This window comes from Ruditapes philippinarum, unplaced genomic scaffold (genome assembly GCF_026571515.1).
Source record: "Ruditapes philippinarum isolate M1 unplaced genomic scaffold, ASM2657151v2 ctg1086_1_1_1_1, whole genome shotgun sequence".
Lineage (NCBI taxonomy): Eukaryota > Metazoa > Mollusca > Bivalvia > Venerida > Veneridae > Ruditapes > Ruditapes philippinarum.
Genome location: NW_026857769.1, coordinates 274,402 through 394,812, shown reverse-complemented (window position 1 = coordinate 394,812; position 120,411 = coordinate 274,402). Strand labels below are relative to the sequence as shown.

General features: G+C 32.6%; 3 protein-coding genes and 1 long non-coding RNA gene across 12 annotated transcripts; 3 read left to right on the top strand and 1 right to left on the bottom strand.

Annotated features, from left to right (window-relative positions):
• Positions 1-5,522: 5,522 nt before the first annotated feature.
• Positions 5,523-17,795, bottom strand: LOC132750886 (uncharacterized). Its single transcript, XM_060740957.1, has 13 exons — positions 17,368-17,795; positions 16,091-16,250; positions 15,171-15,341; positions 14,685-14,776; positions 14,115-14,209; positions 12,670-12,836; positions 11,409-11,624; positions 10,354-10,576; positions 9,788-9,877; positions 9,293-9,498; positions 8,859-9,062; positions 8,357-8,531; positions 5,523-7,793 (listed from the first exon to the last, which is right to left on the bottom strand). The coding sequence occupies exons 1-13, from the start codon at positions 17,670-17,672 to the stop codon at positions 7,702-7,704; spliced, it is 2,196 nt and encodes a 731-aa protein (XP_060596940.1). The 5' UTR covers positions 17,673-17,795; the 3' UTR covers positions 5,523-7,701.
• A 92-nt stretch (positions 17,796-17,887) lies between these two features.
• Positions 17,888-96,246, top strand: LOC132750885 (anoctamin-4-like). 8 transcript variants are annotated; one of them, XM_060740948.1, is made up of 29 exons: positions 17,888-18,216; positions 20,072-20,128; positions 29,256-29,414; positions 33,058-33,128; positions 37,772-37,846; positions 42,418-42,588; positions 45,874-45,972; positions 46,927-47,057; positions 53,851-53,889; positions 57,566-57,690; positions 59,466-59,521; positions 60,211-60,267; positions 60,870-60,934; positions 74,951-75,085; positions 77,260-77,426; positions 77,996-78,078; positions 85,099-85,161; positions 85,681-85,755; positions 86,902-87,066; positions 87,334-87,370; positions 87,938-88,049; positions 88,936-88,993; positions 89,521-89,618; positions 90,976-91,109; positions 91,885-92,037; positions 92,647-92,699; positions 93,068-93,258; positions 94,718-94,823; positions 95,627-96,246. In XM_060740948.1, the coding sequence occupies exons 1-29, from the start codon at positions 18,174-18,176 to the stop codon at positions 95,777-95,779; spliced, it is 2,931 nt and encodes a 976-aa protein (XP_060596931.1). In that variant the 5' UTR covers positions 17,888-18,173; the 3' UTR covers positions 95,780-96,246. The 8 variants fall into 8 exon arrangements, with proteins under 8 accessions (XP_060596931.1, XP_060596932.1, XP_060596933.1 ...); XM_060740949.1 differs by lacking the exon at positions 53,851-53,889 and adding an exon at positions 52,293-52,319; XM_060740950.1 differs by lacking the exon at positions 37,772-37,846 and adding an exon at positions 36,111-36,149 and having other exon boundaries at positions 17,889-18,216.
• Positions 96,247-96,740: 494 nt separating this feature from the next.
• LOC132750887 (uncharacterized) lies at positions 96,741-103,551 on the top strand. The gene is made up of 2 exons (XR_009628612.1): positions 96,741-97,017; positions 98,028-103,551. It is a non-coding gene; the product is annotated as an uncharacterized LOC132750887 (long non-coding RNA).
• Positions 103,552-113,988: 10,437 nt separating this feature from the next.
• LOC132750905 (uncharacterized) lies at positions 113,989-118,058 on the top strand. 2 transcript variants are annotated; one of them, XM_060740975.1, is made up of 5 exons: positions 113,994-114,350; positions 114,917-115,105; positions 115,867-116,049; positions 116,617-116,799; positions 117,368-118,058. In XM_060740975.1, exons 1-5 carry the CDS (start codon positions 114,170-114,172, stop codon positions 117,433-117,435), a joined length of 804 nt encoding a protein of 267 aa, XP_060596958.1. In that variant the 5' UTR covers positions 113,994-114,169; the 3' UTR covers positions 117,436-118,058. The 2 variants fall into 2 exon arrangements, with proteins under 2 accessions (XP_060596959.1, XP_060596958.1); XM_060740976.1 differs by lacking the exon at positions 115,867-116,049 and having other exon boundaries at positions 113,989-114,350.
• Positions 118,059-120,411: the final 2,353 nt, after the last annotated feature.

Genomic DNA, 120,411 nt, shown 5'->3' with positions numbered 1-120,411 from the left:
CACTGTTAATTTCATTTTTTGCATGAGTTGAAAATGAAAAAATTATAATTTCCAATGAAAATGGAATTTAAAAAAGTGCAGTGTTATAAATATAGTTATATTTGTAGCAGAACAAAAATTGTGATGATGTCATAACTGTGTGATTCTTGTTTGTGAAATGATAATTTATTTTGTATACATTTACTTCTGTCATCTTGTAATGACATGCAATATTTAGATTATACTTTATTCAGTTGGAATAACATTACTTTATTAAATATGTATTAGGTCCATTTGTGCTAAATCTTTTGGATATGAAAATTAATGATTATATGTGAAGGTATGCTTAACATTGGAAATATACTGATAAAGAGGCATGCTTTTTTTTAAAAACTAAAATCAGAGTCCAACAGTCTGATATTAACATGTACTGTGTTAAATATCTGGTTTTTTTAAGCTTTTTTTCTGTTTTTTTTTTTTTTTTTTTTTTTAAATATTTTCACTTCCTTTATTGTTATTGAGAAAAAAGAAGCAAATTGCTAAATCTATTGTCTTTTGTCAAGTTATTTTGCATATCTTTTATGTGTACAGATTTTTGATGATTTTGAATCCTAATGTATTTTTAAGGAATGTGTTGACACCAATCAAATTTTATTTATATATTTTTTTTCTATCTTCATTATTTTATTCAATAGTGAAATTAATTATGCGTTTTTTGAAGAAAGAGATTTTAAATTCTTTAGTCAGATGGGTAGAAACAAATGAAGTTATCAGGGAAGGAGTTAACATATTGATATTGAAATCCCGCAAGCTGGACAACTATCACCACCCAGTAAACAAAAGACGTTGTACCAACGTTGTACTGACGTTAGACCCTGACGTTGGGTAAACGTTGGCAGAAGGTTGGATTTGAAAGTTTTTTAGACGTCAGAAACCGACGTCTATACAACGTCATAAAAATGACCTTTATCCAACCTTTTCTGACCATAATCCAACCTTTTTCTGACTATTATCTGACCATAATCCAACCTTTTCTGACCATTATTTGGACATAATCCAACCTTTTTCTGACCATAATCCAACCTTTTCTGACCATTATCTGACAATATGCCAACCTTTAAGGCTATGCAGATTTTAATCAGAATTATTGTTTATATGATAAAATATGATAATACAAAGTCAGGCAATGTCAGTAGTGTAGGAAAGACTGCCATGTGCAAGAAAACACGCTGAACTTCCGACAGATTTTGAAAAAAAAAAAAATAAAATAAAAAAAAATCCCTACCTACCCTACCTAGCAATTTTGGGAAGGTTACCCTAAACAAACAATTTTTTTTTTTGGCCTAAGCAGGCTAATTAACAAACTATTACTTTTATTGATTTATAACTATGATAATGTGTTTTCTGATTGATAATATGTTGTTTGATTACATTAATAAAAAGATAACTAGTCAAATACAATGTGCTTTCAGATATATCTTACCAAAGTCGTATCATTTACATGTATCAAATGCCATGAATCATTATCATAATATAAGAAACACATGGTATGCTAACAGTATGGGTAAAGTACTTCAATTAACAACGAGTAGTTTAACAACTACACAGGTATCAAATCAAACTGCATCTGATACATGTGTAAATGACTGGCCCCTCACATAAGGGAAATTCATGTTGATAAGAAATAAGAGGAAATTTTATTTACCAGCATTTAAATAATAAGAGTATTACGTACTGCATTTAACTTTTTATTGATTTCAATTGCTAAGATATTTCCTACCATTGATTGTGCATGGCGATATAGTGTGGGAAAAATGATCCGATTATACAGACTGTTCTATAGCAAATGATAAAGTGTTCTTACGTGGAAACAAAAATATTTATCTCGCGAAATCACGTTACATTAAGTTTTACCAGTCAAACATTTCAATGATCAAATAACCATCGAATCCAATCAAACATGCGGTAAATAAGCATTGAAAAACAATATATAATGTTTGCCTACCTTTTTCTTTTGTTTGGAATATACAACTTTGTCTGTCAACCCGTCGTTTTTTTGTCCGCCAATACAATTGAATTTCAAATCCGATAAGTCGCCAATTCGAATTTACTAAATTATAAACCACTATAAAATGAAGCCCTCAAAAATGATAACAGCTTCATTCTAAATTATAATAAACACTTCTTTTAGACTAATTCGAGGAGATAAGATATTATTTTAAACGAAAATAGAGCAAATATATTTCATACTGATCTGCGACTATCCGTTTACAGAGCGCCACCTATCGAATATCGTACGTTAGCCACCCACGTGATACTTGTTGTTTTGATGGAGAAAAATAAATATATAATGTTCCCTTTCTAAACTTAAACTTAAAATCCTCGCTGTTTATGCTTTCATTTATATATATATTGGTTTCATAAATTAAATTCACCTATTGTCAGATTACCGACCAAAACCCGACGTCGAGCCGACGTCAAAATGAAACGTCTGTTAGACGTCGGGGATTCAACGTCGATTTGACGTTGTATGAAGGTCACCGACGTCACGACCAAAATTCAACGTTGATCCAACGTTGGGTCAACGTCGGGTGTTTGCTGGGCAAGTGTTTGCATAAAGGCAGTACTAGTCCGTTAAACAGATTTGACAGGGTAAATATTAATTATATACAGGTACGAGGTACATATGTACAAACATTGGATAATTTTCTAGTTCTATCATTATTCCTTAAAAAAAAAGGAAGAAATTTTGTTAACTAGTGTAGAAATATTTTTCAAACATTTCTACCTTTTGCTTCAGATGTTTATGGATTTTACTCACTACAGTGTTGAGCAGTACGCTAGCAGAAATCATGATCACAAAGTAGAAAAATATTGCTTTTTTTTGCCGATTCTTACATTTTTCTTTTTTTATCGTACTGGTATATAAATAGATGTGAAGAGAAAAGACGTTTTAAAATTCATTCCATTGGGTGAAATGGCAAAATATTAGCATTCAATTGTTCAAATACGGTATATACGGGAATGCACTATTTAGTGTGGTGCTTCAACACCTTTTTTAGTCATACTCGTGTATTTTTATGTATTAAAAGTTAACCATTCCATGACAACATATCTAACCAGTCTATTTGATCCTTAACATGCTGCATCAAGAGTCATACCCTCTGTCCCAAATTTAAATCAAGGCTAATCCATTTCACAAAGGGTAAAATAGTACATGTAGGTGTAAAACATCACACTGTTTGCTTTACAATTTAAAATTGAGAGTGTTAGTTGTATTATTGTATACACAACATTCTGGTGTCTGACAACTTTGTTGAACTTAGCTATATCTGTTTATTGCTGATATTAACCCTTACCCATCTGCCAGTCTGAACAAAAACCAACATTTTTAGAGAAAATTTTAAAACAAATACAGTCAAACCAGTGTTAAAAGGCAGTTCTGAATACAGATAACACTGCAAATATAAACCACTTTTTTTGATAACCTTTCATTGATAAAACCGAATAAAATAACCCCCAAAATAAAGACCGCTTGTGTATTAAGACCATGTTTTGTCTCTCCCTTGGGTTGTCTTTGTTCACAGGTTTCATTGTACAGGGTGAATTGGAATGTCGGTGGTTCTACTCAGGTGCCCGTTTGTGCCTGAAATAATACACGGAGGGGCATCTGAGGTCTTCCTCCACCAGTAAAGCTGGAACATCGCGATATGACCTATACTGTGTCGATGTGACGTTAAATCCAATCAAAACAAAACAAAAACAGAGTGAATTGCATAGTGCTGCACTGGTTGTATGGGTAGATTCAGTTGCTGCAAGCAGGCTAAGTCTGTGATGTGTGATGTTCACTTTGTAATCATTTATCATGAAGATACCCATGTGAAGAAATAAAAAAATAAAAGCTTTTATAGTTTGTATTATTGTCTTCCAAAAGAAACTGTGAAATCCTATTTAAATATTCATTATCTCCCTCTAAGTCCTGTCTCATTAATTTTAGATTGGCTACAAAAGTACTTTTTGTGTCGCCTTGAAAAGGTGACATATAGGGGTTACTTTTGTCGGCGGTGTCGGCGGCGGCGGCGTCTGTGTCGGCGTCGTTGTCGTTGTCGGTGTCGGCGTCGGCGTCCGCTAAAGCTTGTCCGGAGCATAACTCAGTCACTATAAGTCTGATTGACTTCAAACTTGTATGCATGCTTCTTTCAATAACCCAAAGTGCAGTGCACAAGGACCGGTACTCTGCAGTTCTTATTTTTTGAGTTATTGCCCTTTGTTAATTTTCATACTTTAATTTTGTCCGGGCCATTTCTCTTCAACTAAAAAAGCTATGGACTTGAAAACTTCATAGGATGATAGATCTCATTAAGAAGAATTGCAGTGCACAAGAACCAGTACTCTGCACTTCCTAATTTTTGAGTTATTGCCCTTTGTTAATTTTCATACTTTATTTTTGTCCGGGCCATTTTCTCCTAATGTATAAAAGCCATGGACTTGAAACTTCATAGGATGATAGGTCTCATTAAGAAGAAGTGCAGTTGCACAAGAACTGGTACTCTGCATTTCTTATTTTTTTGAGTTATTGCCCTTTGTTTATTTTCATACTTAATTTTTGTCCAGGCCATTTCTCTGAAAGTATAAAAATTATGGACTTGAAACTTCATAGGATGATAGATCTCATTAAAAAGAAGTGCAGTGTATAAGAACTGATACTCAGCATTTCTTATTTTTGAGTTATTGCCCTTTGTTGCTTTTCTTACTTTATTTTTGTCCTGGTCATTTTTCCTCAAGTATGAAAGCTATGGACTTGAAACATCATAGAATGATAGATCTTATTGATAAGAAGTGCAGTGTACAGAAACTGCTGCTCTGCACTTATTATTTTTTTAGTTATTGCCCTTTGTTATTTTTCATATTTCATTTTTGTCCTGGCCATTTCCCCTAAACTACATTGTTCACAAGGCGACACATCCGACTCGCGGAGTTCTAGTTAATATTAACATGTAATTTTGTTTGTCGAAGTCATTTAATAATGGAAATAAGATTACAGGAGAGCGGTACCCTAGTTGTAAAGGTGTCTGCCTCTGAATCCAGGCATCATGGGTTTGAGCCCTATTTCTACAACCATGTTTCTTCATATGACACCATTACTGGTTGGCTCAAGGAAGTGTACTCAAAAGTGATTAATATAAGTTGTGAGAACTTGTTTAGCAATTGAACTAAAATAAATATGTTTAAACTACATAAGATTCTTTTTTACTTATTCAGTCAATACATTGGTAGGATGATAAAAGGACGCAATTTAGTGAAATCCTGTTTCTGTTTTTTGGTATTAAGGTCACTAACAGTGGACAAGTCAACTATTTAACAAAATTGATGAGGACCATCCAACAATGTTGTTTACCATATTTTATGGGGGTGGAGGGCATGAATAGAACCACCAATATTTCCTAAACTAACAGGATCGTTTTCTTCTATGGACATACTTAAAGTCCTTGGCAGGACACCATATGTATTGTTCAAATCACCAAAAAAACAACAAACAAAAATTTGATTTAACATTTCTTTATAAAATAATATATATCAAATTTTTATAGTGGGAATATATAAAATTTCTGAACAGATCTATATACACAAAATTAACCAATTAGCACCATGAACAAGTTATTTAAGCAATATACAACATAATTATTTGATAACATTTAACTGATTAATTCATTACAAGGCATTCTAACCTTATTATGCACAAAATGCATTGGAAAAATTTCTTTAAAGTAAGGTACAGGTATATGTTAAATCTTATTTGTGTTAATAACTTCACAGGCAGAATAAAATGCATTAACGGACAGATTCTCGTGACCGTGCGCTGTCATTGTTTTTTTTTTTCCATACGCTTGCCTTGTGTGCAGTGTAAAAACAGTTTAATGACAGGCCTGGTACTTTTTTTATTAAAACATAACTATCAAATGACGTCACTTTAGCACATAGAAAGAACGACACATTGAGCACTTATGGTTTCTTTATAAGAAATACAGATAACCCACTGCAGAATTACTGATTTAGGCAATGCCATATACTTTTATGCAAGAATAGCAGTTATGCACCTTTTTTCATGCATTTACATTTACAGAAACCCTCGGACAAGGTGCATTAACTCTTTAATATTAAAAAAAAATACTGGTGTTGTAATTCACATCAAATTAAAAAGTCTCCCATCTAACATGCGAACAGCAAAAATGATCAGACTAGTACCTCTATACATGTATATTTTTAACCAGGTTTTCCGAAGGAAAAAACTGGTTATTTAAGATTGAGGTATGTCAAAGGAAAAAAATGGTTATTAGATTGAGGGATGGGCGGGCGTAAACAATTTCTTCTGTACTCAACTCCTCCTACATTTCTCAACAGATTTTGACCAAACTTTCACAGAACTTTTGTCATAAAGTGCCCTGGCGCATATTGTCGGGGTTTTGTGATTGGATAATATTTGACCTAATTATGGCTCTTGTTTTTTTTTTCTTATACAGAATATATAATGAACAATTTCTACTGTGCTCAACTCCTACATTTCTCAATGGATTTTGACCAAACTTTCACAGAAGCTTTGTCATCAAGTGCCCTGGCGTATAGTGTCAGGGTTTTGTGATTGGATAATTTTTTACCTTATTATGGCCCTTTGTTTTTTTCCCTTTTACAGATTATATAGTGAACACTTCTGTGTGCAATTCCTCCTACATTATTCATGATTAACATTGCACATAATTAAATTGTTTGTTGCTTGTATTTGTATTTCAACTACAACATATTTATCTACAATGGTGATAATTGAAAACCTGGTTTCATGGCATTGCCATGTTTTTTTTTTTATAATTGTATAAAAATATATAAAATTACAGAGATAAAAAAAATGTTTACAAAAAGAAACTACCACAAAAATAATGTGTTAAATTAGCTATGAATCGATCAATGGTAAAACTTGACATTTTCAAAAGTGCTTATTATCAAAGATGTATACATTTATTTAATTGTACATATTAAGCACATAGTATGCCAAAAAATGAAAATAATATTTTAATATACACTTGTGGAACACATGACAATAACATGCAAGTTTGTATTTGAAGTTTGTAGCATATATACACATTACAATAACATTCATTCACAAGGGTACAGATGACAAAGTGTGAAACATGGTTACACATGACAATAACATTCATACATGGGGGTACAGATGACAAAGTTTTAAAGCATGTATACACATGACAATAACATTCATTCATGGGGGTACACTGGCAAAGACATATCAAAGTTAAAGCAAATGTACTTAAACTAAAATCAAAATCATTATATTATTTGGAATGGAACTAATTTTTCACAGACACGCCATTTAACTCTGATAAATAGGAAAAAAGAAATTACCATACATAAGTTTTTACACAATCATCATCTATTTATGTTTTTTGATGATACAGATGACTTTGCATATCTACTCTTGGTTTGAGCAGTGTATATATAACATGAAAACACTGAAAACATATGTGCTTAAGGAAAATCAATGTTTGACATTAATTTTAATGGAATCAAAATAATTATAATCAAATGCCTCAATGAATTTCTTTTCTCTGTGTAATTACAGAGTACGTATTTAATGTATGAAATGAAGGGGTGTAAAAGCACTGATCTAAGACTAGCTTCAAATTAGTAAAAGATTGAAGTTTTATTTAAAGATCATACAATGGTGAATATTCCTTGTATTACATTAGATGGCACTTTGGTTTTCTGGTTTGGTAACTGTCCTCCAACATAGACACGTATATCACCTGAAATATATCATATATACATATGTCATATATCACAATAATGCAAATCATTTAAAAAACTCGGCAAGATGAACATTTAAAATGGCCGCAAAAATCTTAGTACTTGTATATCCTTACTGAAAGATGATGGTAACTGCAGTCAACATGATATAATAGTACCAGTAACACATCCAATTTGGGATATATGGTTCCGTGAAAAACCATATTGGCTCTCTCGATATGGTTTTCCACTGAACCTTATATCCCGTATTGGATAAGTAATTAACTCAGTTACTAGTATTTTATTTCATGTGTATCATCTTATATATAGATGATATTCAAGTTTTTTTCTATAAATACAGGATTTATTTTCATCAAGTGGTATGAAGATTAATATTTCATGAGTGGCAGTACCTCACCCGATATGGTATATACGGTTCTCTAGAAAAACCATATTGGCACTCCCAATATGGTTTTCCTCAGAACCTTACATCCTGTATTGGATCAATTACTAACCAAGTTACTACTATTTATATTTGATGTACATGAATAACATTTTACATATACCAATATTCTTCACATACCTGGCTCAATGACAAAACCTTTTTCTGGTACATACACTGCCATTTGTTCACTTAATATATCAATTCTTGCATTCACTGTCCAACCTTTGTAGAACATTGTACGATTGAAATGTACCAACTGATATCTGGGAGTTACCACTGTAGCATTCAGCCATGATATATACACCTGAGTTACCTGTAATAAAATTATGCCGTAGTCAATAAAAGTATTCAGACTCTATGTAAGACTAAAAGGCCCTGGTAAACAGATTACCTCAAAAAATTAATTTTTCATAAAAATACATGTCATTTCTTTGGTTACTATTTACTTAAAGCTGAGTATGAATTTACAAGTTAATTCATAACAGTTAAATGTTGCATCCTAGGCAAGCATTTAATTCTGTAACAGGTGATGATAATATCATTTTAACGCAAGCTACATGTTACATGTACTTGAAATTGCCATCATGAGTAAAACTTATAAAAACACCAGTCTGATATGCAAAAAAAAAAAAAAACTTACTTCTTCACCAGCTTCATCCCCAACATTTGTCAGAACAAATCTCACAGTCACATTTTCTCCAGGCTTCACCTTTGTAGGTGAAAGTTCAAGGTCACTGTACATAAACTGTGTGTACGATAAACCATAGCCAAATGGATAAAGAGGATCATCATTAAAGTATCTATATGTGCGGTTTTTCATACTGTAGTCGGTCATTGAAGGTACCTGAAATAAAGTTCAAGGTCATTGTTTCTAAAAATAGACATTAATTGCATTGTTGTGCAGCAGTTTAATATGATTTTCAATTCATTTCTGAGATTATTTCTTGGTTTTCATTTAAATATCTTTTCTGTTTTAAGTGCCCCAGCTAATATATGTAAGAATATCAAATTTTATGTATTTATACTTTTTGGACCTCAGTGGAGTTCCTTTAGATAATGAAATACAATGAATACCTGATGATCAGAAGTATACCATGTGAATGGAAGTCTACCAGCTGGATTGGCTTCCGGCTGACTAAAAGTTAGAACATGATACAGGGCCACACCTGTTGCTTGAGCCGGGAAGAAGCACTGTATAATAGCAGATATTACTGGTTGCTGAGCTGACCTAATGTCTAGAGGACCAGCGCTAAATAACAATAAAATAATTCTTCCTCGGGCTGAAACCCAAAAAATTATATATAGTAATTTACACATTAAAACAAAAATATTTAAAACAAAAATATTTTGTCACTGTAAAAATTACACATGTATTTTCATTTGAATTTATTCTTCTATTGTCAATGGAAAATTTTCAATCTTCTCTGTATTTTGAAAATATCTTTCTTCACACAAGCCAATCATAATTTGCTTGTTTTGACCCATACACTTTAAATGGACTGTTCCAAATTCAAAGCAGGGTAAATCCAATATACAAATTCAGCAGGTAAAGGAAGAAGGAAAACATACCATACAACGTGACATCTTTCATTAGTTGTGGTTGATGTCCTGGTAACAACATATTCCTCCTGTCAAAATTCTCCCTCTCTACTGCAGGACCTTGTAAATTAGTAAAATAACATGATTTATCACGATATATTACTTGTTTCCAATGAAAAATACCATTAACCATTATGTTGTTTTTTTTCTTTTATACTACACAATTTAATTGTAAAAATGGAGGGATTTTTTAGATTAACCTAAACTCTATTATTGTAAATAAAGCATAAAAGTCTTGCTAAAAGTTATGAAATATACCCAAAACTATATCATACAGAATGATGTAAAATAAAGAACATTTAAATGTTTGATAAATAAACTAAAATTAGATAAAAAAAACAATTGTATAAAGAATTTCATTCAACTATGAAGCTAAACATTTGTCATGTCATCATTCTAATTGAAATCATTTGACTGACATCCTGAAAGCTGTTAATCACTTTTTTCCAGTAGAGTGTACTTACTACATGGGCAAAGTGCCTATTATAAAAAGAGGTATACAAAATTGTAAAATCTAATTTCTAGAAAAATCTCACCAGTTCCAAGGCATAACACCACTAAATCTGCATCCTGTACAGCAGTGATAACAGCTTTCGAGTCATAATCTACACACCAGGTATCCTTACACCCCGACACATTTACCAGTTTATCACCAAGACCAAGGAGACCGGAGCTTACAGTACTAGTGTATTTGAGATCTACATCGGGACCATAATCTCCCATTTGTTGTACTGGATTATCAGCAAACGGCCCAACAATCTATATAAATGAAGAAAACAAAAGACCTGAGGTTCCCCTTTATGCATTATTTTAGACACAAGCACAGAGGATTCAGTACTCATTTTCTTTACTTTTCCCACTATTGTTTATATTTATAAAATCTTATATACTTGCTGTATATAATCAAATACGCTAATTTAAATTTGCCATAGCTTTTGGCCTTGCGGCAATCTTCAGCATCTTTATTATACATACAAATATATTAAAACAAAACAATGAAAGTGGTGTAATGTTTATAATATATATATATATATTGTCACCTTAGTGCAATAACTGATTTACTGCTATAAAATTTAGAAACCTTATTGCACTAAGGTGACAATATATAGATTTAATAAAATAAGGACAGATATCCCTGTGGGCACAAGAAGGCACCTAAGTAGAACCACTGACTTTCCTTGCATGAAAGAATCCAAAGTCTGGGAATAGATTTAAAGCCACAGCCATCAGGGGCAGTGATTTGAAGTCAGTGACTGTAACCATTAAGCCACAAAGGCGTCCATTGATACAATCTAACAAAATATATTAAAATCATGTTATAAATGTATTTCAAAAAAATAATACTTCTCATTTTTAATACCAACAACCAAATTTGATGAAACAGCTATGTTTAACCCAAATCAATATTTCTAAAACAAGTTCTTTTTAATGGGCATATTTTTAGTATTAATAAATTTGATATGGACATAATATATTTATGATTTAATAGCTTTTTGAAATAACTTGCTGAAATTTTGGTCTACACTGGTTGCACGGGTAGAATCTAAAGTTAAATGTGCCAGCTCATTTTAGTCCTAAAGTTTAAACTTACCGCAACTTTTTGATATATTTTCTTGATAGGTAAAATTCCATCATTCTTGAGAAGTACAAATGACTGCATAGCTGACAGGGTAGATAATTGTCTGTGGGGGACACTCTGTATAACAGAGAGGTCAAGGTCATTGTAAGGATTCAGATGTGGAGGGTCAAATTCTCCAAGTTTCATTCTTGTTAAGAATAATGGCCTCACTCTTTCTAATATCAGATCCTGAAAAAAAGAACAATTTTGCATTTAACCCTTCACCTCCTGACTTTATGTAATGGCCTTGCCCAGCTTACATTTTTGGACCTGTCCATTATCAGTTTATGAAACTTTAAATATGGTCAGCCAACAGCATAGGGCCAGATCAGACTGCATGGATGTGCAGGCTGGACTGGCTTTATACTTGTGGCAAAGGTTAATCCCGTTTGATTTGAATATATAACTGGATGGCAGGAGATTAACAACTGGAAGGCAGCAATTCATAGAGGATATTGAATGAGTGTAAGTTCAATACTGAATTTATTGCACGAGTTGAATAAAATTATATTATGCGAGCCTCTGGCGAGCATAATATTATTTTATTCAACGAGTGCAATAAATTCAGTAATGAACTTACACAAATTTAATATTCTATTTATCACATACCAAAAATAAACACCGTTTAAGGTGAAATAAGAGTCATATTTCATTGACGCGCCTATAGTGTAACGCTAACATTTAGAGAGTCTTTACATTATGTTTGTGTAACGCTAATGACGTCACGTCAAAATATATGCACGGCCGTGCAATACCATATTTACGGAGACACAAAATCGGCACGGGTGTGTGATAAAATGTTTTAATATGAGAGTACACTATGGCCAATAATGGAAGAAAATAACATATATATATTCCAGCCCAGCTCATAAATGTATCTTTGGCTGAGCTAAGGGGCCGTAGTCCTGACGCCGGGGCCTGAATTCGCCACTGTTTATATACATAAATGTCAAATTAAGCAACAAAAGCATGAACACAGATATGAAGGGATATAGGAGTTAAACTAGGAATTAAAATAGGATAAAGATATCTAAATAATGAAAACATTTAAAGTAGAAAGAAACTATAAACAAAATTTTCAATATCTTATTACATGCTTGTGGATAACTCTGACTTCTACTTACAATCATTATTTTGCATATCTAAAATTTTAAATCAAATGGTCTTTTGACATCTTTAACTTAAATTTTGATATACATATATAAGAAGAGATCAGTGAGAAATAAATTCTAACCTTGGAAAGTTTTCCATCAGCTATAGCATACTTCAACCAATCAAACGCCCCTCTAGCATAACTACCAGGATGTAGTTCAAGATTGAGTCCGGCTTTCACGCAAGCCACTGCTGCGTCCTCAATATTCTCAATATATCGATGGTTGACAATCAGAAATTCTACAGCTCCTGTTTTAAAGTAACATGAATACATTTAAAAACCATAAAAAATGCAAACTCCATTTAACACTCTTCATTAAACATGTAAACATTGAATATTGTCTTAATTGCAAAGTCTCTAAATAAAAAGTTTCTTAAACGTTCTACTATACTTGTTTCACATATCTGTTTGGGTTAAACACTTACTTCTAGTAATTTATTGTAACATTTATACAGCAAATCAATCAATATATAATTAAATATAAATGGAGAATCTATCAAATCATGATCAAGAAATATATCAATGTCTCTGAAGATATATCAATCAATGTTCATGAGAAAATATCAATCAATGTTCCTGAGGATAAATCAATCAAAGTTCATGAGGAAATATCAATCAATGTTCCTGAAGATATGTTAATGTCTCAGAGCATATATCAATCAATGTTCCTGAATATATATCAATCAATGTTCCTGAGGATAAATCAATCAATGTCTTAGAGGATATATCAATCAATGTTCTGGAGGATATATCAATCAATGTTCTTCAGCTAAATCAATCACTATTTATAAGGATAAATCAATCAATGTTCTGGAGGATATATCAATCAATGTTCCTGAGAAATATCAATCAATGTTCCTGGGAATATATCAATGTCTCTGAGGATATATCAATCAATGTTCCTGAATATATATCAATCAATGTTTCTGGGGATAAATCAATCAATGTCTTAGAGGATATATCAATCAATGTTCTGGAGGATATATCAATCAATGTTCCTGAGGATACATCAATCAATGTTCCTGGGAATATATCAATGTCTCTGAGGATATATCAATCAATGTTCCTGAATATATATCAATCAGTGTTCCTGAGGATAAATCAATCAATGTCTTAGAGGATATATCAATCAATGTTCTGGAGGATATATCAATCAATGTTCCTGAGGATAAATCAATCAATGTTCATGAGGATATATCAATCAATGTTTTGAAGGATAAATCAATCAATGTTCATGAGGATATATTTATCAATGTTCCTGGGAATATAACAATTTCTCTGAAGATATAACAATCAATGTTCTGGAGGATATATCAGTCAATGTGTCTGAGAATAAATCAATCAATGTTCCTGAATATATATCAATGTTCCTGAGGATATATCGATCAATGTTCCTGAGGATATATAAATCAATACCATAAGAAAATACCAATAAATGTTTCTGAGAATGTTTCAATCAATGCTCACTCTCCATTTTCTTGGATGGGTATATGTTTCTTTAATCATTACACATTTGATATACACACCTGAATCACTGATGACAAATCCAGGAAAATTCCACTTCTTTCTTAGTATATCTGTCAACAACATTTTGTTTGCACAAGCAGGAATACCATTAACACTGTGAATAAAATAAAAGAAATATTCTTAATCAAGTTTCAACATGCATTATATGCAAGTGCTTAGTTGGAGATATGTTGACAACCTAAAACTAAGGAGACTGAAAATTTTGGGCCCTTGTAAATACATGTTCATAGGTGTTATTAGTATCAAAATAGGCTTAACTTTTTTATTGATATATTTTTATAGTATAAAACATAACAGGGGCAGCAGCAATAGCTAATTACTTTGTCAATTATTTTTATTTGTACACTGCAACCTTAATACAATTCCTGACAAAGTTTTTGTTCTGATTTTAAGGTATACATGCTTCTTTCTCCAGTAAATATTAATGGGAGAACCCCATACCAAAATGGTGATACTTTTTATACATCAATAAGGAAATTATATACATTTAAAATCAATTTTTGCCAACCAATAACTACTAGTATCTGATGAGTTCAGTGTAACATCATGTCATTTCTAAGTTCTTTTACCTGTTGTAACTACACATTACACCTAGTGCACCACTCTGAACACATTGCTTAAACTGTGGAAGATAGGTCATGTATAAATCCTGTTCTGGTACCTGAAAAATAAAAATCTCTGTAATATACTTGTTTACTCTGAAGCCCACAATTCAGAAAACCAAATGTGTAAGCCTCATTAAATAAAAAACTGGAAACAAAGTGATCCCTCGGAAGCATTAATAACAACAAAATTACATAAGAATTGCAGACTCGGTTTGATTAAGTCTGTACATGAGGGATAATGAATAAGTGTTATTTTATTTTTAACTTGTTATTTTACTTTCTTACTTTAACCCACCCCACCCATGAACTTTGCTAGTCTGGGTCAAATTCAGGACAGATCATTATTTGTAACCATCCTAATCCAACAAAATCTCCCAACTAGGTACAATTATCAAAATAGTCATTATCTTCTTTCTGTTGCTAAAATTGGAAATTTACAGATATACCTACCTTAGCATTGAAGCTAAGTCTAGATTGTGGAAGATCTTCTGGTCCGCCATATGCATCAAAATGTTTACACACTGCATTAGCACGATAGTAACGAGAGTGGTTCCCAATCAATCCTTTAACAAACTCCGCCGCAAGTACCCCCGTCAAGAAAGGATCTTCACCATAAGTCTCCTAAACAAAACAGAATTTTTTTATACAACCTAGTGTATACAAATGTTTCTTCCAACTTTCAAGTAACCATAAACTATCAAACTGATATGCATTTGGGACAAGTTGTTTTATTTTTGCACTTTGTTTGCAACAACCCATGCTTCTTAAATTCATATTAATTGTAAAACTTCAGTGTTGTAACCTTAAGAAAATTGCAGAACTTTTACAACAATAATAAAACATTCACTTTTTCAACTTATTATTGGAAATATTCATAATATCTGACAATTTCAATTTTAAAATGGAAGTTTCTACAGTAAAAGTTTAATCCATACACCAGTTAATTAAGCTATGAGTTATTGAAAATCAGATCCATGTTCCATGCTTTCAAGCACTGCAAATATTTACAATATCAAATTGTTTCATGCAGTTGCAAACAAAGCACATCAAGTAACTCTCCTAAAGATATTAACCCTTAACCTGCTGGAACCTAAAGTAATAAACCTTTGCTACCAGTATGAAGTCGGGCCAGCCTTCAATCTATGCAGTTTGTATACTATTGATTACTCAATTTTTGAATATTTGATATTGAAATCCCTTTCACTTTGAATGGATTTGTTTGAATGGATTTGTTATAAAGTTACAATGTCGGGCAATTCCATTACACGAATTCACCTGAGGTCTTCATCCACCAGTAAGACTTATGAAGTTTATAATTAATACCTTTAAAACATAAAAGCAAAGATCATGATTATATTAAGTTATCAAACCTGATTTCTGCCCCAAAGTGGGTGTCTCATTATATTAATGACGGGACTGAAACAGTTGAGTCCAGTATGACCGGAAAAGATCCCTCTTCGGACAAAATCATTGTTCTTGGCTCTCACTTCAGTTGATATGGCACTTGCAACTTCCTTCATCAACTCAGGGCTGAAGAAAATTAAACTGATGGTTAGATAAAAAATGAGATTTTTATTTGAAATGAGTTGGATCACTAATCAAAATCTTTCATCTCAAAAACCCCACGATGGTCAGTCATACTGCAGAACCAAAATAAAACCTTTAAGTTGAAAGTGAAAATACCATATTAATCCATAACAGGTCTGCATTAAAATGTCATTAATTTTGTGCCATATATTTCAGTTTGTACCACATGTATATTATGCTTGCTTTCCAAATTGTATCTTTAATAATAATAAAATTTTAATCTTATGCATTTCAATTTAAAATACTTAAAAAATGAAATACTTTTGTTGATATCACGATCCTTTATGGTGACATCATATAAAAAAGAATTATACAACATAGAAACTTCCTTTAGGTTTCCACTATAAAAGTTATAAATAATAGAATATTAACTAGTACATTATAGTTACTGTACATTAAAAATTCTTACACTGGTAGTCTATATAAGGCCTTTATAGACACAGTACACATGTAGCTGTACAGTTCTAAAATAAAAATACTGCAATAACTTTGGCTAGTAGCAGACATGTAGTATAAGCATTATGCAAGCCAGGTCAATATTTATAAGAAAAACTCATGACAAAACTCTGCAACTGTCATACATATATATATTGTGAACAAGATTTTAGTAATACCAGTCACCATTTTTCGGGCAGTGTGAGGGAAGCAGTTAAACTAAGTTGTAACCTTCCATCTGTCCCCAAACTTGTTGAATGATAAGGTTTTGTTTTGACACTTGAGGATATGATTAACTCACAAAATTTAGCTCTGTTTCCATGAAAGCTTACAGCTTTTTAAAACCCGAGCATTGTGTCTGCTTTCTTGAATCAACCTTTATAATGATGCCAAAAGATAAGATAATCTTTATTTATAGTCGGTTACAAAAAACATTATGTAACATTAGCTATATAAGCTATTTTCTGACATACATGTAGTTTAGACTATCCTTTAACATAAGTAGAGCTCGAAGTCATAAACCTTTGGTTGATAGTCAAACTACATAATCACACATGCCATCCCTCCCCTTAGTAAGTGATCGGTGATGGGTTGAGTTACAAATAACACATGCATTATTTCTTACTTGAATGTGGCTGCCAGTCCAATGGAGAGGGGAAAAGATGTAGCATTTCCAGACTGATCACCATGAATACATTCTGTGCCCCATGAATAGGTGCCTATACCGAGTTCTGGAATTGCTGGTACTGGTGAGCCGTCCCCACCCCCACCGCCATGGGACATTTGATCTAGAATTTCTGCCACAGTAAGCCGTCCTAACAAATCATCCAACCTTTCCTCAATAGGCAAAGAAACATTTCTAAATGGGAAGTCAGTGACGCATTGTCCAGTCAAAAAGAAAAACAGTAAATAATTTAAAATGGACTTCATATTTTTACAATCAGAACTTATTTCGATTTTAAATAATTGCAATTGCCATATATTAAAATTAAAATTTCAGGAAGCAACAATAGCATTCGCCATTTTGTCCGATCATAACAAACTGTCACATGAGAGTCACGTGGTGGAAAAACCAGATTCGGAATATCTTCCCTTTTACCTGTTACGGAATTTGCCGAAAAGTTGCGAAATACTGTTGACAAAAGTTATCTTGGATTTGCGAGTGTCTAGAAAGCTAAAACAGGACTGTTAAAACTATTTCTCAAATATTTGGTTGTTTACTGCCATAGCATTCTGCATCATGTCTTCAGACATGATATGAACTATTTGATGATTTATTTAAATGCATATTTGAATATTCTCTGCCATCTCTGGGCGGGGCTTTAAATTCACGAAAACGCATTTTTTCACGCTTGACCTGACATAAGCAGACTCCTTAGAAAAAAAGGTGGAAATTAGATTGAATTTTTGTTGGATAGTATCGTTATCAGAATGGATCATACGGCAATTGGATTTGAACTTACAAATGATGCAGGTAAACATAATTTACACAGGTGTAATTTCACTGACAGATAAGATTTAAAAAAAGAAACTGGGTGTGTGCATGTAAATAAACTAAATATCATTTTGGTAAATCCTCACACCCTGGTTCTTAAACATTGCCATGATTGGTGGGATCCATTTCAAGCTGACCAATCCATAAAAAGGAAAGTTATAACTTATGTACCAAGTAATAGCATTAGAGTTACCCACTGTAAGATAATTTAAGAGAAAACCAGTTTCATATGAAAATAAAGGCTAATTGCAAGAGCAAGAAAATCTTTTGAAAAATATCAAAACTTGTTGTGAGGATTTGAGATTTAATTAGGCCAACCTGTGACTTGTATAGTGACTTAAGTTTATCATTGCCTTAAGTATTAATCAATAATTTAATGATTTCCTGCTGTAACTTAGTGCAATACTGGTTGGAGAGATAACTCCGACACTAAATCACATATTTTTTGCAATATTTTAATTACCTTCCAGTATATTTTAAATATTGAACCACCTAAACAAAGTTCAGTTCAAAGACTTTACATAACACTACAAAAATATGTATGAAATGGAATCTGGTACTTCTTTAAGGTCTTGAATGAGGTATACAAAACATGGTCTCTTTACCCCACAACAGTAGATAAAAAGACACTTAAATTTTTAAGTACAAAATTGCTGGAAAATCAGCAGCAATAATTTATTTTTACATCTTATATAGTTTATCTATTTTTTTGTAAATATTTAAACAATTTTTCAAAAATCTTTCCCAAGTCAGTGGCCTGTGGTCAATACATTTCTAACTACCTTACTGTAATTTAGTAAAAAGAACGTTTTGAAGCAGTTTTTGCTTACAGATGTTTAGGTTATTTGAAAAACATTAAAAAAAGATTCCAAATTATAACAAATCATCACATTCTGTCCTGTTCCTATACTGTTAGGTGATCATGTGCTTATTTGTTGAAAAACAAAGCTAAAACAATTATATTTATCAAGTGTCGGGGTTATCTATGCGTCGGAGTTATCTCTCCGACCAGTATATAAAAAGATTAAGATATGAAATTGAATTTAATCTACATCATAGTAGACTACTTAACTGTAGAATAATAAAAAATAAGATTAAATTAATATTGCCTTGTAATATTGAATTGTCCACACAGTCATGGATGCTGATATTAAAGAATGGTCAATAAGAAAATGTATGAACATAATAGTTTCATGTGTATAGTGTAGTTAAGAGTAATAATATTTAAATTAAAGTAAATATTATTTCTCGGATATTTATTAGATAATAGAAAATCAAAATCAGGAAAATAATCAGGATTTAAGCAAAATTGAACTAGAGGTTGTAAGTTACAGAAAGCAAGCAAATAGCAAAGCTATCACAACCATGATTTATAGGTTATAGAAAAATATAGTATTACATGTACAAGTAATTATTTATATTTTAAAATAATTTGTTATTTATTGTAGAAGATTCTATATTTTTTTTTACCAGATTATGATAGTAATTTTAGACACAGACAATAGCTAGTCTAACTATTACATGTACAATGCATATACACTGGCACCATCATTTGTTGACCAGCTACACTTGTAAGATCTGTTGAACAGTGATGCCTTGATTCCTATGACATATTGAAATGTCCTCTTTTGTTCATTAATTACATCTAACAATCATTTACCACAAATTTGCTTTAGAAAATTATTCATGACAATGTGTATTTAACTAAAGCATGCATTTTGTACATTTATTTGTATTGTTTCAGGCTTTCAGCTAATTGCCATATGTTACATGGTGTTTTCTGTTTGTTAACAATAAATCATCATTTGATAAACTGATTTCTTCATTTTTCTAGCTGTAGCAGGAGGAGGAAAGCATGTTACTCAAATATCGTACAAACCTATAGCTGATAGTAAGTCAAGTGCAATTATTACATAGTAAAGCACCCACCCTGTTCGGCTTATCAGTTAACAATGTTGTCATAGCACTTGTTAGGTTACTAACTGAAGTAGCAAGGACAAAAAAGGTTCATTTTAGTTTTTGTATGGAAACTCGGCATGTGACAAAAGTAAAAAATCATCATTATTTGTGTGGCTCTTATTTTGGTGGTTTTCGGTGCTATTAAAGTCAGTCCATGAATTTAAGATCCAACAAAATTTTATTTTGTCTGCTTTAGAAATAGTTAAACTGTTGACTTTACATTATTTGCATTAAATACTTTTTTGACAAATACAGACAATCCATGAATTAAAGCAACATTTTTTGGAGGGAAAAAACATGAAATTTCATGCGCAAGAAATCATGTGAATTCACAGTACATCATGAAACTTTTTGTATTAAACGGCCAATAATTATGATCTTTGAAAGATAGAAATAAGAACTGAAACAAAAGCATCAGGCTATTAAAAGTATTAAATTCTGTATAAAACGTTTCAATTACCGAACTTGTCACTTGAGTTTCTTTTACATGAACTATTAAGAACCAGAACTTCTTATATGTATATACATGTACGTGTATTAATATACTATGTACATGTATGTATAATGCATGCTCTATTTTATTTCTCATGAAAGATTGTAATTCTTAACTTTTTCAGAAAATTATGTGGAGCTTCGGTACATGTAATAAGAATTAAATATGAGAAATGTGGTTAGAATAAAATACATATATATGAAAAAAAGCTACAATATTTATATGGCAGTTAATATTTTTTCCACACTGTTGGTCTGTTCAGTTTTATACATGTACATGCACATGTAATACTGAAAAACACATAATATCATAAAAATACCAAAGGATATATGCATAATAATGCTATCATAGAAGTATATACATGAATTGATATAATAGAAAAACATAAACAACAATATATAAATACACAATTGATATCACAGAAATACAAATATATCAAATCACAGAAACACACATAAGATCACAGAAATGAACAAATGATATCATAGAAATATATATTGAAATCTGAATAAAGACATATCACATGATGTAAATTATAACTATAAATCAAAGTAAAAATATGTTTAGTAAATATCAGTGTTTATGCACATTAGATTTACAATAAGCTTTTGAGTTGAAATTAACCAGCATCTAATAAGCTTGAAACATAGTTCATCTGGTGTAAATTATAACATAAATCCACCAAAGGTACCAGCACAATTGTTTAATGTACAAAGTTGATCAGTGTTTATGCTACAGTTAGATTGGGGTCACTACACTAAGGCTTCTTGTAGTTGAGCAGGTATGTAACCAGCATCTCTAAGTAACAGCTGATAGAAACTTAGTTCATCTGGCTTGATCACAGATTACAGATTAGTAAATATTGTTTTTTCCTGGCTTTCTGTTTACATTTTAAGATTTTACCTGGAAACAATGTGAATATATTTGACCAAGAGGAATTTCTTATCAAGACTGATAAATTAATCATTTGGCTTCATTTAGATTTTTTTTCATTGATAAAAAAACATCATTTTACATCAAATATTTTTAAAAATCTCTTTCTGATTTGAATGCAGTTTAAAAATTCAAGGGAAACCACCTACAAGCCATTAAATTCCCTTTTATATCTAGATTAGGTCTTTAAGCTTGACTTTAAAAAACTACGATATCCAATTTTATGAATAGGGAAGAACTAGTGTACTGTAAAGGCATAGATGCTGATGACAGTGACATCATGTCACATCTTGGTTAAGCCTTTATTGTACCACTCTATTTGTTCACTATTGCTTTTCATCATCATTTTATGACCTTCACCTTCATCCCTAGGCATGAGTAAGGTAGGCTTATCATTTGTCTGTGACAGGTACTCGTATACTCTCGTTCATACTTTAAAGAAGTAGCTTAGCTTCATGCAAATATAATGTAACCCCTTTCTGTTGATAGAATATATAAAAATAACTCTGCAGATCTTCTTTCAATTTCCAAAAATGATTCAAAAGAATTATTGGCCTCTTTCAGATAATCTTAACAATAATTTAATGTATACATCTTAAGATTCATGTCTGTGAAAGGTAATGATTTTATTGTACACTTAGAACAGACATGTTTGACTTTATCATAAATAATTGATAACATGGTTAAGTTCATGTAAGATTTTGTTTCAAGTTATTTCTTAACATGCATTCAGTGTCTTATTAAAGATCGGTAACACCTTTCTGATTAATTCTGTGAACTAAATCACAATAGGCGTTGATCATATCACATGACAACAGGAAGTAATATCATATCTATTTTTAAATGGAACGGTAACCAAGGTGACAATGAAATCAACAATCTGTCGGAAACAAGATTTATACAGTATTGTTGTTAGCTAGGACTATTGATTGACAAGGTGTATTCGATAGACATATTTATACAAGATGATAAAACAAAAATCTATATTGTTTTCTAATGTGACTTACATAATTATCTTAGTGATTCTTTTCTGATATTATTGTGACATTTATTAAGATAACAATGTTGTTATCAGAGGGATTTTATTGTCCTCGTAATCTGTTGTCTGTAAGATATAGGAAGTTATATTGTATTGTTATGACACAAGTGACCTTTCTATAGGGTCTTTTGGACAATACATCATGCATTTTTTGCCTTCAGGTAATTATCAGTGCAATCTTATTTGGCTAAACGTAATATAGTCTTGTTGCTATTGTTAAAGTATCTATCTTGGTTGCAGTGACCTAAATTTGAAACTGGGTCAAAGCAGAATCAGTGATTGTCAAATATTTTGATAGACTGAAACCTGCATACATTTTGCAAATGTTCAAACTTGATATCAAATAGCATGTAGTTCTAACGCCCTGTCGGTTTTAACGCTTTTACACACTTAATTTCTTAAATGGACTTGTCCAACTTCCATTTTTAAGACTGTCCATTATCAATTATGGGTATATATCAAGATGAGACCTTAAAGCTAACAGTAGAGAGCCTGGGCAGACTCAAGGGAAGTCTAGGCTAGCCTTGTTCTATACTGGTGGCAAAGGCTAATCACCAATTAGCAGATTATAGTTAAAATGCTGGTCCCTATTAAAGCTAGAGCCTTTATCATGCTAGGTCATACAAATAAAATACAAATGTATATGACCTTGATACCAGACCCTTACACATGTATGACCTTGACCTTCTATGTCAATTTTTCCAAAGTGGCTATTTGAGAGGTGGTTACTGTTTAATAATGTGAGCATTGTTTTTCACAAACACATCTTGATATTTTTTATCATGAATATCTTTATAAATAACTTGAACAGTTAAGCAAGTTAGATTAAATCTCCATTATCTTATATTAAGATAATATGTAGTAATACACATACATAATTTATTATATTGACCCTAAAAGTTCACTATAAGTAATGACATTGAAAACAGATCAGTCATACATTTAGAACAGTTCAATCAGGTTTGCTCACTCTAAAACTCACCTGAGTAGCGCATTTATAATTTTAAAATTAGGTTTATACTGAATATAATTACGTGTCATTAATAATATATTATTCTTTATTTTTTGATAGCTGTTAGCTAAGTGACAAAGCCTATGCCTCAAGTTTAAAACAAATTGTCAGCCTGCACTTATTGCAATCTGTCTAGACTTGTCAACTTCTAAATTTTAGTTATCAATGCTGAATCCCTCAAATTAACATCAAACTGTTTCAAATATAAACACATAATAATAATTTATAAGCACATTGGGCTGTTCCAAATATAAACACATTGGGCTGTTTTAGATATAAACGCATTGGGCTGTTTTAAATATAAACACATTAACCTGTTCCAAATATATAGCTGGGCAAACCCATTTAAATTATTTTGGCACATTTGTAGTCAATTCAGTTTAACTTAATTTAAACAAACTTCAAATATCAGAAAAACCTTACTGTTTGTTTAACATTTTGGTGATGAATGTTTGCCTACACAAGTATGTACAAATATAATTGTAAAACCTTGTCCTTCTGGTTATAGTGTATGACAAACAAGATCAAAAATAGCCTTTGACAAGTTGTAGGCGGTCAAATAAGACTTTATAGTTACCATGTCTTGAATTAATTATAAGACGATCTGTAAAGGTAAAAAAATGAACCAACTTTTTGATTGAAATGGTTTCATATTGACCTCAATTTTCACCTCTGGCCTTGCTGTACTCATTTATTACACTTTATTGAACTGCCTTCAGTAATCTCCCATAGGCAAATGGGAGTTATTCTTACTGTTAATTCAAGTGTATCATCATACATGTGACTAAAAATTTTATACTAGTACTTTTTCACAGTAAAAGTCTGAAAAATAAAAACTTATAGAAACAGTGTCCCAATGAAGTATTTGTACAGGGTATTAAAATAAATATTTTAAACAAATAGGTTTGTGAGTAAACAGCAAAAATATCATGCCTAGTAATACTGTTACCCTCGGCTTAAACATATTTTCCTCAGGAGGATACTTACACTGTTACTCACAAACCGTTTGTTGTTTATATAATAGTTCAGATTACTATAATCAAACTCTTTTTTCAACAGTATTTCACAGCCAAAAGTTAAGCCCTTAGCCTGCTGGTATAAAGCCAGGCCTGCCTGCGCATCAATGCAGTTCTCTAAGTTCTATACAGTACTTTTGTTAGCTATTTTGTTTGGTTTTGGTTATTGAAATCCCTAAAACTTTAAATGGACTCTTTCAAATTCAATGCAGGGCAAATCCATTATCTAAATTAAGCAGATTAATATTCTGGTCTGTTAGTATATATGTATATGCTACCCTCACTGACTTCATTATTTCATACTATCGGCATAGCTGGTCTGTTTGTTGTTGTTGTTGTTGCTTCAGGGTCATTATCAAGACTTTGAAGTATACTATTTGTAAATTATATCAAGTTCACTTAAGGAATGTTGGTTCTACTCGGTGTCTGTTTGTGCATGAAATATGATGTAAGGAAGGACACCTGAGGTCTTACTCCACCAGTATAGCTGAAAAGTCACCGTATGACCTGTACTCTGTTGGTGCGCCGTAAAACCCAACCAAAAACAGTAAAAATATCAAGTTCATATATATTCAAAGGGGCTTTTATCAGAATAACTATTAATTTAAGTTTTATAGTCATTTAGCATTTAGTTAAAGATTGTGCACTATAAATGTATAAAAAATATTGCAAAATATCCAGTTCACTTATGAATATAATGTATAAAAAAAGTAAAAATATAGGTGTGTTATCTGGTGTGAAAAATCCTCTTTTCAGGCAAAGGGAGAGCAAAATAAAATAACTAGATAACTATTTGAAGATTATTCTTATCTAACTTTCAAAATAAAAATTTACTTTGCATTTAATTTCAATCAAAAATCAGATCGATAATCTCCTTAGGATGAAATGGGCAATTGCGTGAAATGATTCCATACAGTGTAGGCGAGGGAGGGATGTTTATTTGCATTTAGCATATTTTGATATTGTCAAGTGATTATTTATCTTAAAGCAAAGATGTTAAAGATATTTTCGAACATATAAATGTAGTTTAGAGAAAACTTTTTGTGAAATATTGAACTATTTTGGATAAAAAAAGAGTTAAATATCAGTGGAGTTATAAATGTGTTGTGTCCAGTAAAACATGGTGTTAAACCCAACGGCACATGGTGAGAAATATCTTTTAAAATTAGTTATTTACATGTATATAAACATTGAAATCACAGTGAGACAGAATTATTAGCTTTATATATATACATGTATTCATAACTGGCACATTCTGTAAGCTTCAATGAAATACGGATATCACAGTACTTACAATTTTGCTAATTCACAGAATGACATAGCTTTAATGTATTTATAATTGACACATACGGTATGTAAGCTTGATACATGTATTTGTGCTTAAGATATGATTTGGGGGGTTTGTGTATACATGTATGAATACCCATTACAAATCATGTTATAAACTGTTGGATTTTAAGTTTTAACAAAATAATTTCAATTCTTATTGTAATTATAAAAATAATAAGTAATAATGATTGGTCCAATTTAATCAAAGAATATGGGTTTTATTTCTTTAGATCTTTCCATCTGACAGTCTCTGAAAATAAATTTCTTTCCAACAATCACCCTCACACTTCCCCACATCCATTTACAATTACATTTTGAAATTCAGAGTAACCTTAGAATTTAATATTATACCCATGCAATTAAAGTTTATGTTTAAACCTTTGAAATGCAGCATTATAAATCCATATGACTTTTCTATGATTCCAACATTCAATCAGGCTAGAATTAACATTTATGCTTGGCTGATTTGTTTGAGTATTATTATATCAATATATATCCTTTGAACTTCTGAACTGTTCTGAATTCACAGTACAAGTTGGAGGTGTTTATTTATATTATATGCAAAATTGCAAATTAAGTCTTAGTATAGGTTGATACGTTAACATGCTTATATAATATGTCTTTTTGATATAGGATATACTATGTTATTTAATCTCTTTCTGACAGTTACATGAATATTTTTAAGGGGGGGGGGGGACCCCAAAAAACAACTACAACTGTTCATCTACAAATGATTAGAAATGTATTTTATGTGCCAGTTATAAATCTTACTCAGTAAAGAAGCTGAGTTCCAACATTCTTCCCCCTAGTCTTAGATCTCTCTGTCTGATGATGATTCTATGATAACATAAACTGTTTTACCCCTGTGAGAAATGTTTGTTTTTAGATAAACCATAGAAATCTCTTGCTCAACATTAGCTGTTGAATAATTAATACCATTATTATTGGTTGAGTTATCATTCTCATATTTCATTATTCTTGATACAATATTTAGATGAGGGAGTTTTGAAAAATGATAAAAACGACTTTTTATATCTACCAATATTATAGCAGCATGCCTCCAGGTTCATGTTAATTTTCATGAAAATGTTTGAAATGTATAAAAAAGTAAAATATTAAATTGTCAAGTGAACAAAGAAAGTATTATACTCATTGCAAACATTGCAAATCTGTGAAAATTCAGGATATACGAAAACAGTACTATAAGTATAACTACATGTAGATAAGTCATGCACTAAAAATATGGTGATGAAAAGTGCAAAATCAGTCATAATATATAGTAGCTCTATTGCGAATATTTGTACTTTTTAAAAAATATAAGTACATTTTTCTCAAGGTTAATTTTCTTGAAATATTTTGGCTCACCTGGAGGCATGCAGCTAGAAGTACTGTCTCTTGTGAACAAATGTATAATACATTTATAATTTTACCATATATTTATTGCAAGTTAGTTTCTTTAAAAGTGATTATTAGCTCTGTTTATGCATTCAAATGCAACTTTTAACAATATAACTTAATCATCTTACACAAAATAAATTTAGAGATTTTTTAGCTTTCTTTTATAATTTTTTATGCACCAGTCAGTACATGAATTGTAACCATTCCCAATTTAAACCCCACCTCTGGAAATAGAGGCTTTTGGTTTTACTAATCCCTGGTAACGAACCTCCTCTCTGGATAGAGTCAGGTGGACTTATTTGCAATTATCCCCAGCCATTTTGACACCAAAATTGACCCTGCAGTGGGGGCAGAAATTTGGCCCTGCAAAACAAACCCCGGCCCTACCTGTTTTGGAAGGAAGACAGTTTAAAAATTGACCGATGCATAGCTTTTAAAGTTTCTCTCATTACAAATTAACTAAATACCGACTTTGATATTACATGTATATAGCTCGACTTTTGTAAGCTTGGACAAGGTTTAGGTTTAATATTACTCTAAATATTACATTATTTATGATAGACCCTCATATTCCTGGGTTACATTAGCTAATATATATAGTATTATGACATTTATGTTAATCTGTCAATAGTTATTAGCTAGGGACACATCAATTACTGTCTGAAAGTTGTATGTAAGATATTAATAACCTTATATGTCAATATGTTAATGGTATGTGCTTTTACCCATTACCTACTGGGACTAAAAGTGATATAAGCCTATGATACCAGTATTGAGCCTTAGGCCAGCCTGCACATGCCTGCAGTCTGACCAGGCTGTATACTGCTGGTAGCTCAACTTTTGTGTTTTTATACTAAGAATTTGAAATCTCTTTAAACTTTGAATGGACTGTTCCATATTAACAGGGCAAGTCCATTACACAAATTCAGCAGGTTAAGGGTTAATTTTCTGAATGCCAAATGTGTTAATGACTCACCTATGGCACCAGTTTAAAGTAAGGTCAGTCTGCAAATCCATGCTGCTGATCCAAATTCTGGACTGTTAATCAATTTCCTTAAGTATTTATATACTGGTAGTGAAACCCTTTTAATTAAATGAACAAACATTTTGAAATGTAAAGCTTTGGGGAAGTTTATCTTGCACAAGTTAACTGGTATTCAGGTGAGAGGTATATGTCTCAAATGTCCTCCATTGACCTTTACTGGTTGATGAATGGCTGGTGCATTATAATAATATTTATATTGCAGATAATTACACCTTGCAGATCTGTACCTTATACCTTGCTTCCTTGTTGAACTTTAACCAGATGTTGTCAGATTCTTTTCTTGCTCTATAATTTAGTTGTTGTCTGTTTTCACATTACTTTTTATTTTAACTTGTAAATAATCTGACCAAATTTCATAATTTCTTTTAGAAATAATGCTACCCAAAATATGAAATTCTTGAAATTTTTAATATGATTATTCAGGTACATAAAGCAAATCATGGTCTTCTCAAATTATATTCCAACTGGTTTATATTTCACTGTGAGATATAATTTGTATTTATATTCTACAAAACTACAAAATGTACTCACTTTTGACTAGAATGACTATAATTGTATTATACAAACATGTGAAAATTGTTTTCATGATTTGAGTCAATATTGAAGTTATTAATTTTATCTAAAGTTTTCAATTGATTGTTTTCAGGGACATAATATAATGTCAACCTGTATCTATATTGTATCAAAATTCATAAACTTGCGATATAAAACTACATTTGAATAAAATACTTTTATTATAAGCATCCTACAAGTTTTATTTGTAAGTGTATTTAATTTTGTTGTTTATTTTACAGCAACAGTAGCACCAGCACCATACCAGGCACCTGTCCCTCCTCCTCAAGACGGTAACCTGTATCCAGCAATCGGGCAGCCGGCCCAACCCTCTCATGCCAACCCTATTGGATTTGAAGATACAGCTGCTCCAACTAAACCAATTGGCTTTGAAATGCAAGGTAATTTATTGTGTCGCTTCTACAGAGTAGTGGGGCGACATCTGTACATCTGTCTGTCACAAAACTCCTCAAAAACTACTGGTTCATTTTCATCTAAACTTTACAGGAATGATCAGTAACAAGTCTAGTTGTGCATATCATAAGCATTTTCTGGTTCAATGATTATTGTCAGAGTTATGGCCCTTTAATGATCTTAATTTTTTTAAAATTTCCGGATTTAACTCCTCTTATACCACTTATGAAATTTCAGTGAAACTTTACAGGATTGATTGGAAGCTCACTTTCTTGTGCATATTACACAGGTTTTTAGGTTGAATAATTTTTGGCTGAGTTATGGCTATCATGAGGTGACACATGTGATCACTGATTGCTCTTGTTATAATTGTTATATCATATGATAAAAAGGAGAAAATTACAGTGGCTGGTCTTTAGAGCAGACCTATTAGCTTAATAACAATGGCTAAATTAGTAATAGTTGCTACAAAAATCCAAATTATACCATAGTATTATGGTAATAAATAATTGTATCAATTAGTATGTGAGTGGGCAACTTCCTTTTGAAGACAGATACTGTTTATTTATCAAAAAAAAATATAAGCATAAAAAATGGAGAGATTATGGTTGCCTTCATTTGGTCACTTACACATGTACCTCTTATTTCTGGAGGTTTTGACTTGGGTCACAGACCACCAATGATTCCATGTGAGAGTAACTGTTATCCTGCTAGCTTAATGAGTGTCAGTGCAATTGCTCATCAGTGCTTGCATAAAATAATGCTGCTTGCACACAGGGATGCCTGAGATCACCCTGTGCCAGTAAATCTTGATAGTGACCATATGACCTGTACAAGATTAGTGTGCCTTAAAAACAAAGCAAGCCAAAAAAGAAAAGAAAGAATAAAAATAGACATTATATACATTAAAATGTCATTATAGAATCTAAAGATGTTTATTAAATATGCATCAGCTTGTCATAATGTCTATGCATTTTCTGTCTAAATTTTCATCCTGCTTTGTGACATACAATTAGCAGATGTCTTGGGGTTATAAAAACCCTGATGATGTATATACATGTATATGTCTGTCATAGTTCAGAACTGTTCACTATTTAGGGGAGAAGATGTGTAAACGGCCAGAGAGCTCGGTCAGTAGAGCCGGGGAAGGGTATTCCTAGGGTCCCGGGTTTGAGTCTCTGACAGGCTGCACATATTTCTCACCTGTGGCATTTGGCGCCCAACAGGGGACTGTGACTGCATATAGATTCAGAACTGCTCACTAGTGGAGAAGATGTGAAAGCGGCCAGATAGCTCAGACTTTAGAGACGCAGAACGGTAATCCGAGGGTCACTGGTCAGGCTGCACATTTTTCTCACCCTGTGGCATGTAAAATTAGTAGAAGGTCAGGACGTTATGATTCCCAACAATGAATACTGTCCTCTTGTATGGTTGTCAGTGAAAATACAAATGTGTGTTTTAACCATACCCTGCTGTTTTAAACCTTACCATTCTAAATACAACTGTACTTGAAATGGACTTGTTCAACTTTCAATCTGCACTAAACCATTCATCATTTTTAAGGAAAAACATGAACTGACTGAATAAATGGCACAGATGTGCTGGCTGATATTTTAGTTACATGGTTAAAAACTATTACTTCCTGACATGCAGTTTGAGTTAAAATATTTAGAAGCATTATCTATTGAAATTTTTAATTTTTTTTTGGTGATGGCCAAAAATTCCCTTGTAAAAAACTTTTCATTTGTTCACAAACAAAAAAAAAGCAAAATTGCTTAACAAAAAAAACAACTTTACATTATAACATTGTCTCTGTTATTCACAATAAGAAAATGATGTTTTATCATTTTGCAATCTTTTCGTCACAATATCCAAGGTGTATATATCATAGCATTTTATATTTAATGTTTGTTTCATTGCTTTAAAGTTGAGAAATATTGATATCAATAAAGAGCACATGCTGGTTAAATCATGTAAACACAATTTTTTATAACATTTGAACCAGTATTCTATATATCCTTAACCTGCGTGCACCGGAGTTTTAAGACTTGTCCACAGGAATTGAGCCATTTGCCAGGCTATACATTTGTGAGACCAGGACTGGTGGTTCTAAATTATTGATAGTTGAATTATTGTATTTTGATATTGAAATCCCTTAATTTTCAAATGGACTGTTCCAAATTCAAAGCAGGCAAATCCATTATATTAAATTCAGTAGGTAAGGTTGAATAAATTTTAATTTGTTGGTAAGAGAAGATGATTATGTGTTTTACATGTAGATTTTGTTCACACATTTGCTTGAATGGCTGACTGGATGTTTATAAGGGCATGAAACCATGTTAACCTTATATAATTATATAGCAAAAAGTAAAATTTATTATATGTTGTGTTTATTGTAAACCATACCCTGTCAAATTTGAATAATGTAATTTTTAGTAGGGGTGTGTCCCTTGGTTCCAGTTGGTTCAAATTTGTTAACGGGTGATGGTTTTACTTTTTGTATGTTCAAGTATATTTACTTGAGCCCATAACCTGTTGGAAACCTCCATGCAGACTGAACAAGCTCTGTACATTATTGTTTTCTGAATGGACTAACTAATAGTTAAAGCTAAACAGATCTATTTAAAGGGACTCCACAGTGGTTTTTTGACATGATGGAACTGAAAATAATTTTTTCGAAATTAATTCCCCATTTGATGTAGATCTAGACCAATACCATGTGTGCAAAATTATTGTTTGCTCATTCCGTTTTTCCAGAATAATTATTGACCCAAAATTGAAAAGCATTGCAATGCTTTTCACTGAAATCAGTCTTAGAAGTGCACAAAATAATGATTTTCAATTTATTTCTGAGTGTATTTCTTACTTCTCTTTTGCACATCTTTCTGTTTTAAGTGCCCCAGCTGATTTATGTAAGAAATTCAAATTTTATGTTTTTAATTAGGCTTTTGGACTCAGTGGAGTTCCTTTAACAAACTCAGCAGGTTAAGGTTTAATTATATGAAAATACATGTATATGAAAAATGTTATGAGAAAATCAACTCCAATAAAATCAATCATTAATAAGTAATAAACAAATAGTATTTGTGCTTAAATCTTATTAGGTTTATGTACAGGCCACATTATTTTGATAAAATGATACTGTGTAAAAGAAGCATATTTTGTAAGGTTATAAGGCATAATGTATAAATAAGGAACAAGATAATTGTCACAAACATTTGTCATTGGTGATATTGATTCTCTGTAACTTCATTATAATAATAATGAGTTTTTAATGCTCTAAACATTGGGCACACTAATAATGAGATTTTCTTATGTGACCACGGGCCACTAGAAAAATGCAACATCTCTCATGCCTCCTAGCAATATTTTAGCAGTATATAACATACATTGTATATGACACTATTAGGGTGATACCAAAAAAAAAAGAAAGAAAAATTATTATCAACACTTACATAAAGTATGGGGAAACTTTCTACAACTGCAACTTGATGTTGTGAGTTTATGAAAAACAATCTATTAAAAAGACTGAAAATTTATCAAACATAATTATATATTAGGGTAATTATCAATAAAAATTGCCGAAAAAGCTGTGAAATATATCTTTATTTTTTTGTAAATCTATTTCAGCTGTGAACAATGAAGACAATGGACCTACGGTGGTGATCTCAGAGACAGTTCCACTGGATAATAAAAAAGGGGTAATTATAAAGTTGACTGCTTGAAATACAGTCCAGCTTCTTCGTTACAAAAGAATGATTTGAGCCACGTCACGACAAAACCAACATAGTGTGTTTGCGACCTGCATGGATCCAGACCAGCCTGCGCTTCTGCGCAGTCTGATCAGGATCCATGCTGTTCGCTATCAGTTTCTCTACTTGTATTAGGGTTGGAAAACGAACAGCATGGATCCTGATCGGACTGTGTGGATGTGCAGGCTGCTCTGGATCCATGCTGGTCGCAAACCCATTATGTTGGTTTTGTCGTGACGCGGCTCATTTAATCTTATTATCATGATGATTTTCTTTGATAGTGAATAATGAACAAAAGGTGTTGTAAGTGATCAAAAGAAACCTTGATGCTCAAATCAAAATGGCATACTCTTTAAGAAGCCCCACTGAGGTCCAAAAGTCTTAAACCATGAAATTTGAAATTCCTATGAAAAGGAATATAAAGAAAAAGCACTCAGAATTAAATTGAAAATCAATTTTTTTATGTGATTCTTAGCCCAATTTGTGTTTTAAGTGTTCATGTTTTAGGGTTTTTTGCACAATTTAAATGATTATTTTTAGAAAATCCAAGTTAGCAGGTGATCTAAAAATATTCACAGAAGTCATTAGTCCAGACAAATGGTACACAAATCTTGAAAAAAATAATTTTCCAGTCCTGTTATGTAAAAAAAGCAGTGAAGTTCCTTTAACATTTATTGATACATAATTATTATGTACTATTCTAATTTTACTCTACTAACTAACAGATAATTTTACTCTTTCTAAATTTTTTTGTAGTGGGTAACTTTTTTGAATTATCAGTGATACACTAAAGACATCGTAAGGCTTATGCTTATGAATTTGAATTGATAACTAATACCTTAATTGAGCCTGACTTATACAATCATGTTCAGTGAAGAGCAGTGCATTTTAAAATCAATTTTAAACAAAGTTTGTTTTGGGTAGGGGAGGGATTATCTGGGGATATATTATATGTTTATAATTTGTTTATAATTTATTTTAGGATTATAAATGAGAGTACAAAAAAAACACACAAACTTTTGGTGCCTTGTAAATCAATAAACAGGAAACCTGGATATAAATCTATGATAAACATTTATCAACTTTTAATCAATCAGAAATCTAATTATTATTTCGTGCATTAACATCTGCAGAAACCCTCAGACTTATTGAAACCCTCGCCCTGTGGACTGGGGCTGTAAATGTATTGTACATGTATTGCTTCTGCAGATGTTAATGCATGAAAAAAATTGCAATAACTGTCTTGAATATGGGTATTTTTCAAGTAAATGAATGGCAGTCACACAACTTGTGTATTATGTAGCTCGGCAAAGACAGAGGGTTAATGATTGATACATATATAGAACAAGACACCTTGTTTTTCCTTGAAACATATGTAAAACAAGACACCTTGTTTTTCCTTAAGACATGATTTAAGTTTGATGAATAGAAAAATTCTATATAGAGTGTGAAACTAATGGTATTTTCCTGACATGAATGATGGTCTGTTGCTCATGTGACTTGTCATTATAGTATGAGGGCTTTTCTCCCAAGTGTTACATGTATATTGCAAGCAAATGGATGATAAGCAATCATTAAGGCCATGATAAGCCATGACTACACAAATGTGATTGTAATTTAAACAGTCATACAATTAAGCATGTGTTTTTGCTACAAGAGGAGATGAGTGATATGATACTACCTGGGATCTGCTTTTTTAAGTGTTTTTAAAAGAATTTTTGATTGAATGTGCCTTCTATAGATTTTTTTGCATTTTTTTTTTTTGCATCAGCCTGTTAGAGTATGTCAGGTGCTTGTCTTGTGATCTAAAATTTAAATACATCCTATGGATCATGATAACAATACATTTCAACCCTTAATTTGCTGTCAACTTCTGACATGACCAGCTCCCATTATTTGAACTTTCTATTATCAATTTTTAGTAAATAAAGTTGGAAGTTTAAAGTAAGTCAGCCAACAGTATAATGATCTTGGTCAGACAGCACAGATGTGCAAGCAGGCCTGGCTCTATACTGGTGGCAAAGGCATATGATTCTTGTAGGTTAAGGGTTAAAAGTTTTAGAGCTAAGGATGATCGCAATAGACTTACAACTAGGTCAGTCGGTATACAATGTTTGCTGGCCCTGCTCTTTTACAAGTTTTAAAGGCTGTTGTGATTTCACCATATTGTAAGGAATATGCTTCAAAATATTTGTGTAGATACATGTATATTATGAATATTCACCCTCAAGTGTTTATGAAATTTGCTATATTTCTCTACAAAAAAGTTTCTTTGATTGATCAATATTAAGAAGACTTCTTAAATATGAAAGACAAGCAGTAAAAGACCTTTCTAACCTACTTAATTGCCATGATAAGAAATGCCCATGATTATTATCAACTTGTTATAATTATGTCTGTAGATTTTATTCATACTGTGCTGCCTGCTTAAATTAAGTGTCAGTATTAGTTAAAAAATCTCTCACAACAGATATTTGAAAATTCAAATCGGAAAGGGCCATCCGTGGCCCAATGGTTAAGAACATGGACTTCAAACTACTTGTCCCTCACCACTGGTTTCGAATCCAGACAGGGACTTTGGATTTTTTTTCACGTGAAGAAGCTATCAAGCTGGCCTACAGAGTGTCTGTGGTTTACTCAGGTGCCCTTTTGTGCCTGAAATAATCCACGGAAGGGCACCTGAGGCCTTCCTGTACCAGGTAAAGCTGGAACGTCGCAATGTTACCTATACTGTTTTGGTGTGACGTAAAGCCCCACCAAAAAAAAAAGAGATTCAAATTGGAATAAGTCTGGCTACAAAGTTTGGATAGTAATGGTTAAATATTGTGTTACTGACCATCAATGTGGGCTAGTTAACAAGATATTTCTTATGCATGGTTTGAAATAAGTGAATTTATTAAAATAAAAAATCTTGCAACTGTTTTACTTCAGGATATTGAAGAGGAGTTGTCACTTATACCACGATCCAAGGTTTCTTTTCTATAAACTATTGTATATATACATTATATATATACATGTATATACATGTTCATATTATATTATGCCAGAAAAACCTTAAGTATGGGGATGAAGCATTGTCTGACAATAATATACATCTAAAAATGACAGGCTTTCAACCTTCCTTGCTTATTTTCTTCCCATATTTCCCTGTTCCATACCCATTTCTATCTTACAGGATTGTATCCTTAAATGTGAAATAAGCAAAATTAGTTAAATTGTTTTAAGTAATTTCCTATCTTATTATGAGAAAAGTATTTTATACAAGTTAGTTGAAAGCCTGAAAAAAATGTGAAATTAACATTAATTTTGTATAACATTGAATATACGATTAGGATTACATAAAATTATATATCCACAAACTGTATACATGTATACTAGTATGGTTTGAATGAAGGAAATTAGATAACTATACAAGCTTAAGCATGTGAACACAAAAACACATAGCACATACATACAATAACTTTAAGTAATAACACTAGTTTAACAGACTGGCATCTTGATTTTAGATCACTGCTTAACTAATAAGCCCTCATAATCCCTTGATTCTCATTTAAGTCTGTACATATGTGTAGTTACCATGCAAGATGAGTAAGTTGGTCACTTGCGGAAAAATTGATAGCAATTGGTCATCCAGGAAGTCTGGTGCTGAGATATGACAACAAATGTGTTCACATCAACATAAAAATACAAGAAACATAATCATATATGTACATTAAAGTTTGTAGTTTGACCACAATCCAGTCTGCACATATGTGTAGTCTGATCACAATCCAGTCTGTACATATGTGTAGTCTGATCACAATCCAGTCTGTACATATGTGTAGTCTGACCACAATCCAGTCTGCACATATGTGTAGTCTGATCACAATCCAGTCTGTACATATGTGTAGTCTGACCACAATCAAGTCTGTACATATGTGTAGTCTGATCAAATTCTGGTCTGTACATATGTGTAGTCTGCCACAATCCAGTCTGTACATATGAGTAGGCTGCCACAACCCAGTCTGTACATACGAGTAGTCTGCCACAATCCACTCTGTACATATGTGTAGACTGCTACAATCCAGGCTGTACATATGAGTATTCTGCCACAATCCAGTCTTTACATATATCAGTAGTCAGACAACTATCCAGTCTGTACATATGTGTAGTATACGACCCCAAAAGCAATGACAGAAAGTCTACATGCATGTTACAGTCAGATGTAGTATGATCTAAATGTAAAAATGACATTTCTTAAAGCTTGATTCAGTCTGTGTACATGTATATGAAAACTATGCATTTTTAAAACAACTTTATTAAGTGAAAATTTTTTGTACTTATTCAATTTCAGTTTAGATTTTCTTTATTCATTAAGGTTAAATTGAATTATTAGCAACTATATGTATGAAATACGTAGGTTTTTGTGCCCAACAATCACTTCCTATTTTATTCTGTCTTAAATCAGAAAACCTTTTGCATGATCCTGATCAAAGGAGGAACATTTTGTCATGGTTTGTTCAGTGCTATATATATAAGATATATGCATTTTATATTTTGCATGTCCAGTTTACTAATCAGCCATTTCTTTTATCTTCACTTAATGCATTCAGCAGTTTGAAAGTGAGGCATTATTAGTTGACCCTAATGACCCTGATAAAGGGGTCAGAGTTCGAGCAGGGTCATGGGTATGTTTACTGTTGTGTATATTTTATAATTATTATATATTGGTCTATATGATTTGAATCATTTTCAGTCAGTCTTCACTGTTTTGCTTTGATATTTCGTTGGATCATCATGGGGTTTAATAGTCAAAATATATTGACGTGCCAAAGCTTGATTCTGAGATATTTTCGTTCTGGGGCAGAATCTCGCTGTAGAGGCCAGATATTGCCCAGACACGAAAATAGCACAATATCTCGTCGCGCAGTACAATTAGTTGGACTAGGGGTTTAAAAGAATTTGTATATTATTTTTATTTTGTACATTTTGTATATTGCTAGTTTCTGCATGGTTGAATGTTGATACACCTAAACTTGTATATATAAAGATATTTGATATTGTATTTAAACCGTAAACTTTCTTTATCATTTACCTTTGTTACTAGACTAAGTGGCAACTGAATATACACATGCAACCAGTGCAGACTAAGATCCATGCTGTCTGACCATGGTCTGCACTGTTTGCTGATTCAGTCTGCACATCTTTCTAAACTGTCCTTAAAAATTATGAATGGTTTTGTCCAGATTGAAGTATGGACTAGTCTGTGTAAGCTATTTAATGATGTAAGTGTCAAATAAGACATTAACTGATAAGCCATTTAAGTAAGCATTCATCCATGCATGATAAGATTATCAGGTTTCTTTTTTTTATTTTATTTCATTATTCAGCGTTTTCCTTTCTTTTTTTTTCTTTTTTAATCTTGTGGGCTTATGATTTTGGAGATATTAATTTGCATGATAATTAAAATCTACTATATGGTCAGATTATGAGGTTCAGTTTCTTTTATTTCACAGATGTTGTATGATATATTCTTGCATAAAGAACTTACATTTTAGAGGTGACATAAATAAAAGATAAAAACACTGATGAATTGATGAAATTTGCCAAAAATCCCTGACTATTGCCAAAAAACCCTGACTATTGCCAAAAATCCCTGACTTAATTGCCAAAAATCCCTGACTGTTGCCAAAATTCACTATTTCCAAAAATCCCTGACTATTGCTAAAAATCCCTGACTATTGCCAAAAATCCCTGACTATAGGACTATTGCCAAAAATCCCTGACTATTGCCAAAAATCCCTGACTGTTGCTAAAAATCCCTGACTGTTGCCAAAAATCCCTGACTTGCGAAAAGTCCCTGACTATTGCTAAAAAGTCCCTGACTATTTCCAAAAATATCCGAATATTGCTAAAAATCCCTGACTATTGCCAAATATTCCTGACTATTGCTAAAAATCCCTGACTGTTGCCAAAAATCCCTGATTATTGCTAAAAATCCCTGACTATTGCCAAAAATTCTTGACTATTGCTAAAATTCTCTGACTACTTTTTCACCAAGTGCTATAATAACCATACTTTGGTACCTGCTACTGGACTGTATAATTATAATGATCACCACACAGGCATCAATGACAACACCTCAATTAGCATTCATGACTCCTCTATGACTTCAAGCCAGCAACCAATCTTACAGTCTTATATCATTCTTACCAATATACAAAATCCATACTTGATATTTAATGTAAAATCACTTGTACTTAAATCTTGCGCCTTGATTTGCAGTTTTTTAAAGCAGGGAAATAGCTATATATTATTTTGGGCATTGGATGTTGTGTTGTATGATTGTTGTGTGCTTATAATGAATTGTTTGAAAGTTTATGCATAAAGTTGAAATAAATATTTAAGAGCATGCATGCATAACAGCTTAATTGTATAAATTTGTATTTGTTACAATGTTAAATGAAGTACTTAGGTGTAAAATTATTCAAATAAATCAAATTTTGAAAAGATTTGTTTTTGTATGTAATCTGTGATAGAATAATAATATTGTATGATATAGACAAGAATAAATTGCTAAAATGTCAATGATATTTCAGCCGTAAATGATGTCAACAAAATGGACTTGTTTATAATGCCTATTATATAGAGTCAGGCCAACCTGCACGTTCATGCATTCTGACCTGACTGTATATCATAATACTGGCTGCTTAATAGGGGAACAGGAGCTGACTGGTTAAGGTTGTTGACTTCAAAACATTTGCCCCTACCGCTGTAGCTAAGAATTGCGGCAGGGACTTTGGTATCTTTCATGTGAAGAAGCTATCCAGCTATACTTGAGGAATGTTGATGGTTCTACTTAGATGCCCATTAATTTTGTGCCAGAAATAATGCACAGAAGGGCACCTGAGGTCTTTCTCCACCAGTTAAGCTGGAAAGTCGCCATATTACTTAAACTGGTGCGGTGTAAAACCCAACCAAAAAAAAATTCAAAAATTAGATATTTTGATATTGATATCAGAGACGGAATTCAAGGCAGGATATTGTATGTTACACAATCTATATTCAACTGGGTAAAATAACTGGTTAATTAAGTCTTAATGAATTAATTGAAAATTGTTTTATATCATTTTAATGTAGACCAATCAATTATAATGGACTCATTTAAAATAGCTAGGAATTGGAATTTACCTCAGTTCTCTGTTCTTACAACTCAAGTTCTTCTATAGTAGTTGATTTCAGGACTAAAAGAAAATCCCAAAAAGAGATGGAAAAAAATTCTGTAAATGTAAACATGTAATTTTTAGAAATTAGAATTTCAGAAACTGTTTTAAAGAAATCAGTGTTGTCTGTGATAATGTGATATAAAACATGTTCATGTATGGTAATGAGCTTTATGGTTTTATTGAGTTAGACAGAAATGTTGGCAAAATCAATATAGTTCAGTAATGTACGAGCATAAAATCCCAAGAATATTAGGTCACTCGATTTTTATATTTGGCAAAAAAAAAATATATAATTATATATATATATATAATTATAAAATGGATGGCTATCTTTTTTTAAATAGATTCTGCGTACAAATAAATTGATTTTAATTATACATAAAAATACAAATGATAAGTGAACAAATTTGACTAATATTAGGATATTCTTATCATAGTTATATGTGTGGGTAAGAACTGTACATATTTGACTACATTTTATGTCATTATATCATGATTAGCTTTACGTAGCAAATCACCTGTCTCAGTAGATGTTTTTAAATGATGAAAACAAAAAAATATATTGTTATTAAGTTTTGAGAAATTAAGAATTCGGCTTATAAGCTGGACATTTGGAAAGTACAAGTTGTAAAAAAAACATTTTAAATGCTGTTCATTTTCATAAAGATAAATTGTTAGATGTTTTAGTCTTTAAAAGAGTGACTTAAAATACTGTCATGTTTTAAACTAATAATAACTTTGGCAATGCAAAGTTTCCCATATGTTACAGTTGATCACCGATATTGAGTCTTGTAGTTATTTGTCTGTCACATCTTATTCCGAGATCATGTGACCACCTGCTTAGCTTTATAGGGAGAACGTCAGATTTGAAATCCAGGGGTTACTGGTAAATGTTCCTTGGGCATGGCAAAATTTCTCCAGGACATTGGGTCTGATGGTCATTTGTTTTTTTACCACTCTGGTTCAGAATTTATTTAGGATTTAGTAGTCTGTCACTTGCGAAGAAGTTAGTAATAATTAACTGTTACATTACTGGTAAGTTATCCAGGAAAGTTGTTTACTGATATAAAAAAAAATGTGTTGATATCGGCATAAAAAGTGGACAAACCTACAATCTGAAATTTTTCCCCTGTGAAATATTAAACAATCACAAAATGATGTTATAAATTCATAGAAAAAGAACAAATGTCATTTAATTAGCAAAATTTGTTTCCCAGCAACGAAATATAGAATATCATCAGCAGTTTAGGACAGATCTGTCTCTAAGGTATAGGATTAATGTAAAACAATATCTCATCAATTATATGACTTGACTGTAGTGAGTGATTAGCTTTGCTACCGAACCGTAAAATTGGCGACCAGTATAGTCCCAGGTCAGCTTGCACATCCTGGCTGTCTTAATAGGCTTCATACTGCTGGGTAGCTCAATTTTATTATTTTAATTTTGAAATCTTAAAATTTTCAAATGGACTGTTCCTCCAAATTCTAAAAAGGGCAAGTCCATTATAAAAATTCAGCAGTTCAAAGGTTAGATAAACTTATGATGATCATAGCAACATTAATGCATTTGATTGGCGAGACAGATTAGCATTGGAACTTGGAGAAATTTTGTGAGTGGATAGAGAAAATGGATAATAAGAAGTGTTTAATCATTTTAAATGCCATCATTTTTTGCCGTCAATAAATTTGTTTGAATTAAAAAAATAAATTTGTTTGACCTGAAAAAGTGATTGTCAGAAATTATATCCTTTATTCCATTGTTGTGCATGCTTCAAATGTTACATGTGTATGCTTTAAATGTTACAGATTTATGATTTATATTTTAATCCATTTATTTTTTGTACCATATACCTGTTTATTGTATCTATTGTTTTTACTTTTTTCTAAATTATAATACAATAATTTACTAATTTTTAACAAGATTCAAATATTTGCATAATAAATAATAGTTTACACATTAAGGTATATAATGTTTGAAACAAAGTGTATAATGCAATCAAAAAATGTGTCATGGAATTATTTTATCTAAACAGGATCCACAACTAGAGGAAACCATGTATTTCGATGATGGTGTCCGGCGCATTGACTATGTGTTGGCATTCGAGCCAGGTACCGCAGATAAAGAAAACAGGGTTGCCAAGCGAGAATACTTCCAGAAAGAGTTGGAAAGGGAAGGACTTCAGCTAGAGTTTGAAAAAGCTTTGGTATAACCTTTATATCAAAATAATATTGTAATACCATCCCTAGAAATATCTGAAATTCCTTGTTATACCATTTTAAAAATATTTGTTACTCCTTTTAATACCATCCTCAGAAATATCTGTTATTCCTTATTATACCATTACAAGAAATATCTGTAATTTCTTTTTATACCATCCCTAGAAATATCTGTAATTTCTTGTTATACTGTCCCTTGAAATATCTGTAATTCCTTGTAAATATCTGTAATTTCTTGTTATACCATCCCTAGAAATATCTGTAATTTCTTGTAAATATCTGTAATTCCTTGTTATACCATGCCTAGAAATATCTGTAATTCTTTGTTATACCATCCCTAGAAATATCTGTAATTCCTTGTTATACCATCCCTAGAAATATCTGTAATTCTTTGTTATACCATCTCTAGAAATATCTTTTATTCTTTGTTATACCATCCCTAGAAATATCTGTAATTTCTGTTTAAACCATGTCTAGAAATATCTGTAGTTCCTTGTTATACTATTCCTAGAAATATCTGTAATTTCTTGTTATAATAACTGTAATTCCTTGTAATACCATTTCTAGAAGTATCTGTAATTTCTTGTTACTTCACCCATAGAAATGTCTGTAATTTGTATAATACCATTCCGAGAAATACCTATAATTTCTTGTAATAACATTCCTAAAAATATCTGTAAACTCTTTAAATACCATTCCTGTGTACATATCAATTAGATAAATACAAAGGTATGAGTTTCAAATACAAAGCTATGAGTTTGAATCTCCTCTAAAATTTGATATATATTTTTATATTTGACCATTGACAGAAGGTAATTATATATTGTACCTGACTTTGCACACTTGAAGCATGTTTTACACTGAAATTAAAATATTTCTTTCCTTATAATTCTTTTAAAAGTATCAAAGATCATGTTTTTTTAATGTCACTAGTGAAGAACAAAGCGAGCCTGTTCATTTGTACATTCTTTACTACAGTTTGAAAATCCCTCACAATATAAATGGACTGTTCCAAATACAAATCAGGAAGTGTTCATTACATAAATTTGGCAGGGTACTAATAACTGTTACAAAGTAAACAAATACAACTTAATATTTAGTTTGCCAAACTATGTCTATTTCCATAAAGAAATGTATTTTATTTGTGCCACTTTTCAAAATTGAAATAAGACGGCCTCCGTGGTCGAGGGGTTAGAGTCGATGACTTCTAATCCAGTTACCTCTCTGGTGTGGGTTCGATCTCGGGAGATGCTTTGGTAGTTTAGCGCGGAGGGAGGTAGTTTAGTACTGGTGTAACTCTCCAGGAATGATGGTTAGGAAACTACCCGCCTATAGGACTGAAATACTGTTGGGAAAAGGCGTAAAATGAAACAAACAAACAAACAAACAAAATTGAAATGCATTTCTAAGGGGCAGATAATCTTTAAAAAAAAATTGCTCAATTATTTCCCTTTTTGATTTAGAATTTTGCCTTTTTTTCTCAGAAACTATTAAAGGTGTTCAGTTAAAATTTGAAATATTTGTTGACTCAAGTTTAGGTGAGTCTGCCAAGCACTTTTGCAGAGTTATGCCCCCTTTTATTTGTATCCAGCATTAAGAAAATTGGAGGATGCTATCCTTAGAAAGGTCTTGTTATAAAACTATTTGAAATTGCACTTGTCCGTCCGTCCGTACGTCTGTCCGTCCGTACGTCTGTCTGTACGTCCCGAAATCTTGTGAACGCAACTCCTCTTAAACCGGATGGCAGATTTTGCTTAAACTTCCAGGGATGAACAACCTTAATGTGTAGATGGTAGTAAAGGAAGGAATTTTTGCTGCGACCAAATTTAACAGAATTATGGCCCTTTGTTGATATTTTCACTATATACTATGTAGAAATTTTGTGAACGCAACTCCTCTTAAACCAGATGGCAGATTCTGCTTAAACTTCCAGGGATGAACAACCTTAATGTGTAGATGGTAGTAAAGGAAGGAATTTTTGCTGTGACCAAATTTAACAGAATTATGGCCCTTTGTTGATTTTTTCACTATATACTATGTAGAAATTTTGTGAACGCAACTCCTCTTAAACCAGATGGCATATTTTGCTTAAACTTCCAGGGATGAACAACCTTAATGTGTAGATGGTAGTATAGGAAGGAATTTTCGCTGCGACCAAATTTAACAGAATTATGGCCCTTTGTTGATTTTTTCACTATATACTATGTAGAAATTTTGTGAACGCAACTCCTCTTAAACTGGTTGGCAGATTTTGCTTAAACTTCCAGGGATGAGCAACCTTCATGTGTAGATGGTAGTAAAGGAAGGAATTTTTGCTGTGACCAAATTTAACAGAATTATGGCCCTTTGTTGAATTTTTCACTATATACCATATATATGTTGTCAGTGGGGGCATCCGTGTCCTTTGGACACAGTTCTAGTTTTTGCCTTATGATAAAGATATAAAATATTGTTTTAATATGTTTTTTTTTTCTGTAGATATTTTGCAATGTACTTTTTTTCTTTCCTTTACAGCAATACTTGTTGTGTTGGTAATGTCACATTTTAAATTTTCAATATGATTTGACATTTTGACCTTATTCACACAATGTATTGATTGATCTTGATAATTGAATGCAGTATGACCTAATCTCACATAGAAAAACCCTCTTATGTATCTCTGATTAATAGTTCTGCAGTGATATGCCTCTATGAAATTGAATGATAAAATTTACTGTATATTTATATATTTTTTCAAACAGTAGTTAATAATTATACTGTCTGTCCATCTGTCTGTCCCTTTGTTTATCTGTTTGTAGTTAAACTTCTAAGTATACTTGTCTTTCTATACATAACTATCTATTGCATTGCTTTCTGATTAAGAGATAAAGAACTGTGCTTTCTGATAAAGAGATAAAAAACTGAGAACATGATAAAGAGATAAAGAACTGAGAACATGATTTGAGAACATGATTAAGAGATAAACAACTGAGAACATGATATAGAGATAAAGAACTGGGAACATGATAAAGAGATAAGGAACTACATGCTTTCTGATAAAGCGATAAAGAACTGAGAACAATTTCTAAGTTCCAGATCAGCAAAGTGATTTGATATGAAACATGTATCATAAAGTTCAATGACAATTGATATGTAATTTTCTTATAATATGCAAAATATATTTTGTTTCTTAAATGAAACATTGTCGTCTATTTTGGTTTCTAATGTGACTTTATATTTCAGGCGCTTTTAGAAATCTGCTGTTTATAAGAATTCCTCTATGATTTTTTCAGGAATCAAAGAGTGGGAAAGTATCGTTTGTCAAAGTTCACGCCCCCTGGGATATCCTGGCTAAAGGTGCGGAAATGATGAACATGAAGATGCCCCTTGCAGTAAGTTCTTATATAGACTTCAGTTGTGCTTGATGTGAATGCAAGAATGATAATGTCAGGCATTTGAATGGTTTAGTATAAAATATATCAACCCCCAAGTAGGGTTCGAACCTACAATCTTTTGGTTAAGAGGCAGACAGCTTAACCCCTTAACCACTAGGACATCTCTGCCTTCTTTACAAAGGCAGCTCTTTACAATATGACATAAACACTGGTCACTGCTTGTTTATATCTGTCATTGATGCTGGTGATTGTGTAATGGAAACCAACATGCATGTCAGATGTTAATAATCAAAGTAAACGTTTTCTGCACTGAGTTTTAAACTTTGATTTAGTGGTTGAAATAATATTTGGTCTGAATGATATTATTCTAATTTTGATATATTCAATCAGCACCAACTTGTTATTAAATATAATTACCCCTCACTATTTTGGTAATGTTAATTTCCCATAGGCCAATGGGTATTATTCTTACTGTAAATTCAAGTGTACTATGTCACAGTTAATAAATGAAAAATAAAAACGAATAGAAATAGTGTCCCAATGAAGTACTTGTTTGGGGTAATAGAATAAAGAACGCATAGGTTTGTTGGTAACAGCAAAGATATCATCCCTCATAAATATACATTTACCCTCATCTAATGCCTTGGGTAACAAATATTTTCTTTGGGATGATATTTTTACTGTTACCCACAAACCTATGCATTATTTATATATTATCCTGTTTATCATACTCATATTGTGTAAAGAAATTAAACATGATTTTAACCACTAAGTAGGTAAGTGTTAGTATTGTCAGCAATAATTCTATTAAATCTGTTGAACACCCCAGCCCAGTCTTCAGACAAATCTAAATTTATGGATGCTGACCCATAAACACTTATCTTAACAAAGATTTTTCCCAAGTCCTGTTTTGTTCAGGAAAAAAACAGTGACATAATTTCTATATTTTAGCCGAATGACATGAACTTTGGGCCAAGCAGCATATTTGATTGTATTCCGACACCATTTGACCTTGATCAGAGCCTCATGGAGGAAGATGATAATTATTTCACCGCACCGTTTAACAGAAATCGTATGGAGCAGTATGTATTGTTTTTATTTATCCGCATTGTTCTTTAGATGGTCATATTAATATTTAAACATGAACAAACATCAAATTAAGTTTTGCAATGCAAATTTATTCTCGCAAACTTTTCGAACTTGGTAATTATTACAATTTGTCGGATTGAACCGTCCATTGGCTGTGTCGGTATACAGTAGTGTTAATAATTAGCTTAGAATAACATAATATTTGTTCCGATGCTGAAGTTTTTAAAAGTCCTATATAAATGTATTGAATAATATGAATTGAACGGCAATAAATTGATGATAATAATACTGAAAACAGTATCTGTTTACAACACATGGGTTTTGTTAATATTAATTATAAATGGTTGCGGATATTGATTAGATGCTTAACAAATAAGGTTGTTATAGTTGACAGTTAAAATTTCCAATATCATTAATGGACTGTTCAAGTCAGTAATGAAAATTAAACTATTCATTGATTTTGCAAAGCATCTTGGGAGTGCGAGTTCACCCGAATGTTCAGCTTTCTGTTGCTTAAAATAGCATGAAATTTTATGAAGGGTAGCATTATATGGGATCCAATTTTATGTAATTTTTTTCTCTAAAATATAATTCATGATTCATCCTTGGCTGAGAGGAGTAAGTTGTCAATTTGGAATCACAAGCCCATTACAGTTCATGGTTTGAATTCCAGTAAAGTTTTTGAAGTTTCTTTTTAAACCAGGAAGGTATGAAGTTGGCTTGCCTGAGGCCCGGAGTGACTATACCCAAGCTTGTACCTGAAATAATGCACAGCTTAGAGGCATCATGGATGATGTTCTTCCATAAATTAACAATATCAGCATAACTGTTCCTTGAATCAGATAAAAAAAACAACAACCGTGTAACAAATGAAATCTGTTTCCTATTTAACCATTCATTAGATTTGAATATTATGTAATCTATGTATGTGAAAAAAAATGAATTTAAAAAAGAACATATGGGATTTTGCAAAAGTTTAAACAAGTTCAGAATGTAAACTTTACTATAGTTATTAGTTTTGATGGTGTTTTGAATAATAAGGTGATCTTAAGGCATTGTCAACTTTTTGAATTGTTGTTCTTCCATTGTCAGGGGTATATACCCAGTAGATAGGATTTTTTTTGTTTATTTTCTTTTTTGTTTAAATTGAACTTTTGCCTTGAAATAAATTTTTCATACTTTTTCACGTAAGTAGCAAAATTTTATGCAGTATAATATGAATAAAATTGTTGAATGTGAAAAAAAATGATTACAAAAATGATCATTAGTATTTTTTGTGGCTTTCTAATTTGTCATTAGTTGTTTTTACAGTGCATTTTTTTCTGTGTGTAATAACACTTATGTTTTTCTTTTTTTCCAAATCCTGTTTATGTTACCTTACCTGATTGGCTGATGCAGAGGGCAGTAAGGAGCTTTTTCATTGGATGTTAACAATATTTCATTAAAACTGCTATATTAGTATTGTTTTAGTTTGGCTGATCTGCATTTTTGAAGCTAGTTAATATGTTGCATGTGTGAATTTAATTTTGTGATAATAACTCATATGAATGACTGTGAAGTTATTTGAACTAAATTTTTTCAGAAAATATATCAGATTCTGACAGTCTTGGCTGACCTTTTTTCAGATTTGATGGTGACACTACTGTACGAAACCGGTAACCATGGCACTGTCACCGCCCCCTCATTTCAATTCTAAATCGTCTGATAAATTATTATCTTTTTTTCAGATTTTATTATGATGAAATACATGCAACAGATAGAGCCCTTATATAAATTCCTGCACCTCCCATAAATAAAGCAACTTCTCCAGCTATATAGTTATAAATATGTTTACAACTGATACCAGATGAACTATTGGAAGCTAGTTCTAACTTACAGGAACTTTTTAAGGGTTATTTTTTTTTTAAGGATTCAAAAAAGTTTTAGAATTAATTGTTTATGCTGTTATTAAATTAGCATGCTAATGTTAAAGATTATATTTTTCTGATATTCTATTCATATAAATATTAAAAAAAAATAAATATTTAAAAAAAAAATTATGCTTTTTATCAAGAACAGTTTATTAAAAATTGATCTTATTTATAGTAAGATTTGTTTATTAAATTTTTATTTGTTATTCTTTCAACTTAATCCTGTGCTTGAGTACCTGAATTAGATGTTTCGGTATTTCCACTACTTCCGGTATTTTGCTAGATTGTAAAACCTCCTTTCCTACCAAAAGTTTACCTGCATTACTTACATTATCTATACCAATGTACCATCAATTTAAGTCACAATTAATGACCATATCTTCATATAATTGAGCCGCGTCATGACAAAACCAACATAATGGGTTTTCGACCAGCATGGATCCAGACCAGTTTGCGCATCCGCGCAGTCTGATCAGGATCCATGCTGTTCGCTATCAGTTTTTCTACTTGTATGCGAACAGCATGGATCCTGATCAGACTGCGCGGATGCGCAGGCTGGTCTGGATCCATGCTGGTCGCAAACGCACTATGTTGGTTTTGTCGTGACGCAGCTCAATTATATTCAAAGGAAGGTAATATAGGAATGCTGCTTTAAATAACATCAACTTGAAGTATGAACATAAACTTTGGTAATAAATAACAATTACAGTTTCTCCCTTCGAGATAATAGATTTTAAGAAAAGAAGTAATGGCTACATGTATAACTGCATATTTTAATTGACTTGTTAAGGGTAATGTGTATGAATATTAAGTGCCTTTAAATTTAGGGAAGATTTAATTATTTTATTTATACATGTGACAACTATTTTACTACATACAATAACAAGTTTTAAATTTTCATCAAAGTTGACGACAAGCTTTTGAAGGTGTGCTGCTTTTATAGGGTGCAATTGATAGATATGAAATAAAATTCAACTTTTTATGCATGTAAATATTTTGTAATATTTGATTTGGTAATAAATAGCAACAAGGCTAAATGTAATGCAAAAGACAAACAAACCATAAAATGATTTCATTATTTTTGAATAGTTTTCCACTTTGTTTTTTTAAACTTCCTACACAGTCTTATCAACATAATAAATCATAATAAATAAACATGTGTATAAATGTATATAAAACATAATTATCAGTTTTGCTTATATAGAAAACAAATAATAAGCATTGAAATTTTACCTTCAACATACAGTATTACTGTCTTGTGAATGAAAATTAAATATTAGGGACATATTCCACATTATTTTAAAATCCGAATGCCTCCAAATGACCTAACATATTTCAAGAAAATCAACTTTAAGAAAACTATACTTAGATTTTAAGGAAAGTAAAAATATACACAATTCAAGTTATGGACCATTAATTTATGAAGAAAAATGATTATACATGAATATAGTTACACCATAAATAATTATACCCCCACAAACGAAGTTTAGGGGGGGTATATAGGAGTCAGCTTGTCGGTCGGTCCGTCGGTCAGTCCACATCATGGTTTCCGGACGATAACTAGAGTTTGGAATGAGGTATTGTAATCAAACTTGGTATATAGCAACCTTATGTGGAAACTCCGGTTGGTATTGCATTTGGACCCCCTGGGGTCAAGGTCAAGGTCACCGTTACTAAAAATAGAAAAATGGTTTCCGGACAATACCAAGAGTTAGGAATGAGATATTGTAATCAAACTTTGCGTATAGCAAGCTTATATGAAGACCTGGGTTGGTATTGCATTTAGGCCCCCTGGGGTCAAGATCAAGGTCATGGTTACTAAAAATAGAAAAATGGTTTCGGGACAATAACTTGAGTTAGGAATGAGATATTGTAATCAAACTTGGTGTATAGCAAGCTTATATGAAGACCTGGGTTGGTATTGTATTTGGACCCCCTGGGGTCAAGGTCAAGGTCACTGTTACTAAAAATAGAAAAATGGTTTCCGGACAATAACTAGAGTTAGGAATGAGATATTGTTATCAAACTTGGTGTATAGCAAGCTTATATGAAGACCTGGGTTGGTATTGCATTTGGACCCCCTGGGGTCAAGGTCAAGGTCACCATTACTAAAAATAGAAAAATGGTTTCCGGACAATAACTTGAGTTAGGAATGAGATATTGTAATCAAACTTGGTGTATAGCAAGCTTATATGAAGACCTGGGTTGGTATTGTTTTTGGACCCCCTGGGGTCAAGGTCACCGTTACTAAAAATAGAAAAATGGTTTCCGGACAATAACTAGAGTTAGGAATGAGATATTGTTATCAAACTTGGTGTATAGCAAGCTTATATGAAGACCTGGGTTGGTATTGCATTTGGACCCCCTGGGGTCAAGGTCAAGGTCACCATTCCTAAAAATAGAAAAATGGTTTCCGGACAATAACTAGAGTTAGGAATGAGATATTGTAATCAAACTTTGTGAAAAGCAAGCTTATTTGGAGACCCCAGTTGGGATTACAATTAATTGAAATATTTCTTTGTACACAGTTGATAGTTTGTGTTGAAAGTTTTCTTCAGACTACTTTTTTTTTCAAAAAGTTGCTGGTGGGGGTATTAATTTCCTTCAGTGATAGGTCTAGTTAAGTTTAACTTAAGAAAATGTTTGGCATAGAGTGAACCCTTTACATATTACACATCGTAATATCTTATTTATCAACAGTTTTGAAGAGAGAAAAACCCTCTATGTCCTATAAATTAACTTTCTTTTCTCTTTTCTTCTTATCGCCATTTACATTAATGCCTCTGTCATTTATTATATATAAAATTTTCATTAATACAAAAACTTTTATGCTAATTGAGTTCTCTGCCATTACTTCAAACAGAACTAAAAAAGTGAGTGGCACCGGAAAATAAAAAAAACATTATGTATAGGGCTTGAGATGAAATGACAAGAAACAATGATACATGTATTTATATCTTTCCCTTCATATAATTGAGCCGCGTCGTGACAAAACCAACATAGTGCAATCGCGACCAGCATGGATCCAGACCAGCCTGAGCATCTGCGCAGTCTGATCATGATTCATGCTGTTCGCTTACAAACCCTATAACAAGTAGAGATCCTAATAGCGAACAGCGTGGATCCTGATCAGACTGCGCGGATGCACAGGCTGGTCTGGATCCATGCTGGTCACCAATGCATTACGTTGGTTTTGTCATGGCGCGGCTCATGTAATTGTTATCTCAAATTTTGAGATGCACCTTACCGGACATATTTCCTTACTTTATATATATAATATCTATACTCTCTGTTTTTGATTCTGTACCCTCTCAACAGGTTCTTCGGAGCAACTGGACACAAGTGGTAATGTTCAAACAACAACAACAACAAATCCCTTCACAACATTTCCTTTATTAAAATGTGACTCCACCTCTAACATTACGGGACTGGATAATATGTTTTTTTCCTGAATTAACTTTTACATTCCACTAGCCTTCTTTTAAGTTCCATAATGTTTTACTAAACTGTATAAGTGGATATTTCAGCGTGTCGGAAAGTTAGCGAATTTAAAAATGCCAGACATTTCGCATGAGGAAATATTAGCGAATCATGCAAGGGTAAAATTTAATGACAGGCTGGTTGATATTTACGGTAGGGGAAATTTTAGCTATCTTTGTCAATACAAGAAATTTGCCAATTTTTCGGCATCGCTAACTTTACCACTTATACAGTAACTGTTATTGTAGATTTACTTAGATTTAGGATTATGCTTTACAGTGACTTTTAAATACAATGTTGTTTGAAAATATTAGAAATGGACCAATTACTGTGCGTAGAATGTTTCAAATGAGGCCATCTTTGAAATTTTACGCAGTGGTCTAATGCTATGGGTGATTAGGATTCGCCTTTGCCCCCAGTATAGAGCCGGATCAAACTTAATACCCGAGCAGTCTGACCAGGCTCTATACTGTTGGTAGTTTAATTTTAGTAATTTGAAGCCTGATAAATTAACTTATAATGGAAGGCTCAAAATTTAAATTAGGACAAATAAGTTTAGCATATAAAGGGTTAAACTAGAATGTTCAAGTCTTTTATTTTATTTGCTCAATATAGTAGTAACAACAGAAAGTGTGCCTAGATGTGTTTATCATATCATATGTTTGTTCCCATGTAATTAGTTGTGATGAAAATTATAATTAGATATTCTGCAGGTGTTTTTATAATCCCAGACACAAAGTGTTCATGCTTTTACTTCAGAATCTGTTAAAAATCTATATAAGACAGTCATGTGATTAGCAAGTTCAAGGTCAAAATATGTGTCATCAAGTACATGACTGTATGTAAGTAAAAGTTATTCCATGTACATGTACATTATTTTTGCCAAATTTCAATTTCTTAGACTACAACTAGTTTTCTCATAACACTTTCTGGGGATATAAATTACCTTCTAGCATGAATTGAATTACTCGACAGTATAGTTTTTGTGCAGTAGTTAATTTTGTTAAACATTTCCTTTCTGTTTGTTTCTGTGTTTCTGTTTGTGTGTGGCAAGAGATGTTTGTTCTAATGTTTGCTGTGAAGTGCAAACTGTGTACATATCTTTCGTTATGAATTTGATCATGCTATACAAGTATATGAATTTGATCGGGCTGTACATGTATATGAATTTGATCTAGCTGTACATGTATATGAATTTGATCGGGCTGTACATGTATATGAATTTGATCCGGCTGTACATGTATATGAATTTGATCGGGCTGTACATGTATATGAATTTGATCATGTTGTACATGTTTGTAATTTTGATCATGCTGTACTTATATATGAATTTGATCATGGTGTACTTATATATGAATTTATAAGAGTTGTATTATGAATTTATTGGCATTTTCAGATTGCTACATAAGAGCCATACATCAGACTCGAGTATTTGGTACTAAAAAATGTTTCTTTTTCCAATTTCACGCTTATATCAGGAACCAACGAATCACATGGTTTATGTTTTCAGTTAAATGTTGATTGCTCAATGCTACAAGCTAACAGTATTATTCTGATGTTGAAATCCCTTTAATTACTAATAAATTGTTCGAAATTCAAAGTGGGACATGACCATTACACAAAATTAGGAGGGTCGGGCTGTAGAAAAAAAGTTCATGATCTGAATGTGTTCAGTTCTGTTGTAGGCCTTATTTGATGTCTTAACATATTATGATTTATTCATGTTTTATTCACTGCTTCCTGCAAAAAACTGATATTACCCATATCAATTGTGAATATTTCAGTTTATTTTATGCTTTTCAGTGGATTACTGATTTATCCGTGAAAATTATATTTGATAATTTCACAGTGAAAATTATCAAAATATAATTTCACACTTTTCAATGACTACTTTTTTAAGATTTTTCCCATGTGGTACCTCAATTTTATTTTTGCTAACAATTCTGACAATGTCAGGCTGTTTAAAGAAATAGCAAAGCTGAAATAGATAAATAACTTAAATGTCAAAAGTAATAAAGAGAGAAAACTTACTTCTATTCATTCAAATTCCAATCACCAAATTTCGTCTCTAATTTTTTTGTTTCATTTTTACAGTCTGAAAAATACATTCCTTCCACATGCAAACTGCTCTTGATGACATTTGGGCATATTAAAGTATCCTAGGAGCAATAACTGCCGTATGCTTTATGAAAAATTGAAAAGCATAGACAGCTATCAGCTCGTAGAACAAGTAAACCACCCAGCGTTACGAGCAAGTTCCAAGTTTTCCATTTTCATATTAGCTGCTTTTTTCATGTTTTCACATCTGTCAACACTTATTTTATGTCTGTTTCAATCCTCAAATATGTTTTCTTTCTTTTTAAAAGGTGTATGACTAATAAATCCAAATGATATCCCTCTGAATCAAACACAATTATTTGCCTCCCGTGAAATACACAACTTTAAAAAATGGCTGCCGCTTACATTTAACAAAGCCATGTCTAATATAAATTCGCAGTAAGTAACAGAAATATGGATGGATGGTTGGAATTTTCTCCTACAAGAATTGTTTGTTTTTATTATTAAAACAAGCAATAATTCATATTTTTTGAACAAAATAAATAATAATATCACTGTCATTTAACGTTGATTGTCGGACTTATTTTTTCAGCTCAAGACTTCTTGTTTTTAATGAGAAATTCCGACTAAATGGGGCTCTCAATGGGGAAAACAGATTTTAATATTTACGTTAATATTATGGAAATTTCGTTTTTACTTGTTTTTTAGCATAAAATAAAAAGAAAATTTGTTTGTTTGTTGTGTAAGATGTAATTTTATTTCATCTCGTGAACTTTAAAAACAGTATTCTCACTCGTGGCTACGCCACTCGTGAGAATACTGTTTTTAAAGCCCACTCGATGAAATAAAATTTCATCTTACACACAAATAAACAAATATCCTCTATATTTAATTGCTGTTATTTACTCATTTATAAAACTGACAGCTTATTATTTGGGGTCCTGCATTTTATATTGAAGTGACAGTAGCATTTTGCTGAATTTGACTCATTTTGTGAGATGTTTGTCAAATTGGTAAAGTTTTACCTTATTATTATTTTAAGGCACACATGATAACTTTATAGTGAAAGGTATAAATCCTTGAAATGCTGAACTTAAATCTGCAAAGTCTTTTACCTCTATTAATAGAGCTAGGTGGCCTAGTGTTTAAGGTGTCTGCCTCTCGGGGTCAGGACCATGTTTCTTCATATGACACCAGTACTGGTTGGTTCCAGGAAGTGGACTCAAAAGTGATTAATATATTAAGTTGCAAGAACTTGTTTTGCAATCGAGCTTGAATAAATATGTTTCAACCAATAGAGCTAGGTCAACCATGACACATCTGACCTTCAGGCTGTATGATGTTACTTGACCAACCTTTAAATTGTCATTGTGTTCTCCCTAAAACTGATAATACACTGGTACAAAAAAAAAGAAAAAAGAAAAAAAAAAATTGATTATGTCCATTCAAGACTTAAATAGCTGGTATAAGGATACTGTAAGGAACATTTAGGTGTAGCATATCATATGTTCCATCAGTAGGCTGAGCATGGGCAATCAATGTTTAAGTAAAGATGTTCCTACGTTTATGATGTCAAATATTCTAGGTGGAGCAGATCACAATATCCTGCTTTATTTGTACATAAACATATTACATTATGTAAGGATATTTTTTTCGTTCAATCTTAAGCACATTTTATACTGATAGAATAAGGTAATATCTAAGATTATAAGACAAACACTTTTAGGTCAAAATTGCTTTGAATTTTTACACCCAAGCTTTTGTTTTACAATAACCCATTGTACACCATTCACCAATCCCACTTTTTTGACATTTCTTTTTATTATGATATCTTTATAGCTAACATTAAAAAAAAAAGAAAAAGGTTTCAGATGTTTGCATTGCGGTGTTAAAATTATCTTCCTTATAATAAGTGAATTTTTACTATACTATTAATTATAGTTTGCCCCCAATGGTTTCTCTTCAGAAACTGACTATAATCAAAACTTGCTAAGGAAAATTAAGTAATTAAAAATATTTAAAGGAAATTATGTATTTTGTGTATACTTTATATCCCTTAATCTGCTGGAACCAAAAGCGATTTTTTTTTCCGCCATTATAGAAATAAATGGGGCTGCACATCCATGCAGTCTGACCAGGCTCTATACTACTGGATAAGATCAATTGTTTGTATTTTGATATTGGAATCCATAAAAGTTCAAATGGATTGTCCCAAATTCAAAGCGGGGCAAATCCGGGACACATATTCAGCAGATTAAGGGCTATGTCTTGTTTTGTTGGAGGTTATTTATACAGAAGCATATTTGTTGGACTGGCCATCGGTAATCAGGTGTTTTTGTTTGTCAGGAGCTTTGGTGAGGTTGGTGTAGAAATTGATGCTTAAGAAAAAAGAATCTATGAGATATAATAATGAATTAAAGCATATTACATATTTCCAGTTTTAAACTTTCTGTCATGGCCAGTTAAGTTTAGAATAAAAAAAGATACAGTTTGAATGACAGCATTTCACTCAAATTGATGAGCATTCTTTTTAAGTTTTTATAATTCATCATGCCAAACATACTTTACTGTGAGAAATATATTCAATAATTGTGTACTTTTAGAAATGAAAGCTTATGAATGGAGTTTATAGCTTTGTTTATTTATATGTTTATTTGTTTTGGATTGTGGAGATTGCATGTATATATTTCTTTTGTTGTTACAAAGATTTGCCATCCCATTTTCTTTTCTTGTTTTTTTTCTGTTTTTATTTATTTATTTTTTTTCCTTATAACTATTTTATAATACAAAGTATTCAAATGGTAAATCTTGAAGCATTTAGCAGCCTTCTTCCATTGTAAACTTATTGCCTGCAAATGGTATTTTAATTTTATTTTTTTTAGAAATTCCTGTAATTATTTTGACCATTACTTAGGTGATGTTATAGAAAATTTTAAACCAATACAGAACAAGTGTAAAGGATGAATCTCTGAATAAAGCCAATATATGAGGTACTTGATAAAGTATATATAATTGAATGTTGAGTTACAGACGATATTTTTTGTATCACCTAGGTTTGTCATTAAGGACAAGGATTCCTTCTTTTCAAACTCTCAGAGAAGCAGAATTGTATATGCCATCTTATCAAGATCTTTCTATGAGGATGCTGATCCCCAGAACCCTGCAAAACGTAGATTTGGTATGTACAATTACTCTGTTTAATCCACAATGTAGATTTGGTATGTACAATTACTCTGTTTAATCCACAATGTAGATTTGGTATGTACAATTACTCTGTTTAATCCACAATGTAGATTTGGTATGTACAATTACTCTGTTTAATCCACAATGTAGATTTGGTAGGTACAATAACTCTGTTTAATCCACAATGTAGATTTGGTATGTACAATTACTCTGTTTAATCCACAATGTAGATTTGGTATGTATATTTTACTCTGTATAATCCACAATGTAGATTTGGTTTGTACATGTTTAATCCACAATGTAGATTTGGTATGTACATTTTACTCTGTTTAATCCACAATGTAGATTTTGGTATGTACAATTACTCTGTTTAATCCACAAAACTTGCAAAACCTAGATTTGGTATGTACAATTACTCTGTTTAATCCACAATGTAGATTTGGTATGTACATTTACTCTGTTTAATCCACAATGTAGATTTGGTATGTACATTTACTTACTCTGTTTAACTAGTAAATGAGCCGTGTCATGACAAAACCAACATAATGGGTTTGCGACCAGCATGGATCCAGACCAGCCTGCGCATCCACGCAGTCTGATCAGGATCCATGCTGTTCGCTATCAGTTTTTAGCTCGACTTTTCTATGAAAAGGGGAGCTATCCTACTCGCCCCGGCGTCGGCGTCGGCGTCGGCGTCACACCTTGGTTAAGTTTTTCGTACCACCCCACTTTATTTCAGAAGTATTACAAGTATGGCTTTGAAACTTACCATACTTGTTCACCATCATAACCTCCATCTACAGACAAGAGTACATAACTCTGTCAAGGTTTTTGACAGAATTATGGCCCTTTTTTTACTTAGAAAGTGTATTGAGCTTGGTTAAGTTTTTTGTACCACCTCACTTTATTTCAAAACCATTGGAGGTATTGCTTTGAAACTGACCATACTTGTTTACCATCACGACCTTCATCAACAGACAAGAGGACATAACTCTGTCAAGGTTTTTGACAGAATTATGCCCCTTTTTGACTTAGAAAAATACATTGAATATGGGTAAAATCCACTTATTGCCTTAACCCTTTGAGATATTGCTTTGAAACTTTTAATGATATTTCACATCATTACCCCCATCTGTACGCAAGAGAAGGTAACTCTGTCAAGGATTTGTTTTAAAAATTAAGGCCTTTTATCAACTTAGAATCTTGGTTAAGTTTTTAGTACCAGTCCACTTTTTGACTGAACTGTTTGAGATATTAATTTGAAAGTTGGAATACTTGTTTACAATCATGATTCCCAAAAATGTCCAGGAGAAGGTAATTCTGTCAAAGATTTTATTTGAATTATGGCCCTTAACTGTCAATGTTTTGTATTATAGGCAAGCACTAAAAAACTTAAAAAATCTAAAAAAATTCATTCCTATCCACTTGTTCACTTTACCATAAATTATGTCATAATAAAATAATTCTTCACTAAATATCTTAATGCTCATGGCCATTGTTCACTTTAAAAATACAGAGATTCTTGTATTGCCTTTTACTGCAAAAACTTTTTTTATTGGCAAGCAATAAAAAAGTCGAGCGCGCTGTCTTACGGACAGCTCTTGTTTTACTTCTTATAGGGTCTGTAAGTGAACAGCATGGATCCTGATCAGACTGCGCGGATGAGCAGGCTGGTCTGGATCCATGCTGGTCGCAAACCCATTATGTTGGTTTTGTCTCAAATATTTTTTATCTTACATAATTATGTTGTAATTAATTTACATGTTTCAGGGATCAAGAAATTGTTGGCCAATGGTTCCTACAGTGCAGCCTACCCTCTCCATGATGTATGTTTTACTACATAGTTTCCATATATAAATTATCTATTTATGTTAAAATTTCATTATTTTATTTAAATGTAGCCGGCAATTTATTTGACAGAAACAAAGTCTAATTTGAATACATAGATGGTTTAAGTGTTTAGCATTGATATAGTGGTTAGCAAACTGAACCGGCAATCTAGAGACCTGTGGTTTGAGTCCTGGCTGTGGCGTGCCAGTTTTTTGTGTGATTTTTCTCATGACTTTCTCTTATTTTATATATAACACTTTTAAATCTTCATAACTTTTGATTTATTTGTTCAGATAACATCAATATAAATGGTTTGATTTTTTTTTCTTGTAAACAAAAGTGTGTTCTTTTCTGAAATTTGTACATGTACATATTACTTGTACACCAGTCCATGTTGCTCTTTTGTTTCATAGTGCTGACTTTAGTCATTTGTCCCTTACTGCCTGAGGGTTTGAACCCCATGGGCAATGAATTTTGTCATTTGAAAAAAAGGTACTGCCAACTAGCTTACATTTGGCTTACCCACATGGTGACATTTAAGGGTTTTTCTCCACAAGTGAAAGTTAGATATTGCCATGTGAGCATTACTAAGTTTGTATGATTCAAATCCAGCCAATAAAGTTCATTATTGCATTGCTGGCAGATTTTATGATAACTTGTATTTAAATGTTTCTGTATATTATAGGGGAAGTATACAAGTGAACATTCTATTCTGACACGAGGAAAACGCAATGACAGACATGTATGTACTTCCTTCTTTAAAATAGAATAATTACCAGTTGATAAGTATTAAAGTACAGTAGTTAATAAAACTGTTTATTTTAGATCGTAGATATTATATTGGAATTCTTAGCTAAATCATTTTAAGTGTTTGTGTTTCCAACGAAATATCTACATTGTATTTACTTTATCTTTTAAATTTTTTGTTTTTTAAGTTTTAACAATTACATGTGCATTTGATTCATGAAGAGTTAATACTAAATTTATTGTACAAAATTGATAAATTTATATCATACGAGTCTCTGGTAATCATAATAATATTATTTTATTCAACAAGTTCAATGATTTTTGTATTGAATATAAACAAATATAATATTTGCAAAAATAAGAAGGATTTACAGTAAAAAAAGGGTGACAGTCATTTCTCATTGATGCACCTGTAGTTGTAATGCATACATTAGCATGCTTTAGCACTGTGTTTAGTATAAAAATGCAATTGATGTCACAGAATTGTTATTACAGTAGTGTAATAATGATTTCATTTTACGGCTTTATTACACTCCTGTGCCGTGGTTTATAAGATATATTTATATATTAAATATGATTATTTTCAATTTGTTTTAGCTACTGTATGAACTGTGGGCAAGACCGAAGGCATGGTACAAATTTCAACCTCTTGATAAAATCAGGTACTTTGTCTATATTACAGATCAAAAAGATTTCTTACTTTAACTGCATTTATAAAACTATCAGGCAGTGGGTCCGACGTATAACAAAGTCAGTGCAAAAGAGTTTTTGTATACTATGACAATAGTAAGTTTCCTATAAAATAAAAATGTTCCAGTCTATAATATAATAAAAAGGTTCCAGTCTATTATCAAATGAAAATGTTCCAGTCTATTATATAATAAAAAAATATATTCAAACGAGTCTATTATCAAATGAAAATGTTCCAGTCTATTATGAAATAAAAATATTCCAGTCTATTATCAAATGAAAATGTTCCAGTCTATTATAAAATAAAAATGTTCCAGTCTATAAAAAGATAAAAATGTTCCATTCTATTATAAAATAAAAATCGGGTCTATTATAACATTATAACATGAAAATGTTCCTGTATATTATTGCATATATCTTGTTCATTGATGACACACAAGATACAAGATAAAATACTTTTTGAAACTTTCCAAATTTCAAAGGCCAAGAAACTAAATATTTTGTGTGCCATATAAGTTAGTAATAAAAAATATACTGCAGTACAGCCTAATTTATTTGAGTTGTGTTTCCATTAGATGGGACTGTGGCAAGATAATGAAAATCAAGTGGTAGCAAGGCAAGGAAAAGAATCTATTGTGAAATGATCAATTAATAAGTAGAAAAATGTATTGAATTATAGGAAGGTAATGACAAATTCGAAAAAGATAACTGTTTTTTAAGAATGACCAACAAATTAGATAGTGTTGTGGAACTTCATATACCTTATTTATACAAAATTTAGACATGGAAATATGTAGTAAGTTATAGTGTTATAGGTTGAATTAGTTTATTTATGTATCTACATGTAAAAGCTGACAAAAATCAAGTAAATTTGTTGATATAAATATACTGTGATCAAGTAGTTCCGGTAGTGCATTAAAGGGAGGTAATAAAATAAAAAATAAATATATTTTCCTTAACATTAAAGGGAGGTAATAAAATAAATAAAAGTAGATCATATTTTCTTTAAGAATGAATTTTTTTATCAATAAAGATTGTATTTCAGGCATTTACAATGTTTATTATGTGTTTGAAATAGGTTTTTCATCATTTTTACCACATTTGATATCCTGTCTTACAATTATAAAAGTATTTTATATTAACTAAAATTTCCTTAACAATTTTATCCTATAAAGTTTCGCAAACTTTCTGTAGATGTGCAACTTCATCTACAGGGTACTTTTTGTGGCCCATTGAATTCTTGGGCAAAAGAAATAATCGTTATAAGTTTAAATTCCATATAATTTCATTATCAGAAACACATGAAAATTACTATTTTACAAGAATAAATTGAAAAGTAATAGAAATGGTACTAAGAGCATAGCATGTACATTGATAATAAAATTCCTAATTTAGCTTTTCTTCATCTACTTTACTACAGTAGCCTATTTTGAATATGACCGTGATTTAACATGATTTATTTTGTGAGTTGTCAATAAATTTCAAAGTCTCTGTCATCCGAAAAAAAATCTCAAGACAACCCTGGTGTTGAATTACTTTTGTATATAACATGAAAAACGGACGTGAGTCAAGTAAATTTGTTGATATAAATGTACTAAGAATCTTAGTAAGATTTACAAAATCAAGTGGTTCCTGTAGTAAATTAAGGGAGGTAACAAGATATAAAATGTATAAAAATATACATATATGAGCCGCGTCACGACAAAACCAACATAGTGCGTTTGCGACCATCATGGATCCAGACCAGTCTGCGCATCCGCGCAGTGTGATCAGGATCCATGCTGTTGGCTGTCAGTTTCTCCACTTGTAATAGAGTTGGTAAGCGAACAGCATGGATCCTGATCAGACTGCGCGGATGCGCAGGCTGTTCTGGATCCTTGCTGGTCGCAAACCCACTATGTTGGTTTTGTCGTGACGCGGCTCATATTTTCCTTAAAAATAAAGGGAGGTAATAAGATTACTAAAAAGTGGTTATATCTTCTTTAAAAATGAATTTTATATTTTCATAGATTGTATTTAAAGTATTTATAATATTGCTGCAGTGTTTAAAATAGTTTTTCATCAATTATACAGCATTTAATATCCTGTAATACAATTATTAAAATGTATAATATATAGTACAAATTTGCTATCATCAGTTATTCCTATAAAGTTTCATTAAACTTCATGTGGGTGTGCAACTTGCGTCCACAGGGTACTTTGTGATGGCCTACTGAATTCATGGGCTAATTAAGTAACTAGATTTGAGAGTGTGGAAGTCCTCAACAGGATTTAGTTGTATACAAGGGGCAGGACGTAAAGTGGTTGCACACTTGGTTCAAGCGAGCGTCTTGGTGGCAAACACCACGCTCGGTGGCAAACACGGCGGTCATTTTATGAAAGGGGTGAACGAATTTTTGCCAAGCAAGTAGGTTTCTTTGTTATTTTGAAGTTCATTAGTATGTCTATTCCATAATGCAATATATATGCCACACTCGGTTAAAGGTTTCAGCATCCTAGATCCTGTTTTGACGAAGTTATTGAAGATATAAACTGATCATGTAGATATTTTGAAATTTGACATGTGACTGTTCTGGTCGGTTTTTCTCCTAATTTATTCGAATTTGTAAGTTTTGAACTGCATTTAACAATAACAAAATATGTTTTTGTCAATACTGTACAAATGGTTTAGTTCGCAAGTCCGAAGATAACATTCAATACACAAAAATATATTGTTCAAGCACATTTTGGTTGCAGACTTATACTTCAAGCATTTTTGGTTGCAAACTTCTGTGTCAATAATGTGGCATGCATATTTTTAGCGAGGAATAACTTATCTTTTTTTTTAAAAATAATTAGCAATATTAAGGCAATTATACCCGTTCATCGAATAAGAAATATACATGTATATACAAATTGTGCATGCGTGCAGATATATTCTAACACAGGGTCTTTCAAATACACATATATATAAAACACAATATGCTAAATTGAAGTTCAGTTGTGTTTATCTTCATCATTTTTTCTCCTCGATATACTTCTTTTCTTTTTACATAGTCTTAGGACTTTTTTATCTTGGCATGATTAACAGTAAAGGAAAAGAAGAGAAAAATAGCAACAAACAGCTTTCATTATTGTTCTTTTTTTGAGATTTGAAATAAATTTGATTATATAGTGGATAAAAACTATATTAACATTGACACAAGGGCATTATTCACATGTTTCTTTAATTGTTCCTTATTATTGACCAATCGAAACATCTTCCAAATTCCCTAACTCGAACAATGACTTTAAGTAGTTTTGTCACATATCAGTCAATGTAAATTACCAATCGTATATCAGTTTATATTATAAATCTAATAGTCAAAATAATTTTTAGAATACCAATTGATATATATGATATGTACATCAAATCCGAAATATTGTAAACAAGCATGTCGTTTTAACTTCTGGTTTATAAGTACATTTACATACTTTATGTCAATAGCAACTGCTGATCTTTACATATGAAACAAACAAAATAACATTTATTGTGGTTTTGATAAACTTTGGAAATTTTGCCGAGTAACATCGTATGTGTGCACATGTCCTTATGTTTATGATGAAAATAATTCACTTACATACAGCAGTACTCTCACATACGTTTGTTTTGTATGTAGTTTTCATTTGCATTTTACTTATGATGACATATTTTAGAATTGAAGTATCAATAAATATTTTTCACCTATGTGCTATTATTTTGTTTGCAGGCTTTTACTGATGATTAAAGTAATGAACTGAGAACCATGTAATTTGAAACATAAAGTGCATACTTGTTGTAAAAGAAGAAAGTATAAATAACATTTATAACAAAAACAAGTAAAAGAACATAAATGTCAATAATTGCCATTGAAAATAGGTTAATAATATAAACTACTACAATCCTTTTGCAAAGTTTTACTAATGGATTTCAATAGAATAAGAATAAGTTGCAACCAAAAAATGCTTGAAGTATAAGTTTGCAACCAAATGTGCTTGAACAAGATATTTTTGTGTATTGAACGTTATCTTCGGACTTGCGAACTAAACCATTTGTACTGCATTGGCAGAAACATATTTTGTTATTGTTAAATTGCAGTTCAAAACTTACAAATTCGAAAAAAATTAGGAGAAAAAACCGACCAGAAACAGTCACATGTCAATTTCAAAATATCTACATGAATCAGTTTATATCTTCAATAACTTCGTCAAAACAGGATCTAGGATGCTGAAATCTTAAACCGAGTGTGGTATATATATTGCATTATGGAATAGACATACTAATGAACTTCAAAATAACAAAGAAACCTACTTGCCTGGCAAAAATTTGTTCACCCGTTTCAAAAAATGACGCCGTGTTAGCCATTTTGTCAAGTTTGCAACCAATTCGCTCGCTTGAACCAAGTGTGCAACCACTTCACGTCCTGCCCCTTGTGTACAGCACTAAATAGAGATAAGATGTACAATTTTCAAAGCTATACAACACTTGCATTCAGACATAATTCTACACTGTAAGAATCATGAGGTTTCCCCTAAAAAGGATCCCTTTACAATGATCCTTAACATATACTTTACTCACTAAATGCTTTTTTCGCCATGAGTGATGATTGAAACACCTCCATTTAAACAGGCATTCTACCATTGTTGTGGTACAAGTTAAAACGACTCTCATCGGTAAACAAAATGTTTGCCCACTTGGCTCGAATCATGCATTGTTGCTGTCGAGCCCATTACTCTCTCCTCTGTTGATGAAGATGCGTCAGAATAAGACCTTGAAATGGGCGCATTGCTCTGATTCTCTGATCTTGGAGCCACCTCAGGAAGGTTCTTTTGCTGACTGCTCTTCCATGTGTACCAATAGTCGCTGAAGGTTGCTGTCTTGAAGCGAAACTGGATGTGATCCGCAACAATCTATGCATCTTGTGCTGTTGTAGTTACTCTTTCAGGAGGTTTCCCATGCATATTATCAGTTTGTCCAGTGCTTTGACACTTACGTAAGAGTCTGGCTATAGTAGACACATGTCTGCCAAAGACTTGAGCTACCTGAAAACAAACAAATTGCAATAAGAAAAGTGTGTGGATGTCATACTGTACAGATAAAATAACATTCTTAGTTATCATTCAAAGATAGAAGTATTTCATGATCAAATATTTGTACATATATTTCTGAGTGACAGATCGGCCAGCAACATTTTAAGTTTATGTTGGCAGCTCACATCTTCAACATTTATTATGTGGGCCTGTTGACAATGTAGGTCACTTCTTGTATTTTAAAACCATTTGATTCTTTGATCAATGATGTTATATTTTCGATCCTTGAAGATCGTTCAGCACAACATTATTGTTGTGTATTCATGTTCTGTGGTACTTTTAGTTTCTTCTATTTGGCAATTTTCAACTTTGGTGGTTCCAGTATTCCTACTTGAATACTGTATAATCACCCTTAGGATATTTTGCCTGCTTTTTTAAAAAATTGTCTTTTGACCTCTTATCTGTGATATGGAGGCTTCATAACCTCAGATCCCCTTTCAAAATTCCATTTTATTTAGTTCCGCCCATTGCTTTCTCATTTAGGGCAAAAGCATTCTTTTACTTGGGGACCATACGCCGCTTTTCATGGAATGGCACTACTGTGTCACATTGAAGGTTCCATGATAACTGCTGTATGAACACATCTGCGGTTGTTTCTAAATTCAATATTTCACCATATTCGTGTTAAATGTTGAATTCTGCTTAAGCCGGTACTAGGGGGAGTGCAGGCTCGGTTTGATTGAGCCTGTTCATGGACAGTACTGTTAAGTGCAAACTACCGTCCACGCACCCTAGCACCGGCTTAAGCAGAATTCAACATTTAACATGAACTGGTAAAATTTAGAATTTTGAAACATCTGCAGATGTGTTCATTAGGCAGTTATCATGGAACCTTCAATGTGACACGTTAGTGCCATTCCATGAAAAGTGGCATATGGTCCCAAGTAAAAAAATGCGTGTGCCCTAAACGAGAAAACAATGGGCGGAACTAAATTAAATGGAATTTTGAAAGGGGATCTGAGGTTATGAAGCCTGCATATCACAGATATAACGTCAAAAGACAAATTTAAAAAGCAGGCCTCATATCCTAAGGTTGATTTAACAGTATTCAAGTGAGGAATACTGGAACCACCCAACAAGAAAGATGCCGAATAGATAGAAATAAAATACCACAATCACAAAAATAATGTCGTGCTGAACAATCTTTAAGGATCAGAAATATAACATCCCTGATTGAATGTACGGGGCGACTTTTTACAGCCTTCACACGGCACAAACAACGCTGATGTGGCGATAAAATAGAGTGAAATAAGAATTTCCAAAGAAAGCCCAACATGGCAAAATTGAAAATGTTGCAGGCTCGGTTTGAGCCTGTTCCTGGACGGTACTCCAATACAATTTTAGGAATACAAAGGTTACCGTATTTAGGTCTAACATATGCTACAAAATTGAGACATGAATACAAGTAGTTAGTAAATGCTCCTGTACTTGAGTTCAATGTAAATTCCTACCAGAGGTTATAAATATAATTATTAAGATTAACAAAATGAAGTGGTTCTTGTAAAGGGAGGTAATAAGATATAAAAAAATGTATTTCCTTAAAATTAAAGGGAGGTAATAAAATTAATAAAAAAAGATAATAAATTCTTCAAGAATCAATTTTATATTTATATAGATTGTATTTAAGGCATTTACAATGTTTTCACAGTGTTTTAACTAGTTTTCATCAATTATACATAATTTGAATACCCTGTAATACAATTATTAAAGTGTTTTATATAGTGTACATAGTTGCACTCGGAAATTACCAAGTTTTTTAGTCACCCTGTTGATGTGCATCTTGCATTTACAGGATTCTTTATGGTGGCCTACTGATTTCATGGGCCTAATATTAATTCATAAGTATTTTAGTGAGCCAAAGTTGAAACCATTCATAAAGTATATGGCCTTATTAGCAAAAGCAAACCACCAATATTTATGTTTCTTTTTGAATAAATACCATATCCCCCACTAGGGCAATTCTCACGATCTCCGCTGTGGAAATAAATCCCCCCCCCCCTCCTATCTCCACTGTGGGAATAAATCCCCCCCCCCCTCCTCGATTTTCAAAAATAACTATGTGAATTTATATACATGTATATATTTATATGTTATGATGTTTATATTTATATGTTATGATGACAAAAAACCAACAACAACAAAAAAATAGGCTCAGTTTCCTATCAAGCTGTAAGAAATGTGGAGCATAGAGCTTCACTTCATACTTGACACCCATAATCATTCCTCTGAGAAAATTACGCCCAATTCTTCAGAGAAGTCGGGATAAATTGTCTTTCACATCTCTTAATCAGTAGATCTGACCAATAGTTTTATAAGAACCTCCAATACATTGTGTGTGTATTTGAGTTTATTTATACTCACCACCAGTTGCCCATATGGGCGAGTCCTCCAGAAGAGTATTAGTCCTTTTATATTTTGGAGTGCAAGATACAGATACAGAAAGATGCCCCAATTCCAGAAGCTTCCCCTGGTTCTATAACGTGCCAAGTGTTTAAGCACTCATACACTGCACCTCGCTTTAAAGTCTCATTCGAAAGACTGATTAGAAATTTTTGTTGGCCAGCCCGGGAATCGAACCCACAATGTGGAGATTACAAGTCTGTTCTAATCTCGCGCTCTAACTGATTGAGCTATACAGACTGGTAGTCCCGCCCCTGCACCCCCCAATACAGTATTATGAATCTAACCTATGCTACAAAATTGTGACAAATAAACAAGTAGAGTCTAGTAAGTAAATGCTGGTGAAAGTTGAGTTCATTTTTTATACCCCCAAAAAACGAAGTTTGGGGGGGTATATAGGAGTCACCTGGTGGTCGGTCGGTCGGTCGGTCCAGACGTCCGTTGCATTTTCCTTGTCCGGAGCATAACTTGAAAACTAATGGTTGGAATTCAATATAACTACATACAATGGTCAAGCACATTAAGAGGAAGTGCAGTGCATAAGAACCATAACTCTATCTTGACTAATTACAGAGTTATTGCCCTTTGTTACTTTTCCTTGTCCGGGGCATAACTTGAAAACTACTGGTTGGAATTCAAAACAACTTCATACAATTGTCAAACACAATAAGGGGAAGTGCAGTGCACAAGAACCATAACTCTATCTAAAGTAATTACAGAGTTATTGCCCTTTGTTGCTTTTCCATTGCTTTTGTTTTTGTCCGTTGCATTTTCCTTGTCCGGAGCATAACTTGAAGACTAATGGTTGGAATTCAATATAACTACATACAATGGTCAAGCACATTGAGAGGAAGTGCAGTGCGTAAGAAACATAACTCTATCTTGACTAATTACAGAGTTATTGCCCTTTGTTACTTTTCCTTGTCCGTGGCATAACTTGAAAACTACTGGTTGGAATTCATAACAACTTCATACAATTGTCAAACACAATAAGGTGAAGTGCAGTGCACAAGAACCATAACTCTATCTAAAGTAATTACAGAGTTATTGCCCTTTGTTGCTTTTCCATTGCCTTCTTTTTTTTGTCCGGACCATAACTTGAAGACTAATGGTTGGAATTCAATATAACTACATACAATGGTCAAGCACATTGAGAGGAAGTGCAGTGCATAAGACCCATAACTCTATCTAAAGTAATTACAGAGTTATTGCCCTTTATTACTTTTCCATTGCTTTCTTTTGTCCGGACCATAACTTGAAGACTAATTGGAATTCATTATAACTTCATACAATGGTCCAGCACATTGAGAGGAAGTGCAGTGCACAAGAACCATAACTCCATTTTGACTTATTACAGAGTTACTGCCCTTTGTTTCTTTTCCTTGTCCAGAGCATGACTTTAAAACTACTGGTTGGAATTCAAAACAACTTCATACAATGGTCAAGCACAATAAGGGGAAGTGCAGTGCACAAGAACCATAACTCCATCTTGACTAATTACAGAGTTATTGCCCTTTGTTACTTTTCCATTGCTTTCTTTTGTCCGGACCATAACTGGAAAACTTATTGTTGGAATTCATTATAACTTCATACAATGGTCAAGCACATTGAGAGGAAGTGCAGTGCATAAGAACCATAACTCCATCTTGACTAATTACAGAGTTACTGCCCTTTGTTACTTTTCCTTGTCCAGAGCATGACTTGAAAACTACTGGTTGGAATTCAAAACAACTTCATTCAATGGTCAAGCACAATAAGGGGAAGTACAGTGCACAAGAACCATAACTTCATCTTGACTAATTACAGAGTTATTTATTGCCCTTTGTTACTTTTCCTTGTCCAGAGCATAACTTGAAAACTACTGTTTGGAATTCAGTACAACTTCATACAGTTGTCAAGGACATTCAAAGGAAGTGCAGTGCACAAGAGCCATAACTCCATTTTGACAAAATACAGAGTTACTGCCCTTTGATACTTTTCCTTGTCCGGAGCATAACTTAAAACGTACTGGTTGGAATCCAAAACAACTTCATACAACGGTCAAGCGTAATAAGAGGAAGTGCAGTGCACAAGAACTATAACTCTATCTTCAGTATTTATACGAGGGTTGTTCAAAAAGTAATAGGACTAAGAGTCTGATGTCTCCATATTCCATTAGAATTTAATTATTTTCATATCCACGGCAATAGTTAATTGTTTTCTACAACTTCAGCATAAGTTTATTGAATTATTGCACTAAACGCGTGTTCCCTGTGATATTAAATAACCATGGTAACACGCACCCGGCGCAGCGCATCAAAAATATTTTGACGCTTATTTGTACTTTCAGTTTATTCATAATATGTTGTCTGTTCCCCCTAATATTTCACCAACACATTTTATCGTATTAAAGTGTCATGTTATCCAAATTTGACTTAATTCAGACAAGAAATCGCTAAACTATAACGTTTTGAAAAGCAGTGATATTAGCCTTAAATGTAGAAAAATGACGTTCGTTGAAAAACTTAAAATGTGTACGATCATAAAATTTTGCCAACAGATAGGCCCTACTCCTTCAGCTTCGTATGAAAAGATTTTATTTTTACAGAACAATAATTAGGCAATTAGGACACTCGTTTTCAGCTGGGGAAAGCAGTTCAAAGACGGTGAATATGAGATCACAGACACGAAAGGGCTAGGGAGAAAGCGGAAAATTGACGGACGTTAGAGACGTTAATTGCAATAGCGCTACAAAAGTATCGGCGATATACAGTCCGCGAACTGTCCGGCATGTTTGATGTTTGCATCGGGTCTACTGTTTCAGTTCTAAGAAAATTATTGAATAGGGGAAATTTGTTCTAAACACTATTTCATTTTATTAGATATATATATGTGTGTGTGTTATCATTGAATAAATTTGATGATACGCAGTAATTATTGGTTTCAATTTTCCTCGATTTTGTTTAATAAATGATAGCCTATGCTCAGAAGAAGAGAATATTTTTCAATTAATAAGCATTTTTAATTTACTGTACATAATCATATTGTTTTAAGAATGTAAGATGGCATGTGTAAATAAATAATATAAATCACTTTGTCATTTACATTATATGTCCATGCCCGTTTAGCTTCCAGAATACTCAAAATCACGAGATAAAACCGAAAGTTGCCGGCCACCGGGCATGTTTCGAATAAAGAAATGAAAATGTGATTGCTTTTTTTCGCTACATCTCCACAGATGAGTTCTGGTTATAGTTACATGATTCAAGCACCTAGAACATTGTGGAGAATAATTTCAGAAAGAATGACACTGTTTACATTTTGAATTTATTTTACGACGTCATTTATTTAACTATTAGCGTGCGCCGGGTCGCGTACCCCTTGTCATTTGTAAGTTGTACAGCATTGTTGTTTTTAAACATATTGTTTTGATATTTTCACTGTATATAGAGGACAAGTTCCGATATTCGATTTTTGTAAACTCGTGTACGTAGATGAAAAAATGTGAACAGTAGAGCTGCAGTCCTATTACTTTTTGAACAACCCTCGTAGAGTTATTGCCCTTTGTTCTTTTTCTTTGTCTTTCTGGACTTATTACAGAGTAATTTAATTAAACTTCATCAATGGCCAACCACATTGAAAGGAAATGCAACATACATGAACCACAATTATCTTTAATTGCCCACAACCATAACTCTATGTTTCAATTCTTTTACAAGGTATTCTGTTACTAGTAACATCCTCATTTCCGAAGCAGACTTGTGGGGGTATTAATCACATTTAGTGATAGTTCTAGTTTATATATAACATGGAATAGCCAGTCAACTAAATTTGTTGCTATAAATATACTAAGATTAACAAAATCAAGTGGTTCTTGTAGTGTTTTAAAGGGAGGTAATAAGATACTCAAAGAATGTATTTCCTTAAAATTAAAGGGAGGTAATAAAATTAATAAAAGTAGATCATAAATTGTTTAAGAATCAATTTTATATTGATATAGATTGTATTTAAGACATTTACAATGTTTTTACAGTGTTTTAAATATTTTTTTGTCAATTATACAGAATTTAATATCCTGTAATACAATTATTAAAGTGTTTTATATAGAGTACATAGTTGCAGTTGAAAGTTACTCCTATAAAGTTTTTTATTCCCCCTGTTGATGTGCATCTTGCATTTACAGGATTCTTTATGGTGGCCTTCTGAATTCATGGGCCTAATATTATTTCTTAGACAAAGTAAATGAATGGGCCATGTATGATATCAATCATAAAGTATGTGACTTTAGTAGCAAACAAAAACACCAATAGTTATGAAATACTAATATACATGCCATAGCCCCTACTGGGGACAAAATCTACGATCTCCAGCTGTGGGATTAAATCCGCCCCTCCCTCCCAGATTCTCAAAAATAACTATGTGTACTTATAATTACATGTATAAAATATAATTATATGTTATGATACAGTTCTTCCTGACAAAAAACCAAAAACAACAACAAAAAGATAGGCTCGATTAAACCCAACCTGCAACATTTTCCAGTTGACTATCAAGCTGTAAGAAATGTGGAGCATAGAGCTTCATTAACAAAGCTTAACTTCATACTTGACACTCTTTACCATTCCGCTGAGAAAATTACGCCCCAATCCTTCAGAGAAGTCAGGATAAATTGTCTTTCACATCTCTTCATCAGCAGATTTATAAGAACCTCCAATACATTGTGTGTGTATTTGAGTTTATTTATACTCGCCACCGGTTGCCCATATGGGCGAGTCCTCCATTGATTGAAGTTAAAGCTTAATGAGGGTCTATCCGCCCTTTCGGGCACAAAATGCAGCTTTCGCTGTCGAGTACAGACCCCGGACATGTCACCAGTCATGTCCTTAAAGAGTTAATTTTGAAGCACAAAGTGGTGATAATTTACCTCCATGCAATTTCCACGGAGTATTAGCCAAAGATATGAATTTTGAGCCAAAAGTAGGTCACTGTACGGCGGTCAATGAGAACCTAAATGTACAGTAACCTGTGACAATAGGAAAGGTTAGCCCTGAAAAGGGCTGTTAGTGCCAGGAAAAGGCCTGCCGTTCAAGCCGTCTAACCGTGCTAGGGGCTCCCGCACCCTAGCACACCGTTCTTGTCGACCCAAGCGCCTTCTTTGTAAGGCCACTCCCCTCGGCATTAGTCAGGACACCGGCAGCTGGTCCGCAGTTGTTGACTAAGTAGCGGTTCCGTCTTTAACGCCCACGGAGGCTTCAGTTTAAGTTAGCCACCAGCCAAGCTGTAAATCTTCTGCCGATGCCCTGTGCCTTCTCAGCGTCGCGCACGCTCCGAGGGGAACTGAGAAGGGCGAGTCCTCCAGAAGAGTATTAGTCCTTTTATATTTTGGAGGATAGTGCAAGATACAGATACAGAAAGATGCCCCAATTCCAGAAACTTCCCCTGGTTCTTTAACGTGCCAAGTGTTTAGCACTCATACACGGCACCTCGATTTAAAGTCTCATCCGAAAGACTGATTAGAAATTTTAGTTGGCCTGCCCGGGAATCGAACCCGCAATGTGGAGATTCTACTCTCACGCTCTAACTGATTGAGCTATGCAGTCCCCCCTTCCCCCCTCCCCTCCAATACAGTATTATGAATATGAATCTAACCTATGCCAAATAAACAAGTAGAGTCTAGTAGGTAAATGCTGGTGAAAGTTGAGTTCATTTTTTTTTTATATATAACATGTTAAAGCCTACCAGGCTACCAGAGTCAACTAAATTTGTTACTATAAATATACTAAGATTGTAGTGTTTTAAAGGGAGGTAATAAGATATTCAAAGGATTTATTTCCTTAAAATTAAAGGGAGGTAATAAAATTAATAAAAATAGATCATAAATTCTTTAAGAATCAATTTTATATTGATATAGATTGTATTTAAGACATTTACAATGTTTTTACAGTGTTTTAAATATTTTTTTTGTCAATTATACAGAATTTAATACCCTGTTATATAATTATTAAAATGTTACATATATAGTACAAAGTTGAAATTGAGAGATACACCTATTAAGTTGTTATCGTTACTCTCTGTGGTGTGCCACTTGCATCTACAGGATACTTTATGGAGGCCTATTCGTGGGCCTGATGACAAATATGAAGTCAATCATAAAGTTTATGACCTTAGTAGCAAAAGCAAAACACTAATAATTAAGTTTCATTTTGAATATTAAATACTAATTATACATGACATATCCCCCACTGGGGACAAAATCTCCCGCTGTGGGATTAAATCCCCCCCCCCCATTTTCAAAAATACCTATGTGTACTAATATACATATATAAAATATATATGTTATGATATAGTTCTTCCTGACCAACAACAACAACAAATAGGCTCAATCAAACCAAACCTGCAACATTTTCCAGTTTACTATCTAACTGTTAGAAATATAGATCATGGTGCTTCATTGAAAAAGCTTTTTGTATATATGTAAGAATTTTTCATTATATATACGAACTACTTTTTTTGTTTTTTAGGGACTATTTTGGTGAGAAGATTGGTATATATTTTGCATGGCTTGGATTCTACACAACCATGTTGGTACCAGCTTCCATTGTGGGTTTGGTGGCGTTTATCTACGGATGTGCAACTCTGTTGGATGATACTATCTCGTTAGTAATATATTGTTATACATAAATAATATAGGTATTATATAGTGGTGGTGGTATTGGTAGTTTTCACTCGGGGATCATGGCAGTAAGCCACATTGAATTTACCAGTGCACAGTTCAGCCACCGCACCATACCTGGGCAAGCTGTCTAGCAGTTAACCAGTACTAGTTGTCTTTACTTTCACAAGGAACTGAAACTTCTGTACATGGCAGAGCAGATTGACTGTAAAAAGGATTTCATGATCAGTCACAACGAAAGTGACCTGCACGGTCCGGAAATCGCACTTGGGTCACCCAATTCACAGTCCAGCAATCTACCTATTGAGCTAAATGGATATTTTGACAACATAACAGTTATGTCACTCTATGTAAGGAACCTGTATGGCAGAGTTTTATCTCACCTCAACTGAAGCAACGCCTTCCCCTTCCACTTTGTATAATCAACTCTATGCCAATAGGTCTGTAGGTAACATTGTGTAGAAGCTATCCAGTTAGCTTACTGAAGTTTGACGGCTGTACTCAGGTGCCCATTTGTACCTTAATACAAACAGAGGGACACCTGTAGTTCTCCTTGGGCCGAAAAGCAGTTTTTTATCAACAAATATTTCTGTAAATTATTTATTTGTTAAAATTTATACTTTTATTGGGGACACATACCTTTAGTTTGCAGTCGTCTTTTTAATGACAGAGTAGTCATCATTATTAGTCCCCACCCCCCTACCGGTTTACCGGAGGGGACTTTAGGTTTACCCTCCGTCCGTCGTGTCTGTCCGTCAGTCCGTCCGTCCACAAAACTGGATCCCGCGATAACTTGAAAAGTACTGAAAATATTTTTATGAACTTGGTATATGAATAGATGGCAAGTATGGAGATTATGCACGTCTTTTTTTTTTTCTTCCTATGTTGAAAATTCTGGTTGCTATGGCAACAAATAGGCTGAAAATATGGCAAATTTTACACATAAACTGGATCCAGTGATAAAGCAAAAAGTACTGGAAATATTTTTATGAAACTTGATATATGGATAGATAGCAGTGTTGAGATTATGCAAGTCTTTTTCTTTTCTTCCTATGTTGAAAATTCTGGTTGCTATGGCAACACATAGACTGAAAATATGGCAAATTTTACACATACACTGAATCCAGTGATAACTCAAAAAGTACTGGAAATATTTTTATGAAACTTGACATATGGGTAGATAGCAGTGTTGAGATTATGCATGTTTTATCTGTTCTTCCTATTTTGAAAAAATATCAGTTGCCTTGGCAACAATAGGCTTAAAACATGGCAAATATAACTAGTTGTTTTACTTTCACAAGGAACTGAAACTTCTGAAATGAAAATTGACTGTTTAATTCAAGAGTTGATGCCTCCTCTTTAAAAGAGTTTTGGCTAAATGGATATTTTGAAACAGAAGTTTATCACTCTATTAAAACTGTATGGCAGAGTTGTTATGGTCCTACATCAAACCTGTCGCCTGTCCCTGTTATTCAAATCTAGCCATAGCTTTGATTCTACATGTGAAAGCTATCATTAGCTTACTGAAGTACGGCTTACTCAGTGCCCATTTACCTTATACAAACAGAGACACCTGAGTCTCCTTGCAAAACATTGTATATCAAATATTTCTGTAAATATTGATTGTGTTAAAACCGTATTGGGGACCATACCTTAGTTGCATCGTTTTTAATACAATATAATTCTTATATTTTGAATGTTCTGACCAATGAAATGTTCATGTACAAGTGCAATATTAAAAAAAGTCATATCCTCGAAAATGCTGTTACATGACTGTATTTAATTGATTAAGCATCTGTCGCAAAACAAAATTTCATTGTTACATGATAAGAATGTCAAGTCTGTCAAAATACAATAAAAACTAACACAACATAACAGGTCTATGAAATCATTTCTTACATGTACATTAATGAGCCGCGCCGTGACAAAACCAACATAATGCGTTTGCGACCAGCATGGATCCAGATCAGCCTGTACATCCACGCAGTTTGATCAGGATCCATCCTGTTCGCTTACAAACGAGAAACTGATAGCGAACAGCATGGATCCTGATCAGACTGCGCGGATATGCAGGCTGATCTGGATCCATGCTGGTCGCAAACGCATTATGTTGGTTTTGTCATGGCGCCGCTCATTTATTGTTATTTTGTGTTGCAGCAATGAGATCTGTGATGTAAATAAAGCTGGTAATTTTACAATGTGTCCGTTGTGTGACAACCGGTGTACGTACTGGCGACTGCAAGAAAGTTGTTCGTATTCTCGAGCTACGTATCTGTTTGATAATCCAGCTACTGTGGCGTTTGCATGCTTCATGGCTTTATGGGGTAGGTGTTTTTTTGTCATCTCTACTTCAATTGGTTGTATATCACATTATTTTGTTATCTGTTGGTATAATTTAACCATTATATACTTCTCTAAATTACGCTACAAAAATCATTAACCACATATAAAAGAATAATAGTTGTTTAAGTCCGTATCACAAAATGACTTCTATTTTTCAGCATTTTCTAGCTCAATAAATTTCGTATAGACCTCCTTTCACCTTTATCATATTAAATATCGTAAGTGGAATCTTCCATCTTTCAATCTGGACAAAACCATTTGTCAGTTTTAGGATTAACTTAAATGCACCAACTGCATAGTGACAATTCAGACCATGTGCCTGATCTTTTCCGCACTTGTTGCGTGGGTAGAATCAGTTAGACATTTAATCATGGTCTGCACTTTTGCCATTCAGTCAGACCTTATTTTTAAAACATACCCTAAAAAGGCTGAATGGTTTTGTCCATGTTGTAAGATGGACAACTCCATTTAAGATATTAAGTGTGGTAAGGGTTCATATATGTATTGTAAGTTTTAGAGTAACATGTGGTTATATTGTACTTATTTTTAGCATCATTTTTCCACGACTTTTGGAAACGTAAGCAGAATGAGATAGAGTATGACTGGGACACGGCAGACTTCGAGATGGAGGAGGTAATATTATATAATGTATCTTATATGAGCCGCGTCATGACAAAACCAACATAGTGGGTTTGCGACCAGCATGGATCCAGACCAGCCTGCGCATCCGCGCAGTCTGATCAGGATCCATGCTGTTCGCTATCAGTTTCTTTACTTGTAATAGGGTTTGAAGGCGAACAGCATGGATCCTGATCAGACTGCGCGAATGCCCAGGCTGGTCTGGATCTATGCTGGTCGCAAACCCATTACGTTGGTTTTGTCATGACGCGGCTCATATTATCTAAACTGATCCATTGTGGCCATACCACATAGCACATGATGTTATTTTTAGTCTTTCTGAAGCATCGTATTTTACCTTGATATGTATGAGGAAACTGCAGTTAATATTTTAATTTTGTCAATATTTAATGGGATAAAGTGCATGCCATTTGAAAACTTAACATATAGGTGATTATTATAGGTGATTATTTTGCCAGATTTTAAATGTATTTCCTGACTATTAGGAGTACCTTCAAAGTTTATGTGTTTTTCATGAAAGCAAACTTAGTTTACGATCTGTGGCAGTTTTCCCGATTGTTAAGATATAATTTAGGTCTGATAAAAGAATTTTTAGGACCTTTAGTAGAAAACAATTTTCCATTAAGCATGCACCATATCTCATTACAACTGATGAAATATTTATAGCAGTTTATTCTTCTGTATATGAAGGTAAAGATTGCTGTTTTGGAGACGGTAAAAATAATTTCATTTACCACATGGTATGGCCATGGGTGAAATGACATTTCCCGGCCAATAGTTGAGACACCTCCCTAAACTTTTCAAATGAGCAATTGTTTCATGTGATTTAGATAAATTCTACAGGTAATGGCAGTGAAATTTATTCTGAAGATAATGGAAGTCGTATTTTGTTCAAAGTTTACAGAAGATTTAAAATATTTTTAGAAGAGCCTGATGATAATGACTAGTTGTAACTACGTGTATTTATGTTACTGTAAATTCACTTAATTTCGTTGGCATTAAATTTTTATGGTTTTGTCACAAAGAACATTTTCCTGGGTACTTTCATTCATGAACTGTTTATTTTCCAACAGTTAAAAAGTAAATAATGTGATACAAAATAATCTTACAACAGATGAAATGAAATTTTGATGGATCTTAAATAGGTCGATCTACAAAAACTATGAATATAAGTGCCCCACGAATAATAATGATTTTGCTGTACATGTATTCATTTAACGTAAAGAGTTGTAGATATCTACACGCATCTTTTGACAGTCGATAATTTATCCATTTAATTTTGCTAGCTGAAATAATACTGATTTTATAATGTAAAAACGTTGTATTCACAAGCAGTCATAATTATGCACATAGCAGGCCTTTAAACTACATGTATATGTATTTTTGTTTTTCTTTATTGGTAAAATATTATTATTTAAGCATGTCAAGTAGCACAGTTCTTACATTTTAAATGTCATGTTTCAAGTAAACATTTCTTTGGATTCAGATTTTCTTTTTGTCAGATTTTCACCAATGTTAATGTTTTTCTTGTTGCTTTTATTTCTCTGCTAATTTTTGAAGTACAGGGATGATATTTTTTTTTATTAGACACTTTAAAGATAATGTTGTTTTTTCATCTTTCTAATTAATTTATTTTTTTGTTTATGTGAATTTCCTACACTTTGGTAGATGGCCAGTGTAAGTGAAAGTTTTTAAGTATTTTTATGCATGTCTTTTTCTCGCATCTTGTTGTAACATTTATATGTACTTTTACTAGTGTTATTTAGTTTTGAGTATTTAATCCATGCTGATTTTTGGAGCGACATTAATTTTGCTTCGTCCATGATGCTTTAGTCAATTGTAACTGAAATTCGCCCACCAAGTTGGGAGTGCACAGGAAATAAGTCAAGTTTTTTTATTTCGTCTATACCAGCTCTGTCCAGTCAATTATTTTTTTTTGTTTTTGTTATGGCCCTAGAATAGCAGGGATATGGCCGATCGACCATGTATTGGCATTGAGCAATGATTTTACGTGCTTATACATTTTGCAGGGAATCCACAGGGCGTTACATAATGCAAAAGTTAAAAGTTCTTACTATTAACAGGGGTCGAGGGAGTTGGTGTTACAATTGACTATTTTACAGTTCATATGCTTAAAATTGTTAGTTATATTTTGGTAAAAGTTAGACTAGAATTATATCATGTCATACAACATATTATGGCATTAAGATTCAATTATGAATACACCCAAGTTATGACCAAACTCTAGGAGTTGACCTACAAGGCCAACAAGATCAAAAATACATAACCCTGCCTTACAGATATTGTTTTATTTTGCTCATCTTGACAGTTAACTGTAAAACTGTTGTAAGTCTTATTTTTATTTCTTACAAGTTACTGCAGTCTTGTGGTCAAAACAACGATTTGTGAACATTTTCTTTGAAGCTTCCATATAAGATGCTTTCAGACTTGATGCATGCTTGTAGCACAAGACTATTAAACTATGACTTTCTTTTGTAGCTTATTTATCTTTGAAAATTTAATTTACAAATTTGTTTTTGCAAGTAAGCAAGTAAGCATCAGAACAATACTTAGTCAATATTTTAGGATTTGGCATCATGAACTAACTATGCTGGGATGCCATTTAGTGACATGTTCTTGGTAGTAAGAACATATTTATAAAGAATAACATAGTTTATTGATAAAATTTAAGAGATTACTATTCAGCCGAGAGATCAAGATCTACTGGGGTCGTGTTTCAGCCAAACCCTTGTCTTCATATATCTGAAAAAAAATCTCAAGTCTTAAATTTAAGATTTGTCAAAGAGAATGTTAGTGAAAGCCGAACTGAGAACAATCTCAGTCTCTGTTTCTGAGTTGAGAATAATCTCAGGTTTTAGTTGAGATTGTTATTTCGAGAATGTTAGTGAGAGCTGGGCCAGTTCTTGAAAATTTAAGAAATAGGCTTTAGATGATTTTAATCAGTTTTTTGTATAGTTGAAATACATTTTGTTTATGCTTAATTAATGTTTTGCATTTCTCTGCATTAATGTATTTAATGATGGGAAAGAGATTGACTGTATTTGTTGTTAACTTTTAGCTTCTGTGTTGGTGCAAGAATAACTTTGCATGCCAATTGTGTAATCGATCGGCTTTTTCTGTAGTTGAATGTTAATGCTTAACGTTAATTTTTTTAGGTTTAAAGAAGGATGATACATTGTAACAATATGAGATTAATGATTGAAACTAATCCTAACATTAGTTTATACAAATTTATTTAAGTTTGATTGTGTTAGAAGCTATAAGCCTTTTGAAACACTCTTGAATACATTTCTGGAACCTAAGTTTATACAAATTTATTAAAGTTTGATTTTGTTGGAAGCTATAAGCCTTTTGAAACACTCTTGAATCCGTTTCTTGAACCAACCAGTACTAAATAAAAATGTAAAGATCCTCGCTCAATGAAACAACGGCTTGCTCTTGACAGGGTTTGAGCCCACGTGATCAGCAATCCATGGATTACTAGTAGGACTTGTTAACCACTCAGTCACGCTGCCACTCACTTACTTAAGTCTTAACAACGAGTTCTGTACAAAAATTGTTAACAGTTCAGTAGTTTCTAAACAATGAACAGATTTGTAATTATAAAGTGTATATAAAGTTATAATTGTAAAGACTGAAAGATAATCAATAATCAATCAGTTGATCAATCAATCAGATAATTTATCAATCAATCTGATAATCAGTGAATTAATCAATCAGTCAAGGGCAAGCAGATTTTTTTCCTGGTCAATCTTAATGCCAACCTAGTCGTCATATGTTGCAAGTATTTTAGATAACAGGTTGGAAATTTTCCATTGTAATGACATATTTACTCATGATGAGTCTATGATTCAAGTAGAAATTGTATAAATTGTATAAACTTTTCTTAATTGTTTAACGCCTTTGTGGTCGAGGGGTTAGAGTCGATGACTTCTAATCCAGTTACCTCTCTGGCGTGGGTTTGATGGTAGTTTAGCACGGAGGAAGATAGTTTAGTACTGGTGTAACTCTCCAGGAACGATGGTTAGGAAACTACCCGCCTATATGACTGAAATACTGTTGGGAAAAGGCGTAAAATGAAACAAACAAACAAACAAATCTTAATTGTTGATTTAATAATTTGTACCAAGCTGCTGTTGCAATTACATTAACTTAAGTTTGTTTCATTTAATTACTAGCATCCTGTGTTTAATTTATTGAATCTTTAAGAAGTTGCATGTATGTTGGGAGTTAAAATGATAATTTAAGTTCCAGACGTATGTTAATATTGATATTTAAGATATGTTGGGTATATGGTAATCATTCATTTATGCTAATGGTTATTTTGATATGTCAGTTTATCAAGCAATTTATCATGTTTTTTGTTGCTTACATTATTTCATTAATCTTTCCTGGAACATTCTTTATATTTAAAAATGAATTGCCTTTTGTCATTGTTTTGATTGTACTTTTTATATAAAGATATTTTGTGTTTGCTATTATTATGTAACCTCTTTTATCATTACCATCTGGATCAATCACATTTTCTTTAAATACCAGTATTTTAGTAAAGGTTTGTTGAATTATATGTAACATTTGACTTAAAGGAGCACCATTGTGGGTGTTTAACATGACGGGACTGGAAGGTTTTAAGGGTTTGTTTTTAGATTTGTTTAATATTTTACCAATACCTTGTTTGCAAAATTTAAGATCATTTGCTCAGTCCATTTTCTAGAGTAATTATTTTATTTATGCAAAATGGCCCCAAAATAATGATGGGTTTAATACATTTAACTAAAATTGGATAAAGAATGGCACAAAAATTAATTTTTCGATTTAATTCTGAGAATATTTCTTTATTATCTTTTGCACATTTCCCATTTTGAGTCCCAAGTTTACTGGGTATGTATGTAAGAATTTGAAATTCATTTTTTTTTGCTTTTGAACCTCAATGGAGTTCCTTTAAATAATGTTGGGGTTTTTTAGCTCACCTGTCACAAAGTGACAGGGTGAGCTTTTGTGATCGCTTTTCGTCCGGCGTCCGTCCGTCCGTCGTCCGTCCGTCCGTCCGTCCGTAAACTTTTACTTTAAATGACATCTCCTCATAAACCACTGAGCCAATTTCATCCAAACTTCACAGGAATGTTCCTTTGGTGGTCACCTTTAAAAATTGTTCAAAGAATTTAATTCCATGCAAAACTCTGGTTGCCATGGCAACCGAAAGAAAAAACTTTAAATATCTTCTTTTAAAAAACCATAAGAGCTAGAGCTTAGATATTTGGCATGAAACATCTTCTAGTGAGTGTCTACCAAGTTTGTTCAAATAAAAGCCCTGGGGTCAAAATTGGCCCCGCCCGGGGGGTCATTGATTTTCCCTATATGCATATAGTAAAAACTTAAAAAATCTTCTTTTAAAGAACCCAAAGAGCTAGAGCTAAGATATTTAGCATGAAACATGTTCTAATGGGTGTCTACCAAGTTTGTTCAAATAAAAGCCCTGGGGTGAAAATTGGCCCCGCCCCGGGGGGTCATTGATTTTCCCTATATGCATATAGTAAAAACTTAAAAAATCTTCTTTTAAAGAACTCAAAGAGCTAGAGCTTAGATATTTGGCATGAAACATCTTCTAGTGAGTGTCTACCAAGTTTGTTCAAATAAAAGCCCTGGGGTCAAAATTGGCCCCGCCCCGGGGGGTCATTGATTTTCCCTATATGCATATAGTAAAAACTTAAAAAATCTTCTTTTAAAGAACCCAAAGAGCTAGAGCTAAGATATTTAGAATGAAACATGTTCTAATGGGTGTCTACCAAGTTTGTTCAAATAAAAGCCCTAGGGTGAAAATTGGCCCCGCCCCGGGGGTCATTGATTTTCCCTATATGCATATAGTAAAAACTTAAAAATCTTCTTTTAAAGAACTCAAAGAGCTAGAGCTTAGATATTTGGCATGAAACATCTTCTAGTGTGTGTCTACCAAGTTTGTTCAAATAAAAGCCCTGGGGTCAAAATTGGCCCCGCCCCTGGGGGTCATTGATTTTCCCTATATGCATATAGTAAAAACTTAAAAATCTTCTTTTAAAGAACCCAAAGAGCTAGAGCTAAGATATTTAGCATGAAACATGTTCTAATGGGTGTCTACCAAGTTTGTTCAAATAAAAGCCCTGGGGTGAAAATTGGCCCCGCCCCGGGGTCATTGATTTTCCCTATATGCATATAGTAAAAACTTAAAAAATCTTCTTTTAAAAACTCAAAGAGCTATGGCCAAGATATTGAGCATCAAACATGTTCTAATAGGTGTCTACCAAGTTTGTTCAATACAAGCCCAGGGGTCAAAATTGGCCCCGCCCCGGGTCATTGATTTTCTTTATATGTGTTTAGCAAAAACTTTAAATCTTCTTTGAAAAAACCCAAATAGCTAGAGTTGAAATAAAATAAAAAGCCCTGGGTCAAAACTTGCCCGGCCCCAGGGGTGTCATTGTTTTTAACTATATGTGTATAGTAAAAACTTTAAAAAAAATCTTCTTTTAAAAAGCCCAATGAGCTAGAGCTTAAATGTTTAGCATGAAACATCTTCTTATGGGTGTCTACCAAGTTTGTGCAAATAAAAGCCCTTGGGTTAAATTGGCTCTGCAACGTTGGGGGGGGGGGGGTTGGGGGGCCTATATACAGGTGAGCGACCTCAGGGCCATCATGGCCCTCTTGTTTGGGTCATGTTTTTTTTTCGTACATGTAAAATGTTGAAAAGGAGAAAATTAAGTTAGTTTTAGAAGTTATATACATGTACCATGGATTTTTATTTGTTAGGAATTCTGTAGTATTAATTCTTTCATATATTATAGTACATTTTTAAGGAGTATATAATAATGTAATAAATGAGATCTAATTTTCCCTGAACTGAAGATAGTTTCAGAGCCATGGCAGCCAGTATTCTGACTATGTTACTATTGTTTTATACATAAATTGCTGTCTTCTGCTGAATTGGAAAATCCTAACTGTAGTTACATATATATATTACAGGAAACTGTGAGACCAGAGTTTGAGAACAGAGTTAGAAGGAAAAGAGAAAATCCAATCAATAAGGTGAACTTACACATGTCTTATTCTTAAAATATATATTTTCAATGAAAGAGTTCTTCCACACACAAAAAAAAGTATGACATTGTTATAACTTATAACATAAATGTATATATTTGCAATGTATGAATTTTTACTCTTTACCATAATAGATTTGTTTTATGTAACCCTTAAATTTTGGATTGTCAATTGTTACTGCTATAAAGCTAAAACTAAGCAGCCAATGGTGTAGAGCCTGGTCACTGTACATGGAGGTATATGACAGTGTGGCCTGGCTCTATATAAGTGCCATAGGAAAGACATTATCACAGATGTGGCATTCCGTGATTTAAACCCTTAAACTGCTGAATTTTTGTAATGGACTTGCCCTGATTTGAATTTGGGACATTCCATTCATAAATTAAAGCATTTTAATAGCAAAATACAAAAAAAAAAATGAGTAACAACAGTAAAGGGCCTAGTCAGACTTGAATTACTTGAAGACTTGTGGTTAATGTGTACATGTATATTTGTATGTGATTTCAGAGGTTGGAGCCATATGTACCTAACTGGAGTAAATGTTGTAGATATGGTACCACAGTTTCCATATTGCTCTTCTTTGTAAGTGCCCTACTTATATCTTTTATATCCATAGTACCATGACTTGCAAATATAAAAAATCAAGTGCATGATTCAATGTACAGTAAAGTCTATAATAAAGACCACCTCCAAAAAAAAGACAAACCTTTTGATAAAGACCTTTCTTTCACAAACCATCATTGTTGAAAATACAACAAAGTAAACTAAATCAAGACCAGTTGTCTTTCTAGTCCAAATGTGGTCTCTCTTTTGGATGGCCTTTTTCACAGGTTAGACTGTACATGTGTATATTTATTAACAGTGAAAGAGTAGTAATGAATTTTGTTATCTCTTTAATTTTAGAAAAAAAAATGGTCTTTCAGTTTTGATCATTCTTAATGAATGACTGGGAATGTGGGACTGAGGATGAATTACTGATGATTTGTGACTTAGAGTGAGTGACTGAAAGTATATATCTAAAAATAAGTGATTGAAGATTATATGATTCTGGTGATTTACTGAGGGAGTTTAGCTGAGAATTAATGAGTGAGGATATTTGACCCAGATTGTGTGTCCCAAAATGAATAAGTGTGAATGAGGCACTTAGGAATAAGGTATGAGACTGAAAATAAGTGGCAAAAGATATATAAGTGAGGAAGTGTGATTGAGCATGAGTTACTGAGGATATGTTAGTGAGGAAGTGTGATTGAGGATGAGTAACTAAGGATATTTGAGTGAGGAAGTGTGATTGAGCATGAGTGATTTAGGATATGTAAGTGAGGATGAGTGATTGAGGATATGTTAATGAGGATGTATGGCTGAGGATTTAATATTGAGGATATGTTAATGTGGATGTGTGACTGAGGCTGTCTAATTGAGGATATGTTAATGAGGATTATAAGTGACTGATTATAAATGAATGAGGCTGTGAGACTGAGGATAAATGATAAAGGTTAAATAATAGAGGATTAGTGACTAAGGAGTGAGGATATGTTAATGAAGATGAGTGACTGAGGATATGTTAATAAGGATGTATGATTGAGGATATGTGAATGAGACTGTGAGACTGAGAATAAGTGATAAAGGATAAATGATCGAGGATTAGTGACCGAGGAGGAGTGACAGTGGACTAACATGTCACATTTGCCTATATATAACTATTGTACTAATATTTTATCTATATTTAAGATGGCAATTGTGTTGGTTGCTGTGGTTGGTGTGATCATCTACAGGATAGTGATAGCAGCTGTTCTATCACGGACCGGTCAAGATGATGTGAAAGGTCGAGCTGGTCTGATAGCCTCGGCAACTGCAGCATGTATCAACTTGGTCATCATTTTCCTACTCAACTTTGTACGTATTTATTTAAGAGATACAATTCTAATCGTCTTATCAAGTTATCATATATTTGTTGTTTGGCTTTAGACTTAGGACATTATTTGTTTATGTTATTATATATTGAAATAACTAGTATAGAGTTGTTAGGGAGTATAAAAGAAATAGAGGGCGCTCAAAGTACATAATACTAAGAAAATCAATGTTGTAAGAAAAAAGAAATATTTTTGTACATTTTTAACTTTGATGTTTGTTTAAACATATTTTTTTTGCATTTTTTTTTAGATCTATCAAAGGATTGCTGAGGCACTGACAGAATTAGGTAAGTATTACATGTCATCCGTGAATTGCCATTTTTACAAAGTTGTATAACTGGCAAAGGTATTTGACAAAAGTTAATGAGCCAACCAGTATTAGGAGACTGCTAAGTACTGTAAATTGGTTTTGTCTCAAAGAATATTATTGTGGGTACTTAAATTTGTGGACCTGTTTATTTTTTCAAAAGGTAAAATATTAAAACGTTGCTTTGTGCTATCGAATTTATTGGATAATAAGCATCACATGTATACTTAACTTCATTTGCAAAAGCTAAAAACAGTTTGGGAAATAAAGTTTTTCACACATATTTATTGTGTTTTGATTGTTGACAGGATCCATACTATTCGCTTACCAACCCTTTTACAAGTAAAGAAAATAATAGCGAACAGCATGGATCCTGATCAGACTGCGCGGATTACGTTGGTTTTGTCATGACGTGGCTCATATTTCGTTTGATCCTAAATTCATAAATTGACCTATCAACAATAACCACGAATATTAGTGCCCTTAGAGTAATAATAATTTTGCTATATCTTAAATTTTGATATTTTTTGTTTGTTTATTATTTCAGAACAACATCGTACAGAATCGGAATGGGAAGATGCCTTTACCTTCAAAATGTTCCTCTTCCAATTTGTCAACTACTATGCTTCCATTATCTACATAGCTTTCTTCAAGGGCAGGTCTGTTGATGAACAAACATTGTATAGCATTTGCAGTTTCAATGCAAATAATTTCCTAGTCTTTGTTAACAACAATTTTTTTATTCACCTGACACAAAGTGCCAGAATAAGCGGATAGATTTGATAACAGTCAAGTGTATGTTATAAAGTTTCTTCATGCAAAGTATTAGATGATTGTTAATCACAGTCATCAGAGATTAAAGACATTATGCCCACCCAAAGGAACAGGTGAAAGTCAAAATAAGTTTGCATTTTGCCATAATTGCCTTCAATTTTGTAATTTACTTCGCATGAACGGCAAATGACTCGTGTTGTTCAAGAAAATTTCTGTAACTATCCATCAAAATTGACCTGAATATTTCAATTCATAAAAACAGTGGGGCAGTCTTTTTATTGTTATTGCAGATTGATATTTTATTTTAAACATTTTTTCCAATATCAAGTGCTCCTCAATCACCATTAAAACTGTCAATCTTTTGTAATATATAGTCATTTCAGCACAACTTGGCATTGAAAAAATGAGCATAATGTCACTTTAAAGGCCTATCATGGCCCTTGTGTTAGACATAGCTTTCTCAATAAGGATAAAAAGAAAGAAAATGTGATCTTCTAAGATTCAGTATTGAACTTGTTTATTGAGAAATGAGCACATCCAGCATTCAATTTGACAATGACAACAAAAACAATTCTTTTAAGGTCAGTTGAGAGAGGGACAATTGTATTATTTCTTTAAAAGATAATCTTTCTAAAAAATAATAATGTCTTAAATCTTGATATCAGAAGGTCATGTTTTTATGGTTCAACAGTTTTCTGGTTATTTGAATGTTATATAGCGGAAGACTGTACAAGGATGATGATTATTAAGACTATGAATTATGTTTTTCAGGTTTGTTGGTAGACCAGGAGACTATGACCGTAACTTATTTGGTTTCCGCCAGGAGGAAGTAAGTTGATGAAATATTTTAATAAAATCTTGCACAAATACCCTTTATAATGTAACTGTAGAATATTTATGTCCAATTATGATAGCCATGTAACAAGGTTAATTTTTTCACATGAAACTTAAAAGATAGCCATGATAAAAAGGTCAGTTTTTTTTGTTCACATAAAACTTAAAATATTAAATTTCCCTATAATGCAAGGATGCCCGATGTGTAGAAGTGTACAAGTAACTCAGAAATTCATACTTTATAATTTATGATTAACATATGCAGATGCTTCTAAATTCAAAATTTCACCATTTCATTTTTAAATGTTGAATTCTGCTTAAGCCGGTGCTTTGGGGGGTGGACAGAATCTTGAACTTAACACTTATGTCCATGAAAGGATTAAACAGAGCTTGAAGCATTTCAATTCTGCTGTTTTGTTAGCAGAATTTAGGGTCTTTAGGGATTCCGTCTCTATGATTTATTGTAGGGAATTACTTCTTTACCAAGCATTCTTGTATACCAAGCATTTAATACTCTTTCAGTGTGATCCTGCTGGCTGTCTTATTGAGTTATGTATACAACTTGGTATTATTATGGTTGGTAAACAAATCTTTGCTAACTTCAAGGAGATTATTTTACCGTAAGTACAAATTTTACGTTTCTGTTCATTTGCTTATACATGTTATATACTGAAACAGAAAAGAAACTTTCTCCAAGTTTGAATGTAGATATGTTAGTACAGTTTTTCAATCCTTTTGAAACTCGATTTTTACGTTGAATAAACATATCAGGCTTTCATACGGGGATTATCTGACCGATTTTGCAAACAAAACGAGTTTTACAAGCTACTACATGTATATAAGTGTGTACATCTAAGTGGTACCCTTGAACAACTGGCACATACTTTGCGAAAGTTTCTTTTTTGGTTCAGTATATATAATGTAACTGTGTTAGTCATTGACAACCTAAATAGGAAATTGTTTATTGGCAGGTGTTATGGTTATTGACTTCAAAACTCTTCGAATTCCAACAGGAACTTTGGATTCTTTCAAGGAAGCTGTCAAGCTAGTCTATGGAAAGACAGTGGTTCTACTCAGGTGCTGTTTTAGTCTGAAATAATGTACTGAAGAGTACATGAGTTCTTCCTCCACCAGTTATTTTGGAAAGTGGCCATATGACCTATATTGTGTCATTGTTATGTAAAGCAAACCAAAAAGTAATGGCAGACTTTTATAGTTGAGTGGTGTAGGCCACTGTCTTTAGATCACTCATTCTCCGTGTTATACATGTATATTTGTTATGAATTTTACTTAAAACTGAATGTAGAAACCTGTGAATGCCCTCAGCTTCTTAACACATTCTCATATACTGTATTAAAGAATGGTCTACTATTGTTAACATATACAAGCCATATTCTACTCTCAATATTAAAATGAACTTGACAGTACCAGCTAACTGGCTTTCGTGCATAACTAATCAATGTCTGAGATCAGTGGTCACAAACATTGAATCTTATGCTTATTGCTGATTTAGAAATCATGAAGCATTAGAAGTCAGTCATTGCGGAGAAATTGGTAATTACTGGTTAGTTTCCATGAAAGTCGATCATGTGGATCGACTGCTGGGATATGACATCAAATGTGTTCAAACCGGCGTTAAAAAACAGAAAAACGAACAAAAAACAATAAATGTGATAATATCTAAAATGATATACATGTCATGATTCTTCAATGTACTGTATAAGCAGATATTTCTGCGTGTCGAAAAGTAAGCAAATATAAAATTCCAGACATTTCACGTTGGGAAATATTAGTGAATTGTGTGAGGGTAGAATTTAATGACGGGTTGCTTGATAGTTACGCTTTTCGTCAATTCGCAAAGTTCGCCAATATTTCCGCGTCGCTAACTTAACCACTTAAACAGTAAATCAGTGTAAAAGAAAGCAGTTATTTAATGGTTGTGGTACACAAATAATATATAAATGTGTCTATTTATAGTAAGGTGATGGTATGGTTTAAGTCTCGAAGTATTGGTAAGGACAAGGAAGACAAAGTTTATACTCACTGGGAACAAGATTATAACCTTGCTGATCAACCAAAACTTGGACTCTTTGATGAATATCTAGAAATGGGTAAGTGATTATTACAAACATACAAACTCTTACATGAGGGATCATTTCATATAGAGTTAATATATTAAATTGACTTGACTGTCATGTATGTTTAATAGGGGAATAAAGTGAAGGGTGATACAAGGCAGTATAACTCTGCTTTGTAATATTCAACTTTCTTGCATGAGATAGGAGTAACTACTGTTTAGACTGTTGCTAGAAAACCTTAAATGATTACCAGTTATGCGTTATATGCAAGAAAAAAATCAACCACACGCTATCGTAACAGACCAGAATAACTAGCTGTCTGGGAACTGTTTAGTTGAAACTTGGCAGGGCCTCGTTTCTGCCTTAAACAGTTACCTGTGAGCTAGATATTATGGTCTGTACTGGAAACCAATGTAAGATCCTTATAACCTTACAAAAGCTCAGTAGTTCTACTCAGGTGCCAAGGCATTCCAGAAATTAGGCATGATGGGGTACCTGGTTGGTGTCTTTCTCCTTTGGTAAAGCTGGAAAGCCTCCATATTACCTATACAGTGTCAATGAGAGTACATTGTACTACAATAATCTCAAAATGTGACTCTTTTTACAGAGTGTAACATTAATCTGTGAATATAACCCCACTACCTTTCTATATAGATAAAGAAAGAAAAAAATCAGGACCTTTCAAAATTTGATTGAAATAACGAAAAATCAGGAAAAGCAATCTCAAGATCATTATAGTTGACTGTATAAACTCACAACTTTAGAAGGTGTCTTGGATAAGTGTCTGAATGATATTTATTTATTTCAGTGATACAGTTTGGATTTGTCACGATCTTTGTGGCGGCATTTCCCCTTGCCCCCCTCTGTGCTTTGATCAACAACATCATTGAGATAAGACTTGATGCTTATAAGTTCATTACACAATGGAAGAGACCACTGGCTACAAGGGCGCAGGACATTGGTTTGTTCCTTGTTGTTGTTGTTATTTGTTGTTATTGTTTGTTGTTGGTTTTTTTTTTGTGTGGGGAAATTCAAATATTGGTTAGTTTAAACATACTTATTTTATCTAGATTGTAATGGAAGCATCAAAATTATTTGAACCATTCTAGAGTTGGATTTATCTGGATATAACACTGCAGGTGTCACATGGTTGTTGGGTTTAAGTAGGGTTTAAGCCCATGTTTGCTGGGTTTGGAACCACTTTGCTGCCTTTCCTCTGAATACGAAATTGACAGAGCACTTATTATAGTAAAGTTTTATGCAAATTATACACTCAAATTGAGGAAAAAAATAAGTATTCTATTTAACTAGGAGTTGTAAAAACTGTATATAACGTAACTCATCATCTTAAAGTATCTGCTTATTGCGTGTTAACTATATTTGACAACTAAATCTTTGTATTAAAATTAGTTTTCATTTTCATATAAAGTAAAACATAGAAAATCAGAACATGATTTGTTTTAAATTAATTTGGAAAAAAAGCTACATTTAGGCCAATAATTTATAGATTTTATTTCATGAACTGTAAATCTTCAGTATATGTTTTTTAACAATGTTAAATATATTGCAGGTGTATGGTTTGGAATTCTACAGGGTATTTCAGCTATTGCTGTTATTTCAAATGTAAGTATTTTATAATATATGTGTATAGTCTTCTTTTATGGGATACCTTTGGCATTGATGCCTTAAAACAGAACTCGTAACTGTTATTAGGGGGGTGCTTTTTCAGACCTATTTAAAGGGGCTTTCGTACTAGTTTTTTTCAGGTTTATCTAGCTATTGATAAATGTAACTAATTACTATGAAATTGTCAGAAAATAACACATCCAGAATAGCATGAATATATTTGTTTATCATGACATTTTGAATATGTGATCAATTTCATTTATATACATTGTATATAATTATATAGATTGACAGATTTTTTTAATAAAAAGATGAAATTATTTAGATTTTATTTAATGGAAAATTCATATACTGTACGATTACAGGCTGCAATTATTGCGTTCACGTCGGAGTTTATACCACGTATGGTGTACAAGTATGGCTACAGCAATGATGGAACATTAAATGACTACTATACCAACTTTAGTATGTCAGTGTTTAACACCGCAGACTTTGATGAAGATGGTCTTCCGGATGAAATAGAACCACAGTTCGGAACGAACGTCACGGAATGCTGGTAACATTTTTCTTTCTACTGGTTTATTTTTAGCTCACCTGTCACAAAGTGACAGGGTGAGCTTTTGTGATCGCTTTTCGTCCGGCGTCCGTCCGGCGTCCGTCCGTTAACTTTTACTGTAAATGACATCTCCTCATAAACCACTAAGCCAATTTCATCCAAACTTCACAGTGATGTTCCTTTGGTGGTCACCTTAAAAATTTGTTCAAAGAATTTAATTCCATGCAGAACTCTGGTTGCCATGGCAACTGAAAGAAAAAACTTTAAATATCTTCCTTTAAAAAACTGTAAGAGCTAGAGCTTAGATATTTGGCATGAAACATTTTCTAGTGAGTGTCTACCAAGTTTGTTCAAATAAAAGCCCTGGGGTCAAAATTGGCCCCGCCACAGGGGGTCATTGATTTTCCCTATATGCATATAGTAAAAACTTAAAAAATCTTTTTTTAAAGTACCCAAAGAGCTAGAGCTAAGATATTTAGCATGAAACATCTTCTAATGAGTGTCTACCAAGATTGTTCAAATAAAAGCACTTGGGTCAAAATTGGCCCCGCCCCGGGGGTCATTGATTTTCCTTATATGTGTATAGCAAAAACTTAAAATTCTTCTTTGAAAAAACCCAAATAGCTAGAGTTTAGATATTAAGCATGAAACATCTTCTAGTAAGTGTCTACAAAGTTTGTTCAAATAAAAGCCCTTGGGTCAAAACTGGCCCCGCCCCAGGGATTTCATTTATTAACTGTATGTGAATAGTAAAAACTTTAAAAAATCTTCTTTTAAGAAACCCAATGAGCTAGAGCTAAGATGTTTAGCATGAAACATCTTCTTATGGGTGTCTACCAAGTTTGTTCAAATAAAAAGCCCTTGGGCTAAAATTGGCCCTGCCGGGGGAGGGGGGGGGGGAGGCTATATACAGGTGAGCGACTTCAGGGCCATCATGGCCCTCTTGTTTTCAATAAATCATCACCTAAGTGCAGTAATGGGTCATCTCCTTATATAATTTAATAGGAGTTAACCCGTTACTGCACTATAATATATATAGTGATGAAATGCTGGTTCTCTCAGACAAGTGGGTGCAGGTCTTGTCTTTTAAAAATTGTTTTGTGACAGGAAGATATTCAGCTAACTTTAAGTAGTTCTAATCAAATTCCAACTTTTATCTTGCCCAGAGGTACTCTTTCACCAGTTAAATTGGGAAGATGCCATATTACCTTTACTCTGCTGTTTAAACTCCATGTTTAATGTTAAAACCAATGCTGTCATGTTTTTATAGAGGAAGAACAGAGAGGTATTCTTGGCTTTGTATTACTCAAGAATTCCTAACTGAAACTTGGGCTGTTGACCCGATTAAAAAAAGATCAGTATGGGACGGATGTACGTATCTTAAGATAAATAGAATAATTTTATTCAATTATTGTTTAAATATTCAACTTGTTATAGGGATCATTATGATTTATTTAAGGTATCGAGCATTCAGAAAACCACCTGGAGTCGAAGGCGAGTATGAGTATACCATGGCATTTTGGCACGTGTTTGCTGCTAGACTCGCGTTTGTCGTTGTGTTTGAGGTAATTTTATAATGTATATTTGTCTAAAGACTTCTGTAGGGATGTCTGTGGTTGTGTGGCTAAGGTCGTTGACTTCAATCTACTTGCCCCTCAAGGCTTTGGGTTTGAATTACGACAGAAAATTTGGACTTTATCATGTGTGGAAGCTATCCAGCTTAGCTTACGGAATCGCCAGTGGCTCTACTCATGTCCCCATTTGTGCCTTAAATAATGCATGGAAGGGCACATAAGGTCTTCCTCCACCAGTAAAGCTGGAAAGTTGCCGTAATTATGACCTATACTGTGTTGGTGCAACATAAAACCCAACCAAAAAAAAAATAAAATAAAGACTTCTGTAATTATCTCTTTGAATGTTATCAGGTATAATGATATGCTTATACCACAGTATAGAGTCAGGCCAGCCTGCACATTAGAACAGTTTGACTCTATATTTTTGGCTTATTTACTTTAGTATTTTTGTATCAAAATCCCATTGAATTAGCAATGAACAGTCTCAAAGTTTGTAGTCCTTTATAGAAAACAAGGATGGTTATTATATGTGTGAATTTTTCCATTGTACATTTTTACTTCCAGAATATCTTTAAAAGACATAATCATTTAATCTTTGCAGCTGTTAGTAGTTAACCCAAACTTCTCAAGCATTGTTCAAATATCATTTATCTGTCTACGAGATTAGTCAAAAGATAAGAACATTTATTATGCTCCCTGAACCGCGACCACTGGATTACAAACCCAGTGCTCTCCGTTTTAAGCTACAAAGATAGGCCAACAAATAAAAAGATAATCATTTTTGTACATTTCAGAATTTGATTGTGTTCCTTACATGGCTGGTGATGTATCTAATACCGGACATGCCATACCAGGTGAAGATGCAAATGTTACGTGAAAAATACCTCGCCAAACAGGCTTTGTTCCACGCTGAGGAGCTGAAGGAGGCGAGGCCTAAAACAGAATAAACTTTTATACATAGTGTACAATAGTTAAATCTATAGTGGGGAGGAAATAGACTATAGTTTAGTTGTATGTAGTATGTCAAACTACTTTTAAATGTTATATTATATATGTAACATCTAAATATATATTTCCTATCATGCAAAATTTCTTGGTGTTTTAAAAATAATTACAATCTGGAAGGTTGAAATTCTGTGTTTTTTTGGTCATACTGGACGTAGTATCAACCTTGTTGTGAAATTTTTAAAACCAGTGTTTATTTGATATTACATAGATTTGATAACTGCAAAAAGGAATTGATAATTGATAAGCAAAGAAAACTAAAGTAAAAGAATGAATTTATGTATGATCAAAACAGTTGTGAGAAATGCAAAGCAATTTGGTGCCAAACTATTTAATGTACTTAAAAGTACATGTTCTGTGTTGTGGTTTAAATATATTAACAGTTTATTGTTATAATCAGAATTTTCTCTTTAGAAAATATTGTACTTAGTTTGTTTTTTCTACAAGTTTAAAATCAAAGCATACTAACCAACCATACAGTAAGCAAGCATTTAAAGTTGAAAGATAAATAACCGGTTGTAAGAAATTTGTAACTGTTAAAGAAATTCCACTGAGGTTCAAAGGCATAAAAAACACCAAATTTTGATAATCTTCCAAATATCAAGTGGAGCACTTAAAATGGAAAATCTGCAAATGAAAGCAAACAAATATACTAGAATTTTATTGAAATTTGATTTTTATAAGATTTTTAGTTGGATTTGAGTGAAAAATGTAGCAACCTTTTTTCATTTTTGGGCCATTTTTCACATCAAAAATTATTATTCTGGAAAAACAGGATGAGGGGATGAGTTGAAAATTTGCACACAAGTGGATGGATAAGATCTAAATCAATTCCTACCCAGATCTCGGAAAAATATTTTCAGTCCCGCCATGTCAAAAAAATCTCAGTTGAGTCCCTTAGGGGTAGAAAATAGGATCAGCTGGAAGATAGATAGCGGAGTCTTTAGTGATGCAGAATGGTGTTTTTCTTACCGTGTTTGATGTTTGTTGCCCAATGGGGGACCGTGACTGCATAAGGCTCCAAGTCAATTCTGATTGTTGTCTGTCCATTACAAATTCAAGGATGAATTTTTAGGTAGCAGGGGAGTATGTCACTGTCTAGAACTGTTTATTTATTACAGAGAGAATGTGTAAGCAGCCAGATAGCTCAATTGGTAAAGCTGTGGTGCGTATTCTGAAGGTCCCATGTTTGAGTCCGTTCAGGCTTCACTTATCATCCTTTCACATAAGAAAGTAGTGAATATGTTTAGTTTTTACATGAGGATTGTGTTTAAGGTGCAAAGGTATTCAGTACTAGCTTCAATTTTGTTATATAAGTGTCATTGTGAAGGTGAAAATTTCATACTTCTATGAGTGTAATATGATCTGATATATTTTATACTTTTATATTTCTTCCTAAAAATATGTACAGGTTATTTTCTGTAGATGTTTCTTTGTGTTTATGATATCAGATTATTTTGTCAGATTATTTTGTCATCTCAATAGTTGGTATAAAATATGCTCTCATTAAAGTGAAAAGTTAAATAATTGGTTGTAAGAAATTTGTAACTGTTAAAGGAACTCCACTGAGGTTCAAAGGCATAAAAAACACCAAATTTGATAATCTTACAAATATTAAGTGAAGCACTTAAAAAGGAAAAATATGCAAAGGAAAACAAACAAATATACTAGAGTTTGATTGAAATTTGATTTTTATAAGATTTTTAGTTGGATTTGAGTGAAAAATGTAGCAACCTTTTTTCATTTTTGGGCCATTTTTCACATCAAAAATTATTATTCTGGAAAAACAGGATGAGGGGATGAGTTGAAAATTTGCACACAAGTGGATGGATAAGATCTAAATCAATTCCTACCCAGATCTCGGAAAAATATTTTCAGTCCCGCCATGTCAAAAAAATCTCAGTTGAGTCCCTTAGGGGTAGAAAATAGGATCAGCTGGAAGATAGATAGCGGAGTCTTTAGTGATGCAGATTATGGTGTTTTTCTTACCGTGTTTGACGTTTATTGCCCAATGGGGGACCGTGACTGCATAAGGCTCCAAGTCGATTCAGAATGTTGTCTGTCCCATTAAAAATTCAAGGATGATTTTTGAATGAAGCAGGGGAGTTTAGAACTGTTCTTTTATTAACGGAGGGAATGTGTAAGTAGCCAGATAGCTCAAGCCGTAAAGCTGTGGTACATATTCTGAAGGTCCCATGTTTGAGTCCTGGTCAGGCTTCACTTATCATCCTTTCACATAAGAAAGTAGTGAATATGTTTAGTTTTACATGATGATTGTGTTTAAGGTGCAAAGGTATTCAGTACTAGCTTCAATTTTGTTATATAAGTGTCATTGTGAAGGTGAAAATTTCATACTTCTATGAGTGTAATATGATCTGATATATTTTATACTTTTATATTTCTTCCTAAAAATATGTACAGGTTATTTTCTGTAGATGTTTCTTTGTGTTTATGATATCAGATTATTTTGTCAGATTATTTTGTCATCTCAATAGTTGGTATAAAATATGCTCTCATTAACTGCCCCTTTTATAGATGTTCATGTATGGTATAGGGTGTTTTAGTACATGTAGTCTAGAAATGAATCTTATAATGGTATAGACATTTGATATGCAGCTAATAACCATATGACAATCTCTTTTATCCTTTGGGTCTAATCTAGAACACAGAATAAATTTTTTTGACATGATGACTCATGGGTATTTTCAAGGTCAAGGTCATATTTTATCCACGGTCAAGGTCACAGATTGAGGTATTGGGGCAGAAATGCTATTTCGTATTATTTTATTTGTCATGGGATCTTTAGGTAAAATAAGAAAACATTTGCCTTCAAAGCCAATGCCTTTGGAAAGGAATTGGAAGGTGATCGGATGCAGTTTTTAGGTTAGTTTGTGATACTTAACCACTAGATGTGATTTTATCATTACTCATGGTTATTCATCGGGGCAGATTTTTAAAAAACAAAACAAAAAAATAAACGTTGCACCATTCAAAACTTGTATTTTTATCTTAGCATTTTCACATTGGCAGATATAGTACCAAATTATGGCATGGACAAGCATGTCTATTTTTGACATACATTTCATTATTATTGCCTATTTTTTAAAAATTATTTAGATGGTTTCATACTTGAAGTTTTTACCATTTTGTGCTCAGTGTTATAGATGTTGTAAGAATATTTTGTGAGTTATATTTTGATATAATATGATATATTAACATTGTGCCTAGCTTTAGATTTTAGCCTACCAAACTTCTGTATAGTGATGGTGAGTTAGTGACCAGTTGATGTCCGTCATCCATGAGTGTATGAACAACTTCTTGTCTGGTTGATAACAATTATTTTTTTTACCAAACTTACACAGAACTTGTATCACTAATAAAGAAATAAATAAATAAATGATAATCACTGTAAAGAAAAGGCCAAGATTTTATACAGAGTTATGGCCCCTAAAAGGTGAAAAAAATGGATATTTTAGGGAACAGCTTCTGTGTACAAAACTGATAATCTTACAAATTTCAAAATAAATTTATGCACCTTTATAGGACTAGGATGAGCGATTTAGGTCCATTATGGCCCTCTTGTTATATGTAAGGTACATATATATTCAGGGTAGCATTATTGATAGAACACATATACACATGTATATGTACATGTATATAAATGTATATATATGTAACATCTAAAAAATGTACATTATGCCTCTATCCAAAAATATTAATATATTAATTTTTGTATTTGCGTTATAACATTTCTGTCACTGCTTTCTTATTTATTATTTATTCATCTGGAATTGAAAATAAGTCAAAAAAAGCTGTTCTGTCATTTCTAATGGGTAAAATTATGTAAGAATCTGATTAAATTTGGCAGTTATATGTATTATACTTATATATAACATAGCATTACTATAATTCTTGTAGAATAAAAGAAGAAAAAAAGTTGGTTTACAAAAATATGCAGGATATGACATTTGATTACTAATATGATATGTGAAATAGAAATTTTCTTCTAGAGGTGAAAAAGTTGATTGAAATGATACTTAGTGTTGATTTACCATTTGATGTGAACTTTCTTTTCTTAAAGATATACTATGCTCATCCTTAAGTAAAATATTTTAAGCACAGAAATTTACTGAAATCTATGAAATTTTTACTGAATATATCTATGTTGAAGACAATAATTAATAAGCTATGTATTGGAAGGTGCATTTCCAATTACTGGTTGGTCTTCTATTTTTTAAAATGCCAGTTTTTTTTATACAACACTATATATTGATATTGTGACCACCTATAACATGTAGAATTTTAAACATATCTACTTTGTATCAAGTCAAAACATGTTTATTTTATACTTACAAAGAGGCTGTGTAGCAATTACCAATACTTTCTAATATCAAATTTGAGCCTAGTATATCTTTAAGTCTTTTACCTCTATGAATTCTTTCATTTCATTTTCTAAATATTAAAATATTTATTTTGAGTTTGCTCAATCTGTCCTTTATTTTGTCAATGAATTAACTGTGTATAGATTTGGTACATTAAACATTTTAGAAATTCTATATTTAGTGTAGATTGTATCAATCTAATGTTTTCTGTATCTTAAAAAAAAACTTTTTTTTTTTGTGTCGATGTTTGTGATTAATGCAATATTTATGATACGACAGACATGTACTTCAATATATTTTGTTACTTTAAAGGCCCATTATGCCTCAGAAAAGCCTTTTTTTTCGTTTTTCAAAATTGTCTTCGTTTTTTGGCATCCTGTTCTAGTTTTCAAAAAGTTAGTCATTTACAAATTACCTGATTTATTTTTTGTATCTATTACCTTTTGACAATCAGTTCAGTTAAAGTGATTGAGTATTTTGTATGGAAGTCGGAATACTACTTTGTTTACATTATCCTACTTTTATGACAATTTCACATTGAGCACTACTTTTCTCAGGGGATGAGCAACTAACATGCCCTTAAACCCTTATTTAAATGTTGTAAAACTCATGTTTGCCCTTTCTAAAGAAGAAAAAAAAAATCATTTCTGAAGCATCATGTGCCTTTAATTTTCATTCGTTGTAAATTTAGTATTTATGTCTTTGTTCTTTGGATGTTTTGTCATTTACAAGTTTTTTTTATTTGATATGACATTTTGTTATCAGCTTTAACTGAAGAAGGCAGGACTGAAAGAATGGCTTTTTTGCAAGTGAACAAATTTTGGACAGTTGGGGATTATTCTTTGATAGGGTTGTAAACAGATGTTACTTTCAGAATACATTTTTTGTTTTTGTTTCTGTTTAACATATAAAAACTATTTATTTTGTGTTGTGTTATTTGACAATAATTTTAAAGAATTGTTCTATTTTTTAATTTGCACTCCTCCAGATTTTGTTGTAATATTTATGAAAACTTAAAAAAAAATTGTTTAAAGGAGTAGAACTGTTTACTTATTAAGTGATTTAATTTAGACAAAGGCAGTTGCTTTTATTAATTGGTCAAAATATGCAGAAATTGTCCTAATTTATTCTGAAGAAATTTACCTTACTCAATTAGTAAAGGGGTACAATTTTAATGATAAAACTAACAATATTTTACGACATTCAAAGTCTCACCTTTATTCAATTTATTCTGAAAATTAATACATATCTTAAAATATAGATGTCTTTTTCTTGAAGTTTTTTTTACTTAAAAGATTTATTCTGCTCAACTGGAGGATTGCCACTTAACATTTATATTTCTGGTTTGACTGTTTCTTAATTTATTTAGTTTATGTTTATAAAAACAACAAATGTTGAATGCTTATTAATTACCAAAAACTAGTTTCAGTTTTTTATTTTAATGGTGTGTTGCTTTTGGTGCTCTGCTGGTGTAAGATGGTTTTTTGTTGTTGTTGTTTTTTTTGCACTTTCATATGATATTCCCATTCATTCTATAATATATTTATTATACTTATATTTCTAAATAAACAAAACCCTAATAAATATGTTGCATCATGTATTTTTATATCTGTTGCATCATGTATTTTTATATCTAACTGTATTGTTTATATGGCATTTTACACTAGCAATCATTTTATATAAACTTACACTAAAATATGCTAGGAAATTGTTACAGTAAAACCTGTTTTAAAGACCACTTCTGATTTTAAGATCACAGTGTTAATAAAGACCACTCATCAAAAATTCTTTTTTTATTCAAAAGAACCGAGTAACATCCAAATAAAGACCACATGTCTATAAAGGTCATGTTTAGTATTTGCTTTAGATGGCCTTTTTTTACAGGTTTGACTGTAAATAATGAGCCTTTGACATCTGTAAGATTCTTTAAATCATGAGATGAATGGCAAGTTAATGGCAAACAAGCAGTTCAATTCCTCATTTTTATGTTAATATAAATGATTTTATATTTTCATTTATATTAACCCTTCACCTGCTGGAACCAAAAGTGATAAGCCTTTGCCACCAGTATACAGCCGGGTTAGCCTGCACTTCCATGCAGTCTGACCAGACTCTATACTGTTGGCAGCTCAATTTTTGTATTTTGATATTGAAATCCCCTTCACCTTTGAATGGACTGTTTCAAATTCAAAGCTGGACTGATCCATTATAGAAATATAGCAGGTGAAGGGTTAAATATGTGTGTAATGAAGAGAATTTCCATAATGGTTATAACTATTTTACAACAGAAATAACAGTTGTTTTTTTTTTATCTTGCACATCGTATTGTGTAAATTGAAGCACTACCTGCTTTTGTAATAAAAAATGAATATATTTCAACATAATACTTCCATAGAAAGCCATATTTTTTTTCATAATATATAACTATATCTATGTCAACCTGTATGTAGTGGTCACCTGTCTATAGCTGTCACTTTAGCTCAGTCCTCTTGCTGATCACTAAAGCCAAGATAAACTTAACAAAAAACAACTGACCTTTGTTTCAAGTCTAAGATGTATTAAGTAATAGAAAAGCATTATTTTAAGGGGCCATCAAGTTAGTGATTCTTTCTGTTATTTCCTGTTAGGCATTTGTTGGTATTGAGTACATTAAGAAGGTGATGTACATGTATATTTTAATAACAAGGGAGATAATTAACAGATGTTTAATTATAGGTAATATGTTAATTGCTACATACATGGTGCATTAAAGAATGACTAATAACTTACTAATACAGTGCAATTTTTCTACAATATCATAATTATACTTAAGTCCTACAATTAAAACCTCGAAATGAATTGTAAATGTATTGCAGAAATTTTTAAGTGCAAATGTATTTTTTGGACAAAAATAAAGAAAATGAGCAGAACTTTCTTCAATTTGCAATACATTGAAATAATTGCTGAAATACATGTATAATATAATTATGCATATTATACATATATGTAGTGCCCACAAGAAACACATTTCATAGATAGTTACCCAAAATCCAAATATAGTAAGCAAGTGTCCCAATAAAAAAATTACTCATTAATCTATTGTACCAATTTTTGGACAAAGAGCAATCATGTTTTAATTACAGTTAAACTGCATAGTTTCTTACTATTCAAAGTCTCAACTGAAGGTTATTACAATGTCCCTAGATGAATTATATTCCTTATTTTACTAGATGTTTTGTTACCCTATAAAAGTTATGACTTTTTGCTCAGGTTGGCTATATAATATATACTGTAGCTATAGTTTTGTAAACACATACTACATGTGCTATATTAATAAAACATAAATAGTATTATTTTCTTGTTGTTTTGTTTCTTAAAAGGAATATGGCAGAGACAGACATATATAATGTATACAAAAGCATTCAAACATCTTATGAAGTTAACAATGTGTCGTCTTTTCAATGGAATATTTAACGAAACAAGCAGACTCCCTTTCTAACGATACAAAGATCACCAGTCTTTTATGCTGCCTGTTATGTGTGAAATGCGTAAATGACAAGCTTATGAAATATTTTTGTAACAAGACTGAAAACAGCATGAAATTAGCCCTTTTAAATTCACTGGACCAGCTATAACACTTGCCGTTTCGGAACAGCAAAATAATTAAGAACTGTTAATATTTATTCATAACAAGAACAATTATATTTGGATTAAAAAACAAAGAAAGGAAAATAAGACCGACATAGACATGACTCAATTTAGTCATGCATTATTGTGCCTAATAGCAGGTGATTGTTTTATTGTTGTTTTTTTTGTTGTTGTTTTTTTTACTTATTAAAGCATGGTAAAATCTATCATTTTTGTAAAAGGAATTCACTAACTTTTATGATGATGGCATATCTAGAGCCGCAACTTATTTTACATCACATTTGATTTAATCAAGACTTAGTGTTGGGTTCTCGTGTATTTCATTTGATTTTTATTCTTTGATTAGAAACTCGGACAACTTAATTAACTCGGAACATTTTCGAAAACTTGTTACAATTTTTTTATTAGGTTTTTAAGTCACACAATTTGTGGACGAAAATCTCAAGTGCTTCTTTTTAAATTATTTCTGACCCGAAGTTGAATCGCCGATAATAATCACCCGGGAATTAGCTGCCACAGATGAAAATAATCCAAAGTAACTGTTGGGATTTGAACCTTAAGGCGGTGAGAGTTAGATGGTTCTAATTATAAATACTTTTAAGCATTCAGTCACAGAGGTCCTTGAGATTGAAATACTGTTTCCGAACACAGTCATACGAGGGGTGTTCAAATATGAATGCAAGTGAGCTAATTTTCAGAAGTGCTTCACAAACAGTGCCAAAATAATTATCTCAATCCTTTGAAATATTCACCATCATGTAATATACTTTTAATCCAATTTTTAAATGCGTTCCATAATCATTTCGAGGTGTGCTGTTAGATACTGGGAAATAGGCGAACCGAGATTTTCTTCCAGCAAGGTGTTTTTTGAGCAGCGGTAATAGAGAGAAGTCACAAGGACAAGAGCTGGCGAAGAAGGTGGGTGAGGAAGCTCGACAACCTTTTTCTGTTTCAGATATTCTCGTACAATGGCCGCTTTGTGTGAAGAAGCATTGTAATGCTACAACCAGACACCAGAGATCAGTTGCTGGTCGAAGGTTTTTGAAATATTTCTTTAATTAATGAAGGACCTTGCCCATTTACAGATTCACCCTTTGGTACGGCAATTTGAATAGCAGGACGAAAATACATGATATACATGAACTTTTGACGCTCATGGTACGTTTTGATATGCAAGGTCTTTGACTTCCTTGGTTGCCAATGTTTTGTTGTGTATCTTTCGCTTGGGCTCATAAAAGTCATAAAACCCACGTCTGATATTTGCGAAAAAACGATTTTTGTATTTAGTTGTATTTAGTACTTTAATATATATATAGTTATATTTAGTAACTGTTTCAACAATTGTTTTGGAGATTCTTACTCAAACGAGTTTTTGGTCTTTTTTTAGGGTATATCCATCTGACACTTATCCTTCTCATTTTTAAATCACGTCTGAGAATTGTATGAGCGGCTCCTACAGAGATACCAACGCATTTAGCTATATACCTAGTTGTAAATCTTGCATCAGTAGCAATCAAATCCTTTACTTTTTCAACCATTTTTGGCGAAGTTGCAGTTTTCGGACGGCGTGCATGAGGTGCATCTTTTACTGAATCCACACCACTTTTAAATTTCTTACACCACCGTGTGACAGATGAAAAAGAAAGTTCATTGTTCCCATAAACACGACATATTTCATTAAATATGTCTTTCGCCTGTATACCAAGAATACAGCGGTTCTTGATATAGGACCGTATTTGGTCAGTGAAAGGAGACCTTTTCCCAACCATTTTAGCTTTAGTATACACGAGTAGATAGCGTTAATCGAGCTATTGTCAAAGCTAGACTGAACTGATTTACACATGTATTGTATCAATTGAGAGCTTACACAACCATCTATGCGATACATGCATGTACATAGTTCGTGCAAAACATGGTTAAAAGCGAAATATTGACCTAGTTGCATTCATATTTGAACACCCCTCGTAGGAAACAGTAAACATTAATGTATTTATTCTTGGTAGAGCTATTAAGTTATGCTGTAATATATAGTAATTGTGTAAACATTGTGTTGCACGAGATTTTCGTGCATCAACTAAGCGTATCAGATTTCTATATAAAGTATCGAAAGGTATTTTCAAATCACTCGAGGTAATTGCATTGCTTTATTCGCATGTTTATTTTCCCATTCCATCCCTCCCACCCCTACAATTTGATTGAGTACACTGGTATCATATCAGGTTATTGTTTTAAAGAAAAAGAAGCTCATTTCGATGGATATTCATTTTTGGTTATATTTAACAGGTGATGCTTTCATTCAAGTATGGAGTGAGAAGAGGCAAAGTTCAATTAATGATTTATATTTGAATTTATTTCTGTATTTCTGATATAATAAAAGCAATGCAATTGGCCAATCCTAATTATGTCTCGTTGTTTATTATGCTCAATATATATAGCTTTTAAAGAGAATAAATAATTTATTTTCGTTTGAGCAAGCGAATTAGAAAATTAAGTTAGAAACTGGTTTGGCCTGTTATTTGTATTATTTTTCTTTTATTTCAATTAATTTTATGCTGGTTTTTACAAAAATTTTAAAGATGGTTTAAAGACCCATAAGCAAAGATGGTAAGTAAAAACCGTTTGGGAGCAAAAAAAACCATGGGGCTTGGAAAACCCAGCACATTCTAACATTAATGGGGCCCGATAAAACGTTAAACATAGGGACGGGCCCAAAAATTATCTCCGGGAGCTGGACTATTTATCCTACGTGCACTGGAATATTTAACATGGTAACGCACCAATCGCATCTTCTCGGCCTTTTGTTAAAACATCAAATAAACACGTCTCAGTTGTCAAGTTTAGAAAAGGGTTGTACTCAATTAAAAAGTGTATTCCGTCAAGTCAAATCATCAAAATATACATTAATGGTATCGGGGCCACCGCACTGCGTTGCATTCGAATCTACCGCCGTGTGCGTTGTAATCATTTTATAAACAGGCAATGGCAATGCCCAAAAGTTCTAAAGTATGGTTGTTTGTGCAAGTATCATTCATACGAGGTGATGCCGGTGTAACATTAAATTTTGACCCTGTTGAGAAATGACCCTGAGGGTCATTTTTCAACGTTGAGAATTGACCCTGGGTCATTTCTCAACGGTCACGGGTCAATTCTCAACGTTGAATTTTGACCCACCCGTTAATTTTTGATCAGTAATGTGAAGGTGTTGAAAAATGACCCCGGGTCGTAATTCAACGTTGAAAAGTGACCCCAATTTTTTTGATATTTGGAATGTAAGTTTTAAGGTTAAAGTGCATGGAGGTATGAAACGTCAAAAACGCATTAATGGGTAAACTTATAGCCTGTTGGTGCGCCCGTCCGTTGTTTCCACATATTGCATTACCTTTAAATCTAATTTATCGTTCTTTATGTAGGTAAAACAAATGAAAAATACAGTTCAGCAACATTTGGGGAATATATATTAAAATCGTGCAATAAAATCGAAGTATGGTATCGAAGTTATGAGACGTCGCATGAAACAGGTCATTAATGAACGAGCGTAAATGAGTCATTTTTATTTCGCTGACATTAAATGATATCTCTATACAGACGGCAAATGTCATAATTATGTGTCTGTCCCTTACTCTTATCCCATTTTCGCAGCATCCTAAGTTGGGGCTTGATTTTTGTGTGTTTTGTTTTGTAGTTTAAAATTAATCTTATTTTTAATACATCGGTGAAAATTTAAGTGAAATATGTTATTTAAGGTTTGGAAAATTGAAGAAAGTATTTGGCACCCACCTTGTTTTAAGATTACCTTTACATAATGGTGTACCCCGTCTGTCAAATGGTGCCCAGCTTATCAACTGCAGCTATTCAATGATATTTAAGCTACTTTACTCCGAGGACATCAATTCCAACCCCTATTCCTTGATATATGAATCGAGAGTCTTACTCCCCTAAAAACAAACATGAATTGTCCTTCGTACGGTGTACTGTTAGGCCATCGCGTTTTCTCTGAGGACGGAAAACGCGAAGCATGACAGTACGATGGTGACAGTACGACAATACGATGGTGACAGTACGACAGTACGATGGCGATGCACGACAGTACGATGGTGATAGTCCATCGTACTGTCGTAGTGTCACCATCGTACTGTCGTACTGTCACCATCGTACTGTCGTAGTGTCACCATCGTACTGTCGTAGTGTCACCATCGTACTGTCGCCTTCCGTTAGCGCATGAACGGCAGCCAAGATTCCCACCACTGCCTGCAGTCTGTCGAAGAAAACATTCAATGTGTAGTTTTTTCGTGGAAAATGCATAGGCTTGGAACCATAAAAGAATGTTTACTTGTAAGTAACTGTATCAGTGTGAACAGTTATATTGTATCCGGTGTCCAAAGCTACTTCAATGAAGTGAGACAGGCGGTCGTAGAATTTATGCTTACACATAGTGAACTTTTTGAAGGATACGCAGACGAATCCTTGTCAGCTTATCTTAACAGAACCGAAATGTGGAACTCTGGTGAATACGGAACTGACGTTGAAATTCGGGCCTTTTCAACCATGACAAACACCAAATGTTTTTGTCTTTTGTGATTACGGGGATAAAAGATGTTGGATAAACTATCCACCTTTAAGTTCAACAAACAACTCACTAGGTGAGGCTAGTGTGTACATAGTACACAAATATGACCACTATGAGCCTGTGTTGGACATCAATGAGGAAATCTTCAGTAAACCTCCATACATTCCAATTGGCAGTTATGTGCCAAAAGATTTAAAAATGTACGTTCCAAGTGAAATGTTGGAAGGCTCTTTGGTTAATAATTTCAAGGATGAGAGTATTTTACAAGAATTGCCATCTGAATTCCGTCAAAATGTGATATATGTGCAGACATTTAAGTACAAAAGTTATAACATTAGAGGCTTAGAGCACGTTTCAAAGCGAATAGAGCCTAACGTGTTTAACCTGTTGTGTGACCAGGGGACTTTGTTAAAATGCTATCTTAAATAAATATTTACAGAAGAAAGACATTTCTAACAAAGAAAAATGTGTTTCGTATGTCGCTTTTTATGCTTCTTTTAAGGTATTGTTACTGTTAAACATGTTCAATTTCTGACAACATTGTCATTTTTTCTAGTATATGTGGTAGGGAAACCAGGCTTCCCATCGAAAATCGAGCTTCCACCAAATTCTAATGCAGAACAAATAGATATAAGTGAAAGAGTGACAATATTTATAAAGCCTAACCAGTATCGAAATGAAGCATGTGCAAGCATGTGTTTGTTTATTTTTATGAGTTTTCAACAGTATTTCAGTCCTGGAAATAACCAGTACCAGACCCCACTCCTCCACGGCAAACTGACAAATGCGTCCTCCGCTGGGATTCGAACCCACATCTGAGAGGTCTTTTGGATTAGATGTCGGCGACTCTTAATCAGTCGACCATGGAGGTAGTTTCTTCCCAGCAGAAGCGGGAAAGAAACCAGTAGTAATGCAGAGTGAATTGCCTTACTTAAGGATAAACATTCATGATGACAACCTAACCGGAATCGAACCACGGACTCCTGGCTTCGTATCCCAGTACGGAGCCTATACACCACTGACGCTTTACAATTTCGCCGCAGACGCTCTACAAAAATAGTTTATCAAGCAATTCATACATTATCTTTAGCACCAACCCAGTAATCCGCTAGTCAGCAAGTAAACATTTATGTGGTAGTAAATACACTGTCTCCCTTTAAAGAGCGAAACAAAAATTAGCTATTCCTTTAAAGCTTCTTTTGGTATATATAAAACATAAGCAGCATGCATTTGGATTGAGATACAGGTATTTTGTTTGGGTCTTTAAAGGGAGACGAGTGTGTGATTAATTCTTATGAGGTCCGTCCGACTGAGCCACAATATAGCTTTCGCTATTGTTTATTTATGTAAAATTCCAGATTGTTTGCTCAATCTGTTTTGTCACAAATCACATTTAAATGTTTAATTTATGTGAATGACATAGCAGAGTCACTTACAAGTGTCACACGATTATTTGCAGATGACAGATCATTAGCAGTAAGTTCACGAGATAAAAATCATATTGAAATTACTATCAACCGCGATCTTGAAATTATATCTGCCTGGGCAAAACAATGGTTAATACAATTTAATGCTGCCAAAACGGAAGTTATGTATTTTTCACTGTCAAAAAATAATCGCGATGCCCCCGACATCTACTTTCAAAATACACACATCTAAATTTCGTTCATTCACACAAGCATTTAGGAGTAACATTAAGTGATGGAACATGGCATCAACATATTTCGAATATAACAACATCATCTTCTAGAATTCTAGGTACAATGCGAATGCTTAAGTTTAAACTTAAAAGGAAAATGCTTAATCAAATTTACATATCGTATTTAAGACCGATAATTGAATATGCCTCATTGGTATGGGATAGCTGTACACTTTGTATGAACAGAATGTCCTTGAAAGCATTCAGTACGATGCTGCGCGAATTGTGACTGGTCTAACAAGATCAGTATCAATCGTAAATCTCATACGCGAAATTGGCTGGGTCTCACTTGCAGATAGAAGGAAAATGCAAAAATTGATTCTTGTTTTTAAACATAGTCGAGGCGAGCTTCCCTGTTATTTGAGCGACATCTTCCCAGAAATAGTTGGTAATAATAGTACATATAATTTAAGAAACAACGAGAATTATGCAACGGTTGCCCGACGATTAGAAATTTATTCGAAATCAGTTATACCCTCTTCTATTAAAGTATGGAATAGTTTAGACCTAGATACTCGTAATAGTCACTTGCAGCATTCAAAGCCAGACTTGAAATTATTTTTTCTCGGCCTCAAGCTCCGTCATACTTTCTTACAGGTGACAGGTTTCTTCAAATTACCACATAAGAAGTAGAAATAAGTGTAGCAATCTTAATGCCGATTTACACTATAACCATTTACGCGACAATCCAATTTGTGAATGCGGTTTTCGTTCTAAAGACGCTGACCATTACTTTTTTCAAATGCCCACTGTATACTGATCAGAGATGTACCTTATTTATTAATACACGTACTTACCATCCTTTAAGTGCCTATAAATTATTATTCGGTATCAATAACCTTAGTGATGAAGAAAATAACATGTTATTCCATCATGTTCAAATTTTTATCAAACGATCAAGAAGGTTTCAAAATGTTTAAATCCTAGTTCCTAAAGAGTGCTCTTAATTGTTGTCCTTATTTACTATATTCATACCAAGGATAAAACGGACGGGCGGGAACTTCGACACACGGCTTCTTCTACTCTTTTCATTTTTTTTCTCTATTGTCTTTTTTTTTCTTTCAAAATCACGTTTAGTCACTGTTTTTTTAGCATCATATTAATTATTTCCAGACATTTTTCTTTGATTGCTTATATATACTTTTATCAATATCACTACTATAACGAGACTCACGCACATCTTTTTACCTTTATTGAGACTAATTGGGAAGGGCCAACCCTCTAATGTTGTTAAAACTTGTGGCCCGACCCTTTTGCTTTATAATTAAAAACTGCATCATACATGTAAATTCTTGAAATATATTGTACATAAAGAAAAGCAATAAAATATGATTAAACTAAATTTAAATGTTGCAAAGAATGCCAAAAACCAAAAGCTTCTGATGCAGAAGTGCAAAAATAATCAATTTTCCTCACAATTCTTATGCAATTCAAATGTTATCTTTTTACAATTGACCATGACAGCTCATAGTCTGATTTTGTAGCTCAGTTAGGCGCCTTTAAAAAGATAGGATTGAAAACGTATTTATAGATGCTGTGCCTTCTAATATAATAAACATTCAGGGTCATTTTTCGATGTTAAATTATGAACCGGGGTCATTTTTAAACGTTAAATTATGAACCGGGGTCATTTCTCAACACCTTCAACAGGTGGTTCAAAATTCAACAGGTGGTTCAAAATTCAACGTTGAGAATTGACCCTGTGACCGTTGAAAATTGACCCCAGGGTCATTTCTCAACAGGGTCAAAATTTAATGTTACACCGGCGTGGGGTCGTTTTACACACATTTGTACGTGTTTAACCAAAATTATCCCTCACTCGTCAAACTGTACAGAAGTGTTTCCATAAATGACAATGAATTGCACAATGTGCGTGTAATAGATTGGAAGAGTACATATGTGGGCTCCCGTCTTACCAGGTGTTTCCAGTAAAACATTTAAACAAAATTCAGTCACAGCAAACGGCCATTTTTTTATCCACCGCTTCTGCGACGAACATTCCACCGCCGTTGCGATGGACTCGCCGCATCTGGGAAAGCTATGACCAGCGTGTTAATGTGCCAATCGCATCTTCTCAGCCCTTTCCGTCAAACTTCGGAAATTAATAATAATAGTCGAGGAGTTCCGTTTGCTATTGTGCCTGCATACAATTTACATATAGTAAATTTGATATTTCAGAGGGTTTGGTGAATGTTGCGCTAAACAAAGACATTGTAAAGGCTAATGTGTCAGATGAATATGTTAATGTAGCCGTAGATGGTAAAAGAAGTTTTTGCATTATAAAAGACATAGGGCATGATGTTTGGTGGCGAGTGAACCTTGGTTTATACAAATTTATTTTAGTTCGATTGTGTTGGAAGCTATAAGCTTATTTATAGAAAAAATATACATTGTATTACTAAATTCATTAAATGAGACCACTCACAACTGTCAGTAGCATCTGATACACACGAGATTAGAGTTTTAAATATTTACACGGTCTTTCAATCGCTTTCTACGCCATTAGGCATCCTTGCGTGAAACGTTGCGGTTTCGTTGCTATTGGCCAATCAGAAGATTTGTTAGAAAATATCGAACAGCTGATTGACAATGGCGTAGAAAGGAATTTAAAGACCGTGGAAAGGTTTGAAATTCGAATTTCGCGTTTATCAGATGCTACTGACGGTTGTGAGTGGTCCAACTTAATGTATTTAGTAATATTATTTAGTAAATTCAAGTGATTTTGACCCGTAATCAGCTGACAAACATGTATTAGTCTATGCACAGGAACTTGAAATTCTATCAATATTAATGATAATATCCGAAATATACCCCCTGTACAGTATAAATTTATACTGTATAGGGGGTATATTTTGGATATTATCATTATTATTGATAGAATTTCAAGTTCCTGTGGTCTATGTTTACGTCCGCAATTTTGTCTACCAAGGATTTTTAGCACGAATTCGCTCGTTTCCTGATAGATATTTCATGAACGTGAAGGGCTAGAGACTTGAGGTTGGTCTCATTTGGAAGCTTAATACAAACGTGAAATAGTGATAAAAGCTTTCTTAATTGTCTGACCAATTGTTTTCACAACGGCCCGGGAAATGAATACCTTGCTCGTAGGCTCGAATCTTGAGTTTCCGGCCTTCTCTTAACTTATAGTATATTTTTAAAGGGGGTCATTATTTACATTTTTTTTTTTTGGTTTTTGACATTTTTAAGATGAACACAGTTTTTTATCAATCTGGTCATATTTTTTCTTCCCAGGTCCGATACTCGTGCCTGTGCTCAGCTGTTACAAACTTGAAGCAACAGCAACCTCACCTGCTTGAGCTAAGAGATGCATAGATTTCAGTAATTCGAACCCATTAAGTCGTCTTTTACGATCACAAAGGGATAAATGGTGGCTGCAATTCTGATGCCTCACCCTTAAAGGCAACCCCTCAGCCACAAGGGTGTCGTTGAATACATATAAAAAAAAAAAAAAAAAAAAAACAAAAAACAAAAAAAAACAAAAAAAACGTCACGTTCTGTTTAGCGTATAGTTAAACGGATGTTGCGTCATTTGTCATTTGTTATGTTATAAACGTCAATTTTTTCTGAAGAAGACTAAACGTCAAAAGCTTAAGAAAAGCGTTTGTTTTTATTGAACTGATTATATAAGTTGAATACATATGAAATAGAAAAAATTCTAGTTTGACTTTAATGGGATTTTAATGAAATATACTGCATTTTATTGTAAAAACAACATTCGCCGTATTCATTGTTTACGTCATGAGATACGGTCGGTAAGATAAAAAGAATAAACAAATTGTTCAAATCCTTGCTAATTTATTATCTATAATTAAACAAATAAAGGGCGGTAAACAATTTCAAAAGGATTTTGTAATATGTTTATTGTAGATGCAAATGTCTTTTACTGTCATTTTTTATATTGGCACATGTAATGCTTTTTTTTTAAATTCAAATGTTGCGTTAAACGAAATTGGCGCTTCTTTTTTTTTGCTTTCTTTGAAAAAAAATAGGTTCACAAAATGTCGCCCTGGAGAAAGACACTCTAGCATCAAGTATAATGTATCCGACTTGGCCGTCCAGCAATGCCGTTGATGGTGACATGGGTCAGTATGTAGGTGACGGCGCTACATGTGTGGCTACAAAGACGGAACTGAACCCGTACATTATCATTGATCTTGGAGCAGAGTATATACTGACATCCGTCAAGATTTACAAACAGTTAGATGTGTATGACAATGGTAATGTATAGTTCATATAATTTACAAAACACCTGTGACTTGTTAGATTCAGCTCAAAGGGTGACGAAAAGTACGATCATAAAGGTCGAATTTACGATGCTGGAAAGTCGAAATAACGAAACTACGATCGTGAAAGGTCGAAGGTACGATGATGAAGACACGAAATAATATCGAGTTGTCACCATTTCGACTTTTATCGTACCATCGACTTGTCATCGACGTATCTTCGACTTTTCACTTTATTTCGACTTTTCGTCATCGTGTTTTCGTTGTTTGTGTCGCGATGGCCCTATCGGGACACCGTAGAGATCACTGTATGGTTACGTATTTGTTTTATTTTGCTATGTGTACTTCAATTAAATCAACTTGATTTTATTTATTTATATTTATTTATTCAATCTATTTATTTAATTAAATTATAAATGAATTAATTAATTTATTTATTAATGATTTAATGAATGAATGAATGAATGAATGAATGAATGAATGAATGAATGAATGAATGAATGAATTAATGAATTAATTAATTAATTAATTAATTTATCTATTTATTTATTTATTTTAAGATGAAATCGAGTTTAATATTCAGCTTCTACTGATGGAGAAAAATTGGACCAGTTATGGAATTTTTGAGGAGGATAAAAAGCTGCTGAAACCTTCTGTTGCCACAAGATTAGTTCGACTACAGGTATCAAAAGAGGAACCAGTTGCCCTTCGTATATGTGAGATTATAGTGTTTGCAGTATCCCAGGAAGGTAAGCAGTTTCTGAAAACCATAATCTGATCAGACGAAAAAAAAAGAAAAAAAAAGAAAAAAAAGTTGGTTCTCTGTAGGGCTCGAACCCACAACCTCACAAACTCTTGACAGTCCTCATTGAAGAGTAAAGGAGATTTTGCATACGGCATCTAACACCTTAAAGGATATTGATACTGCTTCTTTTCCGTACTATTGTGATTTCGAAGTATCACCTTTGACACTTCAAATTTGAGAAGTGATGTGGATCATTGGCTTATTTGGTGTTAACTACAATGTATGTGATTGTGTATAAATTGGTATGAAGATTAAAATAGAAAAAAAGTAAAAAAAAAATATGTTATAATGAAAAAGGAAGATTCTATCTAATCTTATATCTTAAGATTTGCGGTCTTTATAGCTGAATGCCACTAGATAAGCCAAATTATTTCAAGAAACTTGAGAGAATGTTCTAAAATTTTAAAGATTCAAGTTATAATTTACATGTTATGTGTTATTAATGGCTAATTTTGCGGTATTTATCATCCCTATTTCTACTGCGTGACTAACACAGTAAAGACTCTCTTTTTTTCATAAATTTGACCTCTTTTTAGTAGTTTACATGGATTGTCAGTGTCGTTTGCCATATGTTAATGACTGTCTTTGTTCACTTCCCAATATTTTACTTTTAAATAAATTTTCAAAATTTTCATGAAAAATATCATGAATCTGGAGGTATGCAGCTTTAAGAATGTGGATACAGATATTCAAGTATTTTACCAGATTCTGAAAAAGTTATACACGTTCAATCCAAGCCATATATGCAGATGAGATTTTCCTTGTCGAACAAGTACAATGATGTCGTGAAAGAAGAGGCAGCGTTTGTGTATTCAGTGAAACAGGAATTGGCTATTTTAACGAACTTTTCCGAAGCCAGCTTTCAAAACATGAAGGTGTCGAAGAAAGGTACACCTGTACTAAGATACAAGATAGATGACCCCTTTTTAAAGATACATTATGTCTCAGTAACGAATAAATTTTTACTTCTTTAGACATGTTAAAATGAATTTTATCATGATTAGATAATGGTTTTATAGCTTGTTCACCTTAAGAAAGCAGCGCTGAATGTTAAATCATTTGTAATAATAGTAGCAAAATGTAAACAATGTTGTATTTCGACTTCCATACAAAGTCCTTAATCAGTATAACTGCATAACTTGCCAAACAGAAGAAAAAACCCAGATGATTCAGGTTATTGGCCAATGAGAAACAATTTTTGAAATTTTAAAAGTGCACCAAAAATAAAAACTTTTGATAAAATTAAAAGCATTTCTTTGACATAATGGGGCTTTAAAGACCTATTGAACATGAACAATTTTAACTTAATCCTATGATTAACAGCATTTATTATTCTTATGTCTATGTGAAAAAAAACAAACAAACAAAAACACCAACTAAAAAGCATGGACCACGATCGGATTACCAGGGGAAAAAAGAAAAAAAGTACATGATTTTGAATTTAATGTTTTACAGATCCATTACAAGTAGAGTTGGAACTTCATTCGACAGATGGCGATTTAAAGAAGCTGAGTAAAATGTTGGAGACGATAGACATGTTATGTGGACATGGCTTGGACATGACGACTGAAGATGGCAGTGAACTGACAATAATAGCAGGTAGCTTACAGTATCACGTGATGTATACAGGACATGCAGGTGATTATATGCTTGCTTTAACGTCAATCGTAACTAAATTACTTATAATTTAATGATATGTTTAGTTCTGCATTAGCCGGTGCTAGGGAACATGGTAGGTAGTTTAAATCTGATATAACCGCCCAAGAAAATGCTCTATCAAACCAAGCCTGCAATATTTTTAATTTTGCGGTGCTGGCCAAAGTCATAGGTTATCTATTATGACTATTCTGTCCAAACATAAATAGCTTAGTGGGAAAGTTATTAATACATTATATTTTTCTAACAAAGGCGGTTGTATACGTGCTATTGAAAATATTAGCTGACAAAGTCATGGCGTTTGGTTTATAAAATTGTTAAATTTTTCATTTATTTATATTATGGAGAAAAGATATTAGAATACTTGTGAAAAGTTTTCACCATGACCTTTGCCTCAATTTTGTTTAAAGTTCTTAATGACTGAAAATTATACATGTAGATGTATTAAAGGGTTCCAATTTAAATGTTTGAAGAGAGATGACTTTAGACACTGAAAGTAACTCTTGCTTAAGAATTTATTTTTAAAAAATATTATTTTGTATCGTTTCAGGATCCCTGCTGTATGGGAAGATGTTGGTTGCAGTCTGCGTGCTTGTTAATGCGATTTTATATCTGTAAATTTTGATAAACTTTTAGAAACATTGAGAAACGTTTTGAGAAACTTATATACACTTAACTTAATTTAGGTGGAATTATGAACGATGCCTTATCATATTTGTTTTAATTCTTTTGTATATACATTGAACTCTTATCTTAGTACAAAATACTCGTTGACTTGTACAGAATGTGTAGCCAATCAAAATTAAAGGCAATCGGAATCGCATATTCAAATAGTGTGTATCAAAAAGGGAGACAACTATTTTGGGTGACCGGAAATACTTGGAAGACCAGTTTTTCAGTTCATTTTTGTTTGGAATGACTGTATTGGTATGTTCAAACGACATTTGGTAGCTATTGTTTTCATGTTTGTGATACAATGCACTTTGAAATATTCTGTTTTAATTTTCTCGTAAGCTTCTTTGGGTCGATAACTATTACTGGTTTCAAGGTTTAGGTTTATTTGAATACGTCAGGGCCCATTTGGGCATGTGACAACATAAAACAGTACATACATACAAAATAATACAAAATGGCAAATAATATGTAAAAACAAAATACTACAAAATGGCAAATTATAAATGGTCATACAACTCCATGATGTAATAAAATTACTGTAATAATTGACTGATAATGGAGGATGAGAGAGAAAAATCAAAAATCATTGCGAGAAAAAACAAAGAGAAAAGACATAATCTAATAAGCTAACATTATTTAAATAATAACATAATATTTTTGCAAAATATGGCAAGTTTCAAAAGGATATCTTTATTACTATGGTTCATTAATTTTTCAAATTTTAAAGCACTTGGACGTTCATAGAAATATTTATCAAGATACAGCTTTCTTGTATTAACTAAATGTGAACATTCAAAAAGATAATAGAATTCGTCGCCTAAAGAGTTACTGGTACATAGGTTACAAGTTCTAAGTTTTCTTGGAATATCATTGTTACATTTATATACTACATTATTCGTAATGTATTCATATGAATTTTCATTATTTCATATAACATAAATTGATTTTGAGCATAATACCATATTTTGAATAGATAATAGATAGATCATTTTCATTTTATTTGATAGCTTTATAAAATATACTGATTGATAAATATGTTTCTAAATTATTATCTCCCTTTTTTACAATTTTCAACATGTGATTAAAGCACATTTTTTTTCGAATTCTAAACTTTCACATAAGTAACTGTTGTTTTCATACTTGTTGTAATTATTTACTAGCCTAGTTTCTCTATGAAAATATATGTATCTTTTGATCCAGTTGTTTTATGTAATTCCTTTCGAAAATTATATATGCTATGTTTTTTAAAAAAATTACATTTATACATACATACATATGCACATGTTTTATTGTAATACTTATTGTAATATTATCACGTTCCTTTTACGCGCCAAATGTAACGTCTATTAACGTAGACGTTTGTTTTGTACGTTTACGTCATTTTTATATATGTGTAGATAAGGTTAAATTTAGCCAAGTTCACTTTTTATAATAAATACGGTAGTTATTTCCCTTAAAGGCCAAACCAAATCTATTGTGGTGTTATGTGTTCATGTTTGTCTTGGTTCCTTTTGTTATGAGTGATTGAACTGGTTTTGCAAGTTTAGTGATGGATGATTGGTTTTGGTATGCAAGTTATTTTTAGATGATTTGGTTCTGGGATAGCTAATATTTCTTGGTAACTGACCACTCCTTTCATTGCAGTCAAAGTGGAAACACATTCTTTGCATTTACATTAAAGTTATTTCATTTATTTCTTTATAGAAATATTTGTATTCTCTATATTTATTTGAAATTAGATCTCATCTATTTAAAGCCTGGTATGTATATATTTATTTTAATTGTAATTGTGAAATGTTTATAATGTATATATTGTAATTATTGTAATTATGAAATATGTAATTCATGAATTTTCTATTGTATAATATTTCTCTTTGTTATTTGTATTATAGTCTTTTTATTTTGTTATAGGTTTCTTCTACACCTGAATAAATATATAAACATCATCAAAGTGTTTATTATTGAAGAAACCCCCCACTACAAATTGGCTCCCCGACGTCGTACAGAAGAAACCAGGCGAGCTGTTGCTGGTAGAGGGGAGAACATCGCTGACCGGCAAATAGACCAGGCCAAGCAGTTGGACCCACCCTATCCGCGGCTACCAAGACAGCAAGAGAAGAGATCTGTACAATTCAGCTGTACATAGGTATACCTCCCACCACCATTTCCCCATCCCTACCCCATCCATTTTTTTATCAGAGCTCTTTCGCGCCACACAACTAGACGAAGACACATGTACATATAGTGATCAGCTGATATTTGTAAATATAGACAGTGTAATATAGGACGCGGAGGAATTTGGAACTCTGAACTGTGATATTTTGTGTTTTTTATTTTTGTGTTTATGGAATTTTTATAACCATGTAAGTAGATATTTTATTCTTGTGTATTTTATATTGTTTTGGCGGTATTTTTCATTTTTTGTAAGGACTATTTTTCTTTGTTAACTTAGGTACTACTTTCGGCCCATATTCTAAATTTTGTGTGACCTGTTTTTGGAAAATTCAATAACAAGGTAAATTTCTTTATATTTATACATATATTAAGTAAATTTTTGGTTTAATTCAGTTGCTATCAAGGTAAATTTTTGATTCTTTCATTAACTAGGACTTGTCATTTGTTATATTTTTAGTAAACACCGATAATGTAATTTTGTCACACAATTTCGCGATCTTTCATATTTTTCTTTAGGTAATTTCGGATAAACCATAAATTTCGGATAGTTAATACTATATACAAGAAACTTAATTCCATTTCGTTCATAATTTGATAAATCTTTTTTGAAAATACCGCTGCTGTTTATTTGTTATCTGTTTGTAAATATCTTTGTGTATATTTTATTTTTGTGTATGTAAATACATGTAGATACTATTTGTCTTAATTGATATACATTGGTTTACATTTAGTTATCTGGGTAAT

Excerpts from the sequence above, each read along its gene's own strand:
- LOC132750886 (XM_060740957.1), bottom strand. The coding sequence starts at position 17,672 with ATGAAGTCCATTTTAAATTATTTACTGTTTTTCTTTTTGACTGGACAA. Across the intron at positions 15,342-16,090 it reads CACTTTGGGGCAGAAATCAG|GAGACTTATGGTGAAGATCC; the intron begins GTTTGATAACTT and ends TGTTTTGTTTAG. Across the intron at positions 10,577-11,408 it reads AAATATATCAAAAAGTTGCG|ATTGTTGGGCCGTTTGCTGA; the intron begins GTAAGTTTAAAC and ends TCATTTATATAG.
- LOC132750885 (XM_060740948.1), top strand. The coding sequence starts at position 18,174 with ATGGATCATACGGCAATTGGATTTGAACTTACAAATGATGCAG. Across the intron at positions 47,058-53,850 it reads AACAGAAATCGTATGGAGCA|ATTGCTACATAAGAGCCATA; the intron begins GTATGTATTGTT and ends TGGCATTTTCAG. Across the intron at positions 75,086-77,259 it reads CTGTTGGATGATACTATCTC|CAATGAGATCTGTGATGTAA; the intron begins GTTAGTAATATA and ends TTTGTGTTGCAG.
- LOC132750905 (XM_060740975.1), top strand. The coding sequence starts at position 114,170 with ATGTATCCGACTTGGCCGTCCAGCAATGCCGTTGATGGTGACATGGGT. Across the intron at positions 115,106-115,866 it reads GTTTGCAGTATCCCAGGAAG|ATTCTGAAAAAGTTATACAC; the intron begins GTAAGCAGTTTC and ends GTATTTTACCAG. Across the intron at positions 116,050-116,616 it reads CATGAAGGTGTCGAAGAAAG|ATCCATTACAAGTAGAGTTG; the intron begins GTACACCTGTAC and ends AATGTTTTACAG.